The 121,067-nt window shown below is 31.1% G+C and overlaps 14 protein-coding genes across 18 annotated transcripts; 7 read left to right on the top strand and 7 right to left on the bottom strand.

Annotated features, from left to right (window-relative positions):
• The first annotated feature begins 5,796 nt into the window (after positions 1 to 5,796).
• LOC123223311 lies at positions 5,797 to 6,249 on the top strand. Its single transcript, XM_044646486.1, has one exon. The coding sequence runs from the start codon at positions 5,797 to 5,799 to the stop codon at positions 6,247 to 6,249; it is 453 nt and encodes a 150-aa protein (XP_044502421.1).
• Positions 6,250 to 19,148: 12,899 nt separating this feature from the next.
• Positions 19,149 to 21,756, top strand: LOC123216376 (fasciclin-like arabinogalactan protein 16). The gene is made up of 3 exons (XM_044636801.1): positions 19,149 to 20,610; positions 21,371 to 21,464; positions 21,558 to 21,756. Exons 1-2 carry the CDS (start codon positions 19,317 to 19,319, stop codon positions 21,442 to 21,444), a joined length of 1,368 nt encoding a protein of 455 aa, XP_044492736.1. The 5' UTR covers positions 19,149 to 19,316; the 3' UTR covers positions 21,445 to 21,464; positions 21,558 to 21,756.
• Positions 21,757 to 24,514: 2,758 nt separating this feature from the next.
• On the bottom strand, positions 24,515 to 28,231 carry LOC123211682 (protein WVD2-like 4). Of its 2 annotated transcripts, none has more exons than XM_044630509.1 (8): positions 28,061 to 28,231; positions 27,092 to 27,311; positions 26,581 to 26,967; positions 26,426 to 26,484; positions 26,015 to 26,084; positions 25,851 to 25,922; positions 25,622 to 25,729; positions 24,515 to 25,152 (listed from the first exon to the last, which is right to left on the bottom strand). In XM_044630509.1, the coding sequence occupies exons 2-8, from the start codon at positions 27,272 to 27,274 to the stop codon at positions 24,697 to 24,699; spliced, it is 1,335 nt and encodes a 444-aa protein (XP_044486444.1). In that variant the 5' UTR covers positions 27,275 to 27,311; positions 28,061 to 28,231; the 3' UTR covers positions 24,515 to 24,696. The 2 variants fall into 2 exon arrangements, with proteins under 2 accessions (XP_044486444.1, XP_044486453.1); XM_044630518.1 differs by having other exon boundaries at positions 26,620 to 26,967; positions 28,061 to 28,227.
• A 7,778-nt stretch (positions 28,232 to 36,009) lies between these two features.
• On the bottom strand, positions 36,010 to 39,324 carry LOC123212271 (calcium-dependent protein kinase 26-like). Its single transcript, XM_044631366.1, has 7 exons — positions 38,063 to 39,324; positions 37,710 to 37,853; positions 37,480 to 37,632; positions 37,114 to 37,229; positions 36,815 to 36,982; positions 36,476 to 36,700; positions 36,010 to 36,380 (listed from the first exon to the last, which is right to left on the bottom strand). Exons 1-7 carry the CDS (start codon positions 38,931 to 38,933, stop codon positions 36,255 to 36,257), a joined length of 1,803 nt encoding a protein of 600 aa, XP_044487301.1. The 5' UTR covers positions 38,934 to 39,324; the 3' UTR covers positions 36,010 to 36,254.
• Positions 39,325 to 43,053: 3,729 nt separating this feature from the next.
• Positions 43,054 to 47,052, bottom strand: LOC123195161 (fra a 1-associated protein). Its single transcript, XM_044608794.1, has 2 exons — positions 46,765 to 47,052; positions 43,054 to 43,952 (listed from the first exon to the last, which is right to left on the bottom strand). Exons 1-2 carry the CDS (start codon positions 46,992 to 46,994, stop codon positions 43,586 to 43,588), a joined length of 597 nt encoding a protein of 198 aa, XP_044464729.1. The 5' UTR covers positions 46,995 to 47,052; the 3' UTR covers positions 43,054 to 43,585.
• Positions 47,053 to 47,258: 206 nt separating this feature from the next.
• Positions 47,259 to 51,894, top strand: LOC123209183 (50S ribosomal protein L22, chloroplastic-like). 2 transcript variants are annotated; one of them, XM_044627028.1, is made up of 7 exons: positions 47,259 to 47,391; positions 48,160 to 48,315; positions 48,519 to 48,601; positions 50,144 to 50,305; positions 50,610 to 50,720; positions 51,189 to 51,255; positions 51,331 to 51,894. In XM_044627028.1, exons 2-7 carry the CDS (start codon positions 48,192 to 48,194, stop codon positions 51,606 to 51,608), a joined length of 825 nt encoding a protein of 274 aa, XP_044482963.1. In that variant the 5' UTR covers positions 47,259 to 47,391; positions 48,160 to 48,191; the 3' UTR covers positions 51,609 to 51,894. The 2 variants fall into 2 exon arrangements, with proteins under 2 accessions (XP_044482963.1, XP_044482954.1); XM_044627019.1 differs by having other exon boundaries at positions 47,264 to 47,415.
• A 1,502-nt stretch (positions 51,895 to 53,396) lies between these two features.
• Positions 53,397 to 62,836, bottom strand: LOC123220316 (ubiquitin carboxyl-terminal hydrolase 8-like). 3 transcript variants are annotated; one of them, XM_044642474.1, is made up of 14 exons: positions 62,472 to 62,836; positions 61,369 to 61,720; positions 60,881 to 61,099; positions 60,083 to 60,224; positions 59,544 to 59,603; positions 59,365 to 59,457; positions 58,296 to 58,631; positions 58,054 to 58,194; positions 57,721 to 57,891; positions 57,134 to 57,391; positions 56,409 to 56,560; positions 55,241 to 55,789; positions 54,829 to 55,102; positions 53,397 to 54,132 (listed from the first exon to the last, which is right to left on the bottom strand). In XM_044642474.1, exons 2-14 carry the CDS (start codon positions 61,572 to 61,574, stop codon positions 54,016 to 54,018), a joined length of 2,718 nt encoding a protein of 905 aa, XP_044498409.1. In that variant the 5' UTR covers positions 61,575 to 61,720; positions 62,472 to 62,836; the 3' UTR covers positions 53,397 to 54,015. The 3 variants fall into 3 exon arrangements, with proteins under 3 accessions (XP_044498409.1, XP_044498388.1, XP_044498398.1); XM_044642453.1 differs by lacking the exon at positions 62,472 to 62,836 and having other exon boundaries at positions 61,369 to 61,778; XM_044642463.1 differs by lacking the exon at positions 62,472 to 62,836 and having other exon boundaries at positions 55,241 to 55,771; positions 61,369 to 61,778.
• Positions 62,837 to 68,685: 5,849 nt separating this feature from the next.
• On the top strand, positions 68,686 to 70,729 carry LOC123194609 (naringenin,2-oxoglutarate 3-dioxygenase). The gene is made up of 3 exons (XM_044607899.1): positions 68,686 to 69,210; positions 69,740 to 70,168; positions 70,252 to 70,729. The coding sequence occupies exons 1-3, from the start codon at positions 68,851 to 68,853 to the stop codon at positions 70,552 to 70,554; spliced, it is 1,092 nt and encodes a 363-aa protein (XP_044463834.1). The 5' UTR covers positions 68,686 to 68,850; the 3' UTR covers positions 70,555 to 70,729.
• A 16,807-nt stretch (positions 70,730 to 87,536) lies between these two features.
• Positions 87,537 to 91,352, top strand: LOC123228503. The gene is made up of 4 exons (XM_044653917.1): positions 87,537 to 88,284; positions 88,740 to 88,895; positions 88,986 to 89,675; positions 90,024 to 91,352. Exons 1-4 carry the CDS (start codon positions 87,928 to 87,930, stop codon positions 91,128 to 91,130), a joined length of 2,310 nt encoding a protein of 769 aa, XP_044509852.1. The 5' UTR covers positions 87,537 to 87,927; the 3' UTR covers positions 91,131 to 91,352.
• A 7,252-nt stretch (positions 91,353 to 98,604) lies between these two features.
• LOC123229950 (uncharacterized protein At5g39865-like) lies at positions 98,605 to 99,741 on the bottom strand. Its single transcript, XM_044656010.1, has one exon. The coding sequence runs from the start codon at positions 99,378 to 99,380 to the stop codon at positions 98,649 to 98,651; it is 732 nt and encodes a 243-aa protein (XP_044511945.1). The 5' UTR covers positions 99,381 to 99,741; the 3' UTR covers positions 98,605 to 98,648.
• Positions 99,742 to 102,383: 2,642 nt separating this feature from the next.
• On the bottom strand, positions 102,384 to 109,653 carry LOC123224245 (putative phosphatidylglycerol/phosphatidylinositol transfer protein DDB_G0282179). The gene is made up of 4 exons (XM_044647856.1): positions 109,463 to 109,653; positions 108,502 to 108,603; positions 107,734 to 107,894; positions 102,384 to 102,712 (listed from the first exon to the last, which is right to left on the bottom strand). Exons 1-4 carry the CDS (start codon positions 109,551 to 109,553, stop codon positions 102,605 to 102,607), a joined length of 462 nt encoding a protein of 153 aa, XP_044503791.1. The 5' UTR covers positions 109,554 to 109,653; the 3' UTR covers positions 102,384 to 102,604.
• A 3,170-nt stretch (positions 109,654 to 112,823) lies between these two features.
• On the bottom strand, positions 112,824 to 113,700 carry LOC123194073 (RING-H2 finger protein ATL70). Its single transcript, XM_044607213.1, has one exon. It carries the CDS (start codon positions 113,450 to 113,452, stop codon positions 112,943 to 112,945), a length of 510 nt encoding a protein of 169 aa, XP_044463148.1. The 5' UTR covers positions 113,453 to 113,700; the 3' UTR covers positions 112,824 to 112,942.
• A 102-nt stretch (positions 113,701 to 113,802) lies between these two features.
• Positions 113,803 to 116,217, top strand: LOC123194066. The gene is made up of 3 exons (XM_044607200.1): positions 113,803 to 114,186; positions 115,531 to 115,638; positions 115,720 to 116,217. The coding sequence occupies exons 1-3, from the start codon at positions 113,887 to 113,889 to the stop codon at positions 116,029 to 116,031; spliced, it is 720 nt and encodes a 239-aa protein (XP_044463135.1). The 5' UTR covers positions 113,803 to 113,886; the 3' UTR covers positions 116,032 to 116,217.
• A 3,571-nt stretch (positions 116,218 to 119,788) lies between these two features.
• LOC123223225 lies at positions 119,789 to 120,688 on the top strand. Its single transcript, XM_044646385.1, has 3 exons — positions 119,789 to 119,881; positions 119,935 to 120,051; positions 120,218 to 120,688. The coding sequence occupies exons 1-3, from the start codon at positions 119,789 to 119,791 to the stop codon at positions 120,686 to 120,688; spliced, it is 681 nt and encodes a 226-aa protein (XP_044502320.1).
• The last annotated feature ends 379 nt before the right edge of the window (positions 120,689 to 121,067 follow it).

The following is a 121,067-nucleotide window of genomic DNA, read 5'->3' as shown; positions in this document are numbered from 1 at the left end:
TTTCCTTCTCATTCAAAATCAAAGTGGGTCTATGAGTTGTGTATGGAGAGTGATGTTTCTTTCATTTATGCGACCAAAATACTTAAATCATGTTTCATGTGTAAGAAATGTAAAAAATACATATAAACCACAAAAAATCCAATTACTCATCAATTAGGTTGATTACTCTTCCTGTTCAAACAAAAACTGAGCCCACCATTTAGTGGTGTGTCTCCATTCAATTTTTAGAAATTATAATTGGGTATAGAACTAAATGGTCCCAACATAGCTTAACCACAGATTTGATTGGTTTGATGGGATGAACATTGAGCAATTTTGACACTCAAATGAGATATTTGTTGTGGTGATTGTATTTGATACGACAATATATAATAGGCCACCAAACCGAAATGCTTGGCTTAAGAAAACTCTTCCCCAATCTATTGTTAGCGTTAGATTTGAGTCAAATCAAACTGAGTTTGAGTTTCTTAAGCTAAAATGAAGGTTTTAGTTTAACTTATTATTAAAGTAACATCGTTTTAATGTATATTAATTAAAAAAACGTTGTTTTGTATCAAATTTTTTAATATTACAAACTTGACAAACTGAATATAGGCAAATCAAGTTTTTAGTTTAACTTATTGTTAAAATAACATTGTTTTAATATATATTAGTCATAAAAAGTTATTTTATATCATATTTTTTAATATTGTAAACTTGGCAAACTGAACATCTTAAAGTTAAAGCTCAAAAATATTAAATTTCAGGCTGAGTTCACTTGAGGTGAACTCACTTTAGACTTGTTCAAGTTAAACTTAAATTCGAATTTAAATAAATTCGGTTTGAATCTATTTTTACTATTTATGAATGCCTTGCCTAACAAATAGGTTTGGGTAAAAAATTTTGGCTTATCATATTATCATTTATGCACTAGAGTTTTACAATCGTACTCAAACAATACTATTTATTCATTTTTTTTATAAGATTAGTAATTCTTTAATAATTAATTAAAAAATTTTAAAGAAATTAAAAAGTTAAAAAGGGAGACCATATATTAAAATTATTATATAAATTTTCCATACTTTTAGAGAAATTTTGAGTCAAAAGCTTAATTAAAATGACTATAAATTATATTATAATGAGTGACTTATGTTGTCCCACCCAAGGTTTGCCTTGAAAATTTTTCTATCCTAATTGATATAAATAATTTTTTTTATTGAAAATCAAATATAAATAACACTTTCGTAGCTAATATTAAAACAACAATATTAAAAAATAAAATTATCATTTTATCCCTATTTTTTTATTTTCAAAATTATTATATAATCCTAAAGAAACAAAAATTAAAAATAATATTTTAAATATCCAAATAATATAAAAACCCTCTTATTTCATTTTTTTCACTTTCACTCATTTCTCTTTTCTTATAGATAAGAGTGTTTTTGTTATATAATCGTATATTAGGGGCATACTATATTTTTTAAAAATATTATAGGTTTTTATGAAAATTTTAGAGGATTATTGGAGAATTGAAAAAGGTTATGCAATTTTCATTGAAATATTAGTTTGCCTCTAATAGTTTCAAAAATAATATTACACCTACAAAGAGTTAAAAAGAATGCAAAAAAAAAAAATTAAGAGTTTAATTTTCCTGATTAAAATGTTTGGATCTAATAAAAAATTATTTTTTTTATTTTCAAATTTAATATATAATAGAATTATCATTTTACCCTGACATAATTAGTTTTTTAAACAGAATCTAAGTTTGAGATAGAAAAATATTATTCATGATAACAAAAGATGAAAAAGTATTTTTAGACCAAATATTTTGTGATAAAATATTATTTCCTCTATCATAATTAACATACGAATTATGTTCAAAATAGGTGCCTTTATAACGAGAACAATTTCAATCTATATATCACCTAACCAATAAGCAAAACAATAATATTGTGTACACAATTTTTGTACCTAAAAAAATTATACAAATTTACGTGACAGATATTTTTTATAGATAACATCTATCGTATCAATTTTATATTAATTTGTGTAATTTTTTTTTGTGCATGTAACATTTCCGTAAGCAAAATGTTGCCAACATAGTATGCTTCTATTTTTTTCGCATGCTTTAAAAAAAAAAGAAAAGAAATTTGAGGATAGTTTATAATAAAATAATAATCAAGAATTAATTTGAGCGCAGTTAGCACCTGATGATAGTGACGAAGCACCTGATGGTTCGTCTTGACAAAAGGTGGGACCAATTGTACCATGTTTCCAAACTCAAGTGGGACATAACAACTTTACAATTTACCTCCTTCACGCCTTCATATGTGGCAAGTGGCAATTTTGGGGTCCTCTTATCTAATCTTCTTTAAAGAGAGTTGTTGTTCTGGTTTTCTTTTTAGCCTATTCTTATTGTCCGATGAGATTCAGCGTAGGAGAAAGATTTACCGTCTTTGTTTGTTGGCTATCGATGACTCGATTTATAAATCTTTTTTCATCGATAGCAAAGAAAAAAGAAGAAGCTATTGGTAGTCAAACATGATGACCTAAAAAAGAAAGACGAAAAAAACTATAAATTTGAAAACGTATTATCACTTTTTAAAATTTAGAATTTTAAATGAGGGATAATTGTGATATTTTTAAATATAAAAAAATATGATAAGACTTTAATTTTTAAAATTTTTTTAGTAAGAAAAGGTTTTATCCTAATCCTAACTGAAATTTTTAAACGAAATTAACTCATAAATAAGTGTTTGAATTTTTAAAAGCTAAATGGTGAAATTTTAGGGTTTTACTATATCTTGCGACAAAACAAGTCTTTTGGCTTTTTTTTAATTTAATTATTAAAAAAAAGGAAATAAATTTGTTGAAAAATTAATTGAGAAATTGATTTCAATTTTTTATTCAATAAAAAATTTTATTATTAAATTTCTGAAAAAAATTGTGGAGATTTCTTTTCGCTTTGAAATTAAAAAAATATATCTATAATTAAGTCAAACTTAAAAAGAAAATTATCCTAAAGAATGTTAAAAAAAAAAACTTTAAATTTTAATACCCAATTAGCAGCTGAATTAAAATTTTTGTAAAGATTAATATGAAATCTAGAAGTCGTCTTCACTGCTGCCAACTTACGTAAAGACGTGTGGGGAAGTTTTTCCAAACCCCTTTTCTTTTTTTTTTTTTGGTTTTAAATTGGTCAAAAGACTTATTCTCACCCAAGAATTTGTGTGCTCCCAAACTTTCATAGTTAAGTTTGAAAAACTTAAATATTTATTTATTTATTAATTTTTATTATTATTATTAAAGATAAAAATTTTATTTAATAAAAATTTTATTTTTTTTTCTGCTTTAGTTTTAACGTTCGATCAACGTATACATTTGATGGATATTTAGATGAGAAAAAAAGATAAAATTTTCTTTTTTTAAAATAAAAATATTTAAATGTTGTTTTACTCATAACAATAATAATAAAATTTAACAAATAAATAAATATTTGAGATTTTAAAATTTTGACGGACAAGTGTTTGATATTAAAAAACTTGTTGCTAAAGATACGTTCAATCTTTAAGGTTTTTAATGTATTTTTCATTCTAGGTGTACTAATAAATAAAACCTTGACTAATAAGATTTTTTTTAATTTCTTTTTCACGTGGAAAAATATTAAAAAAGATAAATCCATTTTATTGAGATTTCAAATTCTTAATCTGCACTCAAAATATTTTAAATTGTTTATACACAAGGTTTTCTTTGAATTGGTGTTTTCTTGAAATTATTGACAAAAATAAGAAATTAAAAGCGTAGGCATTTGATTTGGGGTTTCTTAATTTTTTAGATTACGTTACGTCAATGCCTGGCTGGTCATGAATTTTGATTTAAATTATAATAATAAGGATGAAAAAGACAATTGAAAAATTGATTATTTAAATTCTTAAATTTGCCCTGCATAAAAAAACAATTGAATAAATAAATTTTACGCATAACCGACTACTTCTCACAATCTAATTTTGGTAGTTTTAAATTAAAAATAAAATAATATCTAATCATATAGTAATATATTATTATTTACGTGCATACTTTTAGTACATAATTTAAATTCACATATGATATATTATAATGTGATTATGTGTTATTTTATCTTTAATTTAAAATTATTCAATCACATAATGATACATAATTTATGTATCTAAATTATATATCCAAAATACGTACGTATAGTTTTATTGCTATAAAAGACACTGTTCTCATCTCCGGCCATTTTCATATATTCAATATATATAAATATATTTAACAATGTGATCCATTAAACAAATGGTAAATATATTACAAAACTATTAATGAATCTTTATATTTGGGTGGGGTGGCTAGGCTATGATGATTCCCGTGTGATTGGCATTGTCAATTGGCGTTGGTCGTTAATGTTCACTTTAGACTTTCATGTGCAACACAAAAACATAAATAAACACTATACTCGTATAGTAACTTTTAAATTTTGGTTGAATTTAGATTAATTTAGATAAAACCTTTCGTATTGTCAAGTGGATTGACCATTATTGGTCTAATCCAATCGACACCCCATCAACCAACCTTTCTTTTTTATTCATTTGTTAACCGTAGATTTTTTTTAAAATCATGAGTTTTGAAAAAAAACATATGAATTTAAAAAACTTTGTTTTTTGTCGGTCACCTATGAATCTAGCTAGAAAATAGAGTGAATAGAACCCAAAACACTCTTTAAACCATTAATCCGATGGTTTTAACCAACTTAAACTCTTCAATCAACAATAAACACCACAACAACGGTTTATTTACATAATAGAATAAGTTAAAAATTATAATCTTAAATTAAAAAACATATTGAGATCAGATATATTTGATAAAAGACTTGAGATCGAGTAAAAATAGAGAGTAGATGATAAAAGTAAGTAAAGAGATAAGTGAGAATAAAAAAATATTTTTAATAATTACTTATTAGAATAATTTTTTCGACAACGAGGATACTTTATTCAAATCAGATTATCCAGTAATTAATCTTACAACCAGTAGACTAAATAAAACAAAAGTTTGATATTGAAATATTTTTTTTATAACGGGAGATTCTACTCGTATTAGTTGAACAAATGAACCTTTGTTACAGTAATCAAACTTATAATCATTACACTAATAAATCAAAATTTCACAAACATACAGAGACTTAATTTAAAGATGAAGAGGTTAAAATCTCATCAATTTTTAAATATAATTAAGATGAAGAGGTTAAAATAAAAAGCGTCACTTCTTGATTCAATAAAATCATTCCATATATTACATATCAAATTCAGGTTGTGAAGGCAAAATAAAACCATGTCAATAAAAACAAAAACAAGAAACCATATAAAATTGCCGTTTTCAAAAAACAAATAATTATTAATATTTAATAAATAAGAAAATTTGTATTAAAATAAAATAAAATAAAATAAAATTTTTTATCAGACTTTCCCTCACGTATCCTTTGTCTTCAACCTCTGACCTTCCCGTCCACTCATTATATACAATATAAAACCCAACGCAACCCCAAGAAAACCACCTCTTCCACTTCCAAAACCTTTGCAGAAACCAACCCCTAAGATTTCTAAATCCTTTCACACCACCCCTAATCGCCAACGCCCACCTTCGATCACTTTCATAGTCCATTTCCCGAGACACAGAATCTTAACCGTTCAAACACTTTCAGTTTCCTCGTTTTCTGATGCCACAAAACTCGAGATATCATTATTTTCTTCACGATTATTGTCAGAAAATCGATTTTCGGGTCTTTTGATTCCATATTTTTTCTTCATGTCCCGTCAAATACCACTCCGATCGCCGTCGGGTAACCGGAGAACACCGTTGCTACAGCCCTCGAGAAGGGCGAATTTTGCGGAGGTGGCGGGAGGGGCGACGGCGGCGTGCGCGGCTGTGTGTTGTTGTTGCCCATGTGCGTTGGTGAATTTGCTTGTTTTAGCTATTTTCAAAGTCCCTGCCGGGCTTTGTAAAAAAGCCCTTAAAGCGAAGCGGCGGAAAAGGCTTACTAAAAAAGGACTTCTGCCGCCGCGGAAAAAGAGTAATTGTAAATGCGGCAGTGAAGATATCGAACTCCAAGTTCCCCCGAGTCAGAATCTTTCGGAAGTAATAAAATCAGAGGAAATTGAGAAAGAAGTAATGAAATTGGAGAAGGAGATGTGGGAAAGATTTTACACCAACGGATTCTGGAGATGTCCTTCTCAGCGAGAAGCACTTGCTGAAAAATGAATCAAAATGACTGTAATAAAAAGATTAAAAAAAAAAATTTCTGTTGAATACTAAAACCCAATTCTGCAATTTTCTTGTGCACTATTTTTTCAATTGAAATGGTCAAATTTGATGGTGGATTTGCTCGTTTGCTAGTAGTGTTTGGTCAAATTTAGGGTTAGTATTATTCAATCTAAAATTCGGCAGAGTAGGTAAGTTTAATCGTAGATTGAGCTTCTTGTTTTTTATGGTTATTTTGGTTTGGGCATTCCAGTATTGCTGTGATGAAATTTGAACAAAATGGGACCATTGTGTTCAGGCTTAGCAATCAGAACTGATTTGTACTGTATTTGCATAGGGACGCCAATGTTAACATATAATAAGGTTTGACATGAGTGGTTCAATCATAAAAGATATTATCACACAACTAAAAATAAGACAGTGGGTTAGATTTTGTTGCCAAAAGCAAAATAATGGTTAAACCCTAATTAATAAATAAATACGAGAATTAAAAAAATATGTAAATTATATGAGTATAATATAATAAATAATAAAAAATACATTTATAAAATTTTTTTCAAAATTTGCATATAAGAAAAATACAGAATATATATATATAAGTTTAATACGACACATCGTCAATAGTATATTTTAAAAAATATGACAATATTATAATAATTTTAATACTTTTTCACAAATCTTTTATTGAAAATCAATATAACAATTTAAATGTAAAGTATTTAATTAACTGTTAAACCTAATATAAGATAATATGTAGTCAAAATTTTTTATACAATAAGTACTGTACTAATCGGTTGAAAAAAAATAAACAAATTAATCAACTTAGATTTCAGACTTTTGATCATAGTGAATATTTATACAGGTCATAGGAGAAGATAAAACAAAATTAGGGTCGAGAATTAAAAAAAATGTTGTTGGATGTTTTTAAATGACATTGACATTTTTGTAAATAATTGATAATAAAAAGGATAATTTTATACTTTAATTTTACCTAAAAATTCAAAAATATGATAAACGTAAAATATGACATATAATTTATGTTAATACAAAAAACCGTAAAATATGTGTTTAATATATTTTGGATTCAAAAAATATTTTAAATATATTTAATATATAAATAATACAGAAATATGAATAATACGCATATTTACTAATTAAGAAATATTAGTATATGTGTCTTATAAATCTGCCTTGGATGGTACAGATTTATGGTTAAATCAGTAACATGGTTTTATCAATAGTACAAAGTATGGTAACAAATCTACAAAAGAGAGGTTAGATTTTGTTGAAAGATTAATTAAATAAAAGATTAAATAATATAAATTATTATTATATTTAATAGATTAGTTGTAAAAAAAATATATCAAATTATTATTTTATTTAAATATTTCTAAAAAAATTTAGATATAAACTAATATTGTTCTTAATTTTTATAAAAAATATTTATTTTATATCGGTTTCTAAATATTATTCAAGTTAATAATAAAAATAAACTATTTAAAAATATTATCTCGAACCGAACACCCAATTGACGTTAACAATTTGGTGACTGTGATGTTGCGGGAAACATGTTTAACAGGAAATTATTATACCAAATTACATTTATAAAAGTGGGGTATTGTGTAGTCTGATGAGTGTTAAAAAAATAAATAAATAAATAAACGAAGTTGATGTGGCATTGATAGAGTTCAGTGGTGGCGAAAAAGATTTAACTTCACTTTGCTCTTATTTATTGAAGAGAAAACTGAAGCAATCAGTTCTCAGTCAAAAGGGTCCCTTTCCCTTTGGGATATTAATGTTTCACAGTGGCCATTACACACAATTTTGCTTTTGATTTTTATGAGTGGAATCATCACCTGTTTTTGTTCTTCATCTATAAGAAATCACTCCACTCCAGGTCAAAAAAAAAAAAAAATTAATATTGATTAAATATATATTTATTTGATCAATAAGGTGATGTTATCGTTATATGTCATCTATTTTAGGTCAAAACACTTATTTAAAAAATTTAAATACTCATTCATCAATTATTATTATTAGTAAAATTCGTTAATAGTAAATGTATGATTATCATTGTATTCAGTAATATTAAAAAAAAAACATTTATTTTTTAACTTAGTTTTGAAAACTGACTTTTTACTTTTACTAGAGTTTTTTTTTTTTTTTTTACTTAGTATAGTTGTCTCCCTTAACTTTTAGAAAATTAAGTTACACCCTCACAAATGTATTCTCTCTTTTTTGTGACAATTCTTCTAAGTTCGACTGTGTAATCTCTATTTTTCCAACATCCTCTCCATCTTCGGTGATATTTTTTGGCCCATCTATTTAAGTTTCAACAGTAAACGAGTAAGAGATCTTCCCCTCTCGCTCATTTTTTCAGCTAGAGTCGACACTCTCCTTCACTTGTCAAGATAAAGGAGGAAGGTTGTTAACGCTCATCACTTCAATTTAGTTCCTTCCCTTTGTCGTATCTCGATCAAACCATCATTTTTTCGAATCATGCACAAGAATGTCAGCTTGATTCTCAATTATTCATCAACTAGATCGAATTATTATCCCTTTGTTTTCATCAGTAGTCGGAGATGAAGGGAGAAGTTTGCTAAAGTTGATTGTGAAAATCGTGGTAGACAAAGGTGAAAGTGTAAGGTTTCAAAACTTTCAGGTGGACGACTCACAACAACAAGAGGGAAAATATGAATAATATGAAACCCTATAATAGGAGAGAAAGAGTCAATTTTCTTAATAATGTTCTCCTTTATCAAATTTTGATTTTTCATATGATTTTATACATATGAGTTTAAAATGATAAATTAGTAATTTATAATTAAATTAATAAAAAATATTAACAGATTTAGATAATTAGTAAGTATTTAAAATTTCTAAAATTAACTATGAAATTTTATTAATACACTAAACTTGAGTAAAAATAAATCTTTTGGCCCATATTTATTAGTAAGAGAAGAAGAATTATATCAGTAAGTGCACGTGCATTCGATGCACTATAAACTTTCTTTTGGGGAAGGCCCTTCATTCATTCAACAAGTCAGAGTCTAAAGGTCAGTAGCCTTAGTGGGGGAAGGGAACTGAGAAGAGACTTGAAATTTTGTCAAGTGGAAATAAGGCTGGGGCTTGTAGACTGTCCTTATAAGTTTGCCCGTGGGGATCAGGACCCCACCTTATTTTAACTTGTCCTCAACAGTGGCTCTGCCTCTGCCACCCATCTCCCCTTTCTTCTTCTTCCATAATGAAAAACTACAAAAACCCATCTCAGAGTTTTGGCTCCACCTTCAAGAAGTCTCATTTGTCCTTTCTCATGCCCGAAACTAAACCCAGTAAAATGGACTGGTCATCCATAGGTATCCATGGACACTCATTTAAAAAACGAATAAGTATTTTAGATTTTGGTTGATCCATTCACATTAACTAATCTTAAAGTAATGTTATGATTATTTTGTTTAATTAATTTAGAAGAATCCAAAGCCGAAAGTGTTTTGAATTTGATAAAAAAGAAACGTGTTCAAGTCCAAATGTCCAAACTCTCTTGTACTTTATACTGAAAAAATGTGACAATCCACTTGAGCATAATGCTACCACAATAAATAATTATTTTTTTAAAGAAATTCTCAAAATAAAATATTACGAAGAAAAAGTTGATGTTCTACGTAAATAAATATGCATACGCGTTATACACCAAACAAGGTTTTGTGTTGTGTATGATCTAAAAGATTAGTAAAACTAATAAAATATATAATTTTTAAAGAGAAGATTTAAGTTTGAGTCGCTCTCACACTTATGAAATCTTAAGTTACTTGATACAGTAGTTATAGATCTGATCACTGTACCTCAAATTTACTCGTTCAACCAATACAAATAGAATCTTTGGTCATAAAAAAAAAAAGGGTTTTGTATTGTGGAGTGGAAATATTGACTCTAATAGTAATTGGTTCACTTATCAATTTGTCAAGTTGGTTATAGAATCTAACTATATATCAATTTAGAATTTTGCTAAGATGCCCTATCCATTTTGATACCATTAAATAAATATTATAATTCAATTACATATTTTTTTTATACATAATTTAAATACACAGATGATGTGTCATCATATGATTAGATAATTTTAAATTAAAGATAAAATAATATCTAATTATATGATTATATATTATTTGTATACCCAAAATATATATTAAAAATGTATACAGATGATAATATTGCTAGCCGGAATTTATAAAATAAAAAATAAGATTTGTAGCAACTCAAACCTAATAAAACTTTGTTGCACTAACAATAGTCTGAGAGATATATCATTTTATTATTTCATTGAGGGCATAATTGGCAAGTCACGAATTTTTTTAACTAGGTTAATTTTTTAAATAAAACCTAAATATTTGGGGAAACTCTAATTATTGAGTTGACTATATATGGTCAAACCTCTACAAATTTCATGAAAAATAATTGATGTTGTTATAAAATTAATTTAATCGATATGAAAGATGAAGAAATGAAGGAAGAATTGATAGAAGGAAGTAAGAAAGTATTGAGAGAATGTTTTTATATATGAACTGGATGAAGAAAAGAGAAGAGAAAATTGTGTGTACAAATGATAGAACAGGGGGGGTTTATACAGTAGTTTACCGCCACCTTTTTAAATTAAGACAATTAACTAACACCTCTTTTTTCTTCTCTTGCGTCAGTCTTCTCCATTTCTTTCTTCATGTGCTTGCAATTAATAAATGTTTTCTCACTACTTTTTCTTGACTTAATTTGGTGGAAAGCCACCTAGCTCTGTAACAGATGTTTTGTCTATTAATACTTATCAACCCCAACAAATAAGGCAAAATGTCTTTTTCCCACCCAAGGTTTGGTAAATGACATTCCCACTATTCAAGCTTGAAAAAGTCATTTTCTTACCCATGTGTCAAAGATTGTCATTGATTTTAATAATCAAGAGTATTTATTTCATTGTATCCAAATATCATAATACAAATATAATTAAAGTTGTCTTTAAAGTTTAAAATATATAACAACAATCCTTGTAGAGCTCTAATAGTTTATAATATGTATCAACACCCCAAATTTATCGTATTTTATCAAAGTTTTATTAGGTGTAACTATCATTTCTAAAATTATTAAATAACATAAATTTTTTTTAAATTTCCAAAAAAGCCATAAAAAATTTTAACTAACACCCTTAATAGTTTCAAAAATTAAGTTCACTCTCAATTATACTGTTATATGTCATTGACACCCTATTTATACTTGTAGTAATATATTGTTTCAATTATTTTTAATTATAATTAATATAAATTAAGGGTAAAAAAATATTTAATAAAACGTTAGAGGCAAAGTGTAATGACATTTTCAAACTTAAAAGATGAAAATTGTTGTTTCACCAAACCTTGGGTGGGAAATACTTATTTGACCCAACAAATAAGGTTAATATTTTGACAAGTAACTTCCACCAATGAGCATAGTAAATGTGCATAGACCCTAATGGATAGCAAAGCTGATAGAGTATTAAAACTTTTAAAGTGAATATCTGAGTTTGAGCTTCTGTAATGTTTATAAAATCTTGACTTGGTTATGGATTCGTTATATCATAAGTTTACTTATTCAATAAATATGGATAAAGTCTCTGAATAAAAAAAAAAAGTTTATATGAATAGATATTTTGAATAGAAAACCTAAATTAGAATAAAAGAAAAAATCACAATCGTCTATCCAAACTAATGGACCATTTGTAGTTAAGTAGCTAGGTCGGCACTCATTTTTTTCAACCTCATAAATAATATAGTGTGAATGAACGTGGCCTCTTACATTTGGGTGCAAGGAAACAAAATGAAAGTTGACCCATATAAAGTTTGGGCTCTTTCGGCTATGTGTGAAAGCCCTTCTCAGCTTCCACGATACAGGCTAATACCTGATAAAATCATCCTGGGAGAGTCGACGATGTATTATATTGAAAGTAAGCGAGAATTAAAAACAATAGCCTAAAGTTCAATGAAAGTCTGAACTCCATCGTTTTTCATAAAATACATATAATAATCATTGTTATACGGTCAATTCACCATCTCTGGAATCAACTTTCAGAGTAACGATCATATGCAATGATTAGTAAATAATAACTAAATAGTGTTTCCATTCTAAGTCTATAGTCCCTGAAATCTTATTTGGTGTATAGACATCTAAAAAGTGAATAACGACCAAACGATTCATACTCTTCAGCTCGTGAAGTTGAGAATTCTCTCAAAGTCAAGATCATAGTTACGCTTTTACCAAGAAGGTGACTCATCCAACAAGATTTTAACTTTTCTCATAAATAAAATGTTATCGATATAGGCTTGATTCACTCACATTTGAACTTAAATTACGAATTAAGATATTAATTTATGAGATTCTTACATGTAATTTCCCTTAACAAATTTTGTACACAGGCATACATAATAAAGGAGAACCACAATAGACATGGACTACTATTATCTGGAAATACTATGGATGTAGGCATTCTGATTATTAAGATCCATTTCTTTTTTTTTTCTTTTCAAGTTCTAATTTTTTTTTTCCTGTTTTTGCTCAATTTGTTTACTTTGTATGAGTAAAGTCTGGAATTATAAGGTTTTTTTATTCTTTTAGTCTCCTTTTGTTTTGGCCTGTTTCGACATGGAGATATTACACCAATGTAATTTATTTGTCTATTCTATTGAGTTATAGGGGAAAATCAGCATGTTATGTCGCTGTATTGGAAATTTTGATGGCAGTTAGCTTATATTCGACATTTGAAACAAAATTTCATTAGGCAACAAAGGTTATGGTTTAATTCGAATAATCAACTTTAGATTATGTTAGTTATATTTTATATAGAATCTCGGAGTGTATAAAACTTAAATCCCATATGGAAAGTGTTGGCTTTTGGTTTATATAGTTTTGAGGTATGGTTTTCCTAATATTCATATCATTCGATATCACAACCACTGTTATTTGAATTTGGATTTCACATTGAAAAGAATATATATTTTTAGACTCTCTAATCTTAACCGTTAGCTTTTAAGGTCTACATTAATTTTATTTGAAATATTTGGTGAAAGTAAAATGAAAAATCTTAGAAAAATCGATTGATGTTTGTGTTTGGAGATGCCTAAAACTGTTGTTTGGGGATACAAATTACCAAAAAAATTCATTGCTTCCATTTGATTGAATTTGTTAGGGGATACAATTTTTATTCTTATTTTCCGGGAAATTGTTGCATTTTCGTTAGTTTTGATGTAAGATGAGTCAATGGAAGATAATAAGGAGGATCATTTTTGCATAAAGAAATGATTTTCTGCCGTTTAAAAGAGGATATGACCTGAAGCTACAAGAACTTTGAAGTGTTGGGTTTAGTTCAAGATCAAATTTGGAGCTGAAATAATCTTTACTTAAGAATGTGACTGCCTCTTGTCATTAGAGTAATGCATATTTCGCTATGCAGTTTCTATATTGATAGATTATTTTTGTAAGACTTCAGGAAATATTCTTGATTTTGTTTTGCAGGTTCTAGAGATGGAAGAGGGTAGTAAGCCTGATAGTCATTTGACATCAGCTGCAGCCTCTGTAGAAGGTAGGAGACAAAATGCCTGTGATGATGCTTCCGGCATATGCCTAGAGGATTTTTCTGAAACCGACCCTTCAACAGGAAGACGTATAGAAGAATAATGCTATGCATCTGAAGTTTGCATTCCAATTTTCTAGATCGAAAGGGTTATGACATTAATTTACTAATACCATTTTGGATGATAAAATGAGATGGCGAATTGGGTCGTTTCTTGTTTAACTTTCTAGTTTGCTGTTTGCATAATAATTTCAGATCTTACACTATACAGCACTGACACTTGATCATCTATAATTTGTTTAATCTTTTCGCTTACTGAAGCACCTCTAGTCTTTCCTCACCACAAAGCCAAGGTAGAGCAGGATCATCTGATTTTCAGAGGGTTAAATCAGTCATTTAGTTATAACCCACATAACAGAAGTTAACAAAACTGGTAGAGTATTAGAACTTCCTTAGGAAAGATATAGGACTATGAGCCTCTATCACGTTTTTCAAACTTTGTAATTAATTACTTGACTAAAAAAAATATAGATCATGTGCAGTCATGCCATAGTGTCAATCATTTGTATGTGCTCCATTTTGGTGATGGATGCTTGTAGTGACAAACTTGGCTTCGCCCTCGCCCTTGAATCAGCAAACATATTCAACCCGAGCTTGCAATTTGAATGCCGATGAATACTTACAGAATGTTTCAGCATTGTTTCCACTTTCTGACTAGCGTGTTTTGTCCAGGCTGTAATCCTGTTTCTTCAGAAATGACTTGCTGAGGAGAAAGATGCTTTACTAATCAAGCATGGTCTCGGTGATTTGTTTGAACGAGAGAACAAAAGGAGAATAGGTTTAAAAAAGAGCTCATATCTGGACAAACCTTATGAAAATGGCGGCATTTTATGTATGTAAATTTGTTACATGTGTAAGATATGTAACTCCAAAATTAGTGCAGAAACATAGGTAAACGTCTCTGGAGTCTTAAAACTTTCTGCATATTTCAATGTACACTATTAACATTAGAGTGACAAAGTTCAACACCAATGTCATGACATAATTACCCGAAGATACTATGTGAGGAATTTGGTGAAATTAAAGCATAAAATGATTGTGCTTAGGAATTACAAAGCAATGGAACAATACTATAGGAAGATTTATGGTTTGGTTGTCTGGGCTAAACTTATATTAACTATTATATTAACACTCCTTTTTACATTGTGTTCTCGAGGAATAATTATAAAGAGAGTTCTTGTTTTTAATGGTTAAACGGGTCTAAAATGTTATCAAAGGAATTATGACAAGAATTTTGAGATATTCTTAAAAGTTAAAAGAAGATTGAATCTTTTTGCTAGCTAGCTAGTTATTATGGCCAAGGAAGAACCGTCAACTTCGTACCCCTTTCTTTTTTGTCTTTCTATAGCAAAAATCGGCAATCCCCTATTCCCCTATGCAACTTTCCATTTATAGAGTATAGAGGGAAGAGCATTATTATAATTGTCGAGACATAGAGGCTTGAATCTTTGCTAGTATGAATAATGTTTGCTATCAAAATTGCCAGAAGCGATGGTGCCATTTTTAATTTAATATGATTTAGATTACCAAATTGTCATGTGTCAATTTTTCCTTGAAATGTGTCAAGTTTTGCATAAAAGAAAATGATGCACGACTATGCACCCAATAATACACGAGCGTACATGACCATACACTTAAGAAAGAAAGGAAATAAGTTATATATTGAGTCTAAGTGTTCATAAGGTAGTCACAAAGGATAGTAAGGACGTATAAAGTACACAGTAGTACCAAGTCATACTTAAAAAGTGTAAGTCATGATAGGGCATAAGAGTAAGATTGATAGGGTGGTAGTTGTGTACTAGCCTATTGGTTTAGCTTGAGATGCATGCATGTGTTCCCATGATACCCTAGTAAGTTTAACCATGAAACCAGTTCCACTCACGAGTCGATATGTATCATGAAAGTCGTTATGAGGAGGCATATGTAAAATACTTTGTACAAATGCCCGCAATAAGGTGCAATCATCCAAAATAAGACATAGCCACTTGTAATTTAAGCCCAAGTTATAATATTGTAATCCAATAGTGTGTGTAAGGGAAAGAATATTGCATAGTAATTAACTTACATAGTCAAAGTGTCAAATACCTATCTCAACCTAGTTCAATCAACACAACGGTTTAAGTTTTAAATTAAAGTATAAGTGTTTTCACCCAAAAATTCTAAGAATGAGTGACTCATCTTAAGTAAAGATCTTTAGAGAATCTTATATGATTGTTAGGGACCGAAGTTGATCTTGACTTAATAAACGAGTTATGTAAGTCCATGTCATCAAAGTATGGAGTTTGAAGTTGTATTCCTGATAACTAAGTTATGGTTGATTAAGTCAAGGGTAAATGAGGATTAAGTTAAAATATAAATAGAGTATTATACTTACTGAACAAATATCACTTACTTTTCTACTTTTATGTTTTGCAGATAATAGGTGATTGTGATAATTATGATGTGAAACGGTCAACACAATGTCGATCATGAGGGCATATTTGTCATTTTTTCAATCTCAATGTAGTTCCTTTTTTTTTTTTTTTTTTGCACTATTGTAGGGATTTGCTACATATTATGTAATTTTATGGAGTTATAATTTTTATTTAGACACCATTGAATGCTTCCATAGTTTATTCAATAAAGGGTTATTTTTTAATTCTAAATTATGTGTTGTATAAATGTAAATTTTTAAGTTACGCATGCTCTTTTAAGTCAAGGTAATATAGTATTTTCTTCTAAATAGCAATATCTCTAGAAGAGAGTATTATAAGTACAAATGCTTTTGAGATTGTTTCTTCTTATAAATGGGTTTTTTTTAGTGAAGTGTATAGTTAAGGGATAGAGTTGTGTGCTCGTTGAGCAACATTAGAGAGATCATTTATAGCAAATGGAGGTTTAGGAGTTGTATCTTGCTCGAGCTATTGACTTCTTAGTTTTGAAAGTAAACTAATTGTGTTCTATGGAGCAGAAAAGGTTTTGTGCTACTCTCAATGTCTTATGAAGATCATTTGTCCAAGGCTTATTTATGTCATTTACTGTAAGTCATTGTAAAAATTTCTAAAAGTTGACGATGTAAAATGTGTTTGTGCCATCTTTTTAATGTCAAACTATTGATGTGATTTTTTTATCGTCAATTGATATATATAAATCTAAGTCTTGAAAATTGGCTTGACTTGATTTAGCTTAATTTGGTTTAACTTAGATTAAATTTATTTAATTCAAATTTGAGTCGAATTCAAGTGAAAAAATTTTACTTAGTTTTTAAATCGAGGTGAACTCGAGTTTAGGGATGTTTGGTTCAGTTTAGTTCTAGGTTGGTTTAAATTCATAGTTCGAATTAGTGATTAGGTTTAATTTGAATTCATAACTTGAATTGATTATTTTACGTATTATTGAGTTAAATAACATTGTTTTGTCAATAAATCATGAACTTGAATTTAAATTTAAACAATTGATTCAAATTGAATAGAACTATGAATTCTAATTATCAATTTGAACTATAAATTGTAATCAAACTCTAATCAGATTAAGTTAAATAATTTATTATTTAAATTAAACTCAAATTATTTTTTAATTTAATTTAATAAAGTTGAATCCAACTTGAATTAGATTATTTTTTATTTGATATGAATTAAAATCAAATGGGGACCGGGCTCAAGCCGGATCCACCCTTGCCTCTAATAGGATTCTGTTGACCTGCGAACTATTGTACACATGAAAGCAAAGGCATGATAAGTTCATGACGGTGGTGGTTGAAGAGAAATCCTCACAGATCTTCAAGTGTATGCCACAGAAGCAATAAATTATGACTTTTAATAATGAATTATTATTCCTGACAATTATAATTTCAGAAGAGACAAATACATTTATTCTAACATAAATCAACTTCATATTTCTCTATAAATATTAAATAAATACCATTAAAGCAAAAATGGGGAAATTTCTCCTCCTTTTAGTAATGAAACAAACCTACCACATTCTATTTCACACTCACTCTTAAAATCAATCTTTGCTACTTGTGACTCATTCTCATGCCGTTCTGCTTGTTTCTAGCTCAACATGCGACGATCTCGTTTTTTCAATTCATTTCATGTTGATTAAACCTCCAACGACGCATCACACATCAATTTCCTTCTTTTCAACTCTATTCAACATTATCTCACCCTTTCCCACTATATTCAATATTGACTTCACCACTAAATACTCCCTCACTATATATGTTTAAAACTCATTTGTACCACTCTCATGATCTCCCTCCATGACGTCTTTATCATATCTCACCTCTCTATCACACATCTTTGTTATTCTGGATAATTTATACGTTGTGGTGAGATTGATGATGATAAGATTTAAGTCAAAGTAATTATTACGTTTTTAGAGATTGAGTTATAGGTTTTCCAACTCGAAAAAATGGATTAAACTATAAAATTTAAAAAATTAAAATTTTTCTAAAATTATTGGGCAATAAAATTATTATTTTATTTTTTAATGTTAAGATTTTATATATAAAATTTAATTTTAGACGAAAATATGTGATTTATGCCATTAATAAAGGAAAATGTGTTTTTTGGGCCAAAACTCCGAAATTTATCACATAAATATTAATTTAACATCATTAATTTTTGGGAGAAAAATAAGCAAATAAGTAAAATTGAGAAGAACTTAATTTTCAAATTGAAAACATCACATAAAATTTGTTCTTCTTTAAGACGCCGACAAGTCGACAACTAGAGTAAAATATGGTTAAAATTAAAAAAAAAATCATATTATTTTCACACCAAAACTGAATAAATTATCTTTTTTCTAGAATAAAAAAGAAGACTTATAAGAAGGTCCTAACTCAAAACTCACGTTTTGTTTGGCAACGGCCACGATGCGGTCAGCAGATGGTGACAAACAATCTAACGGTTGGCACAACGTCGGCGTTTGATGGCTCTAACATTCACGCGCGCTTCACAGCGACGCAGGAAAGTAAACTTAGCTTAGAAACAAGGGCATTTGTTCATTTTCAGACACCGACACCTTCTCTTTGATCAAGCCGCATGTGAAGTTGAATCAGCATTAGTCTCGGCTTCCTCACATGAGTTGCTCTTCTTATATGACCAAAAGCACAATCTCAGCGGCTGAAGCTTGAAGCGAAGCCAAACCAACCAAAGGCAAAGGCAAAGGCAAAGTCGTCCCAGACCAAACATACGTGTGGTCCCCACATCCAGGCTGGCTTAACACTTAGTGAGTGCTCGTAAAACTTTAAAGTCTTTTTACAAAAACACATCAATTTTACGGCTCAACTCACACTCATAACTTTTCTTCTTCCTCCATTTCATTCACTCGTTATCCTTCACAAAGCCCAACCCACCACCTACCTTCTACTTCTTCCTCATATCTTTAACAATCAGGTCAATTTTTCAGATTGTTTTTCTTCTCCATTTTGAGCGCCATGGATCTCAATATCTATGGCCGCTCCATCTTCTTCATCTATCTAATCCTTCTTTCTTCCACCACCGCTTCCATTGCCGCCGCATTGCCCCACTCATCTGGCCAAATCAACTCCAACTCGGTTCTTGTTGCTCTTCTCGACTCGCATTACACTGAGTTAGCTGAACTCGTAGAAAAAGCGCTTCTCTTACATACTCTTGAAGAAGCTGTGGGCAAACACAATATTACCGTTTTTGCCCCGAGAAATGAAGCCTTGGAGCGCGACCTCGACCCGGAGTTCAAACGGTTTTTACTGGAACCCGGTAATCTCAAGTCGCTTCAAACCCTCTTGATGTTCCACATTCTTCCCAAACGTATCGGATCCTCCGAGTGGCCCGACGAGAGAAAACCCGGGTCAACCAAGCACAGCACGCTCGGCAACGATTTCGTCCACTTAACCAGCAAGAGCTCGGGGAAAAAAGTGATTGGTTCGGCCGAGATTGTCCGACCTGATGACGTGATCCGACCCGATGGAATAATCCACGGAATCGAACGGCTGTTAATCCCTCGATCTGTCCAAGAAGACTTCAACCGCCGTCGTAGTCTCCAATCAATCGCCGCCGTGCTTCCACAGGGCGCCCCGGAGGTCGACCCGAGGACTCACAGGCTGAAAAAGGCAGCTCCGGTTCCAGCAGGGGCCCCACCGGTACTTCCCATCTACGACGCGATGGCTCCGGGCCCATCGCTAGCACCCGCACCAGCTCCGGGGCCGGGTGGGCCACACGGGCATTTTAACGGCGAGAAGCAAGTGAAGGACTTTATCCACACGCTGTTGCATTACGGCGGTTATAACGAAATGGCGGATATTCTGGTAAACTTAACGTCGTTAGCGACGGAAATGGGACGGCTGGTTTCCGAGGGTTATGTCCTAACGGTTCTCGCGCCGAATGATGAAGCAATGGCTAAACTGACGACCGATCAGCTGAGCGAACCGGGCGCGCCAGAACAGATTATTTACTACCATATAATCCCGGAGTACCAAACAGAAGAGAGTATGTATAACGCCGTTAGAAGATTCGGGAAAGTTAAGTACGATACATTAAGGTTACCGCACAAAGTAACGGCGCAAGAGGCGGATGGATCCGTCAAATTTGGGTCGGATGATGGATCGGCTTATTTATTTGACCCGGATATTTATACGGACGGGCGTATTTCTGTGCAGGGAGTTGATGGGGTTTTGTTCCCAGAAGAGGAAACTCCCACTTCCACGGTAAAGAAAGCTGCAAATGTGAAGGTTGTGAGCAAGCCAAGAAGAGGTAATTTTTTTTTTCTTTTAATTTGAGAATAAATTTAGATTCATTTTACCATCATACTTAGATTATTATAATTATAACGTAAATTTAGAGGAAATCTTGGGTATATTCTGGAGAAGGAAGTTAAATTTTGATAAACCTTAAATGACTATTAAGTGAGATAATAAAGTGTAGTTCTAATAGGTTGAAGCACTGGATTGAATTTGGAGCAATTTTTATTGATTTAGTCATATAGTGGGCAACAATTATATCTAGAGCAATACCATTTTGAGAACACAAATGATATAGATATACACTTATATATGTCATTATATGATTTGTTACACAATTTAGGTATACAGATAATGATATATCACCTGTATATCTAAATTATATATTAAAAATGTATACGTATAGCTTTGTTTATCATGTAATTATATAATTACACATATTAAATATACATTCATTTGTTTACTAAAAGTAATTGGTGGATACCCATAGTTTCATTGATATATTAGACCATCAAAATTCTTCTTCTTCTTCTTCTTCCTTGCTTGGGAGTTAGGCATGGCAGCCACATACTTTGGCTACCCCACCATCCAAAAACAACTTGCAATTTCTTCATTTTCCACACTTTTTTGTCTTAATAATCTATGCTTTATGATATGTCATCTTAGCTGGCATGATTATTTATTGTGTTGCAAAATTATTTTTTTATGATTTTGATTGGTTGACTATTGGGTATGCATGTGGTGTTGATATGAATGAATTGGGGAAATTGCAGGGAAATTAATGGAAATAACCTGTAGAATGCTTGGAGCTGTTGGGCAGGATTCCCATTTCTCTACTTGTCAATAATCAAATTTGCCCAAATTTAGGTGAGTTTTCATGAACATCCCCTGGCATGGCTACATGGGATTTCATTGATAGGAGGTTTTATTGGTTTTTTTTTTTTTTTTTAAATTGTGCAGTTGCAGGAAGATTTGTGTAAACAAGGAGGCTGCAAGATTGATGTTGCTTTGTTATAAATACTGTAATTACCTTTCATTTTTTAATTTTTTTTCCTTTTTTATCTATCTTCTTGTTGTAATGGAAGAATCACTTGCAAAAAAAAACTGCCTTTGTTTTGTATCAATTGCTTGTGAATCCAAATTTACACCTTCCTTTGTCTCTTTCATGTATTGAAAATTGGTTTCAAAATAAACTAATAATTAAAAGTAATAGTTTATGGTGGGTGACAGAGACATCACAACTCATAGAGATGAGTCCACAACTCATAAGGCTTGACTTGACTATCAATAATAATTGATATATTTTTTAATAATAATAATAATTTATATTTGTTTTAAGTATATATTTATTTATGTAATTAATATAAATATATATAATTTTATTAAAAATTTAATTGAGAGAAAATGACTAAATCATTAACAAATATAATATTCATAATGGTTAATTTAATGATCTTATTAATAACATAAAAATTATTATTATTTTCAAGATTCCCTCACAACACTGCAATCTGGATACAGCCTGCCCTATGAAAATATTGGATTCCAACTATGATAATCATTGATGATTATTAAAGAAAAAAGGTCCCTCATTCTCATAGGCAATATTTTTTCTAAGAAAAAAAAAACTTTTAAAATTTCATATTTAGAATCATTTTAATGGTTTTGAAAATAAATAAATAAATTCTTTTCATTTATTTATTATAAATTCTTTTCATTGAATTTAATTTATTCGACTAAAATTTAAAGTAACCTATTTATTTTAATAAATTAGTAACTCCTCACTATAAACTTAGTAGAATTTGCATTCCCTAGATTATTTATCAGAAAAGAAATGAAGAAGACAACTACAAAAATGACAAAACAAATTAGGGCTTTGGGTCATCTTTCACCTTTTGCTAATTGCAAGTTCGCTTTGCCATATCTTATCTTTTCCTTGGGAGTCAAGAATTCTATTATAATCTTTATTTTATACCATAGAAGATTTTTCTGTTAATCTATCTTCTGTTATCGGGATTTTCTTATTTGGTTTGTCAGTACTCTTTCATTATCAAACTAACATAGTATAATATTTTACAAAATAATATTATTTCTAATTTTTTCCGATTGTTCATATAATCTTAATTTAGTTTTAATTTTAGCTTTAATTATTTAAATTTGTAGAAAAAAAAAAATTCGTCATATTCAATTAAAGTTACATATAACCCTAATCACTATTATTACTGTTTTACCTACGCTAAAACATATATTAAGACAAAAATATCCTTCATTTAAATTAAAATTACTCATACCACCATTAATCATGACTAAGCACCACCTGCTAATTTTGACCATTCACCATTGTGCAAAAAGGGAAAAACATTTAGATTTCATCGCGTCGTAAAGAATACAACAAGGGTTTGCGTTCATAGTTGTGTCATCATTTACAATTTAGACAATTGTTTTGTATTTCTTATTCGACGATGGATGGTTTTCATTCCAACTTTTGATTTGTTGTAATTTTCTCTGTCCACACATTTAATATAGTTCAACATAATTTAAAACATTTAAGTGATTTTATTACTACTAATCAAATATAATAATTATTTATATATATCAATTTATCAAAACATAACATCTTTCTGGTAATTTTTGAAATGAATTTATATTAAATGAATGTCTTCTCACTATCATTGGTTGAATAATCTATACACATTCTTAGTTGTTTGACAGAAAAATGATGTTCTTCAATTACTAATCTTAAAATTGGCTATTGATCACAATTATTTGAGACTAATTTTCTTGAAGAGACTCTTCTTAGAAAGATGTCATTCAAGTAGCTAAATACCGTATAACAATTATGTATGCAAATCAACACTTCTTATTTGCTTATATCCAATGCTTAAAATAGAGTACAGGGTTATGACATTTTAATGTAGAGAGAAATGATCCCTAACTAATAAACTTTTATCGGTGAAAATTTGTGTACAAATTTTAAAAATTCGGGGGAGTAGATAAATTTGTTGTACTAAGATTTAAGAGTTTAATAGTAAAAATATAAAATTTAGAAAATAAATAGAAAAATCTTTAAGAATGTAACTGAAATGTTTCAAACTTTTAATAATTAATTGATATTATATAGCAAACTTAAGCTCATGATTCACCAAATCAAAAAATAATGAACTCAAACTTGACTTAAATAAACATTTAAATTGCTTAAAGTGCATTCGAAAATAATCAAAATGCATGGCAAGACTCAAGTAGAGTAGCGCTAGTGAAATGTTAAGTTGTAAGGTGAGCAACTTGAAATGAGAGGAGCCCAGAAATTTGTAAGGGAAAGGAGGAAGAGTATGAATTTTACACATTAGCTTCTTGGAAAGCTGTGCCCAATTTGGTCAAATGATTTTTGATATAATTCATCTATACCCACATATTAGTAAGAAACATATTATTAATACAAAGATATAAAAGTATAATATATAATGATAGCCTGCCAAAGCCTCACATTTTTATCGTTATCATGAACTACTCGATTGTCAAGATTCTATATTAATAGATTAATAAAGACTTTCAATTCCTTCTTGATCATTGTAAAAATTGTTCTTTCTTGTATAATTATATTTCTATTATGAAAAGTTTTCTTAAAGAAATATGAACTCAAACTCACAAGAAAACCAAAAGAGAAAATGACCCGCAATCCTCCACATTAGGGGTATTTATATTTGTTCATGATATATTAAGATATTTATAATCCAAGGTATTTTAATATTAATTTATCAAGAGAAAAAATATATCATTGAAACTGAATTGAAAAATATGATGGTGGTCTAGGGTGATGAATCCAATAAATTTTATGTAGGATTTTGAAGCATGTACATCCATATAATTACAATGTACATACATGTTAAGTGTGTTTACCTGTTATGCTTGGACAAATGTGCTCAATAAATGAATGCCTTAAACTTTGACCTGTAGGCACTACATATATAACATCTCCAGAATTTTATATATATAAAATGTCATAAGCAACTTACAACTTACAACATACAAGACTATGAACAAACATTATGGAAATTGAAACTTTGAGAACCTATAAATACAATGGCTAAGACTCGTTTCTTCAGCCGCCAACTGTAACTTCACGTGGCATAATCTCGGCATTGGCAATACTCATAATCTTTCCATCACTTGGAGCAGGATGGTTCTGATTTGCATCCTGGCATTCAAGATGGACCAAAGATTGGATCTGGTTTTCTTCAGGTTTTCCATTGCATTTTTCCAGATTCTGGTTGCCTGCTGCTTTTATGGTCTTCAATTTTGACTTACTAGGCTTTGCTTCAGATTTCACCTGCGCAGCATCCTGCGGCTGAAGTTTTGTTTGAGACTTTCTGATGGGAGTTTTTGAAATGGCAGAGCCTTTGTTGAAATTTGTTGTGATCCCCTTGGTGGAATTGCTTTGTTCTTGGCTTACTTTTGGGCTAAGGGAGGACTCTCCGTTTTCAAAAGTGATGTCTTTTGCAGCAATGGAACTCTTATTTCTTCCAAGCTTTGGCGATTTTGCACGTGTGGTCGGTATCTATGACATGGCAGCACAAAATGAGTATAATGATGATACACATAATAAAACAAGGGGCTCAAAATTAACAATTCACCAGATATGCCTGCAAAGACTAGAATGAGTGTTAGTGTGCTGGCATACACTTACACTCCAGTCTACATGTTCGGACTAATTGCGAATCTAGGCCACTAACATGATGAACAAACGACATTACAGCATGATGCTAGCATAAGTTTGAGCTTATACGATGTATCCTTAGCTTCCAAGCTATCATTCAATGTATCAGAGTTGTTGGCTGCCTATCCTTCAGCCAGCAACATCACTTTCCAGCAGAAAAAGAAAATGAAAGATGTGAACTTTCGATATATATATATATATATAGGGAAGCTTTTAGGATCGAGGTTGTGGGAATTTTGTCATGTAGAAATCTTACATGATACTTCTGTTCCAAGATCTATCTACATAGGTCTAAAGAATAGTGATGTACCTTCTTTAGTTCAACTTTTGGAGGAGGTTCCTTGTAAAAGCTAGGCATTGGCGTAGCTTTAAATGTCAAGCTCTTCCTCAGTTGCTTGATTTCTGCCTCCTGGTTTTCCTGAACAATACCATGAAATTTCAAAGATTAATCAGATTTAAAACATGAATTAAAAACATAATGGATAGACTAAGACAAAAGAAATCTTCTTTCAAGCACAAAACATGGTTAGCCACACTACCTTTGATTTTGCTTGCAAATTGCATTTTTCCATTTCCTTGGCATGGACCTTCTCTTCCAGCTTTGAAAAGAACTGGTGAGAAAAATGACCACAGTACAATTATTTTTATATTCAGTGTAAACAGGTTAATGCAATGGTAGAGAAATTAAATACAAATAGATGACCTCCTTTCGTTTTTCGGCACGTTCATCCAACCTGAAGTTGAATCCTGCACTGCTCTTCCTCCCGGTGGCACTATTGTTTGAAGTACAGAAAACAATAGACACATCAGTGAAATGAACACCAGGAAACCAGAAAAGCAACACAACAAGGTAAGATAAGAACAATATGAAGTAGTGGAACGGGTATCGTCGTCCTCTTTTTGTGATAATGCACTTGTTATAGGTTTTGAATTTTGATCAACTGATCTGCAATTATGTATGATATGCTACAACTATAATCGGCTCACTAGATATAGATAGAAGTCCCTTCTAATACTTCAGTTTTAACACGTCTTTCAACAAATTATTTAGCATAATTTCAGCCACCGATAGAAGAGGATTGACATATCTATGTAATAGATGGAGACTACTCACTGGGAAACTTCATGTGGAGGACTGTTAGCAGCTGCATTCACCGAACCAGATTTCACTGGCTGAAAAGCAAAGACAAAAGCGACTAAATTAACAGAAGTTTCTAAACAGTATAGGAAAAGATGATGAAGGGAAGAAATGACAACACAAAAGCTCACTGCAGCTTTTTGAACGCCAGGAACAGATGCTAAACTTGCCTTCCTGGAAGAAACTCCATCATTTGTACTCACTTCCTTCAAGTCTGCTGCAGCATATGTACGCATGTTGGGTTGATTCAGTCGGGAAACTGAAGTGACAGTTCCATAGGCAAAAGAACCCTGAGCTTTTGCCCCATTTGCTCGTGTGTTTTTCATTTCATTCTTAACTGGGTGTCCATCTATGCTCCTCTTCATACCATCTGCATTAGTCCCTCTTGCTGGAAAGGAAAGACTCTTGGAGAGGACAAGCCTCTGGCTACAAGTAAATTGAGTTCCGCCTTTCAGATTTGTCTTATCCTTCATTGTTTTACCGGTTTTTGAATTACTGTCATTAGTATTACTAGGTCCCTGAAAGAAAAAATAGATGGAGAAATACAAATTCAAAACTCACACTTATATTCAGATATACAGCAAAAATTAGTTACAACAGAACAGATCAAGTGAAGAAAATGAACAAAAGATAACAAGGTACCTTCAAGGGTTTTGAGATTTTACTTTCTGAAACACTTTCAGCCTTTGTAACATCCTTGGAAGCCTCTTCAGCATTTCTGGCATTCTGTTTTTCTTTCTTTGTTTCAAGAGCAGATCCTTCCTCATGAATTTTTGCAATCATAATAGTCTCCTCTTCCATCAAAAATCCATTTTCAGTTTCCATTCTTTAAAAGAATGTAACAACGAAGAAGCACCAAGTCCTGCAAAATTATAATTACAATACCATCTTAAAGGTTGCCTCAAAAAGAAAATGTCAAGTGACTTTGAAACAATCACTAGAAACACTATCAATGTGACATTCTTTTCCTATGTGTATCAAACTAATTTCAATTTTTCTGGACGCTATAAGATTCAAAATAAATCTCACAAATCAGAAATAAAATCTAATATAATTAATACCTTAAGATTCAAACTTTCATTTCCCCTTTAGGTTCACATTTTCTCCTAATCAAATTGAAGATCCAAACAAGTTGAGCACTAATACAAAGCAAAAACTTAGTTTTATTCAGCAAAGAATAATTAAACTAGAATCTAGAGATAATAGTTCAAGCAATTGGAACTCAAGAAAGGCCATGAATAGAAACTTCAACTATCACCTTAAACTCAAACTCAAATTCATCCATAATGTGCAAATATCTCCACTTACATTCCATATCATTCTAATTTTTCATAAAATGAAAACTCAACGTACGAAGAATAGCAAGATTCTACTGTCATTTCTTTCTCATTTTCTCAGGAACCAAATAGGAGAAACGGCACTGAAGTTCAAAAAGATCCAACAGAACTCATCTTCAAGAACACCAATTCACAGGAAGTTTAAAAACTGAACTCGTCTATTAAGCTTCAAAGCTTCAAAATTCAACCAACCCACATAGAAAAATCTCTCCAAATTACCATCTTGCATCATAAAACTAACAAAATAAAAGAAAAAGAAAAAGAAAAAACTCACCTTGTGAACTGAGTCTGAAGGAATGAACTAAAACAAACCCAATTGAAACCCAAAGGAAATGGTGAAGAGAGTCAGCCAGAGTTGGTTTTGAGAGCTTGAAGAAGACAATGACAAAGACTAAGCCAAGGAGTTGGCAGCGAGAGTTTTTCAGTGAAGTGGATATGCACAGATGGATTGATGGAAAATATGAAAGGACCAAAATGGCCCTAGCATTATTGGGCGTTGTCTAGTAATTTTATTGAAATAATGAATTCTGGTGAGAGCCAATGGAATTTGACTTTAATGCTTTGTGGTGGGTGAATAAAAGGTGAAAAAATTAAGGGAGAGCGGTTTTTTTTTCATCCAAAAATAACAAGTTTTCATTTTGTTAAAAAAAGAAATTGGGGTCTCATCTGTATTAATTGTATAAATAAATTTAAAATATAGTAATTAAATTTATAATCATTATATCAAGTAAATCAAAATTTTATAAATATAACAGAAATTCAAATCTAATCTTCTTTAAAAATATATATTTTTACTTATAATAAAATTATATATATATGTTTTTTAATATATATTTAAATATATAAATAATACTTTATCGTGTAATTAGGTGATATAAATTTGCGTTTTTCCATATTTCATCAAGCACTTCTAATAAAATTAGATAACTTTTAGGATATATGCACTTTAAATATAAAAATATTCTTTGTAAATTTTAATATTTATTAAAAATAAAACACATTTTATCCTCTAAACCTTATTAAATATATTTTCACCATTGTTTTATAAAAAAAAATTAACTTTCAAAACCTGAAACCATCAGCAGCTGTGGTAAAAATCTCATTAGATCTACGCAATTTTAATAAAAAAAGGCCAAAGGACTATTTCCCACCCAAAGTATGCGCTTTTGCCAAGTTTCTCCCAATTAACTTTGAAAATATTACTTACCCACCCGTGGCCAGTTAAAATTAACGGTTTTAAGGGTAAAATCATCATTTTGTCTGTATTATTAAAAATAAACTTAAATTTGATTTCATTTTCCCTCCTAGACCCTAAAAACTAATGATTTTTCCCAACCCAAGTTTTAAAAAACTGCATTTTCCCCCCTAGAGATTTCAATTTTTTGAGTTAGTTTTCCGGCGCCGTTTCTCCCTCTCCGACGACCTCCAAGCGACTCCTCTTCCTCTCCTGCGCGACCTCCTTCTGGCGGTTGTCCCAGAAATTTTCGTCGATGAAGACGACTCTTCAGCCTAGCATAATTGTAGGAAGGAGGCTATGCCGGGGAGGAAGAGGAGTCGCTTGGAGGTCGTCGGAGAGAAAAAACAGTGTCGAAAAACTAACTCTAAAAAATAGAAAACCCTATTTTTTAAAACTTTGGTTGGGGAAAATTGTTAGTTTTTAAAATTTTAGAGGGGAAAATAAGATAAATTTTTTAGGGGTTAGGGGTCCGTTAAATTTAACAACCCATGGGTATTTAAAAGTTAATAGGAGAAAACTTGACAAAAACACATACTTTGGGTGGAAAATAGTCGTTTGGCCTAAAAAAAACACTGACTAGCTAGAATCACTTTGAAATAGTATAATTTAATTGAAATCATATTCTGATGTAATTTTGATATTCTAATTTGATTTTAACCTTAATTTCAATTATGATTGGTGTAATTATGAATTTGGGACATATCAGAGTTAGGGTTAGGGTTTTCATTTATTTTATATTGAAGATAGAGGTTTAAGTAATATATTTTAAAGTCAGTAGGAGAAAATGTAATTTGATTATATTTTAGGGGTGTAAATGATATAAATTATTTAATATTTATATATTTTATAATTTAATAAAAATATCATCTAATCATTAAAATGAATATTTCTTTTGACATAAGGAAAAAGAAATTTATTGTTTTGGTATAATCGAAACAGGAAATAATGTCTCTTTTAAAAACTAATTAGATATCGTCTATCAGAGTTTTTTTTAAAGAAAAAATTAGATTGAGTTTTAAAATTAAAAAAAATCCCATTAGTTTAATACCTTTCATATATGTTTTAATTGTATAATGTAACTATGTTATTTTTATTTTTTTTAAAAAAAAAAGTTTTTACTCTCGTTATTTTTTATTCAAAACGAAATTTGTTACCAACCATTTCTCTCCTCTCGAATTTTACTAGTGTTAAGCATTCAAAATTTTAATACACTTTTGTCAAACATTCTAATAAAACAACTTTTATAATCCATCCTAAAGATGAAATTACGTTGATGTTGTTTTGAAAAAAAAAAAACACGTTGATAAAACCATGTCGTGATATTCCAACAAAATATCAAGAAATGTTTGAATTTATTGTTTTTATGATTTAATAAATTTAATCAATAATTAAATTATAGTTTTGTCGTTTATGAGGGTGGATACAAATTGAACTAAACTCAAACACCTTTTACTTGAGTTCAAATTGAAGAAAAAATAGTTTGGCTTGAGTTTGTTGAATCAAAATAAAAGTGACTCAAATTTAGCTCAAATAAAAAATGATTTAGTTTAATTTGAATTCAACTTAAATTCCTGACTTGAATTGGTAATTCGAATTCGTGGTTTGAGTTTATAGAGCATTTACAAAACGACATCGTTTTACTTATTATTTAGGTAACACGATGTCAATTTTTTAATAAGTCATAAATTCAAACCACTAATTCAAACAATAAATTTAATCTAAACTTGAGCCATAAATCCAAACTACAAATTTGAATTATGAATTTGAATTAAACTCGAGCTAAGCATGTCTAGGTCAAGTTTAGCTCGACTTAAAAAATGAACTAAAATTTTCTATTCAAATTTGACTTGAATTTGAACTAAATAAATATGAGTCATGTCAAATTGAGTCAAATCGACTTTTAAGAATAAGTCAATTCGATTCAGATTCAATCCTAGTTATTTCTATAAAGAATGATGTATTTCATAGAATTAATAATGGATCATTCTATACTACTATTAAAATACAAAATAATATCGATGACAATTATAAATGTATTAGTTAATAAATATTTTATTAATATGAATATTTATGTTTAATTTGATTTAAAATTTATTTATACTATTTTAATATTGACATTTAAATTTTATTTTTAGGTATATTACTTATTATAAATAAATTTTTTCTCTCATTAAAAATAAAATTTATTCAAAAACAAAGGTGAAATCCATTTTGTTTAATAAGAGAATTCGAATCCTCACTAAAACTCTGATAAGTAATAATGAGGACATAATTCAATTAAATTGTATAAAAAAGTATTTAATTAGTTGGTAATCTCTCAAGCTGATTTTCAATTATTTCATGGTATTTTTTAATGTTTTCCAAAACTATTGGGGGGTTTTGAATGACGAAATTTAAAAGGTGTGGTACAAATTCTAAAATGGGTGAATGGTGGGGATGACCGGCACATCGGTGACAGGTGGGTGTCTCCATCAGTCTGGTGTGTGATGACGTGGCAGGAGCATCGAACATGATTGGTTTGACGATACGCCAAGATTAACCTGTGATTTCTGACCCCGCCTGTACCAACAACAGCGCATGAGCTGTCAACAGCGTGCGTTGAAGAATGAGAGAGAGAGAGAGCAAAACAAACCGAAATGTTAGGGCGTTGAGAGACAATATCAGCCGTCCGATTCCACCCCAATCGTATTCCACGTTGTTGTTGAAATGTGGATTTTGTGGGTGGTACGTTGCATTCAAGTGCAAGGCTGGCCTTGGAATGTTGGAATGTCGGAATGTCACTCACGCGCTCCAGGAGGCCAAAAGACCTAGTCCCTTCTATGTTTAGTTCATTTTCAAATATAAATAGTTAGGATTTTAAAAAGTTAAATACTTATTTATAAATTAATTTTTAGTTAAAATTGAGATTAAAATTATTATTTTATTAATATTATTAAAAAATATATAATTTTATCATATTTTTTTCTTAAATTTTAAAAACTACATTTTATCTTATATATAAACTCTAAAAAGTAATTTTTTTCTTTATATTTTTAGGGTTCTCTTTTCTTTAACAACAACGACGACGACGATCATCATCTCCTTTCTCCCTTCTCCTTTAACCATTGTCGACTACTTTGATTGACAAGTGAAGAAGCTCTAATTGACGACGAATTGAATTGAATATGAAAAATCAGCTTCAATGATAGATTTGTTGCATTTCTATGGAATCAGCTTAAGATCCGTTGCTTCTATCTTAGCTCTTCATTGATTCCAAATGTGGTCATCGATTGCAATCAACGAAGCCAAATTGATGGTCTCATCGATTCATCTGAATAAAGAAGATGCATCTTTGTCCAAATGAAGACTCGTCTTCTTCGATGAAAGGAGAGAGATGGTCGGACAATATTGGTTGCCAAAGAGGTTTTGTCGGAAAATTAAAACTCTAAAAGGAAAAGTGAATTTTTCTAAATTTAATTCTGGAAGAAATTGTTAATTTTTTAAATATGAGGGGAAAAATGATGAAAAAAATTATATATTTTTTAATCTTATTGGTAAAATGACAGTTTTGTCAACTAAAAATTCTACCAAAAGTTAACCTATTGTTGAGTGTTTGAATTTTTAAAATTCTGTCCATATGTACTTGAGAATGAACTAAATCTTGGATAGGAATAAGTCTTTTGGCCTTTGATTATGATAAAATAGAGTAGATGTGTTTGGTCCATTGATACGACATAGCGTTGTACCGATGCCAAAAACAGGAATTACGAGGTTCATCCGTTCATGTATACAAATGGTAATGGCTAGAAGGGTTTCATTTCCTGTCATTGAGAGAGACTTGCTATCTAGCCAAATTTCTGTCAAGGTGAAAGTGCAGAAATAGACATGAAAGAAAAGAAATAAGCAACCATAGCCCTCTAACACTTGATTTTAGAGGTTGAAATGGGGCCAGATGATGTTTGATATGATTAGCTATCAAAATACAGCAAATTGTAGGCAAAATTTGGGGCCAATATGTTCACTACTGTGTGTAGAGAAGAATTATGTAGACGATACTCCCTTCCCTACTAATTTTGCTTTACTTAGCAGCCAATTCTCCAACCCAACTGGGTTATGCTGCAACATTAATTTTTGTTTTATGGGTATATTAGAAGAGAGAATCCCAACCCACAGATCATGTATTCTACATTCAATCACATCTAATCACGTAAATATTGAAAGTTCAGATTAAAAATAAAAAGTCAATTATTTTTTTCGAAATTTTATAAATTATCTAAAATCAAACTCGAATTAATTTAATTCAAATTTTACTCTAGTTGTTGTATCTACCAATAAACTTATTCATGGTCAAAGATAGACTCTGCCTAATTTGGCATAACTTGTCGTGCCACAAATCATGGTATGACCAAAACCAAGGTCTTCCGGTTACGTTTCTGTAGTTTTATTATGGATTCGTTTGTCAAAAACCAATTTTGTACATTTTTTGGCTTGCTGGCCCGATACTGCCCATCTTAAAAATCATGCCCCGTTGAAGTGTGCATTTCTAATATCGTGGCCGGCTAATGCCGATTGCCAGGTTCATCTGCCACTATGTCAATGGAATAAAATAAAAGGCATAGAAATTGGAAGATTCCCGTCAGGCAACCCCATGTGAGAGGCTCGTGGCTAGAAATTCGCATTCGGAGGGGTCCATAGTAATGATTAAGGTGATTAAAAAAACAAACTTTTTGAGGATTAAATTGTAAAAATTATATTTATTAGTTTGGATTAATATTATAGCATACTACTCTCCTAGGCTTGAATGTATCTTCACCCTTCTCAAATATGCGAGGTTAGTAGTATATTGCAGTATAAGATATTTAATATGTGGTGTGATATAATTTAAATAAAAAATAATATATACTTTAAAGTATATAAAATATATATATATATTAGTTTGGAATAATATTATAGCATACTACTCTTCTAGGCTTGAATGCATCTTCACCCTTGTTAGATATGCGAGGGTAGTAGTAGTATATTGCGGTATAAGATATTTAGTATATGATATGATATAATTTAAAAAGAAAATGCACATATTAGTAATCGAAATTAATATACCTTTTTGGAGAGGTAATAACGTGATAAAGCTATATATAAAAATTTTAAAATTTTAAAGAATGTTTGTGATATTTTCAAGATAATGATGTGAGGATCATATATTTTTATTATATTATTATTATTTTTAAAAAGATGTATCAATATATGAGATACAATATAAAAAATTAGATTTTCGATATAAAACATGATACACGAATTGACTACCATGTTGATATACAATCATAAGGAAATGTAACGAAAAAAATTGAGCTTTAAAGGAAAAAAAGTAAAAAATAAAAAATTGAAATATAAATTAATAAAAATTTAGTTGGCATGATCTAAATTGGGCTAAACTCAAATGCCCTTTGGGTCAAGTGTAGCTCAAGTAGAAAATTATTCGAGTTTAACATGAGTTTGTCGAGTAAAATTAAAGGTGACTTAAATTGGGTTTGAATAAAAATTAATTCAGTTTAAGTTTGACTTGAATTTATAGTTTCAATCAATAGTTTAAATTCATAATTTATTGACAAAACGATGTCATTTTATATAAATAATAAACAAAACTATCAATTTGAGTCATAAATTCAAGTTAAATTGAGCTATAAATTCGAATCATCAATTTAAACTATGAATTCAAACTGAATCAAACCACATATTTCAACTACTAATTTGAGTCATACGAGCTAAATTCAAGCTGAACTGAGTCAAACATTTCATAACTCAAGTTCGATTTGATTTCAAAAATTGTTTGAATCTTTCAATTTGAAGTTGAATTAAACAAATTCAAGTTAAGTTGAGCCTACTTGGTTCATATATAACTTTAACTGCTAGGCTACCCTAGACCTAAACATAAGGGTGGATACAAATCAAGTTGAGCCCTCAACACTTCTAAACTTGAGTTTAACTCAAATGAAAAATAGTTTAATTCAAGTTCAGTTTGAATTTGACAAGCCAAAATCAAGGATAACATGAATTTGTGGTTCAAATTTGTAATTTGAGTTCGCAACTCTTTGAAAAAATGTCATTGTTTTATCTAATATTTAAGAAAATGATATTGTTTTGACAATTGTTTGATATAATTCATTCAAATTGACTCTTCAATAAAGTTAAAATCAAATCAACCATTCACGATCTCGTAACCTAGATCAAATTGAACTCTTTCTAACTCATATTTGGCTTAGTTTTAAAAGCAAACCCTTCTAACTTGAATTCAACTCAAAATCAAGTTAAACGAATTTAAACCAAATTGAACCTAACCAAACCAGTTTAGTTCAGGTTTACTCCTACATAAACGTAGCTTCCGCATTGATTGTCATAAAAGAAAATTTATCTCATAAAATTATTTGAAACAAATATATTTGTGTCATAAGAAAGGCCAAATGACTATATCCCACTTAAGGGTCGATGAAACAAAATTCTCATATTTTAAATCTCAAAAAAATTAAATTCCCACCATTCATCTATTTCTATTAGTGAACTTTATTTGGTTTTTCTAAAAATAACTTATTAAAATTATGAAATTGTCATTAACATTTAATTAAATATCAAATAGCCAATATATTTTTGCTAGTTTAAAAATTAACCAATTAGATCTCTAAAAATATCAAGACTTTAATTAATTTTAAAATATTACATTTTGTTCAATTTTAAGGGATGTTACTTTTTAAAAATTTTATAAACACCACAAACATTTTTTAAATTAAAAAAACCCCTTTAAAATTTTTTATTAACGCACTTAATATTTTCAAAAATTATAGTTCTCCCCTAAATGATTTTTCTACTTTTTCACCAAATGAAATTCACTAATTAAAAAAAGATGATAAATAAAAATCTGACATTTTAAAACTTAAAAGTAATAATTTTGTCATTCTAACAACATTGGGTGGAAAATAGTCTTTTTAACTTAAAAGAAATAACAGAACAAAGAGAAAAGTAAAGTCCTAATCTGGTATTCCTTTTACATATGACGTAAGAATTTGTATATACATTAGTATGCTCTATATATGTGGTTCAATCACAAACCTAACTAGAAGATGGGAAAAAAATGTTAAGTATGAATCTTGTATTCCCTATAAACTAAAAGATTGTTAAACCTTAATAAACTTTATTACAATCTTGAGCAATAAACCCAAAAATTAAAAAAATAAAAGAAGAAAGAAACATCACTAATATGTCAACAAACTGGCAATGCCTCCCTAAATCCAATGCCAAAACCTCTGTTCTCTTCAACTTTCTTGTTCAAATCATTGTTGCCCTTCTGCATCATTGCCACAAATTCATTGTAATCGATTCGCCCGTCCTGGAAAACAAGACAATACTATTAGATTATCAAATTGATTCAACATATTGTAACAGAATCCCAAATGTCACTTGAATAACAGTAAGAATGCTCACATGATCTTGATCAACCTCTCGAATCATGTCTTCTAAGCAAGTATCGTCTAGTCCAAATTCCTTGCATGCTTGTTGAAGTTCATCTGGAGTGATATAGCCACTGCCATCTTTGTCAAAATAGGAGAATGCTACCAACAGATGAACTTCCTGGTCCACTGTAGTTACATTTAACGTTGCAGCGATGAATTCGATATAATCAATGGCGCCATCGTTGTCAACATCAGCCTGCAAATTAAGAGGATTGGATTAATGTTAAGGATTTTTTTGTCACTTTGGTTTTGCAGATAATAGTAATATGAAATTATTGCAGATTTTCTTAGTTATGGGAAAAATACTTACAGCTTTCATTAGATTATAGATTTCAGACTCATCAAGATTAGCACCAAATCTTTTGAGCCCAATTTTGAGTTCCTCAAATGTGATTTGACCACTATTGTCTGTATCAATCGTTTTGAACATTTCTTTAAGTCCAGCAATTTCTTCCTCTGAGAGGCTCTCTGCAATTACCTACAATCCACAAAAAGAAATTAAGATGACACAATTTGAAGATAAAAATTGCATAATATTTACACAAATGTTTGAACTGAGAAGAATTTTTTATACGAGATTTGGCTCATGATGTATACGAGGAAACTTACTCTTAGAGCCATTTTCTTCAGCCCTTTCATAGCAGAAAACTGCTTCAAACGCGTTAAGACTGCAGGATCAAGAGGCTTGTCTGGGGCAAATCCATTTTCCTGAATCCAAGGATGGCCTGCAAGGAACCAAAACAAACAATTCAGGGCCTAATATATATTTTCTGCAATATAAAATCAACAAATTTGATTTTACATTCTACGACCAAAATGCAGGACACAGAAGGTAAAGGTCAAATTGAAACTGCTAATTTAAGCATCTGTGAAGAGTCTGCATTTCTGAAAAGAATTTTCCTAAATCCCTCCTGAGTGTTGAAAACTTGTCCTTAATGTCTCACTTCACATAACACAAAATTAATTGTGACTTACACAGAACTTCATGTGCAGTCAACCGCCTTTTGGGGTCTCTAACAAGCATTCTCCTGACTAAATCTTTTGCACCTTCAGAGATATTAGGCCAGGGATCTGATGTGAAGTCAAGGTCACCATGCAGAACCTCTTCAAATATTTCATGCTCCGTTTCTGGAAATCACAAGATGAAGAGTTAGTCATATAAATGTTAAAAGGTATTTTATCAAAAGACATCTCAAAACTCTTACCTGCCCAAAATGGAGGTACACCACTTAACAGAATATATATCATAACCCCAGCACTCCAAACATCTGCTTCTGGACCATAACGCTTGCACAACACTTCAGGAGCGACGTAATATGGACTTCCAACCACATCAGTAAATATATCCCCTGAAATTAAAGACGCTCAGTAATGAAATTGGCATAACAATCACAAGGGAGCAGATATAGCTCTTAAAATTGATTAGAAAGTTCCCACAACATTCAAATTTGCCAAATATTTCATAAACGTGAACACAAACAACTCTGTCATTTGACACTATACTAGAAATTTAAACTCAACCATTTTGAAAGGTAAAGGTTTTAGAATGAATACATACCTGGCTTGAAGAATATTGACAATCCGAAGTCTATCGCCTTCAGAGGCGAATCCTCCTCCTCATTAACAAAGAGGAAATTCTCAGGCTTAAGATCACGATGCAGAACCCCTAAAGAGTGGCTGGTTTCTACAAAACCAACAATAGTCTTAGCTAGCTGAGCTGCTTTTCTTTCTGTATAATGCCCCCTTTTTACAATCCTATCAAATAGTTCTCCACCTGCACACAATTCCATCACAACATGAACGGCCACAGAGTCCTCATAAGCCCCTTTGATTGTAACCGCATTAGAAAGACCTGCTAAATGATGCATGATCTGAATTTCCCTCCTCACATCCTCCACATCATCAGTTGTGAGCAATTTCCTCTTTGCAATTGACTTGCAAGCATATTCTTTTCCAGTTCCTTTCTCAACAACAAGAAAAGTTGTCCCAAATTGCCCGTGTCCTAACTTGCGCCCCAAGGTATACGACTCCTTCAAGTGACCTGTTTTGGTTTGCAAAACCGAATCAGCGCGAAGCCCTGCACTCGGCATTCTCTTCACTATATGAGGCCTCTTTGGTTTCGGAGGCTCATCATGCCTGGTTTCCTCATAACCATGCTTCTTTGTGGGAGTCTTTTCCATGGATTTCTGATTCGGCTGCTTAACCTCCAAATTACCATCTTTAACTATCTTCATTGGTGTTGGAGGTTTATGTGAAATAACAACACTATCGACGTCAGTTTCCTTAGTCTCAGACTTTGCATCAGCAGCGCTTTCTCCTCTGTTGGTATGAGAAATCATTTCAAGAGTGGATTTTGACCACCAAATTGAGTGAGAAATCGATTGAGAAATACAATCCTTTGAAGGCCTTGCAACACATTGATTCCCCATCTAAAAACAACCAATTCTCCACAGCCTCCGTATTCTCTTAAACGGCAAAACAAACAGCTTCAAATCAAACAATTACTACAACACCAACAAAAACCAAAACAACTCTATCTCTTATCTCCCAAAAGGGTCCCAAATATGAATCCTCTTTCCAGAAATTTCTCACAAAAACCCAAACGAGAGACACCTCTTCTTCCTCGAAAACCTTGGACCCCTCAAACCATGCAAAGGCTCGTATAAATAATATTATCAAAGAGTTTAGTTTGACGGATTCTAAAGCAAACCCAATGATTTGAAAGGCAGAAAAATCCAAGAAAAGAGTAGAAATAATAATAATAATAATAAAGGAAGAAGAGAAAAGTTTACCAAGTCTTGATGAGAGAGACTCAAGAGGGTTTTGCAAAGATTTAAATAAAGGAGAAGGGATTAATACGAAATATTGTTTTCCTGTTACAAAACTCTGAATAAAAATAAATTAAAAACGCGTTACAAATTCTATTTATATATTTTTATCTATGAGTTGGTTGAAGCTGTGCTGATGAGATGTGGCTGAATCACTAGCCGGCCATAGCCGGTTCTAACAAGAAAATCAAACATGAATTTCTTTTATTTAAACAACTGTTACATTGCTAGGAAGTTTGGTATAATTGAGTTTGTTTATATTATAATTTGTATGATTTTTTTTTTGTTATATTTAATTACAAAATTGTCTATAATTTTACATGAAAATGATCATTTGACCGTGAAATCGGGTTTTTGGCTCCTCCCTCACTAAATAGGAAAAAAATTCTTTAACTAAAATATAGATAAAGATAATTAAAATCTTCACAATTGAGATATAATTACGATACTCTTATCCATCTGTTCTTTGATCCGTTTTCTCTCTTAAATATTTTTTAAAATTTTAAATATTAAATTACTTTTAATAATTATAAATTATTATAAATACGTTTTAATTGTTAATAAATATTTTATTATTTTTTAACAAAAATAAAAAAAATAGAGATTTTTCCAAAAGATGAGAGAATAAAGATTAAGATATTTCGCCCCTTCTTACCCGTGGCCATCTCTAACTTTACAGTCAATTACCGAAGCTGACTTCTTCCAGCTTCGAGTTATTTGGATTAATGTGAATTTTAATTGTTGACCAAAAATATTTATCTCATTATTACCATTTCCCAAGATGAAATTTAGTTGCGTTCCCACTTGCGAGGTAAACACATCTGGTCTGGACAAATCTAGGTCCAGTAAAATTTGACAATAACACTTAGGTTCTTAATTATTATTATTTTTTCAAAAAGTCCAAAACACGCCTAATTTTTTTTATTCCCTAATCCACATTAAAAATTACTAGAACAATAAACAACATAAATAGCTCTTCATTGACAGCTTTTTAAAAAATTAATAAAAATATTATTTATTAAAATAGACAGTTAATTGTATAAGTTTTGACATCTGTATTGAAGGGGATGTATGTTTGAAAATTTCAATGGGAGATTATTCAAAGAGGGGGTCTAATGAGATTAATATTAGAGGTGACATCACCCCTCTAACCAATAAGGATTTCATTTGAGTAATACTTTCAGGTTTTATTAGACCTTAGACAGAACCTGAGGGACTAAACGAACGTTTTCAAATTAATATGGTCAAATTAGTTTACTTTTTTTAATTTCCCTTTCACACAACCCAACATTAACTTATATTCATGGTCAACACGTTTCCCCTTCAATATCTTTTTATTTTTTTATCATTATTTTTTCTTCTCATTTGCAACAACTATAATATAACACTTTTTTAAGGATTGGCCTAACTTATAAAACATTAAAATTTTTAAGATAAAAATTTGAGTTTAAATTTGTATTATATTTATGAAATATTAATTTTCTTAGTGTGATAATTATGGTTCGATTATTATACCCCAGATTCACCTGTCTAACAAATATGAGTAAACTTTAACTTATTTGGTATAATGGTTATTGATTCAGTCATTATATCTCAAGTTCATCCATCCAATAAATACAGACAAACCTTAACTTATTTGGTGTAGTAGTTGTGAGTCCAGTCACTATACTTTAGGTTTACTCATCCATTAAATACAGACGGAAACTTGATGCAGGGGATGTAGGTCTAGTCACTATTTTCCTGGTTCAATCGTCCAATAAATACAGGTGATAAGTTGATGTAATGGTTGTAGGTTCAATCATTATGCTATTGGTTCATCTGTCCAATAAATACAGACGGGATCTTTGGTTAACCAAAAAAATTGACATTCTTACTTGATATAATAAAACTAGTAGAGTATTAGAATTTGTAGGGAGAAGGTTTGAGTTATTTGATGCAGTGGTTGTAGAGCCGATCATTATATCCCAGTTTATCTGTCTAACAAATATGGATAGAGTCTCCGATTAACAAAAAAATAATATGATACTCTTACCTGATGTAACAAAACTAGTAGCACATTAAAATTTTTAAAGAGAAAATTTGAGCTTGAACTTTTATTATTATTGTAAAACTTTAACTTATCTAATACAGTGATCGTAGATTTAATTACTATACTCCAAATTTATTTGTCCAATTAATATGAACAAGGCCCGAGTTATACCAAAAAATGACATTTTTTTCTAATATTTAAAGCCATAAAAATATAGTTAAAACTAAAATTTTGATTCACAATACTCAAATAAAAAAGTAAGATGCTTCCTTTCGATAAGTTTTAACTCTACTCTCTCAAAAATAATAAAATATATAATAATTCTCTAACCAGAATGCAAGATTTTAATTTTTTTATAAAAATATTTAAGTATTATTAAATTTATAATTATTAGACTAAATTTATTTTTTTTTCAACCCTAAAGGCTAATAAAATAAATAAAATATTAAAATTCTTAGAAAAAAAATCTGAATTTGAGTTATTGTCACACAAATGAAACTTTTGACTAATCTGATATATCACTGTACTCTAAAGTTTACCCATTTAATAAATATAAATAACTTTCTTGTTAAAAAAAACTCATATTTTATGTATCTATTTAATTTGATTTTAAGGAAAATCTTAAAAATTAACAAAATTTCTATGACACATCTAATAAAAATATAAATTACAGGAAAATAAATTTATTAGTATTAAACTTTGATTTAACCCAAATTATTGATAATTGGGTGTTGACTAGGACTGATGATAATGAATGAACTCCAAACTGAATAAAGCCTTTATAAGAATGAAATAGGTGGCCACGACCTGGCTGCCTTGTTTTGAAGGAACAGTGTGATTTGGTCAAGAAAGAATGAAAAAGTGGTCAGGCAAATGGATGACAATTGAACAAGACGTGAAGGGTCGCCACTAACTCAATACTTGTTCAAAACGCACGTGCTTTATTATACAATTTACCAAACATATAGAAAGCTCGATAGGTGTGAGATTTGTGCAACACGAGTTCATTCGTTTATCCAATAAACTAATCATGATATACGAGAAACAGTTAGAAGGCCCAAAAGACTTATTCTCTCCAAAGCTTTAACGTATTTTTGAATTTTGTTAGGAAAGTTTTAAAGATTTAAATATTTTAAAATTAATAAAATTTATTAGTTTAAAATAAAATTAATATTTAATTAATAATATTAAAAAATATAAAGTTATATATATTTTTTCTAAATTTAAAAAATTAATAATTTCTTTTTTAAGATTAAATTTTTAAAAATTATATATATATTTTTGAAGGTTTCAAATTTCTTTGATGATTTTCAAAAGAATTGTTTTTGTCTTCATTTGGACGACCCTTTCATCCCATAGATGAAGGTTTTATCTGTTAGGCAAGAGCATTGGAGGAAGAGAAAAAGCTGGAGAGGGAGACAGTGACCATCATTGGCTGAAGAAATTTAAAACTTTAAGAATTAAAATGTAACTTTTCAAAACTTAATTCTAAAGAGAAATTATTAGTTTTTTAAATCAAGAAAGAAAATAATATAAAATTTTATATTTTTTAATATCACTTATTAAATAATTATTTTATTTTTATAACTAATAGATTTTATTAGTTTTAATTGGTTATAAGTGAATGTTTGAGTTTTTAAAACTTTGTAAATGAAAGTTCGAAGATACACTAAACCTTGAGCAAGATCCATGGGAATAAGTCTTTAGGCCATCAAAGAAAAATAAAAAATTGTTTTCACATGTACAATAACTAGAAAGAAGAAAAGATTAAGGTACCACCCAACCGACAAAGTATGAATTTGCTTCCTCTATGAATAATAACAATGACCAGTGCTCCTAGATATTTTAAACCTCATTCTTCATCTAATGGGATCCAAAAGAAATCGATCCCAGGTACCTTTCAACTAGTCATTTTCAAATGCCACCTGTATTGCCAACAAATATTCATTTTTTTACTAAAAGAATTTCTTTGATCTATAAAAATTATCGCATTCAATCCACATATGCCTGTAACGGTACAAAAATTATAGAAGGCTGAGACTTGATATGCATGTATTACAACCCCAGAAAATCCAAAAGTTGATTAAGTCTTCAACTCTACATAGTCTACTCAGCACATGAAGCCAAAACAACATCACAAGAAACTGTCGTCCCACTCTGGCGACTAAAATATATCTCCATACTCAGAAGTTGAAAGTTGGCATGTGCAAGTTGTTGTTCATGTTCAAACGTCTTTAGCTAAACCAGAGAAATCAAAATTTCCAGGATTGGAGTCAGGCTGATTTAGTTTAGGAGAGGTTTCCATCTCAGGTCTGCCTTCAAAGGGTACCCCTCGCCTAATATGTGGTGAGGGTGGAGATCGAATGTCATACCCAAATGCATCAAAGAAGTGGTTCTTCATATCTTCAGCTGCTTCAAAAAAGCGACTGATCCCACCAAAGAAGTGACGTTCAATTGAGTCAATATCACTGCGAACCCCAGGGAAATCAAACGGTGCATCATGTGATCCAGAGGGGTAAGACCCTCTCATCACCTCCTGTGTGACATCTTCTTCAGTGTACTCTTTGTCAGATTTAATCACTTCCACAGGCCTAAATGAAATAACAAATAAATAAATCACGAGAAATTTGGAACAGCCAAAAAAATAGAAAAAGAAAATACATAAATAAAAGGAATGAAGAACCAAAAAGACTAGATGAGCATTACTCCACTTACCATAATTGATGACAAGTCAGCTAGTTTTCAATACAAGATTAAAAAGATGGCCCAATTGGACCAAGTTGACATTGATACTTTAACCAATATAATGGTGTAAGGTAGTTGCGCAGCAAGATGCAATCACGATTGAGAAGTCACCAGTTTATTTTTTCATCCATTTACAAATTTTAAGCTCATTACAATCCAAAACATGCAACAGAACACAAACAAACACAAAATGACCTAAATCCAACAACTTTGTCTACTGCATCACCGTGTGCAATCATAATAGATGACTGCACTTAGCTCATTTGGCCATCTCATGAAGTTTTTCTCCACATTCCTTCAATTGTAAACATAAATTCTTGATGCATGAAGATGTTAGCAATAAATGTTTTAATCTCATCTGTTTCCCCTAAATGCTGGCATATAAATTTCATCCATTTTTTCCACCCACCACTCAAACTTCGCCAACCGCTAAGCTTTATCTGCACAATATGCCGCCTAACTTTTCGAATCAACAAGTATCAATGAACTTGTTAGGAGCAACATTTATATCTCCCACAAATGGAAACAAGGGCTAAGTCATGTAGAGGGACAAGTAGCCAAATTATGATATTGACAGATGGCAGCAAGAGCAAAGAAGAGGAGGAAGCTGGATCACCAAAAGTCAAGGCTGGAAAGTGACAAAAGGAGAGTGTGGGAGAGGGTTTTGCAAAGGGAACAAAAGCTGGAATGGAACCACAGAGGAGGAAGAATTCAGAAGACAAGAAAGGGTTTAGGAGGAGAGTGTCGGTTTCAAGAATGCCTGTCTGTTTTACTTACTGTTTTATTGTTATGAACATGTAAATCTAACATGAAAATGTATATGGATTGGGAGCAATGAAATGCTGTTTTGATGGTTTATCACATACTGTGCAATTGTGTTAATTATTCTTTTTGTTATTGCTTGGATATTCTGCGTGTGTGGTTGGTTTTGGAGAAAATTGCTGCCTGTTCTGTGTGACAAGGGATGAATGATTGTAGGAACATCATTAAAATTCAGTGTGACATATCACCCGCACACTAATGGTCAAACCAAAGCGGTAAATCAAGGGCTAGAAACTTACCTATGGTGTTTTTACTTCAAGCAACCAAAACAGTGGCCAAAATGGTTGGCATGGGCAGAATTTTGGTACAACATGACATTCCATAGTGCTATAGGTATGTCCCCTTTCAAGGCTTTGTATGGAATGAAACCCCCCACCCCACCCACTCTATTTAGATTGATGGAAGAGGAGTCTAACTTTTTCAATCAACAAGTATCAATGAACTTGTTAGCAGCAACATTGATATCTCCCGCAAATGGAAACAATAACAGCAAAAGAGTCATGAGAAGACCAGTAGCAAAATTATGAAAATGACAGATAGCAGCATGAGCAAAGAAGAGGAGGAAGCTGGATCAACAAAAGTCAAGGCTGGAATGTGGCAACAGGAGAGCATGGGAGAGGGTTTTGCAAAGGGAACAAAAGCTGAAGGAGAATCGAAAGAGGAGGAAAAATTCAGAGGACAATAAACGTTTAGGGGGAGATTGTCGACCTCTCAAAAGCTTGGCTGTTTTGCTTACCGTTTTATTGTTGTGAACATGTAAATCTGATATGAAAATGTCTATGGATTTGGAGCAATAAAATGTTGATGTGATGGTTTATCACATTCTGTGCAATTGTGTTGATTATTCTTTTTGTTATTGCTTGGATATTCTCTGTGTGTGGTTGATTGTCACTGGAGAAGAAATATTGCACTGCAGTTCTGGGTGATTGGAAGGGTGAAATTGTTGCTGTTGTGAATTTGAGGTGCTCAACAGAGCAAGAGAAGACAAGGTACCTATCAGAACTCAAATTCATAATTTCATATAAATAATGTAATTCCATTGTCAAAAACCCTTGCAAATTTGCAGCAATATCAAAGCCATAAAACTAGTTGTGTCATAGGTTTAATAATATATTTTCGCCTAGTAAAGTAAACCAAAAAAAAAAAAAGTGAATAAGATAGCCCTTTCGGAGATTACTTAATCTTCACTTATTAACACATTATGAACATGTGGCACTGGAAATGAGATCACATCTTTAGCATTCCATACCAAATATGTCCGACAAGATAGAACAAGTATCTGTATCTGCAACTATTTTCTCTATATCTTCTTCTTTTCTTTCAAAATCTCAAAACAACCCCAAAATCATGCATATTTAAATATAAATTAATCTCCTAAATACCCATACTTCCATACTTCACACTTGGGCCAACCTAGTTATTCTTTCTATACTATACCCTTAAAACCAGACAAAGAGAGTATGCCACAAAACACAGGAACCTCATAATTGGTTCGTTGCACAATGTACAACAATCTTCCTCACTAATTCAACAGTTTGATTTCAATCTCCATGTTTACCTATATGTTCAAAAACCACAATTTAATTTTTAAAATTCTAAAATTTCTACGCCAAGCACATATATTCCAATACACATACGACTGTACGACTTGTATAATTAATCGAAAGAATAAAAATTCAACAAGAAAACTATAAGATCGTAAGCATATTAAATTCATATATAATGAATCGATTAAAGAGTTCTACTTCGTTAATTTTCGAATTTTCCTCACAAAAATAAAAAAGGAAAAAGTAATCGAAAACAAAGCTAAATGAGTACGAGAGTTTAGAAATTTACTTTCCGATGCAGTTCCTGAGAATCTCTTCAGTTTTCTCGCACTTTCTGACGAACTTTCCGGGCTCTACTTCTTCGGTTCTGCACTGCGATCTCACCACCTTTCTCGTGGCGCAACCTCCACCGTTCAATGAGTTGACAGAATAGTCTGGCGCGTCGTAACCGCCACCGTTAGAGGAGTTAACGTAACCGTCTGCAGCGGCGTCGTCGTCATCTCTCCAAACCCAACCCATTCTTTAGGCTCTAGAAAACTCACGAATTAATCGCTTTGTTTTTAAGTAACTTCAATCTGCGTGGTTTTCCTTGGTATATATAGTGATTACATGACCCCCATTGTTTTTAAAACTAGTAAATCCACCCATAAATGAACAAAATTAAAACTTATGGATAAGATTGTCAATTATTAAACATATAAGAGATTTATTTTATTTATAACATTTAGGGGCGACTAACAAAATTTTTCAAAATACCATGAACCCTAAGAGGCTTGGACCATTAAACCCAAACCAAAGCCCAAGCCTGAAAACCCATTCATTTGTTCTCCTTTCTGTTGCGTTGGGCATCACTCTCTCATATTTCTCAGCCAGAGTCACAGTAGCCTCTGTCTCTCCGTCCGTCACATCTCTAATTGTAAATACATCTCTTTGCTCTACGGTATATTCGTTTCTCAAGTTTCATTCAATTCATTGAAGTTGATTTCGGCTTACTTTATTTATTTATTTATTCCTCATATATTGTTATTGTTAATGCAATGTTTTTTCAAAGTTCGATCCCATTGCGTGGTGTTTTATTTTGGTTTTTATTTTTTGCTCCTAATTTATTTTTATTATCTGGATTTCTTTAGTATTTTTGAGGAGGATGAAGCTGTGTACCCTAGAAACACTATTTACAGCCTTTTTTTAAATAAAAAAAAAGCTAAGTACATTTGGTATTAATATAAAAAATGTTTTTTTTTTTCGAATTAATTCTCTACAAAATATTATTTTTTTAGTTTTATATTTGTAATTCACGTGAGCATTAGTCTACTTGTTCTGTGCTCAAAGTACTTAGATATGCGGAGTAATGTCCAATTTTTTAACTAAGTTAAGAGATGTCGTTATTGAGTGCATTTTATTGATGCAAGTAATCCAAAATTTTTGGAAATTTTCATTTTTCTTTTTCAATGGTTGGACTGTGTTTTTTGAAAATAAGTGGAGAATGTGAGGGATATGTCATTATTATTGTTAGGGTTTGGTAAATTTGTTCAAAGCTGCTCAGTCAATTAATGTTGTTATAATTTTAGTCTCCTGCACCAAGTGTTTATAGCTTTTTAATATGTTGTCTTGTGTATTCCTGTTTCTTGAGTTTTTTTTATCTATTTGCATAGCTGAATGTTTCAGATTATTTGACATATTTCAGCGTGGGAATTCTTTGTTAAGCTATTTGAAGTCATGGTGGGGTGGCAGAGACATTTGCAGTTTGTTCTTCGTCAAGTTGGAAAAAGGGTGGAACATAATTTCAATGCATCTTCCAAGTTTTCTTCTCTGTCTCATGTGGAATCCCCTCTTTTTCCGGGTTAGCTTATTGCAATTCTCTATGGGAACATATTATGGACTCTTTATTTTTTTTTTAAAGAAATCATATTATTGACTCTTCCTCTTGACTGAATAAGAATCTAAGGTCAAATTCCTAGGTTTAAGTAAATGCTTAGTTGATAGAGAAATATGCAAAACCAAATTTAAATTTTCCTTTTTATCATTCTCCTTAAAATTTTGCAGGTCAGTTAGCACATGTTCAAAGGCTCTGGAAATCACCCTCTTCAAACTTCTCGAGGCCTTTATATCAGTATCTGCAGCAATTGGTGATTTTGCATGACCTTCCCATTTTATATTTCAGATATATGCTTGATTGATCCTCTGTGTTAAATGTAATAGAGAGAAGCAACGCATCAGTTTAGTTATGACACACAATGAGACCACACATGTTTTGCAAATTGTCTGTTAAATGTCCATGATTCTAAGGTAGATCTGATAGCATTGTACACATGGCTAGCATGGATTTCTCGTATAGGGGCTACTTTATGAATTGATATTGGGAAAGATTAATTAATTTAAGATAATTTAATTAGATATCTGTTCTTGCCAAACCTTGTTCAGCTAGCTTGATGTTCTTCTTCATGTGTCTATGGCCAACCTACCCTTTGTTGTACACTAGCACTCCTTATCTTGAGCTCTAAGGTCCTGTACGGTTGGAAACTCTGTGTAATTATTTGGTTTTTAAGTTGAAGCAGAGGCTAACATCTCAAGCAAGAGCTTACACTTTTCCTAATAATTTTCAAGATAAATGATATATCTGCTGGAAGCATGATTTAAAGATCCTGAGTTTGACTTGTTCAACCCTTGACATGTGTAAACTACAGGCATTGTGGGTGCTATGCATAGTTGTCAAAGGCGAAAAGCACCAAAAGGCAATAAGAGGTTCTATTGCCTAAGCGAAAAAGGCGAAGCGAAGGCGTCAATTTTTTACCAAAGATGGTTAAAAAATTCTATTAATTTTTATTTCATTTCCATTAAATTTAAATTATTTGTTACTACATCAACAATAAAAAATTGAGCGACAACTGTATCAACAGTCTTAGATTTGACAACAATTAGTTATCATGCATAGACTTCTCTCACAACCTTCTATAAAGGATCGGTTAACCTATACAATGACCTTAAATCTCTTTAACAACCCTAGAACTCACTGACAACCTCTTGACAACCTTAGAGCTCATTGTTGACCTCTCGATGACTTTAGAATTTGTTAGTGATCTCTTCGACAAACTTGAATCTCACTAGAGACCTTAAAAATTGTTAATAACCCTCATATTAAACTGAAAATTGCCCAAAACCTGCCTACAAGCCTAAAACTATGCCAAAAACTGTCTAGAATTTGTCGATAACGCTATAATCTAGTTGTGGATAGTCTAGGTGATAATAAGGCAAGCTTTTTCAGTGCCTAAAGATTCTCCCAAGGCATCGAAAAAGCATTAAAAGCGACTGCCTTTGAACCGCTAGTCGCCTTGAACATACTTGAGATGATGTGGCCGTTGCCTTGAGTAAAGTGTCACTTAAGTGTGCCTGAGGCGTGCCTTTGACAACTATGGTGCTATGTAGTTCAGCTGGTTTGGGTCCCTTGGGGCTATACAAAGGTCTTTGGGACTGGTTTGGTTTAATTTTTTTATATTAATAAACATATAAATTTTAAAGAGTAACGCAAACTACAGGAATTTGTTTAGATTATGGGGGTTTTAGTTAAGTGTTCAAGATGCAAAATTTATATATTTTATTTTTATCTTATTTCGGGTTTTACTGTTATAACTTCTTGTGTCTTATCAACTTTATTGTTGTTACTTTAACAGGGTATTTCCAGCTCAAGGAAGTTACTGGCAGAGTCATCAAATGAGACACCTATTTCATCTCCATTGACTCCTGTGTTAGCAATAGATAGTGGAAAAACTGATGAGCAGAAGGTGGTAGCTAAACCCTCAAAAGTTCAAGCAGTTCGAAAGGGCATAAAACAGGTACTAACATAAAAAATACGACTGGAACTTTTATTTTCATTTTGTGGTTTTTGAAGTGTGGATCTTATTCCTGCTGTTCTTCTATCCAAGTTGACTGCTCACAGTTCTAAGCTTTAAAATGTTGTCATGTATTAGACTTCCAATTTAAATTGCTTGAGAGAACATGATTTGCACATGGTTTGTGCAAACAAAAGATATACATTGGTGGATCTCTATTATGGACATTTTGCTATTTCTAGCTCAATATGTTTACATGGTCCTTTTCTTCACCATTTGACTAGCTTTAGTTCACTTGCTCTTTCAGAGTCCTAAAAAGGTTAACTTGGTTGCCAAATTGGTACGTGGCATGCGTGTGGAAGATGCATTATTGCAGCTACAAGTGACCATAAAGCGAGCAGCACAAACTGTCTATCAGGTTATCCAGCCACATGACTCTTGTAGATTTCATCAAGTAGGAAGACTTAAAAAATTTTAACGTCATAATGGGGTGGGTTTGTCAGAGTAAATTCTCAATTAATCAATAGTGTGACAAACTTTTTTTTCTTGATTTTAGCCTTTGTCAAAATAGTTCCTAAATCTTGAAATAAAGAAAACAAGAATAAAATAAATAAATTAAAAATTATAATCAGGAAGCAGCTAAGGTGAAGAAAGAAATGCACTTCGTGAAACAAGATGTGGACTGTATTTGTTATTTTTAAAGTTTCATTCTGTAAAGTATTTTCCAAATAGATTATGATTCCTGCCCATGAACTAAGACAACTTTTAACATTAGTGCATAAAGGTGTATCCAGAGGATTGAACACAAGAATGCTTGCGTTTCCGGTGAATTGAGGAATGTAAATTTTAGCATTCATGTGTTTAAAATCTTTTTTTTTTTCTGTAGGTTATTCGCTCTGCCCGAGCTAATGCCACTCATAATCATGGGTTCGATCCTGATCGTCTACTTGTTGGTAAGTAATTGCAAGTGAATTTTTCTTCTATATATATTTTTTCATTGATGATTCTGTACATTTAATTCTATACAGCTGAGGCATTTGTGGGGAAGGGATTTTATAAGAAAAGGATTTCATACCATGCCAAGGGAAAATGTGGAATTAAAGTAAGACCAGAATGCCGTTTGACAGTGGTTGTTAGGGAGATAACTCCAGAAGAGGAGGCGCAAATAGCCCGGTTGAGAGTCCACAATTTCCGCAAGAAGACTAAGAGGGAAAAACAGCTTGTACCTCATACGCTTATTGAGACAACTCCAATTTGGAACCGAAAAAGAAAAACCCGCCGTGATGAACCAAATGTGGCTGCTTAAGGTTAATTTCTTCATGTTTAGGCCTTTTGTTGCAAGTTTTTATTAGTTTGTGAGACCTGGATCTGCGTTATAGCAGGAATTATCGTGTAGAATTGTGCTACCAAAATATAGCTTCAGAGGCCGCATGTGGTTTCCAACACTAAAATTTAGAATTTCAGGGAAACATATTTCCAGTTTAATTCATCTGTAGAATGAAATAATTTTTTGTAATGAACATATATCCATAATTCTCTGTTTCTTGATACCATTTTAGAAGACTGTATAAAAAGTAAATCAAATTTTATCACTTTTGACATTCAAATTCAACAATAACGAAAGTTAATTTTGAACCATCACCACTTGAGGTTTTCAAAAGTTAGGCGAATAAAAAATGAGACTTGCTTGCTTACTGCTTAGCAGTTTGGTTTATCAATGTTCGCTTAAATTTTGAGTTGTTAAATCAGTGCAAACAGGTTCGATGAGATTCAGTCTAACAGACATATGAATACACCTTATAAACCAAAATAATTAGAAAGAATGTTAACTATTCAAAAGAGCATTCAAGATCTTAACATATCATCACTCTATCACCCTAACACTCTCTATTAGTCTTGGGTGAATGTTACAATGTTAGCATCACTATTTGTGTCACAGGATTATAGTGGAGAGATATGATAATGACTTTGATATTAAATAATATGAATCTTAGAAGAAATATGCCTTAAAAGTTAACTATTCAGATTAAAGAATTCAACGCTATATAAACTATAAATTAGAAATTTATGTTTTTTAATATAAGATTTAAATCTTATATTTTCACCTAGGATCTTAACACACCATTCGTCCTTACCCAAGCAGAATTCACAAAACTCATACACTCTGCTTCTGAAACTGAGAGCACTTCTGAAAGCAAAATTTATCAATCACTCAGCTACTTTTCTTCGCCACAACAAAAAATTTTACTAACAGTCATTCAAACCGGTCCTCAGATGTAAAGACAGATGGAGGACGTTTCTATGGCCCACGAACACAACAATTGATGCCATCGTCACTCTATCACAATCAAATATATTAAACTTCTAAGGGTGATGTTTTTGATAATTGTAATTTTGATAACACCATTGTCACTTGATGAGACAAATTTTCCCATCGTTAGAGAAAATTACTATAAGCCTTTTGAAGTAGGCATGAGCTTTCATGAAAGGATCTACTGTGTCTCATTTAAATCCAGTACAACCTTAACGACATATCTCACATAATAACGACAAACAATTTATTTGATGCACACAAAAAGCATAATATACCTTTTGGATATAGAAATATTATTTTTTATCATCATAGTTATTAGTATCTTATAATATAAAATATATATTTTATAATATAATATGAATAAAAAACTATACATATCATAAAATATATTAAATTAATAAAATATAATAAACATATCATATAATATGATACATATTTTATTATAAATACATATTATAAATGTAAATTGATATATTTAAAAAAAATGATATAATAAAGATGTATATAAAAAATTTTAATTTTCAAAAAAATTTATAATATTTTTTAAAATGATAACGTGTTAATTAATTTTTTTATTATTTTATTATTTAAAAGTTTTATCATATAATATAATATTAGATATATAATACATAAATTAAACTTTTAATATACAATTCGACCACCGTACCCAAAAACAACAGACAATAATACATGCACTGCTCATGTATTAAATACGTAGCTTTGGTTTCTCCACAGCCATAAATTTAACCAGTTGTCATCTCTTTTCTGTAGCATACGAAGTTTACTCTGTAAAGTTGAGGCTATCCTCCTGCTAACGCATGCATATTTTCATTCTTCATCAACAAATTCGCATTGTAATCTTTTAGCATTCACAAGGAAGAAAAATTCCTCCATACAAATCACATTGTATCCATCTAAACACTGATACAAGATGTGCATACACACACACATCAATGACCCATAAAAAATATATATATACTCCACGCGTTGTATCATACTTGGATAAACATAAATAGGCGTATCCAACCGAATTGAATGCTTTCTCGAACAAGAATGACACCTATTCCTATTAAATGTTCCTTCACCATTGACATAGTTACCAGTAGCAACCAAATATTACCACCAAAGAGAGAGAAAAGCAGAGAGGTTTGGTAGAGGCGAAATCTGTATGTACAAGAGGGTGAAGTAGCCCCCATTGTGAAAATTTGACTGAAATTTCAACATGTAAGATGAAGTATTTGCCAATAACTTTAATCTTTTACTGCCACATTTTTCCAAACTGTACAGTGTTTAAAACTATTTCTTTCCTCTGTGTTGCCAATTTCTGCTCGGCATGAAGGTAACAGCTAATCTAAGTCTTGATTTCCAAATTGGGTAACAACTGTACATCTATTTTATGTTAGACATCCAAGATTCGCCTATAAAAAAGAACATAAGCTGCTGACGTCTTAATCCGCTCTTCACTGACAGGGTAAACCTTGTCATCATCAAACTCAAACCACCTCTTATGCCCAAGCTGCACAGAAGCAACAATGTCAGACTTTTCGCATTATGCGAACAATTCAAGTATCTGATATGCCTCAGATGTATGAACCTAAAAATCCAACACTTAGAAACACTTTAGAACAATCAGTTTAAACAATCAACATGCATGAACTTCAATTTGCTTAGAAGCAAACCACCAGACACTAATGCAATAATCAGCAGGCTGAAAAATTATTACTCTTAGTACAAAAAGGTGGATACCAAAGAAATTGAAGAAAAGATGACTTTGTAACTGAATTCTATCATCAAAATTTAGACAAGCAGCACGAAAATTCAATAACAAAAGGTGTTTGACACTATCACATTTTCAATCACTAAAAACTGTGTTGCAGGTGGAACCACAACTTCCAATTAACCCTCCATAGTAAGGATTAAAAGATTAAAAAAAAATTTCATAATCACATCATAAAATCAATCTGCTGCAAAACATGTCCTAGCACCCCAGTAAATTATACCTCACTTAAACTTAACACAGATCCCTATTTAGATCTGAAGTTAGCATTCATCAGTAACACAAAATACTGTCTTTCTTTGGCATGCACTGCGAAAATCCCACATATACAAGTACTTTGGACGGTTTCAGACTTCACAGTTCTGATAGAAAAATGGTTAAGGTAAATGTCTACAAGCAATCAGAGGAATACAGACATAAAGAGACAATACTTACATCAACAAATGCAGTGTAGTGACCACCTCCCATGCCTCCATAGTGATTACTTATTGCATACAGGACATAGCGATAGGATAATTGGCTGTCTTTGTGGGAAATGTAAGTTGAGAGATCAAGATCATCAATTGGAAAATCAACATATGTTTCCAGCTTGCTCTTAAGATACCGACTGTATGAGAACCTCTTTAAATGAATAACCAAAATGTCAGGCAATCTCCAAAGATCTAATTTTTTGCTGGCTTGCCGGTGCTTCTGGCACCTGGGGCAGTACCTGACATATTAGCATCAATTTGCATTAAAAATTCAATTTGTATACATGATACTATTTATATAATTCTTAAAACGGTAAAAAGAAATGAGCATAATACAACTAAATATAAATAACCAACTGATTGATTAGTGTACTAACCACATGTCTTCTAGTCCCAAGGGCTCCTCTTTCAAGAAGGCTTCTAGGCATTTGTATAGAGAAACAGATTCTTGAGGCTTCCTGGTCCACAACTGGGGCTTGAAAACATCCAACAATGAGCTGAGAAGATGTGTATCATATTTTTCACTCATCTTATCTGACCAATTAACAATTATATTCAATGGCTTGTTGAACTCTGAGATTGATATCGGCTCATTCATTTTAATTTGTGTTTCTTCTTGTCCACCCATATAGTAGAGCTGAAAGTCAGGGCTCAAAAGTATTTCATCTCCTATTTCAGTATCTGAGCCAGCATCATTATCTAAGATTGTTGGGCTATAAGAATCCTCTGCCACTGTATCTTCATCATCTATATTCCCCGTATCATCCAAGTCAATTAATACATCTTCCACAGGCATTAAAAATGGATCAAGTAATTTCAGAAACATATTACAGATCTCAGATCCATTGGTAAGATCAGTTAACCTTGCTACAAGAGGTGTGCCAAATTGCACTAAATGTGAAGTTGACCTACGAAGAACATAAGACCTGATTCCATCATCATTTTATAAATAATAAATAGAATTAAATTTACAATTGTTTTAGAAAAGAAATATATACAAACAAATTTAATAGTGTCTTTTCATGATGATTCTGAAGCCAATAGGATGAATACCCCTGCTTTTCTTTTACACAAAATATGACACAACTTTTGGATAATTAAGTACATCTTTTTCTATGGAAAATAAAGGTACTTAAATTACTGATGTCAGACATGATCTCCAGCTAATTGAAACTGCACTTGACCAAAACTCGAAATAGTTTAGCCTGGGCAAAAAGTGATGTGCAAAAGAAAACCTATAACAGAAGCATATTTGAACTACGTTCCTTCTACATTTATATAATCAACAAGTAGTACCCTATGTAGTATAAATAGTATCTTGATAACCATGAAGATAACTTGTCAAACTTTTATGTAAGTTCCTCCATAGACATGTAAGTTAACCATGGAAGCTTATTGAGTAAAAACACAGCATATGCATGCATGCATCCATCATCTACTAACACAATATCCTTTTGATACAAAAAGGAAACACCACAAAAAGATGTACTAAAAGCAAAATTAAACCGCCATAAATAACCCTAGTGGAAATACGAGCAAGCTTACTCTGACTCCCTTCTTCGATGCACGAATACAATCAAGGAGGATGCTTCATTATCTTTTGGTAATCGATAAGCCACAAGTTTGTCTTCATCTCTTATCAAGGCCAAAGAATCAGATGGTTCCTCCAGAAAACGAAAAATTTGATTCTTGTATATCTACAAATTAGACTATACTTAGACCTCAAATAACCAAAGTTATAACTGCAAGCAGAAATTTGATCCTGAATACACATCTCAATAAACATATGGGTTGCATATATAAAAAATAAAGAAAAAAGGCAGTCTCTTTCAATGAAGAAGCATAATTTATAATTAACACATGAAATAAATTAATATGATGGTTCTTAATCATCTCATAGTTTTTCCATCTCACATTAAATTGCTTTAGTTACAATAACAAATAAGAGTTTAAATTCAGTAAATAATCAAATATATTTTAATTTTGTCACCATAATATACTTAGCATAGGAGATCTGTTAATTACAGATCCTATATTCATAAGAAAATGTGACAAACAGTCGTGGTGTCTGAGCACATACCTTAATCAAGTTAATCCTATTGTATAGGAGGAACCATTGAGCCAAGATGATTGTATTCAACATAGTAATTGCTGGATGATGGCTATTATTATGGCATTATTGATGGAACACTAACAAAGAAGCAACATCTAAAAAGCAAAATGCTAATGCTATTTCGCCTATTTTAAAGACCATAGCTGCCACGACATACCTCAGCCACCACAAGAGTTTCCTCATCTCTTAATGAACATGAAATGTTCAAGGCCTCAATCAGATCCTTAGTTCTCCCATACTTTGGCACAGTTACAGTTAACGGAATAGGCAATGTACTTCCATCACTGCTAAAAACTGTCACAGTCATAGTCCGCATTGTTGTGGAAGGTAAAGGTAGTGAAAGGTACATAAGTGGATCAAATGTGACAGAAACCTTCTTGCAGTTAGGGCAGACCAACATTGACCGGTACTGACCCTAAAATGAGAAAAAGAAAATGTAAATTCAGTTGAAAAAACTAACTAGAGTTTAAACCAGTTGCTTATAAAAAAGTTAACATTCCAAAATCAAATCAAACATAATAGGAACTATTCTTCCAAAGTTACAAAATGCTAAAAAACATGGAGAACTTTTACGATTAGTCATTGACATCCATTTCGATTGGAAGCATGACATCATCGGGAAACAAGAATGCTGAAACTACAGAATATTTCATCATAATAAAAAGTATAATTACATGAGCAAGTTGAGTACAAAATTACACATTTATTATACATGTCAAACTCGTCTATTTGCAGAAGACTTACTTGACATAAATCAACTATGATGGAGTCATTGCGAGCTCGGTGATTTCGCCAATATTCTTCAGCTACTTCTTTTTCCAGGCGTCCCTCAGTGTCCTTGGCTTCTATGTATGGCTTGCATTTAACTCGGTTCAGATCTTCATGGAGTCCATCCAACAAAAAAGCAAGGAATTCCTGAATTACACCATTTGAACATATTAAAAGGAATTCCTACCACATATATCAAAGCTATGCTAGAATAGTCTGCATCCACATCCACAAGTGATAACAGATCACCATGCAGATAATGGAATTCAAGAATAAAACTAAAGTTCTTTAGCAGAAAACATCGCTAACCTGAGAATCATGCTGATTATAGCCACTGAATTGAGGGGCAAAATTAACAAGTTTTAACTTGAACATTCTTGGAGCTATTGGCATTGCTCCTGGAGACCATATTTTTCTCACTAGATCTCCAAATGCTAAAGCAAGTTCACCCTGTAATATGGTAAGACAATTTAAGTTAATGGATTAGGGCAAAGCAAAAAAGAGATACAAGAAAAGTGACCATCAAATGAAAGCTACACCTAATGGCATACCTTTAGTCCCAACGGATTATCATAATTAATCTCTTTTTGGTAGTCCCCAAGGAAGTAATCAACAAGCTCTGGGGTATGAGCCAAGCACTGGATTGCACTATTCATGAAACAAGTATTTCCAAGATTTTGTAAACCCGTCAAGCCTAAGAAACTGAATCCTCCACTTCCACAAATTGAGGTGGAAGGTATTGTATAAGGACTCAGGTTATCAACAATGCCATTCATCTTAAATGAACCATGACAGAAAGAATCACTTGTATTGGGGTGTTCTATCATATCATCAGTGCTCTCCTTCAAAGAATCAGAGAATCCATGGACTTGCAATTCAAGGAGAATCTGTAGCAACAAATGAAAATGGAAAAATTGAAAAAAAAAAAATTACACCGAACAGCTAACTATCAGGCATGGGAAGTTAGACATATCTTGCAAGACATGAAAGCTTAAACGGAATACAGAATCAAGTTTGATTTGTACAGTATTTGCATTAACAAGTTGCACTGAAACTTTTCAATAACTGCCCTCAAAATAAATCATCAGAAATGTCATATTACTATAAACATCTAAATTATATCAAAATGAAGATTAACAGGCATAGTCTAGCACTGTTAACTTTTAGCTCCAAGTATTGCATGGTGAGTGTTCAGGCACCTACTATTCATCCTAAAAGTAATGCTGAACTTTTTTCCCCCTTTTTTCTTTAAGATCAGAAATCGCAACATAAAATATGGAACTGAACCCTTAGAGTAGATCAATGTAAAGTTGATAGCAGTCCATGTATACTGCCATAGTACCAAACCTAGATCCTACTTAACAAAGAAAAATCAAGAATCGGATTTCAAAAAACCACAACAGAACTAAAAACATGCCAGATTGATAACCCATTGGATAATTTCTTGCATCATTACAGCAATTTGAGAAACCACCCTAAAAGTCTTTTTAAGAGTATCAGAGAAGCCAAAAAATAAAAATTGAACTAGTCATTTAATAATCATTTACTTCTTTATACTTGCAACCTTCCAGCTTCTGATGAAAACCATATATTGTAAAGTTGTAATAAATGTTGTTGTACCTCTTCACTTTGTCCTGTGAAATCATTCGACAAATTGACTCTATCATTCATAAAAAACTGTGTTGTATGCCCTGAGAAGTCCCAAATAAAGAGCTGTAAAATAAATGAACACATTAAGCAATTATACTAAGCCAGAAGAGAATTACCTTTGTTAGTAAAGTATCAATTAGTAAACTCACCTGTTCGGACACAGAAATGAATATATCGTAGGCTCTCTTGTAAAGGTTAACCTTATTGTCCTGAAAATACAGTCTATTATGATATAAAAGAAGTGCAGAACTTTGTTGAAGGAGAGAAAATCTGTGTTAGAGAGACTGATAGCGTGTAAGCTCTATCAACCAAAACCAAATACCAAACGGAACATATGATATGGATCCAAAAATTAACATATGTCTCATCTAGATTTTCAATAGTAACGATATGAAAGATTTGATGCCGATTACAGGCTTTGTTAGAAGGAAGTATCCCCATTGGAAGCTATGACCAATAAATAGTTTGCACAATGACAAAGACAGCCTCCTAACAAAGGCTCTGGTATAGGAACAATTAGTGAATACTTAAATATACAATAAATAAGAGGAGACTAGGCTCCAGGTATATGTTGTTGAACTTCAAAAAGAATTCCCTTTGAACTGGTTCACAAACCAAATTACGAATTACAGCTACTACAGGACCAGAATTCAAACAAAGAATAGGATACGACTTGAACACAACAAACCTTTAAGTTGATCTTAACTACCAATGAATTTGTTTCCAGCAGAACAGAAAGCCTAATTTGCAATGGAAACACATCCTGCAAATAACTGCCTGCAATGAAAGGACTCCCCACGTTCCCCGATGCTAATTTAATATCATTATGCCTATTAAAAAATAAGAATAAAATCAGTGCTCAAAAGCAATGAAAAAGCTACCGCCTTCTATCCAAAGACTTGTCCAAATATATAAGCTCTCAAGAAGTAAATAACATTCAGTTTCCACTTCCAACCGTTCGTGAAAACTTAAGCATTTATTATTACAAAATACACTGAGTTGTACAAAGGCTACAAAGTGCAGGAAACCACAATATCCTCAGGGAAGAAGAGTGCACATATTTTGAAAGATTTTGAAATGCAAAGGAAATAATGCACTCTACAGTCACTGAAACACTTTTACATGGATCCAAAAAGCAGTTTCTTGTAACCAAAATGATGTCTGGTAACATTACCAGCTTTACCATGCAGTTTATTAAACAATCAAGCAAAATGAGTAAAGCTTTGCTCACTTTAAGAGCCCTATATTGGCTACAAAGTGAAGGAAACCACAATATCGTCAGGGAAGAGTGCATTAAATGAGTTTGATTTCACAAATTTTGAAACACGCCGAAATGCGAAGGCAACAAAATGAACTCTACAGTCACTAAAACAATCTCACATGATTTTAAAAAAAACAGTTCCTCTGTAACCAAATTGTTTACTGTTAAAATCACCAGGCTAACCATACATAACAATAAAGTGAAACTAAATCAAGGTTTTCTCACCATTTAAGAGCCCGCAACCAAATCCCTTCAGGAAGCAATGCATACTCGCAGCCCAAAGAACCGTCTTTATTTCCATTACCACTCTCCTGAAACGACTCTAGCTTCTTCAACTCGAGCACAATCTGGAAGTTATCAGTGTCACAGTTAGATGAAACTCGATACACAACACCACCTCCTCCTTTTTGATCAGCAACAAGTTGTTGTGCCTCCTTCCACCACCTGAAAATGCAACGCAAACACCAGACCCCATAAACAAAGACATGTCGTTTTCTTTTCTTTTTCTTCTTGTTTCCATCATTGTAGCCAAAACGACACCGTCACAGCCTACATTCACCACACCATTCAAAAATTCACTTCCTCCCCTTCAACTCACCCAGAACCACAGCAAAACACAATTTTTTTTTCCTCAACACAAAAACAAAATTATTCCTCCATTTTCTCGGAAACCAAACAGAATAAAAAAACTGAAAATATATAAAGAAGAGTACCTGTACGGAACAAGGTAGAGTTTGAGTCGGTCATCTTCTTCACGAAAAGCGGGATAAATAATAAAACCACTCGGTGAAAAACTGTAGAAGTAGTTTTGGAGAGAGGAGCTGGGGTTTAAATCAAAATCGAGGAGATGATCGTCGTCATCATTGGAGAAAAGATTGCTGCTGCTGTTATTGATGTTACCGTTGTCATCGTGGTCCATTAAACGTGCAGATGGAGGAGAGAGTAGAGCTGTTAGGGTTAAGGTTTTGGTGAAGCGGGAATTGCAGAGACGGAAAGTGGAGAGTATGAGACGCGAGATGAAGCGCGTGGCGGTACAAGTGAAGAAGAGCGATGATTGAAGCTTTTCTGCAAGACGGCTCATGAAAAAAAGCGTGACTCAGCGAAGTTGTTACAGGTTTATTCAGTATATAAATATTATAGCGTTTTCTTAGGGTGTTCAATAATGGTATATTTTATAATATTAGATTAAAAAATTTTAGGCCAAGGCAGAAAAAATCTAAAAACACAATTTTTATATATATTATAAGATTAAAATGTTTATTAAAAATAAATAAAATGATTTTTAATTTATGAATTTAGAAAATAAATAAGAGGGGTGTAAAGAAGTCTATTTGTTGTAATTAATAACTTAGATAATTAAAAATATATTTATAGTTATTTGAAAAATAAAAATATAATATAAAAATTAACCAAAAGTCTTATTCTCACAGAAATTTAGATTTTTTTTAATTTTTATATATTAAAATTTAAAAAATTAAATATCTAACTATTAATTATTAAAATTAAAAAAATTTATCTGTTCACAAAATATAATTATTATTTAATATTTAATATTAAAAATAAATTTTATTTTTTCAAATTTTAAAAATTAATATTTTTTTAAAACTTTGCTTTTCTTCTTATTAGAATTTATATTTTTTCTAACCCTGTACAATAAATCTATACATCGACCGGCCAATCGATATAAATCTTCATCTTTGAACATGCAAAAATAAAAAAAACAGGGGTGAACATTGATACAATGTTAGAGAACCAGCTAGAAAAATCTACAAATATATATATATATATATACATATACATTTGAGTCCACTCTCACCTGAGCCGCGTGTGGGCACTTCTTACTCCTACCACAAATGATGAAAAGAGGTGTGGAGAAAAATGGTGGAGGCTTGCGATTCGTTTTGCGCGGCGTGCTCGATCGTCATCTCGCCAAGAGTCTAATTGTTCTTGATTTGTTTTGTCTTCTAAAAGGAAATCAAATAATAATAGATGCTCTATGATATTATTGTCTTCACAGTGTCCAATTGAACTTATCGCTTGACATGATTCAATAGCAGCTTTGTCCTCTTTGTCCTATCATTTACTTGTTTATCTCCCTTCTCTTCTTTTTCTAAGTTTTTGTTTTGTTTCTGTTAAAATATGGAGAGGAGGCATGTGCCCTAGGAATTGTTTGGGCAGAGTCTTGGTCGCCCATGGTTGGTGGTCTCAACATCAAGTGAAACAACAAGCCAAACATCGACTTGGTATACTGGAGATTGAATCTCAGTGAAAATGAAAACTGCACTTGAGAGAACAAATATCGGGAAAATAATGTCTGATCATTGTAAATATTTTTTTAAATGATTCATACTTTCATTAAAATAAAATAAATTTATAATTTTAATGAAAGAAAAATTATCATTAAAAATTTATTTTCAAATGATAAAAAAAATTTTATCATCAATCATTATTATAATTTTCCTAGTTAAATATATTAACAATGAAAATAGAAAAAAACGTTTTTTGGTTAAAGTCTCTTTCTTTTTGTAGTGATTTATTCAAATTTATGTAACTATCTCACATTTAGAGATGTTTATGAATCGAGTCGAATTAACTTCAGTGTAGTCCATCGGGCTGGGCCATGGGATGTAGAAAGTTGCATAATATTTATAGTTTTTGTGACTGAGTTCGTCCCATATTTTGACTGCTTATTTGATGAATTATGAGTGCTATTATATCTTGTTGGAAAGCTCTTTGAATCCTCTTTCCAATGATATATAGTTTGTATGAATTAGAGATCATTTGGACTGTTAAAGATTAGTATGAACTGAAAGGACTGGTTTATTAAATAAATAGAGGAGGTAGTTTTGTCACTAAGTTTATCTCACGTTTTGACTGCCTTATATATGGAATTATGAGTGCTATTATATCTCGTTGGAAAGCTCTTTGAATTATCTTTTCAGTGATATATAGCTTGCATGAATTGAGAATCATTGGGATTGTTAAATATTGCATGAACCAGAAGGACTGTTTTATCAAATAAACAGAGGAGGCAGTTTTTGCCATTGACTTTATCTGTTGTTTTGACTGCTTGATTGAATGAATTATGAGTGTTATATAGCTTGTTAGAAAGCTCTTTGAATCCTCTTTCAACGATATATAGTTTGTATGAATTAGGAATTGTTTGGACTGTGAAATTATATGAAAAAGAAGGCTACCCTGTCAAATGAATAGGGTTGTGAACAGTATTTCACAGTTTTGGAAAGGAAAAGAAAGAAAGGAAAGGAAAGGAAAGGAAAAAAAAAAAGAGAAAAAGAAAAGAAAGAAAAGCAAGAAAAGGTTGGGACTCAAGATTTAGGAGTCGTCCTAAGAGTAATGTCTGGTGAGTTATGAATAAATTTAAATGGAAGCAAAATTAGTAAGATATAAGACTCGTATACATGTTATAAACTATGAGGGGACACTTTACACTACACCGCCCGCAGTAGGGCACGTCCGTAGTAGGACATAGACCCCTAGTAGGGTTCGCTCACAGTAGAGCATGCTCGCAATAGAGCTTAATTCAGATTCAGAAATAGTGTAGTGAAAGAAAAAGAGCTTGAGCTTAGAAAAGTGTCAAATCCCTATAGTTAGCTTCCAGAAAGTATCAAATAAACACCAGATGGGACAAAGTATGACCTAAATAGTAAAGAGTGAACTAAATTACCCCCTCAATCTCTTATAGAGGTTAAGATGTGAGGTTGAGTCCCAAAAGTGAGTTAGAATAGGAAAAAAAAATAGTTTACTTGATTCTTTTCCTTTACTGAGTGTTCTTATCACTCACTCCCTTTTCTTTCCTGATTGCAGGTACAGGTGATTGAGGTAGCTGTGAGGCAGGGTCATGTCAGCGTAGGTAGATCCGACTGGAGCAAGTTATCTCTGGTTTATATTACATGCATACAGTGGCATGTTCTTATCGACTTTTGACTTTTTAAGATTATAGTACAATTGCATATGATTACTCTCTATTCTCATATGCTTTCAGATGAGTTTTTATATGAGCATATACATCTTTGGTTCGCTTTCAGATTTTCAGTTTTCTTGGAATACTTCCTAAATACTTTTAATGATGCGTTTAGTTTAAAGTATTTTTAAAAAAGAAAAAAATAGACGCTCCGAATATTAATTCGTAACATTTCTCCTTCAATGGGTAGTACTTCTAAGGAGGGATATTACATTATGTTTTCTAACTAGATCCATGAGTTTCGATCAGGAAAAAAAAGTTATTTTAAGCACATATTTTCTAAACAAAACTCATGGTTTTAACCAAAAAAAAAAAACAAGGGTTAACATGTACAGGAAAAGCTTGGCCAATAAAAGAGTGTGAATCGAATAAAACCAATAAAATTTAATCCATTTTCCTAGTCTAGGATTTCAACCAAATTTGGCCAACTTTTGTTTATTATATTTGCACAAATTTTGGTCGTATAGGTTATTGTAACTAGATTTAACCAACATTCATAGCTTATTATTTGAGTTTATGTTTATTTCTCCTAACTTATTTTTCTTTTTGTATTGTGTAAAAATGTTTAAAATGATCTCTACAATTTAACAAGAGGTAAAGAAAATCCAAAGAAAATGTCTAAAAAGAACTTTAAAATTCTAAAATAAAGTTCAACCAAATATTGCATATGATATTTAACCAGTTCGAGAGGAATATTTGACCTTATTCATATGAATAATTATAAATCAACTTCAACATTAATGATTGCCCTTGAAAGACCGTGTCTATTATAGAAGAATCATTACAACTCAACCAACCAATTCTAAAGAAATCTTCTAAGTTTAGCTTCAACATCGATGACTAGTTCTAACCATCTATACCTCAAGATTAGTCTCTAAATATTCATAAGACCCTTGTATGGTTATTGATTAAGACTAATCCATATAAATCATAACAAGTGTACCATTATTAAAGGTTTTTATGGATTAGTCAAGTATATAGATTCATCCATAGCTATCTAATTTCTCTGTTATTTATTTTATGGATCATATTGTTAAGTGAATCGATCAAATATATTAATAACTTTGAATTAAACACATAATAATTAACTGCCAAGAATTGTAGCATTTATAACAATGCGAATCAAAACAAAATTGTTATAATCCAAAGCGTTGTGAGAAGTACATCACAATTAAAATATAAATTTTAAAAAATTGTTTTACATAATCATGTTCCATTACTTATTGTCTATTACATCGTAAATATAAGTGAATTTTTGTTTTATAAAAAAGAGTAATACTATGTGTATATATTTTTGATATATAATTTGGGTGTACAAATGATGTGTCATCAATTGAGTGAGTATTCTTTTATAATTAATTCAAAATCATCTAATTACATAATAACATATCATTTATGTATCAAAAGTCTATACACGTAATTTTATTGTTAGAAAAAAAGCAATATTATGTGTGCATATTTCTAAGTCTCTTTCTCTTAGGTTGCTCTTAACACTAGGATATGACATATCCACATACTTGCTAGTTTGTTCCCCTTACCTTGCTCTCACCATTCATATACTTGACAATATGACAAATTCACATATTCACATATCGTCTAATTGCTCCTTAATTAATGTATGTTGGTTTATATATGTAGTACCTTTAACTTATTGTATACTTTTTACAGTTGTCATTATATTGAATGTGACAAGTCAAACAACAACTCTTTTACGATTGATAATTCAAAGTATTATTAGTTAGATGTTCCCTACAAAACACAAGAAAAAATGTCTAGGAGAAATAAAACTTAATCTCGTTCAATCAAATTTAGCTAAAACACTTTATTCGAAAATAACATATAAAAGTATTCAATAAAATTTCGTTGAATCTATACTAATTTTACTAAAACCATCCATTTGGACAAATAGACAAACATTTGTTGGCCTAATCTAGCCAACACCCTTATCAACCGATATTTTTATTTATACATTAACCTTTTTTTTTAGAATCAAACCAAGAGTTTTTACTAGAGAATGCGTACTTATAAAACTTACTCCTTTGTCTTTGAATGGCGAAACTCAGCCCTAAAAATTATGTCTTTACAAAGCAAAACAAAAAAATGAATTTGGGATGTTGTAAGTCGATTTAGAGAAGGGAAAGCAGTTTTTAGCTCCCCTCTAATTGATTTCAACCCTCACTTTTAAAATTATCTTTTTTATAAATTTAACTTTAATTTAAATTTCTAGAAATAAATTATCCATTTCTAAACACACTCATTCTTTATCTTATATATTAAAATATCAAGAGGTGTTGGAGAGATCACCCATTGCCCGTTTAGGTTGGCAACCACATTGAAAGTTAGTTGCTACATTTCATCTGTTGTGATTGGCTAACTATGAGCGACAAGTTTTAGGCTATCCCAAACTAGTGTTGAATTACTTGGATATATGGTAATCCAAGGCTCTTCTATGCAACCTTTTGCAAGACGTCTATGACAATGAAGTATGGTTGAACACTTCCTTCAGCTCTAAATTGATTTTGCGATTTTTTGTCACCAACTAATGTGTCTAATATAAAGTTTTGTGTATAGTAGATTACGATAATAATACTAAGGATTTGTTAATGAATTTTAATATTTATTACGATGATATAAAATAATTATAAACAAAAAATTAAATTTAAAGGATTTTTACGTTATTCAATCTAATAATCGAAAAAGTTGTATCTATGGTATGATATTAATTAATTGGTATTGATGCAATTATATATCTTGGGAAGAATTTAACTTCCATGCAAAGGATCCTAAAGATAGCTGGACTTTTAGAAAGACTTTTTGCTCTATTTGAAGATCATACACACAAATAATGACTATATTTTAAGTGAATGTATCTAAAAAAAATTATATTTGTTAGCTATTTATCAACCCCTATCTTTGTCCCTTTATTATTTGAGTTGACCCATTCATAATTATAAGAGTAACAGGAAAATATATACATCTTAAAATGATGAAATTCGAAAAAACAGAACTGAAATTCGAATTTTAAAAATTGAAATACCCTAGAATGGTAATAATCGAAATTTTTTTTGAAAATCTGGAAAATACGAGTCGATATATCGTAAAATAGTGAAATCAGCAAAAACAGAACTGAAATTCGAATTCTAAAAGTTGAAATACCCTAGAATGGCAACTATCGAAAAATTATTCAGAAATCTGGAAAATACGAATCGATATATCTTAAAACTGTGAAATTAGTAAAAACGGAACTGAAATTCGAATTCTAAAAGTTGAAATACCCTAGAATGGCAACAATCGAAAAATTCTTCAGAAATTTGAAAAATACGAATCAATATATCATAAAACGATATAACCCCTCCAATTAATATCAAAATGCCCCTCTAATTTTAATAAAATTTCATTTAACCCTTCATAATGAGTGAGGAGGGTTTATATAAATGAGAAAAAGAGTAATTTTGACACTTTAGAAAAAGTCATAAGCATTTTTGTTTAGGAATAGTTAATTTGGGTATTTTTGCTTGAAAATAGTGGCTTTGGGCATTTTTGCTTAGTAAGAGAGTATTTTGGCCATTTTTTATAATTTGTCTTTAAATAATAAGATCTAAGCCTTCCTAATATATATACTATTCTTAAGGATTTGTTTATATTTTTGATTGAACCAGACAGAATAATCGCATTAACAATGTAATCCCCATTTTTTAATAGATTAAAGAAAACTTTCCCCGGTTGGCACGGGAAAAAATAGAAAAATTATTTCGTTGATGTGGATAGATAATCTGTCTAATAGGGTCTTTCTTACTGTTTCGAAGTATAAAGTTTTTTGTGCCCCCCAACAATTGGGGGATGTGAAATATGTTTAGTCGCTAGTACTATAGTTAATTGTTGATCGTAGCCTAACGGAAGTCGTATGTGCTAATTTGGATGAGGAAAAGTTGTTCGTGGGGAGGAATCTACCATACAACAATTGTAAACCCCACACCTTGGTCGAGCTAAACCACAGGGGGGTAAAGTACATTTATTTGTTTACTTCTAGGAGAAAGAAGGGCCGGCTGGCTGCACGAGGCATAGTGGTAGCTGGAGCTGCCATGGTAGTTGGAGCTTCCCTCTTAATAAATTTTTTCCTTTCTCCCCGCTACATTTACAATATATAGGCATAAACACCTCCGCCTGCTCTTCACATAAAACATTAACATCACACTCGTTGCAGTTTCTTTCAATGGCTTCTACCACTCTCACAGCTCTTGCACAAGAGAAAACCCTTAATCCGAAATTCGTTCGCGATGAAGATGAGCGTCCGAAGGTGGCGTATAACGAGTTTAGCAATGAAATTCCGGTGATTTCACTGGACGGAATCGATGAAGTTGATGGCAGAAGGGGTGAAATTTGCAAGAAAATTGTTGAAGCGTGTGAAGAATGGGGTATTTTCCAAGTTATTGATCATGGTGTTGACACTAAGCTTATATCCGATATGACTGCTCATGCAAGAAAATTTTTCGCTTTGCCACCAGAGGAAAAGCTCCGATTTGATATGTCCGGCGGCAAGAAGGGCGGCTTCATAGTCTCCAGCCACCTCCAGGTGAGGTTTCATTTTAAATTATTGTCAACCATTCAACCATATATGCCAAATGGGACCCAAAAAAGCTTTCCAAGAAGCAAATTATTTAAAAGCCTACCAACCATTCTTCAACAAATTTTCCTCATTAATATCTTTACTTTTTTATCTCAATTTTCGGATATTCTACATTTCTGGGTCCATTTTTTTCTAAATATGTGAGAATAATTGAAAGTTGAAACTGCTAACTCAGTGGAAAAACTTTCTTACATTGGAAGAAGTAATATGAGTATGGCGTGCCAGTTTTAGGACTGGGAAATTTTTCAAAACTGTTTTTTAAACCGTTTAAAAATTTATCAGTTCAAATTAAACCAAATTAAATCATAACTTTTAAACAATTTAGTTTAATTTTATGGTTTAAATTGAATAATACAGATCTTTAGAGATTATCCAAATTTATTTTAGTTTAATAGGGTCTAAGAGGATTTTCATCTCCAACAAATATATGATATATTGTTTTTCATTATACGTATGCATTTAATTAATAAAACAGGGAGAAACGGTTCAAGATTGGCGTGAAATTGTGACATACTTCTCATACCCAATTAAGAACCGAGATTATTCACGGTGGCCGGACAAGCCGGAAGGATGGAGAGATGTAACAAAGGAGTACAGTGAGAAATTGATGGGACTAGCATGCAAGCTTCTTGAGGTTTTATCTGAGGCTATGGGATTAGAGAAGGAAGCTTTAACTAAAGCTTGTGTGGATATGGACCAAAAAGTTGTGGTCAATTTCTATCCGACGTGTCCACAACCCGACCTTACCCTTGGACTCAAACGCCACACCGATCCAGGAACCATCACCCTCTTGCTTCAAGATCACGTGGGTGGGCTCCAAGCCACTCGCGATAATGGCAAAACTTGGATCACCGTTCAACCTGTCCCAGGAGCTTTTGTGGTCAACCTTGGTGATCATGGTCATGTAAGTAGTAGTATTATTTATTTTAACTCCACTATTGTCGGCTTTGTTTTTGACATTACACCCGTGTGTACAATTGTGGCCAGTATCTGTGCAATGGGAGGTTCAAGAATGCGGATCACCAAGCAGTGGTGAATTCAAACAGCAGCAGATTATCCATTGCTACGTTTCAGAATCCAGCACCAGAAGCTACAGTATACCCACTGAAGATCAGAGAAGGAGAGAAGGCTATACTAGAGGAACCAATCACATTTGCAGAGATGTACAGGAGGAAGATGAGCAAGGACCTTGAGCTAGCCAGGCTAAAGAAATTGGCCAAGGAGCAGCAACTGCAAGACTTTGAGAAAGCCAAATTGGATGCCCGGCCCCTAGAAAACATCCTTGCTTAATTTACCTATACCAATTTCCCACTACATATTGTGCTTACATATTTTCGTCTACTTGAATTCTGCTGTAATTGTTGGTCAGTAAGCCAGTGTTGTTCTTAATCTTATGTGGGCGATTGGCTGAATGCTATATTTACAATTCATTAAAATAAATTAAGCACACTTCTTACCATCAAAATTGCTTCTTGTAGCTTCTCTTCCGAATTAAAAAACTCAAATAATTTTATTTGTAACAAACTATAACTAAAAAAATTGATCGACCAAAAAATTTAAATACCCACTTCAGTTCTCTCTCTTTCGCTCCATGTGAAATCAATCTTAGTTGGTAAAATATTATCATCAATTACTGTTTAGTCTTTCTTATATGGTAAAGTAGATTACAGTTTAGAAAATAATTTTCCTTCGCATGGTTACAATGTAACTTGTTATTGTCAAAGACTCAAACCTGTTCCAATTAAGATATTACATTTTCTGTCACTACTTACTCACTATGGATTTGGAGAAAGCAAAATGGTCACAATTCAGATTATTTAAGGCCAAATGATGGCCCCTTTCAGATTCTGGCTAGAATATCGGAAACTTGAAGTCTTTTTTTAAAAAATGTACTTGGTAGTCGTGCGTTGTCTCATAATGAAGAACCACATTCGAGTTAAATTGCAGGTTTATGGTTGTTGGGCTTCTACACGTGGACAATATCTGCTCTACTTGAAGACATTGTGGTTGTTGGGCTTCTTAAAGTTATATGTTTGGATTTTCTATTAAATTTTATTTTCAAAATCCCTCGACATAGTTCGATAACTATCACAATGCACACTCTATTTCTAATAACTCCACTCAAAATAAATGTCCACCTAGATGTTGATTTGTTATCACTTATAATTTAACTTTCATCTATGTATTTTTTTTGTAAATGTATATTAAAAAACAAAAGACGTAGGCCTTCAAAAGAGGCAAGAGAAAGTATTCTAAATTTATCTTGTTCTTTTATATTTATTATTGCGAGATTGAGAATAAGATTGCAAAAGCTATACAAAAGCATGTACAAAGCTATATAGTCATGGCCCAAATCTAAAATAAACTTATACACATGGGCACAAAACATTCGCACAACAAGACAAGATTTAGGTTAAGGAGATAGACAAAAATACAAAGAGAATGGTTATCATATCTTGAATATCTATCAGAGTTTTTGCTATGATAGGGTTTAAGAGAGAGAACCAAGCAAACATAAAAAACTAAACTGTCAAGTTTGTTCCAATAAACCAAGTAAAGGAGCCAAAAAACTTGGAAATCAAGAGAAAAACATGAGCCAAGCAAGGGAAATAACATAATGCCAATCCATTGGAGATATCACAGCAAACCAACACAAAGGCGGAGAGGACAAACTGATGCCGAAGGGACAGAAAATGGGACTTCACGTCGGAAAAACAAGGAAAACACAGTGGCAATCACAACATGGGGCCTGCTAACCACCCTAAAATCTATCCAAAAGACCTTCAGATGAAGAATGTAAAATCTCAGAGAAAGGAAGAACCACATCAATCTCAAGTAAATCTGTCGAACATAACCAGTTCCCTGATTTTGAAAATTCCAAGGCATTTGCAGGATCATGGGGACAACAAAGGCTAGACCGAGCGACTTCAACGCACTGACCAACACACCTCTCAGCAGGCCTGGAGGAGGGATAACTATCGCCCAGAAATTACTGTTCCAAATACATCTAGATAAGCATTGAAAAAATTGTGCAAAAAGTATCTAGAATGCCCATTCCACCAAAAAGGAACGTTTGTTCCACTGACCAGATTACTCATTTAACGAGGAACAACCTAGTTCCAATGGTCATTCATGATTTTGCCTAAAATCGAGCAATATTGAAGAAAGAAGGATGAAACATCCATTCAAGAAGTGAACACTGTTCCATACGATCTCCAGCCAAGAACGAGACCGTTCTCAAGGCCATTCAAACTTCTACCAAAAGTTAAAGAAAACTACTGTTTGAAGATTGAAATGTCTGTTCAAGAAGTCCAACGCCCCTTTTCACAACATCTCAAAGTCATATTCAAGATATCGTGGAAGTCCTCAAGAGTTTGGACAAAATTGAGGGAAGAAGTGAACTCAAGGTAGAATGTCCATTTGTATATTGGAATGCTCGTCCCTCAGGCAATTATCCAGTCGTTCCACCAAGAACGAGATTGTTCTGATGACTGTGACCAATTATGCTCAAATTAAATAAACTCGCATAGAATGGAATATTTGTTCAAAATAAATGAAGATAGAAAATATATCCAAAACAATCGATCTACTTTTCAGGAATTCAAAAAATTTTGTTTAGGATTGTCTGTTCAAGGAACAAAAACACCCATTCCTCATACTTTAGAACGCATCAGTGAACTTCTCATGGACAAATAAATACCTAATTATATAATAACACATTTAAATGTGTATTTATTTATACACTCAAAATAAATATATATAATATTATTCTGAATAAAAATACCATATGGTACTAGAATAGGTTAAGAGGTTCATTGATTTATTATAAAATTGACATAATAATTCTATTGCATATATCAACGATTTTCTTTTAAGTGTCAACAATTTTTAGGGTAGTTTAGTATGAAGTAATCCATGATTATTCCGGTATCTATATTTGCTAATCAAAGATCACCTAAATCAAATGCGCCCGATAACGCATATCTCATTTTTGGTAATAAAAAATTACCTGAATCAAATACACTCATGTATTGATAATATACCATTATGTACATCAATTGTTATACTGAATGCACTATGAGGTATGCTTTAAGAATTATAGCAATTTGTATGATTTCCATCTTTGAAACATGTGCTTTTATATATTGAATTCAAATTTTGACTGTAAACTGAGTATGATCATGAACTTGAATTCATTATTCTTGTACATCAATTGTATAACTTTTCTGCTTTTGAATTCATTCCTATAACTTTTTTGATGAAGCAATGTATAATAATTTCTTCTAACAAGTTTGAATGAGACTAAACATGTTCCTCCTCTATTGACATCCTTTCACTTGAAATTGAAGCAAGGGCCACTTGCCTTGCTTGATTGCCGCTCGTTCTGTTCACCTTTTCAATGTTGACCCTCCCTCAGCAGACTTCTTACTTTTGGTTATCACATTCGTTTAAAATAACAAGTATATGCATAATATATATGTTATGTTTTGAAGATAAAAGACAGTGATTTTGTTTTTGTGACAAGGAATTTTACCCAAATTAGATTTTCCTCGGTGATTACCCTACAATTATAATAAGAGATAAGTTAATAATTTGATTTTGATATGATATCAAAGAGTTTCAAACTCAAGTTTTTTCTTTTAGAGATTTCACATTTTTTATCATTAAAATTATCTATTAGAAACATAATAACATAATTTTTATGTATATCACCGTATTTTATACCATTCTAAAGATGGGTTCATCATATAATAAAATATTTTATATTTACTCATGATAATAGGACCTTAAGAAATTATAATTATCATCATTTTATCAAATGTTGATTGACAGCTAAATACTGACAATAAATTCGTGATTTAAAAATTTAAAAAAAAAAGTAGAGAAGTATTCAGATCAATTGGCCTCCAAATGTAGCACAAGGTCAATTTGTCTTATGATTTGACAGCAACAACTTTTGAGCTTCATGAGCCTCCACTAATGTCTTTTGTAATCATGTCTTTCAATTTACGGGTCAAAATGCATGTACCAAACCCAACACAAATTTTTGTTGGAAGGTGATACATATCAAATTCCCACCAGAAAAATTGTTTCCAAAAATAACTAAAAGCAAGCAATCTTGGAACCTCTGTATTGGCTACTTATCTTCAGCCACTAAAGATTGTTCTTTGATTTCATCTGTTGATTTGAAATGGAGCCTGCATTTTGGTTTCACCTTTCAGTAGCTTTCTAATCATGAATTTTGGGATTATTCTACATCTTTGGTTGCATGCATTTGGAATTTGTGTGAGCTTTTTTCTTTTATTAGATCCTTTGGGAAGCATGCTTGGATCCACAAGAGAGACTTCTTGGTTAGAAAGGATTGAAAAAGGAGCTTTGCATAATATTAAAATATTAAAAATTATCAGGCATGCCTTCATTTCTTCTAAGACTTTGAAATAGTTACAACATTTATTTTCATCACAATGATGATATCGCTTTTAGTTGATATACCTTTGTCAAACTATTTATGTATAGTCTTAAAGCACTTTTTTATACCCATTTAAATTTTTTTTACTTAAAATCTAATCCATTTGTCCAAATCAAGTTGTTGATTTATACATATATGGTCCATTTTTCTATTGTCAAATTTATGGATGCAACACTCAAAGAGACAATTAGTAACTAGCAGATAGATATCATATTACCAACAAGTCGAGATGAGACCAACAATTCACACAGTCTTTCAAACATTATTAGTGGTTCGAATGTATGTGCATAGTATTCATGAGAGCATATCAGAACATAGATTTTTATGATATTAGTTTTATGCATGTTTTCCCTAAATTAGGGTATAGTCATGTTTTGGGAATAATCACCCAGACACATGAAAAACTAGAGATTTGCAATACATATGTGAGACTTGATCTTGTATGATACATGAGGATCTAGGATACCCATAGATCATATGTTGGACATGTTCCATAGTTTTAGTTTTTTGAACACCTATGAAAACATATTTTTTCACGACAATTTTATCTATATATGTTTTCATAAGAGTTGTCATGAGAGGCACCTATGAGATCTTCTTTACACACACCCTTAATAGGACATAGTCCAATAATGTGTGTGCATGGAAAAGGAACTATACAGTTTTGTAACTCACATGGTTTATATGTCTAATCCCTAGGTCTGTCTCACCCAAACTGATCAACTCAAAAAAATGTTTTAACCACTAGTTTTACATGTGTTGTATGTAGAGTGTCATCACTTAGTATATGTTACAAGGTTGCATCCTAGATGACCAAGAAAATGTTGTTTAAATTTTGGGACCGAAAGTTTTCCCTGGATGATCAAGTAACAATTTCATGTCATTGAAGTTCAGGGTTTGAATATGTACTTCAAATAACCGAGACAATATTTTCCTCATTTTTCTGTTTTATTTCCTTTTCCTTCCCCAACTACGATTTGTCTCTCTTTTTTCATTTCCTTTAAAAAACATATTTTAATAAAAATGACTGACCATACCTATTTTAAAGCCAAATCACTCTGAAATGGTGCAACTTGGACAAAATCACACAACTTGGTGCGATTTTAACATTTCTATATGATATCTCAACTCTCATACTCTTTCACAACACAACCTAACCACCTCTTCTTTACTGTAAAACATGATGAATGGAGCATCAACTAGATGGCATTTTGAAGAAACAAATACTCCAACACCAACATTGAAACAACAACCACCTGAACCTCCTAAGCCCCTCTCAACACTTTACAAGATAATCTTAACCAAAACGACACAAGACTCAACATTCCTTTGAGCCATGGTGACCCCTATGTCGTCTCTTGCTTTTGAACAACTTCTACAGTTGTCTGCTCAATCGTTGATGTTGTCCATTCTGCCTACTATAATATTTATTCATCTATTGTTGGCATTCTCCTTGCCAGAAGGTAAACACCACATCCTTATTACCTTGTCTAGCTATTTATGATGCTTATTTGCTTTTTTTTTTTAAATTTTTTGGGGTGTTTGTTATATTCTTCTTGCCTTGTTTCTGATTTGCAAAAGATACTTAAATTCAAATAATAACAACAAAAAGGAAGAAATGGTCCAATAAATAGACTAATAGTTACAAATGAATGGCACCACAACATTTTATTCCATGTTTTAAGCTCATACATGGAATTCTTAAATACCCAATTGCATTCTTGCTAAAGTTTTATACTTAATGAAAACCACAAAAATATAATATTTAGTAGTAGGTAATGACTAATATATTTTTAAATTAAAAGACAAGCTTATCTTTTCATTAAACCAATCATAAAATGTAAAAAATCTTATTAATATAATTAGATGACAATGAAAAATTAGACTTTACAAATTTAATAAACAAAAAATTATTGTTTCATTAAAATTTTGTTTTTAAACCCCGCTAACCAACAATAAATAATTTATTAACACAAAAGATAAAAGGATTTTGAATTGTTTGTCTCAAAATGGGTCTATTTATATATTTATATCACACTTTTTTATAGTTTAAATATTTTTATCACCTTATGTATTGAAATACGTAAATTATCTTTATCTTCAATCTTATAAAGATTCATGTTAAATATAATTTACTTTTGTTTAATATTATAATTTATGTTGTTAATATTATTTAATGTCGTTATAATGTAGTTAGAGGATTGATGATTAAAACTAGGAATCAGTTGATAAATATCTAGGCATGGATAAAAAAAAAAAATGAAAAACGGGTTGACATTAATGTCAATTCTTGATGTTGGCGTTAACAACACTGGGCCTTGGCATTGACATTAATGCCAACCCGTTCCTCGTGTGTTTTCTTTATCTAAACTTAAATCTTCATTAACTCATTCATAATTTTAACCATTAGTACTCCAACTACATTCTAACAGCATGAAATCACAACATTAAACAATATAACAATATAAAATTACGATATTAAACAATAGTAAATTATATTTAATATAAAATCTCTATAAGGTTTAAGACAAGGGCAATTTATGTATTCCAATACATAAATTGATAAAAATGATTAGATTATGAAAAGTGTAATATAAATGTATAGGTAAACCCATTTTGGGGTAAAAAATTCAATATCATAAAGATAAAACTTCAAATATTATTTTTAAATTTGTCATCAAACATTTACAATTGTGGATTAATTTCAAAAATATTCAAACTTGAATATATTTGTCTATTAATAAAATTATGTGTATCTATTTTAAATATATAAATAGGTATATATTTAATATATGACATCAAATAATTGATTAATTTTAAATTAAAGATAAAAAATCATTAAATCACTTGTTTGTCAAAGTAAATTAGTATAATAGGGTTAACGTTACTTACCCACTTAATGATATGGGCAAATTACATTTTTAGCCTTAACTATTTTATATATATATATTTTTCACCTTTCTTCTCCTTTTCTCATTTCTTGGTTGCCTAAAAAGCAAAATAACAATCCTAAATTATTAAATTAAGTACCCGCATAAAAATACTAAAACCCTTATTCATCTAAGTTAAAATTCTCCAAAAACATCAAATAAATATTATATATTGAAATGTCCAAACTTCTCCCACCTCTAACTCTCTGCCCATCTCTTACCACCTTTTCGAACAACACCTTTCCACCTAAAACTTTTGCCAAGCCGACAAGAAAATCCATTACCTCTTCATCATCCTCGTCTAAGAATCCACTTAAAAAAAGCTATATCTTCTTTTTTGATGTTTAATTCATTTCACTCGCTAATCTTAAAGTCATTAATGACTTTTAGCAACGATACACCAACAAGAAGTTTGACTACTCTATTAACAAAAGGCATGACATCAATCCCTTCTCCAATCCACCAACAATGACCATTTTAGTGTTATAAATTCAATAATGGATAATCAAAACCTAAAACAAATAAAATCAAAACACATTGTTTTCAACTTCAAGACTCCAATGACCCTAAAATTACTTAAAAATCCAAGTAAATTAGTCCAAAAGAATAATCAAACCCACCATTTTTGAGAAAGGATCATACTTGATGACAGAGAGATGCATTCTTGATATTGTTTATAGTTTCACATTAGTAGAGATTGTAGTAATCGTTAACCATTAAGAGTCTTGCCCTATGCGTCCTCGCAATCACCTCCAAGTAACTATCATAAATGTTGAACAACTTCAAACCTGTGCATTTTTCTCTACGGTCATTGAAAATAAAATCAAAATAGGAATAGAAAGAAGGGAATGAGAGGATTCAGTTTTGTATTAATAAAATAAAAAAGGCATATCAAATTCATGACAAATATAATTATGAAATTGTGAATAAAAAAATTATAAATTTTTTGGAGTTAATATTATTTAGCTTCAATAAAGGCAAAATTTTCTTTTATCTTTTTATCAATTTTATATAAAAATAAATAAATTTAACAAATAGATTAAAAATAAAATTTTCAAACGAATGAGGTAAAAAATCATTTCATCAAAGTTTGGGTGGGATAAAGTAGTTCGGCCTTTTTTTAAATAAATAAATAAACAGGCTCTAAAGATTTTTACGTGGATTCTTTTGACTCTTCTCCCGTTGGCACACAGAGCACAAGGACAAAATTGAATTTAATATAATAATAAAAATTATACTTTTATTTTATTTAATATTTGAATCAGTCAACAGAACTTTGACCGTAAAAATCAATTAGCTTTCTGACAAATAGCCAGCTGTCCTTTTGTATTTTTAGTTTTAAAAAAATTAATTTATTTGTAAAATTTGCTGCATATTTCCAAGTATTTTATGACAACTCTTAATTAATAATTTAATTGATTAATTAAATTAATATCTCCCTTCTAGAGTTTGAATTTCATTTTTATGTAACCCTAAATAGACCTAATTTTTTGTACTCTCACTTTCACAATTACAAAACACATCATTTTGACTAAGTACTAATCTAATATAGTTTTATTTCATACAGTGAGTATTATTATAATTATACGATGTGTATTCATGTGTCACATCAAATTGTTAATGAATAACTTTATCATATAAGATTTATTACTATTTTTTTTTGATGAAGTCATTTAATGTTATGATAATTCTATCATTAACACTAACGTTCATGGTAATAACAATATTAAAGTAATTACAGACAATTTTAAGAACGATTATTTAATATGCACATTAAGTGATCACGATCAGTTGTCACATACTAATTCCTTCATTACAATTCAACCATTTTAAGGATATTTATCTGGGTATATATAAATGTTTTTATAGACAAAAAAAACTATATAATAATTACAAATATGACTCTTATTAATAAACATGTACCATTATGAAGATTAATTTTAGGACACCAACCCTAATAAGGAACATCCTAAAACTTTATTAATCTCTACAATTTAATACTGTCCCGAATAATTTGTTCTCATTCAAATATTTTTATCTCTCTATTTTCTTGTTCATCACAAAATGGGTGAATTGACAGAGCTTTGCAAGTATGGCAAAAAAATTAAGAAGGATCAAATTACAAAAAATATTATTTTATTAAATTCATTTACAAGTATAAAAATATTTAGTTCGTAGGTACACAAATAAATACTTTTAGTTTACAAGTATCTAAGTCATACTGACACTAGCTTACATAATCCAAAAAATACGATGAAATCTTCATGTGGTAAATGATTCTAGAAGTTTTTAAAGTCCTTTCAGACTCTAAAAGTTGGGAAACAACTGTTATATGGTTAAAAAGTTCTCTAAAAAATTAACTCTCAAATATGGATGACTTGCGGTTAGCAATTAAGTAGTACCACACCCCACAAAGACTCTATCCAAATAATAGATATATCAACAAGCGACTAGCTATTAATCAGACAACTTTTATTCAACAACCTTTGAATTAAAGAAATCTCTCCAAGACAAAGTTACAATTATTCTCCAATCAAAAAAGAAACTCTCGTTTAACTTATTCGACAAGATATTCTATTAACACTCATCTTTAACGTCTTTTATAAACAACATATTGTTAATAGATGCAAAATTTTCTCTTATTTGAACTTAAGTTACAAATATAATTGATGATCCTAATCCATAGGAGTTTGAATGCATTTTTCCCTCCAAAAAATCTTGTAGATAAATAGACGAAGAGGAAAAGAGAATGAGAAAAGACAAAACAACACACACTAAAAGCACGTAAGTTATATGTAACACTATTGTACAATACTCATATTAGTAATAATATTGTAGAGGTAAATATTTCAATCATCAGACTGAACTATCTTAAAAACTTTATGTTTTATTTTTTTATTTACTATTTATCATACTTAAACATATGGTAGATCAATCAAAGTCTCTTTATGTTTTAATTGTTACTATTGTAATTTATTTTGTATAAAACTTTAAATTACATATATTAATTAATAATAAAAAATTACATCAACATATAGTAAAGAATACCATAAATTCCGTGATTTATGGGTGAGATTTATTAATTTTCTTTTATTTGTCATTAAAAAACTTATAACATATTTTACTAGTAGGGTTAACATTAATTAATGATTTAATAATACGCAAACCAATATGAAAAAAAGAAGTTTACATATGAAAATTCGCCATCTATGTTTCTTATATAAGAGTAACAATTTTTGGGATGAACTCGTTGACACGTCGACAAATTATCCAGTGTGATTCATCCACGTGACACTTCATTTAATGGACACGTGAATATTACAAAATAATGAAATTCATTTACGTGATAACCCTGCTCGAAAATTGTGCTTACGTGTAATAATCCTTTTGCTAGTTGGATAATGATAAAATAGACCGTTGATAAATTTTGATAATAATCTAACGGTGGAAAATAGTCTCTAAGATTCCTAGCCAGTCCCTTTACTAAAATTGATTTAAAAAATTCCGCGTGAAAATTGAGATGTCGAGTTTTCACAAACAGCTGCATTCCACTGTGGTGCGGTCGTCCAGCAATCGCTATCGCGTCCAGTTTGAAGTTCTCTTCATTTTCCACGTGTCGTACTCATATTGGCTAATCATGAGAAGACGTTCTGAGTTTGGATACTTAATTTTTATTGGCCTGTTTTCTCTTTTTAACTTTGCCCCTTCCTGGATAATTTGTCTGGTCAATTGATAATTAAGGAAACTCATATATTAAAGGCAATTACCGACCAATATTATATAGAAGTTGGAAAATTTAAACATACCATTCTGAAAATCTTTGAATTGTATAGTAAATAGAATTGTGTATTTGGATTCGAGTTTGTGACGAAAGCAATCTGAATATAATTTAAGGTGTGACCGTTAGTCATATCTACATCCCCATTTATATACATACATTGTTATTTTGGATTTTGGAGGAGATTTCTCTTTTTTGTATTTAAATAGAATTGCGTATTCAAATTCGAGTTTATGATGAAAGCAATTTGAATGTGATTTGAGGTGTGACAATTAGTCATATCCACAATCCCATTTACATGCATATATTGTGTGTTCTGGATTTTGGAGGAGACTTCTCTTTTCTGTATTTGGTATTTTCTTTGTTTTTTGTGGATGAGCAGGAAAGCCTCCAAAGAGGCGTTCTCTCGAAATTAGATGGTTTTGGACATTTTATATATATCCAATTGTCTAATTGCTTCCAAGACAATTATTTTATAATCGGATCGGATTGATCCATCATAGATAAACCCAAATTTAATAGTATATATATATATATTTTTTGGGAATGGGATGATTTACTACATTTACATTATAAACAGGAATTTCCCACATCAAATTAAATAATTTCAATTATGCTAATTGGTTCACTAGAAAATTGGTTGCCGACTGACCAAACAATTTTTTTGAACAAACATGGTGATGATTATTTGTTTGGCACCTAATTTTCATACCATCTAAGCTTGAAGTATTTAATTAGGCAGGACAAAAAAACAACTATAGAGTATAATAAATTTTCATTTAATTTAGATGTTTGGCATTGGTAATAACTCTATGGCCACATTTGCCTTTACAATCGTGTTGGTTATGGCAAATCTATTAACATTATGCTCTAAAATTTTGTCGTTTGTTACCTAACTGGGAACTTAATTTATTAATGTCATTTCCAACTCTTTTTGACAATTATGCATCACATCTACCTAACCTAGCAAGGGAAACTCAATAAATCATTCATCGTTTTCGTTTGAGATGAAGATGAATCCAGTCAATAATGGTCATAGATTGACCAAAATAGAGGGAAAAGCCTAAAGGGAGAGAAAACTCGGTTGTCACCATCTCTGGCCATCAATAGTGGAGGCTGGGAAAACCTTAGAAAAAATGTTAATTTTTTAAACTTTAGGGGGAGGAGGGAATTTGTTAGAAAACTAAACCTAGGCGAGGGGAGGGGAATAAAATAAATTTTTAGTTTTTTAAATATTTTTATTAAATGATAATTTTACCCTTAATAGTAACAGTAAAATGTAATAACGGGTAGATGTTTAAGTTTTTGAAAGTTAATAAATATAAGTTTATATTTTCACTAAATCTTGGGTGGAAATAAGTCTTTTGATCTTATACTTATAATAAGTATCAATTTAAATACCAATGATAATATATTACTATGTGATTAAATAATTTTAAAGTAAAAATAAATTAATACTCAATTATATAATGACATATAATTATTTATATTCAAATTATTATTCATTATAAGTGTTATAGTATATTTATAAAATAAAAATATATTGAAAATTATATATAAATTTGATATTTGCTAATTATCACATCCCATACTGCTAAAAAAATAAGAGATTGTGTTGGATTTTAAGGACTTGTTAGATGTATTTTGGGAATGAAACAAGACATCTATTTAATTAGACCAATATTATTATAAAATATTGTTTGACATATGCGATCAAAAAGAAATAATTTAGGTAAAATAAAGGTATCCCATTTTTCATGAGTAATTCTATAAGATTTTAATTTCAATTAAATTCATTTTAAAATCATGAATCACGAGTATAATTAGTTTGATGAAATTTTATTGAATATATTTATTTGTACGGTACGAATACTTCGATTTCTATTGTAATATTGATTATTTAATATTAGCATATTTCATTAGAAAACCTTAAAATCATGTTTAATTCAAAGGGTATATTTGATGTTATAATTTAGTAACGTCATATTTAATATAAGACCCAAGACTTTACCTATGTGGTAAAGAGAAAGACCTTTTTTGGTAAAAAATTAGGATTCGAATAGCATGACTTCCAAGATGACTTACCCTGATACAACGGTTGGACTTTATCTATCCTCTGAAGTTAGATACTTCCCCGGTTATTAAAAAAAAAAAAATTTAATATGAATTTGATATTTTGATTGGTAAGGATGTTGATGCACTGGACTTGTTCAATACAAAGACTTCTTGCTAATGCCAACAATTATTCCATGTTCTTGTAATTTCATTTTATAATTAGTAATGTAAAATTTAATATGAATTTGTTTTAAATACAAAAAGGAAAAAAATAAGATTTTATATTTATACAGATTTCTTCATTTATATATAAATGAAATATTACAAAAACTCAAAATCACTTAATAAAAAAGTAAAATTTCCACTTAATTTCTTAAAATATAATCCATCCCTTAATTGACTTCTTCTTAATTAATTAATAAATTAGGTTACGAAACTTTCAATTCAAATTTCAAAGCTAAAACTACAAGTTAATTAATAATTACTGAACCCCACTTAGAAAAAATTAATTAGATTAAGCATGATCTTAATCACTGTCATGATGGGTGGCTAGGATTTGTTTCAACTTGCATGCCAAACAATCAAATCATGCATACCCTCCAATTTCTGGGGCTCAAAATCTTCCAAAATTCAAAAGTCTAGCTGTAAAAGTTCCAAGTATTTTGTGTAATTCGTTTAATTTAATTTTTATTTTTTCGTCTCAAAAGAAATTGGTTTGATCCCTACCCAACTTTATAAGCAAAAAATTCACGTGGGGGGACATTTGGCATAGTGTACATGTGGCGCACATGCAACATCAAAGCTTCAATGTTCTTCACCCAATGGTCAATTTCATAGGCTGTACATCATAACAAAGTAAATTAGTTGGATTAGCTTAAAGGTTGACTTGAAATTATTGACTAATTATGCTGCACCATCTGGATTAGAGGTGGGTTTATTACTGACAAGTAAATTATATATATTTATTTTAAATATATAAATAAATATTTATTTGATATATGTTTTTATATGATTAAATAATTTTTAATTAAAAATAAAATGATATCTAATTATATAATAATATATATTTAAAAGGAACACAGAATTAGGTGAGAGAAATACATTTATATTGTATGAAATTCTCAATTGTAAACCTAGTTGAAACCAATAAAAAGTTAATTTTGTCTTTTTTTACGGAGACAAGAATTCAGATACAAGGTTTTGAAAAGAATCAAGACACATATAATAGAGACAAAGCAACGTTCAATTTAAGAGGAATAAATAACAATTCATTGGGTTTAAGATCACTGTTTCAATATTAAAAAGATATGCTTTTAAGCATACATACATACATACATACATGTATGTATATATGTATGTATGTATGTATGTATTAATAAGAGATTTAGTCAAAATTATGACCATGCAACCTAAAGCTACCTTATTATAAAAAATGCATTTTATGATATTGTAATTTACATATTCCACATTGAATGTTTAATCCTATTATGACTATAAAATATTCTATATTACATACGGTTGAATTTGTTCGAGTTCAAACTCGAACAAGTTTAAAATAAGTTTAGTTCAAGTCTGCTTGAGTTTGAACTCAAACCTAAGAATTCAATATTTTTTAACTCGAGTTTTAGAGATATTCAGTTTGTCAAACTTGTGAGTTCGAAAAATTCAATGTAAAATAACGTTGTTTTGACTAATATATATTAAAATAATATAGTTTTAGTATTGATATAAATTTAAAGTTTGATTTGAGTTTGACTCTTTTAAAACAAACAGAACTCGAACACCTTTAAAATGAACTCAAACTCAAGTTTGGTTCTATATAAGTTGAATCGAGTTCGAGTTTAGGTTAACTCGAGTTCAAATAGATTCGAATCTAATCTTAATATTGCAAGTGGAAAAATCAAAAGATCTTACATTATGATGAATTCCAACGTGGGTATGTATAAAATTATTGAATTTTTTACCATAAAGGTGATTGACTTTGGACTTTTGGTGCTTCCATTAATAAAATTTCATTTCATGAAACGGACCATAGAGTAAAGTTCAATTTTTTTTAGTCCATTTATGATTAAAGACTCTTTATATTATTTCATGTATAGTTGACAATATAACACACACCAACCCACTTGATAATTCGTTCACAAAATTATATAAAGCTTTCTTTTAAGCAACATTTACTTCTAAAGAACAAAATCATGTAATTATGCATATCCCCTCAACTTTCCTCCAACAAATTTTATTGATAATTAAATCAATTATTTATTTAATTAATACTTATAAATCATTGGCATGAATTTGTCATCGATCAGAATCGTATTCAAATTATGAGTCAAAATCAAATACACATCAAACAAAATCGAAATACACAATTTACTGTATTCGAATTACAGAATTTGACATGAATTTTTCAACAATAATTTAGTACTTATAAATCATCAAGGATTTAATTAGTAATAAATTTGGTAGATTAGGTTGGTTTCCTAAAATCTTAGTGAATTAGGTTGGTTTTTGCCTTAAACATGGAGATTAATACATAATGAGTAATTAGTGTTTCATTTTTAGTAAGCCGTAGAGAAAAATAAATAAATGAATATGACATAATCGAAACAAATCTTAAAATAGAAAAAAAAAACATATTATTATTTGATACCAGAAATAATTTCTTTATATAGTAAGACACAAACATAAGAAAGTTATCTGATTCAATTATTCTTACCTAACAAATGTTTGGTCATTAAAACTTAAATTTAGGGATTACCCACTTAAAAATTATTTATTTCAATGGGAAAATAATTTAAAAATATATTTAGTAATGTTTTTTTTTATGAATTTTACTAATTTAATTTATCTTTATTAGAAAAATTGAAATATATATAAAATTAACCAATTGGGTATATTCAATAAATACAACATAAGCAAGTGAAAAACAAAATCATTAATAAAATTAAATATTCACTTAAATATGGATAATTATCATTTTTTCAAATGTAATTTAGAAAAAGTAAAAGACAGAAAAAAGGAAAAGTGCTTGCATGAAACAAAAATTGAATAAAAAATGGAAGTCAAGTCAACTATCTCTTTATTGTTTGTATTCTACAGATAATTTTCCTCAATAATTCCAATTTTTTCAGTAATATATTTTCAGCTTTATTATATCAATAAACTATGCATATATAATAAATATATCATAATATAATTAAATAATTTTAAATTAATAATAAAATAATATTTTATTATATAATAATATATATATATATATATATATATTATATATATATATATATATATATATATATATATATATATATATATATATAGGATAAAAACAAAGACTTGAGTTTAAGTTTTCGTAATCAATTTATGAAAAAAATATTTTTTATGTTAAACTAGTTAAAACCTGATTTTCAAATGAATTGAAACCAATTTGTGTAGTAGTTAATAGTTCAACAGCTCACACTAGTCAGTATGATCTGATTTTTAAAACTATATAAATACATTTTTAATATGTAATTTAAATATATAAATGATGTGTTATTATATGATCGGATAATTTTGAATTAAATATAAATATAATATTCAATTATATGATAATATGTACTTAAATTATATATCAAAAGTATATACACATAATATTACTTTATACATAACGAATCATAATTTATATAAGAGGAATAAAACTATGTGTATAATATATATATATATATAAATAATAATATATTATTGTATAATTAAATAATTTAAATTAAAAATAAAATAATATTTAATTATATATAAATATATAATTATTTTTATATAAAATTATATACATAAATGGCGCACATAGTTTGGCTGATATAAGAAATATAAAATATCACCGTTATCATTCTAAATCTATGTGTAAATGGTAAGTTGATTACATAAATCTTAAGTATTTATTATATTTTGTTTTTATTTTATTTTTCCCAAATTTCAAAAGATATATTTTGATTGAATTACCATATTCTAAGAGTCTGGGTCAATAAATTCACCCATCTCTTTTACCCTGCCAACGTGCAACAATCACAGTTCACTCGCTCTCTCTCTCTTTCTCTCCTTCTTCGTCCTGTAACTTCTCTCTCCAAACTTAACGTCATATTCTTTTTTCTCTTCTCTTGTTCATTTCACAGCCTTTTTTCCTTCTGAAATTGTTTATAATAACCCCTCAATCTTCTTCTATAACCCACTAATTTTTCTTGCCAGAAGAGTTTTTCCACAGCCCATTTGTTTTCTCTTCACGTTTTGCAAGAATTCGGAGCTTTTAAGGATTTCTCGTTTTTGGGTTTGTTTTGGGTGGTTGAGTTATGGAAAGAATGAAAAACATTGTGTGATTTTCGAAACAAGCTTTCTTTTTTCCTTTTAAGGATTGAGGATTTTGGGGTTGTTCTTTTTTTTTTTTCAGTTTTGTCTGAAGAATGGTGGTGAAGATGATGAGGTGGCGACCGTGGCCGCCTCTTGTGACGAAGAAATACGAGGTGAAACTGGTGGTACGGAGGATGGAGGGGTGGGATCTGGTGCGGGTGGGTGCAGAGAAGAAGGAGGAAGAAAGACTAGCAGTTGAGATTCGTTGGAAGGGTCCTAAAGTTGCCTTGAGTACTTTGAGAAGAAGGGTCAAGAGGAACTTCACCAGAGAAGCTCAATTGAATCAAAACGAAGACGAAAGCCGAAACGATGTCGTTCTGTGGGACGAAGAGTTTCAGTCTCTTTGTACTTTCTCTGCTTATAAAGAAAACGTCTTTCATCCTTGGGAGATCGGTTTCACAGTCTACAATGTGAGTCTTTTTTTTTTTTTTTCCTTTTTTAAGTTTTATTTATTTTTAATCATCTATGATCCTCGATGGGTCTTTGGCGATTTCTTGATTTATGTATATTTGTTTCTGAATAATTTGGAATTTTTTAAAATGAAAATTTCTGGGTTTAAATTTCAGTGAAGATTTCAGATATCAGTTTATAGACTTGATATGGGTTCTGATTTCAGATTGAATTTGGTAAGTACTATTTCTGCAATTAACTTGGTAAAGATTTGCAGTAATGGTTTCTTTTGGAGAATTTACCATTCTGGAATTTCATTAAATTTTTTCAATTGTTGCGATTCCTGAATATTCGGAGATTTGATCTTTTGACTGTTCAAACTTCATATTTGTTATAGCAATAGTGTGTGTTTGTTGATTGTAAGAATTTCTTGCTAATATTCGAGGGGAGTTGATAAGAATCTGTGTTAATCCAGGGCTTGAACCAGGGGCCTAAAAACAAGGTTCCCTTTGTTGCAACTGCTGTGCTGAACCTTGCCGACTTTGCAGCTAAAGCTGAAGAAAAGGAGATTGAGTTGAACTTGCCTCTTAGACTCTCTAATGGTGCTGCTGAGTCACGTCCCTCACTCTGTGTATGTTCCTTATAGTTTGCTTTCTCGTGCGAAAATGAAATGGTGGTTGCACTGTGTTTTGTTGAACTTGAGTTTTTTCTGACCCTGCAGATATCTCTGAGCTTGCTGGAGCTGAGAACAACTCAGGAGATCACTGACCCAGTGCTGACAGCAATAGTGCCTGTTGCATCACCACTTCCCCAGTCAGAAGAAAACACTGCAACTGAGAAGGATGAGCTTTCTGCAATTAAAGCTGGTTTAAGAAAAGTTAAGATTTTTACTGAGTATGTGTCTACAAGGAGAGCAAAAAAGGCCTGTCGGGAGGAAGAGGGTAGTGAGGGCAGGTTCTCTGTTCAGAGCGAAGATGTTGAATATAACTACCCTTTTGATTCTGACTCACTTGAAGATTTTGAGGAAGGCGAATCAGATGAGGGCAAGGAGGAAAACAGTGTTAGGAAGTCGTTTAGTTATGGCACACTGGCTTATGCAAATTGTGCTGGAGGATCATATTACTCCAGTATGAGGATAAATGGTGAAGATGAGGACTGGGTTTATTATAGCAATCGCAAGTCCGATGTGGGTTGCTTGTATCCCGAAGAGCCAATAGCATCAGTCTCTGAGCCATCTCTGTTGCAAAGTTCTAAGCGCAGCCTACTGTCTTGGAGGAAAAGAAAGCTAAGCTTCAGATCTCCCAAAGCCAAAGGGGAGCCCTTGTTAAAGAAGGGGAATGGAGAAGAAGGTGGGGATGACATTGATTTTGATCGTCGCCAGCTTAGCTCTGATGAATCTCTTTCTCATGGGGTGAGATTAATTCTTGAATTTTCTCTTTTCATAGTTTATGATCTTGTTTTTGTGGAATATTTTTTCTATCAAGTCGAAAAGAAAAAGAAATGAAACTGAAAATTGCTTCAATTAGCTTGAACAATGATAGTGATTTCTGGATTATTAGACCTGATTTTTCTTGCAAGCTCTATGACCCTTTTTCTAAATAAAAGTTTATACTTCAAGCCTTTGAATGGACATTGTTAGGATATAAAACATGTACTGTTTCGGAGATGTGCAGCATCCTATCATTTTATGTCCTTCTACAGTTTATTACAGACCAATAATTTACTTTATGTGTACTGACAGTTGCAATTATTTTGGCAGATGCTTAAAACGGATGATGATTTATCTGTAAATCGATCTTCAGTTTCTGAATTTGGGGATGACAATTTTGCGGTAGGAAGTTGGGACCACAAAGAAGTAATAAGCCGTGATGGTCAATTAAAGCTTCAAAGTGAGATCTTCTTTGCTTCCATTGACCAGCGGAGTGAGCGAGCAGCTGGTGAGAGTGCTTGTACAGCCCTTGTTGCTGTAATAGCTGATTGGTTCCAGAACAACCATGGTCTTATGCCTATCAAGTCCCAATTTGATAGTCTAATCAGAGATGGTTCATTGGAGTGGAGGAACCTTTGTGAGAATGAAAACTATAGGGAGAGGTTTCCTGACAAGCACTTTGATCTTGAAACAGTCCTCCAGGCGAAAATACGCCCTCTTGGTGTAATATCAGGAAAGTCATTCATTGGGTTTTTTCATCCAGAGGGAATGGACGAGGGAAGATTTGACTTTTTGCATGGTGCCATGTCATTTGACAACATTTGGGATGAGATTAGCCGTGCAGGATCAGAAAGTTCAAGCAACAGTGAACCTCAGGTTTATATTGTTAGCTGGAATGATCACTTTTTTGTACTCAAGATTGAATCAGAAGCTTACTACATAATTGATAGCTTAGGGGAGAGGCTTTATGAGGGATGCAATCAGGCTTACATTTTGAAATTTGACCGCAATAGTGTGATTTACAAACTACCAAATGTTGCTCAATCAACTGATGAAAAACCAGCTGGTGATAAGCAGATTGTTGCATCAACATCAGAGCCAAAAAACCAGCCGGTTCAGCCAGTCAATGTAAAGGAGGAGGGTTCTGTTTCTGGTGAACTGCTAACCAAGAATGGGGAAACAGTAGAGGAGGTCGTGTGCCATGGTAAGGAGGCTTGCAAGGAGTACATAAAGAGCTTCTTGGCTGCAATTCCAATACGGGAATTGCAGGCAGATATCAAGAAAGGTCTAATGGCATCAACACCTCTTCATCACCGGCTTCAGATTGAATTCCACTACACCCATTTACTGCAATCCCCACCAGTAACTCCTGCATCAGAACAGATCAGAGCTTCAGCAGAATCAGTTGGAGTTCCAGTAACAGTCACGGCTGACTAGAGACTCAATGTAAATTGTAGGAAGTGTGATTAGTCTGACTTCTTTCTTTCTTTTATTTCCATTTATTTACCTGGTATCTTATTATGTGAATGGGGTTTAACAAAGAAGAACCTGTTTGAGCGTTTGCTTTTTCTTTTTTATCTTTTAACCATAGGGATATTATCTTATGATGTGAATGTGTTAACAGAGAGTAAAAGAGGGTTGTTTTTATTTTCTCTGAAAGCTGTGTTGAATTGTTGCAAAAAACTATTATTGTCCATTTGTCCTCATTTCTGAAGCTTTGCTCTTTGTTTTTGTTGAAAAAGTTCATATGAGAAAAGAATCTAGTTGGAAACTCTTTGGGTGCTCGATTACGAAAACTATTCAAAGCAGAAACAAAATATTCCTTTCCTTCTACTTACCCAAAAAAAAGGTATTCCTTTCCTTCTCTTTCCTCAAACGCTGTATAAAAAGCTGTAAAGGCAACTTTTCACATGGCTAAAAAGCTTCACAAAATCTCATTCTAAAGTTTCCCATTTGAATCATTTTATTCTCTAACTTCTGTAACCACTCGTATAAATTATATGTATCAAAATTTTCACATTGGACTTCTTATGATACCAGAAGTGCAAGTTCAGGATATCCTCTTCCTATTCGGTTAAAAGTTTCCTGGGAAAAAGGTTTCTTTCAAGGTTTAAAAATGTTATCTAGCAGCAATTCTATTCGTTTGATAATGTCATCAGAATTTTAGAAATGGGTTAAGTTTTTTACTTAATTTAAGACACTGGTTTATAGTTATAATAAAACTATATATATATATATATATATATATATATATATATATATATATAAAATATTATTCTTATAGTTATCGATGCCATAATACAATGACGGAAAAACTAGTAGCATTATATATATAAAATAATAACTTTCCATTTACCCACAGTTAGATTAAATAATAATAAAATTATACATACCTACTTTGAATGTATAAATGAGTATATATTTAATATGTATTATCATGTGATTGAGTAATTTTAAATTAATAATAAAATAACGCTTAAAAGAATGCTATCTATATTATGAGATTTGAGCTAGAGTTTAGAGATTTCAATTGTTACACCATTTTAAGGTACAATCAATTAGTCAGAGTTATAAAGATATTTATTAACAATCAAATTAAAATTTTTCGCAATACCTATTTTGAAGCATTTCCACATCCTAAGGTGTATAGATTCAGTATGGTTTTCATCTATTATATTCTCTTATGTAAATAAATCATAGGGACCTAACTTCAAAGTTTTGGTTTAGGTTGAATGAAGTTGATATATGTTTTAACTTGTTAGAGTTCGCCTTGGTGATAAGGTTGCGGTTTAGTCACAAAAACAATATACAACCATATGTGTCAGTATTAAAGGTGATCTATCTCAAGATAATGTACTTTTTGGGATGTAATTATGTGAGTTATAGGGATTTACAAATGACTTTTGAGACAAATGCATGGAGGGATAGTAAAGACTCCATTAAGCTTGCAATGTTGTATTTTGTAAACCATGGCCTATTGTGTGCATACAATATAATGTGATTCCAAACCGCCTTCTCATGTTGGCAAATGGCATGATGACTTTAGTTGTTGCTCGTGAGATGTGTCAATGTGTGAAACATATTGGATATGCCACACATTGTTTGCTTTGTTACGTGTTATTGGAATTATGTATGAATTTATTATACATCTTTTGAATGTTTCCGCAATGGTTTTATTAACAAGGGTATTTTTGAAAATTTATAATACGATATATGCATATGATTAAAGTTTTAAGTTAATGTATACTCAAATAGTCAAGGTAGGTCATGCTTCCTTCTGGAGGCCGATACTTCTAAAAGAGGTGTTACATTGTAAAACTTCTAGATTAATAAAAAATGACGAATAATATAGATCCTCTTTCAATGTAGTAGAAGGTATAATAGTGTGTTGTTCTTCATAACCTATTTTCTTGAAATTTTGTCCTTCTTTCTTTACAACTAACTGTCATATAGCGAAGTATTATTTGTGTCATTTCATAGTTAACTCTATAATGCTTTGAATGTCATGATCATCTTGAATTTTGTATGACAATCCAATAGAGTTTTCAATTTTCATTGTAACGTGGATATAATTCTGCCTTATGTTTATCCTCAAATGGGGGCTCAATGCCTCCACTAAATTTTGGTATGTTATACCTGGTTTAATAATCATCATAATCTGTTTCTTGCCAGCATAGGTCATCATATTATCATTCGTTAAAATCCACTACCCTCAGTAACATTAAAACGATGTGTATTTATTATAATAAGTACGAATGATAATATATAACTATGTAATTAGACTATTTTGAATTAAAAATAAAATAATACTAAATCACATAATAATACATCATCATTAGTTCCAAAACAAATACTCATTACAAGTACATATAACAACGTTCTCGAGCTCCACAAACAACCGAAAAAACTACTTCAAACATTTTGAGCAATCATGTAAGGGCAATGTATAAGAATATCATAGGAAATTCTACATATTAAATATCATTTAACTATAAACATCAAATATTATATAATCCTTTATTTGTAAAATCATATAAACCTCCTAAGTTTAAGTAATTTAATTAATTATCCTTTACTTGGTAAGAAAAGCTAATTTCCTCTCTAAACATTATCACGCAGGAAGTAGAAATTTTTTTTTTTTAAAATTTTCAAATGGGCTCAATGGAGTCCTCAGCCCACAATCCATAAAAGAACAGATTCTGAGAAGTAACTTTTAGCTCTCATCTAATTATTATTTACCCTCACTGTTAAGTGAAAATTCTTTTACACTTTCATTAAATACCGAAAATAACCTTCTAAGCTTCGTTAGGTTTATTTTTCATATTTCAAATTTAATTAGGTAATTTGGTTCACAATTTTTTTTTTTTCAAAATGTAACTTAGATTTTTTCTTTACCCCTTTTATTCCTTCAATTTTCTAATTTCAACTTAATTTCTCTTCTTCAATTCAAATTCACCCTATAATGTTTCCCATAGTTTTAATATTATATTTTCATTTTAAAAAAATAAAGTATTGTAATCATTATAAAAATTTAGGATTAAAGTTTATGCAAGATTTAATATTCGAAATTAATTTAGTATGAGTTTATTTGGAAATTATAACTTTGGCTTTTATAATTAAATTAAGGTTAGATGTGTTAAAATGAATATTAAATTTAAAATAACCGGGTGAAGATCGGCTATAAATTTACTTTTAAGGGTTTATATGCTTTAATTTTAGAAAATTGTGAAAACATATTGGAAAAACAGTTTGATGAATTTTCAAATCAAATTAAACTATTTTATACTTCAAACTTATTAAATTAAATCGACTTTTTCTATAACATAGAACCATTCATTTATGACGATGCATATTATTATTACTAAAGAACTTTATATTATATGTAAATTCTATGTAATGCATTTATTCTGTCGAATAATAATTAAGATCTCATTTTTGTTTTGAGTTAAAAGTAAGAGATTACAGCAAATATGAACTGTTTTTAAAATTTTTTTAATCCAAACTAAATCATTTTTTAACCTAAACTAAATTAAATAGCAAATTTTGAATGATTTGGGTTGGTTTTACTATTTCAACCGTTTTATGTACTTCGTTAATCACTTTTCTCAAATTTATATATAATTAAGGCCAAAGGACTATTTCCCACCCAAACTATGCGAATTCTCAAAGTTCTCCTCGTAAATTTTGAAAATCTCATTTGTCTATCCATGACCGTTTAAATCTATTAATTTTAAGGGTAAAATCGTTATTTTATATTTAATATTAAAAATAAATTTAAATATAATTTTATTCCCCCCCTCCTAAATTTAAAAAACTAACTTTTCTCCCCTAAACCAAGTTTAAAAAAATCACATTGCCCCCTTTCAAAATCGGTTCACTTTCTTTGGCCGTCTCTCCCTCCTGACGGTTTCCTTTCCTTCGAAGGCCCTCCTTAACTCCACCCTAACCTATCCGGCTTCGAGAGACGTCGTTTGAGAAGAGAAATCGTCTTGTCAGACGAAGACGAGACAACTCGTCTTTCTCTGGGAAGATGAGTCATCTTCATCTGGGAAGACAATTTCTCTTCTCAAACAATATCTCTCGACGTCGGATGAGTTAGAGTTGAGTTAAAGCGGGCCGTCGAAAGAAGGGGAATTGTCGAGAGGGAGAGACGGCCGGCGATGACGTTGGAGAAAGTGAATGGATTTTGAAACTAAATCCTAGGGGGTGAAATGTGATTTTTTTAAACTTGACTTAGGGGATAAAATGTTAACTTTTAAATTTGTAGGGGAGAAAATAAGATTAAATTTTCAAGGGTTATAGAATTTAACTAAAATTTTTTTAGCTAAATTGAGTCAACAATTTCTATTACTAGCGCAAGCTCAAGCCATGAACTTCTCAACTCAACAAACATAAACTTTATCTAAATATAATTGAGTCGAAGTTGAACCAAGATCCCTGGTTGGAAATGATTTCAATTCTTGCCTTAATTTTTATTGAAAAGAATTTGTATTAAGAAGATGACAAAAACTGTGACAGAAAACTGAAAAATGAAAACCTCCTTCACTTTTTCTCTCCTAAAATCTTGCCCTAATTGATTTGCATAACTTATTTACTTTCTAGTGCTTTTCTTTTTTCCATTGAATCATATTATTATTTTCTCTCTTATTTCTTTTTCAGTCATGCATGATTCTAAACAAAAATCATATCATTTTTACACCAACAATGCTATTTATATACATTTTTTAATATATATATATATATATATATATATATATATATATATATATATATATATATATATATATATATAATTATACGATATTTTATTATTAATTTAAAATTATATAATCATATAATAATATTTCATTTATATATTTAAAAGCATATACACATAGTTTTATTGATTTTACAAATATTGAATATAATATTTGAAAGTAAGCGATCTATCTGATTGATTAAATATTCTCAAATGGACAATAATAATCAGTAATAAAATTATATACACAATCAATAACATATCACTATATTATAAATGTTATTTTATTATTAATTTTAAAATATTAAATTATATGATGATATATTATTAATTATATATATAATATTATTTTAATAACTATTAAAAATATAAAATTTTTTGTCTGTCTTTCATGGACCCTTAGATTGCGGTCATATGCTTAATTATGGTCCCTATAGGTTGGTAAATATATAAAACTAGGGATATAGAAGAAGCTTCTTGGCAGAAAATTTCTTGCTGCATTTTGATTTTGTCCCAACATGGCTTTTACTGTTTTATAATAAAGTTTTAGCTTCCATTTTCTGTCTTATGCCAAAGGACTAACATGAGTTCTTTGCCCACATAAATAAAAATAAAAATTGTTTTTTTTGAAGTTAATATGGTTTAATATATAAACAATATTTTTAAAATCAGATCGATTAAACCATTAACTAATCTATAATCCAGTCTGGTCTACATATAAATATTAACTTATTTAAAATTCAATTAAACTTAGTAAATCCGTTGAACTAGAAAAACTATTTAAAACCGATAATTTGTAATAATTTTTTTTTTAATCTATGTAATGGAGTGTCAATTATTTAATTAATATGTTTGAAATTATATTTTATATATTTCATATGTTTTATATTTAAAAAATGTGATAAATATTTGATATAATTTAATAAATATATACTAATCTGACAATGGTTGAATCAATTCGTTAGCTAATTGAACCAATCAAACCATGAATTAGTAAGATAACCGGTTCTCTTGTCAGTTGGAAGCCAAACTTTATAAAAAAACATTACTCTTGATTTATTCTTCAAATACTAAAATCATATAGATAATTTTACTTGTAAGAAAGATGTATCATTGTGAAGAGAGGGCTTAGGAGGATTTGATGTTAAGTTATAATTATTTTTATGATTTGAAATTAAATGTTTAATGAAGTTCCAAATGAAATAGATATAAATTGTAACAAAACATTATTACTTGCATAGAGAGAGAGAGAGAGAGAGAGAAATAAAAATCATGGCTCTTGATGAAGGAGCATAATCATAAGGTCACATCACCTTTTTAATTTTTAATTTTTGAATTATTTATTTTTCATCAACTTTTGATACCAACCAACCAGTGACTTTTTCAAAGGAATGAGCCATGTGCAATGCTCTTCCCTACTAATTATTCCAAGCTTATCTTGACAATGATGCCCCCAAAAATTAAACCACTTTTCAATAGTCCTTTTTTATTCCTCAACAACTTAATTTTTTTTTTTTTAAGATGGAATTCCGTTCAAACTAGACTGTTTATTTATAATAAAATCAACTATATCAAATAGGTCAAACTCTTAATTTAATAATCGATTTTATAACTATTAAATCAGATAAATCAAGAATTTGATATTTCATTATTCTTTTATCTATCTTCCCATCAAATTTCAAAGAATTACATGCTTGCGACAATTTGGTGGATTGAGTGAATGTTTAACCAACCTTCTTTCCTTTTTTCAGTTCACCCTAACAAACAACTTTCACTTACCACATTAATGTCGCCACAAGCCAATAAATATACGACAGAGATTTTTATACCACTAATCATAGATTAGACCACAAGCCTATAAATATATGATATTGTAGGCTCGAATAGACTTGAATCTACCCTAACCCACTCCACACATAAATTAAAAAATAAAATTTAGTGTATAAAAAATTTTACAAATTTATGTGTACAAATTGAGATAATAACTTAAAATTAAGTGATGCATTTGTTTATTTTTACTCCCGTTACATACTTTGTCTTGCGATATATATCACATATTTTGTTGAACAATTAAATGCCTTCACTCCGATACCATAAACTATTTCCAGAGACTAATATGTATTGTTATACATATATCGATACAATCTCATTAACTGAATTATTATAACAATAAAATTATATATATAAATTATGATGTGTTACTATATGATTAAGTATTATTTTATATTTAATTTTTAACTATCTAATCACATGATAATATGCTATTATTTGTATACAAAATTATGTACAGAAGTTGTGCGCATATTACTACTCTTACTATAATTGTAAAGCAATTATTTCAAGTCAAATAGAAAGGACCCAAAAAATAACCTTTTTCCATGATATAATAGATTTTGTAGTTTTCAATCTGGACAAGTAAATGTGACAAAAAATGCATATCCTCTTGCCACTGAATTGTACAGAAACTCAAAATCCTTCGACATGGAAAACAACAAGGAGAAGAGATAAACATATAAAATAAAATTCTGTTACAGTGCCAAGACACCACTAATTATCTATCAAATTGAACTTTCAAAGTAATTTAATTGAACCATGCATGCATTGAAGTTTATTCTTCTTATTATTAATCCTTCCTCAAGGGAAAAAAAAAAAAAAACAAGACAAAACATGATCTAATTTACAATTTTCATAACATTGCATTAAGCTCGATTAATTTTTCAACAACAAATGGGGCACTTAATCAATCCATTTTCATTACATTCTGAGCATCTAATGAATAATTCTTCGGAGTCTCCATCTCTGAAAACCTTGCAGCTGCCATTGCAGTTCAAACAAACCACAAATCTAATGTTTCCGCAGCCGTTGCAGGGGCTGCTATTCAGGCTCAAAACTTTAATTCCTTCGAGGAGTTTCTTCAGCTTTCCTTGTTCGTGCAGTGTCACAACTTCATCAGCTCCTCCGATAAACCTCCCCTTAACGAAAAGTTTCGGAGGAATCGCTCTTCCTCTCAGCAATCTCCACAGTTCATCCCGGAACTCCATGTGCAGTGAGACGTCGCGCTCCTGGAATTGAATCCTGAGGCTCTCTAACAAAAACCTGACGGTGTTGCAATTTTCGAATGTCTTTCTGATTCCTCTCAGGCTTGTTGTGTAAAAAATTACAGAGTCTTCTCCTCCTGGAGGACAGTTTTTTTCGAAATTGGAGAGAGATATCAGTTCAGTTTCGATGATTTCTGAGGCGGGTTTAAAGTTTTCTTTGTCAGGAATATCATGGAGTTTCAGTGGAGTTTCCTCATCTAATTCTTCTTTGTGAATTTCCGGGGAGAGATTTTTCTGATTGGGAAATTTTTGTGAGGGGCTTTTGTGAAAGGCCTGGCCGGATTGTTTGAAAGAATTGATTGAAGAAACAAACTTCAGTTTCTTCAGGAATCTGCCCTTCACTCCTTTCATTTTTCTGGTTTTCAGGATTTTGATGGAAAGTGAGATAAGAATTCAGAAGAGGGTTGAAGAAGTAAGTGGAAAACTGAAAAGCTGAGATTGGTGGGGTGCTTTTGAAAGAATGCAAAACGCTAGCAGAGTGGAGACCACCCTTCTCTATTATCCTCTCAGAAGTCCAAGAAAAAAACACTGTGGTGCCTCATCATGACAGAAACATCTTCCCCACATTACAAAAACTAGAAAAAGAAAAGGTGAGGGAAAAGTTTTCAAGGGGTTTGTGTGTCATTTTCCGGGAAAATTTAACCGAGAAAATTACCAAGAAGGCCAATCATGATGGTTTGTGGTGCAGAGAAAGATAGTTTCCCTATTCATACTACTTTAAAGTCGGAAAAATTGCCTTACCCTTTTGGAGTGGTCACCACCAGTACTGAACTTAAAGACACTTGATAAAATTTAATGGGTATTTATATTTTAAGAAATTGATTACAAAGTTACGGTCTTGATGCATCTAATTTTAAAGTATGGAGAATAATATGAGGAGATTTTTAATTATTTAAACAGAAATTAAAAAAAACTAATTTTAATTAATTTGATAATCATATGACTAACGTATTATCATGTTATTAAACGTTGTTATAAGAATATTATTAAGAAACCCACATAAGATTTGCAATATATAACTTAGAGTAAAAAAACAAAAAAATGTTATATACATCCAAAATTTGGTATTGAAATCAGTATAGACATAGGAGCTGATGGAGCAATTTGAATTGTGATGTCGAAGAGGAGTCGGATTTACCCCATCAGTTTTCATGTCTATTGGTACAAATTTTAGTACTGAATTTTTTTGTGTTTGTAACATTACTGTAAAATTAAATGATTGTATTAGCTTTTAGGTGTGTATATTTTGAACTTCAAAAGCATTCTGCCGCAAAAATGTTACACGATATTTGTATCATAAATGTTTGATTTTAAATAAGAGTAATATATATATTTTTAGTATATAATTTAAGTATATATATGATATATTATTATGTGATTAAATATTATTTTATTTTTAATTCAATATTATTCAATCATACGATAATATATTATTGATATACATAAATTATATGTATATATATAGAGAGAGAGAGAGGGAGAAAGTTTTATTGATTAATGGGGTAATAATTGAGTGGCAACTAATTTGCTCTTTCCTCTCTTTGGATTGGATTCCTTTTTAGTTAGGTGCCAACATAAGTGACCAAACTAGCTTTTTGAGCTTTGACTTGTAATCACTAATAATAGAATCCAATTTAACTAGGTTTCTAAATTCGTCTGAAACAGTCCTCAATGTATTTTAAAAGTTGCAGGGCAGCAGTTGCCAACCACTAACTCTCCCAAAAACAAATTTTAAATTTCTGTATCTTATTCTTTTATCAAACTACATTGTGTCCATTTTAAATATATAAATAAATATATATTTAATATATATAATTATATAATTAAATAATTTTAAATTAAAAATAAAATAAAATTTAATTATGTGATAACATATAATATATATACTTATTTATATACTTAAAACAAGTACTAATAGTATTGCCCTTTATTTTTTAATCAAAAGGAATGCAGCACAATTTTAATATAAATATTAACAAAACAATTTCTCTGGAAAAAAATAAAAAAAATTAATTCCAACACATACACACTCCAATTTTAAACACTACTAGAAGATTATAATTTTTTTTTTTAAATTCAAATCTTTTTCTTGCCTAATTGAAGATCCCATATCAATAAATTAAATAATATTTACATTCCAAAAAATTAAATTATAATTATCATGTGACTAATGTGATTATATAATATTATTATATGATTGAGTGTAAATATAAATAGTGTATTACTCAAAAACGAGCTTCAATATTATCAAAGTATTTAATATTCATATAACAATCACGCATCATATTAATGATTAAGAAAATATAAATAAGCACAAAAAAAATTATAAGAAATCAAATAGACAGTAACAGACCCAGAGATCAAATTTTAGAGAGTTAAAAGAAATGAAAATAAAATATAAAAGTGTCAGTTAAAAATAATTAAATAAAAAATTAGTACAAAATTTTATGAATTATATTAATAATTTTTTAGCAATATTATATATATAATTTTATATATAAATAACAATGTATTATTATGTAATTAGATAATTAAAATTTATCGTTATTTATATTTATTTATATAATAATGTATCGTTATTTATACATAAAAATTAGATACATAATTTTATCAATAATTTTTTATTTGCATAAACTAATAATTTTTCAAACCTAAAAAAAGTCCACTGACCACTCTTGACCCCATCGGTCTCCCATTGCAAACAGGAGCATGTGCCCCTAGTCTTCTATCTCTTATTAAATTGAATATGTTCACTCGAAAGCTCTTTCTTATTTTCTTGTTCATTACCATTTTCATCTTCTCAATCATCAACAAATTTATCTGTTCTTTTTTCTTTTTAATCAAATACTTAAAAGTTTGACCCAAACCATCATGTCCCCCGTACCTTTATGCAATGAAACACAATTATATCTCAGCGTAAACTGATCTCTTTTATTATTATACTAGTAAAAATATGTTCAACCAACTACACATAAAAATTGACATCAAATGTTAGCACATTGATAAAACATTAGAATTTTCAAAATAAAACTCTAGATTTGAGTTTGATTATTGTATCCTAAAGTTTACCTGTTCAACCAATTTGATGGGATGCCCTAGTTACCAAAAAAAAAAAAAAAACTACACATGAAAACTTAAATCTGATCAATCATCCCTACAACTGAATTTTGATATGATCAGTAATTTTATACAACATTATGATCATATACTTGCGTACAGATTAGTATTCAATGCTAGACCATTGTGTTGCTCTTGCCTTTTCGAGTCTTTTTTTTTTTTTTTCAGAAAAGCATTGCCCTCAAGGATAAAATGATATGCAATTCACTGTAAAGGAACACAGGATGAAATTCTTAATTTTCTGAAGTTAAGGTTCTTTCTATCCTTTTAAGTTTATGGTAAATGTTACGCATCACATAGTATTCATTAAAGTCTGAGATATGATACATATCGCATGATAATGAACATTGCCGTAAGGTAAATTCAAGGAGCTAGGCTTAAAGAGTGTTTCCTTTTTACATGCTAAACTTATATGCAGCAAGATAAAGAGGAACACAGCAAAGAAATCTTTGGAGCACTCAAATATCGGCCACAGAAGATGCAAATCCAATGTCAAAATCAAAGGTAATGCAAGTTAGCTCCCCCTTGTTTCCATCCAGCATTTTCATCTTCAGAGAATAGGAGCCCTACAAAAACAAATAGATTATGAAATTATTAAAGGCTGATAGGTGCTAACTAATTTTTTTCTTATCTTCACTTTGTAAAATCAACATCACCATGTTATATCACATCTAAATCAATCAATTAGTCCGATATGGTTACAGTGACTAAATGAACAAAGTGATGCAAAATGGCTAAATGTTACGAAGAAACATGGGCAACAAGACAAAGAGAAAAAAAAAGAGCCAAAAGTGGGATAGGAGTCTCTTGGTGAGGTGGATATGAGCAAGAGTAGAAGAGTAGCGTCTCTTGGTGAGGTGGATCGATCTAAGCATAAAGGGATATAAGGAGACACGTGGGGAAGCATGGAAATTGGGTGAGTTGGGGACCAGGAGAGGTATATAAAAAAGGTCTTGCAGTCAAAGAAAAGAGGAGAGAAAAATACAAGAAGAAATTAGAGACAGGGGCTAAAGCCTTTGGGGGCATATTGGCACCCCTGTTGCCAAACCATTTCTTTTATTCTGTCACTGTTAATTCTTCATGTCTGCTTCTGTTCTAGTGTATAGATAGATTGGTGTTATTGGAATCCTAAAAAAATCATTACAAATATTCAGTGTTTGCTTCATAAAATCTCTTGACTGTGTTGTGTGGAACTATTATAAATTGATTGAGTGTGTTGATTTGATTGCAGAGTTGAATTAAGTTAGCAATTTCCTATAAAAAAGAATCAGAGCACACAATTTTGAGGATGTAAAGAGTAGATATCATAAAGGATGACAGTGAAAGATGGAAGCTCGTCCAACAATTGATGCAGTTGGAAATTTAGGATATGTAGAAGAATGGAATCTGTCTCTGCTATGAATGCAAGGATGAATTGAATCACGATTGTAAACTGTTAAGAACCCAACTTTATTTAACAAAAATAAAGGATAAAAACACAAAATACACAATAAAATAAAATTATTTCATTAATCAAAATATTACAAGGATAAACTAAACAATTCGAGGAGTTCAAGGCCTCTCATTTCAGACAGTTCAAGAAGCCCAGGACATCTCATTTTCCGACCATTCGAGGTGTCGGAGATCTCTTTAAATCAGCCAAGGTTGGTTGTCCAAATTACAAAACCCTAATATTTTTTTTCTCTCCCCCTTTTTGAACCCTAAAAACCCTATTTATAATGAAAACCACCATTGAATTGAAGACAAATGTTACAGACCTGGAAATTTGGCTCCCTGGGAAGACTGATTGTTGCACTCAAACTCCAGAATCCAAACAAATATACAGAAACAAGGCTCCAACACTCAACACAATCAAGGAAGACTGTAGTATTAGATGAAATGGTAGAAATGTAACTCACAAAACCATTGATTAAAAGGAGTTTGCATTGGGCGGATATTTTCCAGAAATGAAATACAATAGTTTGTTAATTTGTCTAGGACTCTATTAACATGCAACTCTCAAAACTCATAAAGGAACAAAATAAAAAACAACTTCAGCAAAGTGTTTATCCTGCATTCAAGAGGCTGGAAACTCTCCCTCAATTTCCCTAAATTTGCTGTAAAATGATTGATGCCCTGCTGCTCCTCTCCACTCCCCTTTTTGTTCCTCAACAGCGTCCTCCTTCTTTTTCTATGCATAATTGTCTGTCCTCTCCTTGCTTGCCACGTTTCTCTTGAACATTTTGTGGTCCAGCTCCTTTGCTGTTTTGCTGGTACTCTTTCCTTTGCTGTGTAGCTGCCATCTGTCAATTCCAGCTTTCTGCCATCTGTCTTCAGCCTTCCTTCCTTTCCATGCTTCTTATGGGGCACATATACTTGTATCCTAACATTACCCCACCCATCCAAAGACACCTTGTCCTCAAGGTGTGGATGAGAAAAAAGTTGTTTGAGAGTCTTACACAACTCCCAAGAATTCCCACAGTCCAAAAGTCGTTTCCATTTAACAAGTATCTCTTCATTCACGCTTTGCAAATTTCTAAACAATATCTTGGCATTATTCGCATGGCTATTCTTGTAGAGTCTGATAATCATAACATTAGTTGTAGCCACTTGAAACTTTCCATTTAACAGATCCAATGAATGTGATGGGAAGTGATACCAGTCATCCTCTCTAAAGCTTGAAGTGAACATATACAGATGAGGTATATCGATGCACCTCTTTAGGAGGTCACATTGCCAAGTTGAGTTCTAGAGGGAGCAACATCTATTACAGTAACCATATAAATTGAAAATTTTCCATTGGGGAAAGACAACCATTGTAAAGCATCATCAATGCCCTTGCCTCCATCCCCAATAAAGACCCACAATTGTTGTAATTCAAAATTGAAAAATTGGCCAAATCTTTAGAAAACATCCACCATGGCAATGGCAACAAGCATGCCAAAACTCGTGCAAAAATTGGCCTTGCATCTATATCAATCAGTTTCAAACAATGATAAATGGCTGACGAACCATGGTCATCCGTTTGTTAGTCTCCGATAAATATGAGGTGTCAGATTTTTGGGATTTTGAGGATTTGATTGTGAACTCGATTGAAGCAGGAAAGGGAATGGGTTACTGGCTTATTAAGCTGGGTTTGGTCACTGTGAATAAAATCTTCTTCTCTCTTTTTCACAACTTTTTCATAACTCACTTTTTCAAAACTCAACTTTGTCACCCAAAAAACCAAACATTCCAGTGTATGAACTGAGTCCAACAGCTTGATCTAATCGGAGTTGTCCATTTTTCCGTTGTATCTTGTTAGCCTAACATTTTGGACCTTCTTCCCGTTGGATTCGTCCTCAGAATACATAGGAAGCTATCATTGTTGTGAGCCTTGGTCGAATTATGGGTTCATCTCCATCGTTGTCGATCTTGGATGGGGATGATTGGACTAAGATTTTCCAACAAGGAACCAAGCCTCTAGACACAACAAAAATTGGTTTACGGTGACAGTCTATGAGTTGCATGTCGGCTTAGTAGATCCTCCCTTCACCTCCTTAGCCATGTCTTCTCTAATTTCATGCATAATCTCAATCCACACATCCAATCGGCCGTCTTGCTTTTTTGTCTTAATAGTCATCTTGAGAACCAGAGTAGGTGATATTGATGAGTCTACCATTGAATACAGACACAAGTCTAGGCATTTGTTGCAAAGGAAAGGGATCCATTTTGAGTTTAAGTTGTTGAAAGTAGTGCTGACAATTTTCAACATGACCGGTTAACCCAATATGACACGACATAAAAAATATCGGGTTAGGGTTGAGTTTTGTTGGTTTTGGACGCTTGTCTATTTCATTACTTGAGAAGGTATGCATTATATCCAAAAAATTGACAAGTCATAATGATTTTGCTCAATTGTTGGTGCAATACTCCTAACACTTACCACAAAGGAAAAGAATTAAAGACTTTTATGCTCAGTGATCTTTACTTACATCTCCAAGGAGGGCTAATTTGCAAGTGCTTGGATAAGCAAGGAGTAAGCTTTTGTACTAGGATGAATGCTAATGAGATATATGAAAGCTTGAGGAGTGAAACACATTTGTTGGCATCCAAGAGAGTCTATGGTGTAAGGGAATATGAAATGGTAAAATTTTAGCTTTTAAATCAATATGGTTTTCCTTGGCTAGTGAGTCTTACATTAATGAGTCCCAATTACAAATTTTTTGTTGTTATTGGAGATCACCACCATGCCTTGCTTATTGATTTAAGAAATGAGAAGTCTACTACCACCAGGGATGGTCACCATTATTACTCTTTTGCATCTTCAAGGAACTCGAATAGATGTGTTTTTGCTAAAAGAGATCAGGATAAGACCTGACGAGTTTGGGATGTTAGGAACTTGTCTGTGCCAATTGCAACTCTTAAATGATACCTAGGGGCCATCTGGTCAATTTGGGTTTTGAAGCAAGCAATGAGTAGTAGTCTCATTTCCACTCTAAAGACAAGGTGGCTCTTGTTAGACAGGATAACATTAGGACCTAGGATGCACGGAAGAAGCAAATAAGCAAGAGTAAAGAAGTAGTGTCTCTTAATAAGGTGGATCAATCTAAGCATAAAGGGTATAAAAGGAGACGTGTGGAAACAAGGAAAATGGATGGAATGGGGACTAGGAGAAGAATATAAAAAGAGTCTTGCAAGGAAAGAAAAGAGGAGAGTAAAAATAGAGACAAAACTAGAGACGGGGTTGAAAGCTTATAAGGGGATATTGGCACCCCTGTTGCCAGACCATTTCTTTTATTTTGTCACTATTTATTCTTCATTTTTGCTTCTGTTCTTGTGTATTGACTAGTGTTATCACAATCCTAGAAGTGTCAATAAAAATATTAAGAGTTTTTGTTTCATAAAACCTCCTGATTATGTTGAGTGGATCTATCGTAAATTGATTGAGTGTGCTGATTTGATTGCAAAGTTGAAGTTTTCTATCAAAGTCTTATAAGTTGCATTAAAAATCATAGGGGAATTTAGATTTCAAACTCCTTATGTTTCCTTGCTCTTTCAAGAATATTTAGTAAAAGGCAAGAATATGTAGTCCAAAAGAAAATTACCCAACAAATTTGTGTGGGAACATTGATCAATGTAGCCACATTTCTAGAGAGGAAATGTGTCCACTAGAAATATCTAATCATGAATTCTGGCCAAGCTGCAAACTTAGAAAAAGTATACTTAAGAAGTAGCATTGATAAGAAAGACCAGGGACAGATTGACAGATATTATAAAGTATTTTCTCATAATGTAAATGACATGTGCAAGGTCAACAGAAACATGAACCTGTAGGAAAAAATCATTGCAAGTCTTGCATCAAATTTAACATGAGATCTTTTGGTTACAAGATTAGACCTTTTATAGGAACTGAACAATGAATAAAGCTAATCTTTGCCAAGAAATTTAGCAGTGACATTTCAGTTTTCTCAGTAGAACTCAGATCATAGTAATTGAACCAAGCCACAAGATAAAGGTCTGATTCAATTTCTTTTCCTCTAAAATTTGAGATAAATTTGTTTCATTTTAAAAAATGTTGTTTCCATAATAAAAAATTAATCAGTAACAATATAAGATTCTGACTTACAGGTGGAGTAAATCCAGGTAAAATTTGTGAGTGAGCAACCACAAAATCGCCAATTGAAACAGGGCAAGAAGTCTCATCGCAAAGATCATGAGTCTCACTGTGGATGTGCCATCCAAAGTATGAAACATCTATCACCAGTTTTCCTCCAGAGATTGCTTTATCTGTATAGAGTATACAAGTCAGTCTTGGTAGCATAAAAATTAATTTAAATTAAATGTAACAACTCGCTCTCATCAGAAGGCTCAAAAAATTTTGAAGGTTAAAAAATAAAAAAGCTACTACCGCCCTCTCTGTTATGCACATATACACAAGAAATACATACAAACACGATTACTTAAAAAGAAATGAGCAAATATTTCCAGAACCCCTGTTATGAGTGCAAATCCTTCAAATGATGAAGAATCTAATAAGTTGAACCAAATGCTATCCATTCCCCATATCTGGAGAATGTGAGGCCTACATAAATCATAGAAACTGCTAAAACATATAATATGTGACAAAGATGAAGCCATCACAAAATTATTTTCTTTGGCACTGTCATATATGTACTTCATTGCATATGAATGTTATTTACTGTAACAAATATAAATGGAAATTTCAAACCATAAAAACTTATTAATATTTTCGTCAACAGTCAACACCACAAGATGCATGGTAAAACAATGCTGCATATTTATATATAATGAAGATGGCAAAAACCTTAGTAGTAATAAGCAATCAATCAAAAAAAGTAAGAATCAAAGAGAGAAAATGAAAATTAGATAACACCTGTGTTAGCAGTGATGCTGAAGGTAGCTGTCTTGCCTCTTGCCACCGGATCAGGAGATATCTCAACTCCTTTGACTTCTACACCATACTCAGCCTTCTTATCTACAATCATAAAAAAATTTATTCATCAGCTCCAGATTAATTTAGCTGGCAACAACAATAATAGTTACAACAAAAAATATCCCAAATTGTTGGGAGCGCTCATAAAAAGAGCTAGCAAAAGAACGTTAACGCCTAAAAACACTTTCTAAAAGTGATTCAACCAGAAAATTTCAACACCAAACACATAAAAACTTTCATTGAAAGCTAATTATATACCTAATAACATTAAAAAAAAAAAACATAAAACCCTGAAATATTTTCATCTTCTATTTAAATTATTCAATTCTATTTGATTATTTTTACTAAAACTACATAATCTACATTGGCAATACATATTCAGTCCAGCACTTTTCAAGCAGCACTTCAGTCACTTGACTGATCCAGAAGGTGCACTACTACATTTGATTCAGAAATATTATCAGTTTAATAGAAAAAATAAAACATAGAAACATAAACTAAGTTTCACAATTTGAAGGCGATTCCACTCTCTCCAAAAACGAACCTAAAAGCACTATATGAAATCATCATATATCTCCACAGAATCTAAACAAAACTAGAACAAAACGAACACATAATTCAATCAAGTGCTCCCCAAAATATCATTTCTAAGTCCTCACCTTAACGAACTCTCTATCTGATCGGGAGTGAAGCAATTTCATTATTACATTCGAGCACTAAACAATTAAAATAGTAATAAACAAAATTTCACTTCATAAAGATTATTCAAAATCTCAAACAATTTAAACAAAATAAACCATCTCTTATAATAAACTAACCTAATTCAACAATTCCAATACAACAACGAATTAAAAAACAACAAATAATCAAATAAAATCAAAGAGCAGTTATAGAAAAATACCGCAGTACTGAATGTCCTTCGCTTGAGTCAGACGTACAACCAAACAAAGCGACAGTACGATCATCACCTTGAACTTAATTATCGATTCCATGATCAATTCAAAGTTACTCCGACTTAGGCTTTGATTGTAGGATTTTTTATCTATCTTTTATTTTCTTACAGAGGGCGAGTTGACTACTTCTGAGTTTTAATATATGGTGGTAAAGAGCGCTCGGATACTCTAGTGTGCAGTCGGTTTTAAGTAGTAACTGCTGTAGAAACTGTATGCCATCTCCACCGTTGATGTAACCCGTTGAGTGAATGGAACCCCTAGGAATTAGTTAGCTGTAAGATCGGACACAGACGATTTGGGGCCAGCATGATTGGTAGTTGGGTTTGAATTGGAATTGAACGTTCGGTGAAAGAGGTTTAACTAGATAATTAATTAACGTATTTAACTTTTCTTAATTTATAAAAATAGATAAATTAAAGGTTTGGTTTTAATATATTATTAAAAATAATTTAAATTTATACCGTTCAATTAGAGTTAATTTTGAATTGAGTTGAATTTATTTGAGTTCAAATTTAATTTGATTTATATATAGTTGAGCTCGAGCTCATCTAACTCGTGAAAACTAAACTCGAATTCTATTTGAATTCGATTAAACTATTTTTTCATTATTAAAATGACGTTGTTTTAATACATATTAATCAAAACGATATCGTTTTGTATCAAAATTTTTAATGAAAAATTTGGCGAATAGCTTTAACTAGACCAAGCTCGTATAGGCTAACTCATTTCAGATTTGTTCGAGTTAAACTTTAGCTCGAATTTAAATAAATTCAATTTGAATCTAATCCTACTTCTAATATATAAAATTTTATTTTTTATCACATAAATTATCCATCCAAAATATGATAAAAATAATTTAAAGTATAACATTAGTATTATAATAATTGAGCATGTACTTTTGTTTTTCTTATATACTTTTCTTGCAGTTGCCAAATATCGTTGAAATGTTATGGTGCACCCACATGTATGTAATGCGTAAGCTCGTCCCTTGGATTGTTAATCACCATCAATGATCAAAGCGCACACTCCGATCATTAATTTTTTAATCCGATATATATAAAGAGTAATACTATGTATACCTATTTTGGATATATAAATATATACACACTTATATGTATCATCATATGATTGATTATTGTTTTATTTTTAATTCAAAATTATCTAATTATATGATGACACATATAAATATGTACATATTTGTATATCTAAAATAGATACACATAATTTTATCGATATATAAAAGACAATAAGCAATACAAAAGATTTGATATAAACTATCTTTAATGAAAGAAAAAAGCTAAATACCTATGTGATGTGCCACTCAACGTCTGATTAAATAACAGATTCCCACCTTCATGTTTGAAAACATTAATTTTTGCAAATATGTTAAAACTAATCATTAGTTAAAAAGTAGAAGGGAGTTTATCTGATTTGATTTAAATATTATAATGTATATAATTAACTATCTTCACGTTTTAAAGATTTAAAATATTATAATAATACTTTTACTAGACTAAACTGTGAATAATATTATAAAAATAAAAATATTATTTTGTTTAATTTTCTAAAGATAAATAAATATTTTTTCTATTTTTTAAATTATTATATCCATTTTATAATTTTGAAAAAATAACTATAATTTTAATAATTTATAATATAATATTTACCACCTTAATTCTTTGTGTTTTATTAAGTTCTTTGGGGCTGTAAATAACACTTTATAATTTTGAAAAAATTAATTATAGGCTTAATAATTTGTTATATAATATTTATATTCCTAATTTATTGTGTTTTATTAAATTCTTTAAAATCATAATTATCATTTTTAAAACTATCGATAAATGTATTAATTTTTTTTTTAATTTTAAAAACACTTTAAACTTTTTTGAATATAAAAACCCCTTAAAATTATTATTTAGATTCCTTATATTTTCAAAAAATATAGTTTTTTCAAATATACAATTATATCTCATTCACACTGTTATTTATATTTGTAATAGTAAAATTTTTATTATTTTTAATTAAAATTAATATAAATCAAAGTAACAAAATTAATTAAAATTAAAATTAATATAATAGATCTAATGTATTGTTTTAATTCGATACATCTTATAGTACGAATTATTTTTTATTTGTATTATATCGTATCTAAAATACATATCGTGTATGATAGACTACTGATAATATAGTTTAAACTTTAAATTTAAAACTAATCAATAGGTGTATTTTATTTTATTTTTAAATATATATAATATAATAATAATAATGTGTCTTTGAGTTGGTGAACAAAGATTAGGAAACAAGGAATTGTTTTTGTTTTGACCAGACAATTATAATACATGCGCCATGAATTGTGCAACTAATTGCTATTATATTTTTAGCTGTTTGCTCTCACAACGTAATGTTACATGATTTCGAATTATTATAAGAAAAACAACCGTTGGAATGAGAGAAGTAGAGTTGAAAAGACTTTTCTGTCCTTCAAGAGTTGTCTATGGAATTTTCATCTTTTATGGATCTTAACGGGACCATATACAGTGCCTCAAAGTTTGTCTGTCCAACGACATTGGACAGTTCCTGATTATAAAAAAAAAAAAAAAAAAAAAAAATCTTTTTTCATTTTTAATTAAAGTGACTCAATATTTAAAAAAGAAAACTAATTTGACTTTTCTCTTGGAATAGGCTGGTTTCTTGTTTCTTGGACACATTGTTCACTAGTGAAAGGTATTATTTGGTACATTTTTGTGAAGCTCCATCACATCTTTGTATCATCCATTCATAAATAATCTACTTTAAACACTTCATAATAGTTTAGATCTAATTGTTATAAACAATTATTACTTAAATTTAGGATTGAATTTGAGCCAAATAAAATATGACCAAAATAATATTATTTTAATATGTATAAATCAAAATAATATTATTTTATTTGAGCCGATTTTATTTTAAAATTTGAATAAGCTTGAATTGAATCTACCCTTATTTAGAATGCATCTATTTACTGACAACTTGGGCAAGCCAAAATACCTGCTTAAATTGGGTTGTATTGCATGATATCAAACATCTACAGAGAAATGATGCTGTAAATGTGAGCAGAAATCTCTGCCATACTGGCATTTATTGCTTTGGTTTCTTGACCTTACTGTCTGTCTTGTTTTGTTTTGCTCTGTTTTGAAGCTATGTACTTTGCTGCATATTTTCATGAGAAAATGGCTCCCAAATTCGTATCAATCTTCGCGGTTATCAAATCAACTATAAGCTTAAATGCATTGAATTGGAATATGTGGATTGCTCTAAGATTTTGAGACGTTTTGCATAAGAGGCCATGATCAATTTCCTGCTAAATATCATTAATTCTACATGAAAAGGAAAAACGAAAAAATTTCCAAGTTACAACGATCTGTTTACTCAGATGAAATAATTATCAACTAATTTCGCCTGCTTGCTGCCAACGGAGCAACTTCAGCTAGAGGCGTGGATTGCGGCGTTGGCAGTGGAGACGTTCGACAGACGGGGCAACTTGGGTGCAATCTCAGCCATGGATCGACGCATTTGACATGAAATAGATGGTTGCAGTCCGGCAGAAGCCTAAGCATATCGGAGTTTTTGTAATCTGCTAAACATATAGAGCAACACATGGCGGTGGAGTCATTTTTCTGAAGCTTGGCTTCGGAATAAAGCAACTTCGGGTAACTCTTGATGGTGGCCTCATCGAGGCCTACATCGATGACTAAATTTGGAGGGTCATGATCCTGCCCCTGCTGCGGCGGCGGCTGCTGCTGCCCCCCTTGTTGCTGAGCCCTGGTGCAAAAATAGGAAGCTAAAGTGATTGTTGTGATGAGTAGAAGAATTCCGACTGAAACCCCGATGCCATAACCAAACCCTCCTATATCGTTTGAAGCTAAGAATCCAGATGAGTCATTTGTGGTGTTGCTCATGATCTCTGTAAATGATGATAACAATGTGAAATGTAATTGAAGGAAACAAAAACAGAAGAATGGTTTGGCCAGCCATTGAAATTGATTTAGAAGAAAGTTTTATTTGGGGATGTCAAGGCTTAAAAAGTCAACTATAAAATGAAATATAGAAAGAGATGCGTGAGAGGAAGTATCGGTGAAATTTTTAATTGAGAATGTATTTGGGTTGAAGTAAAGATACGGTCTTGCAATACATTATTAGGTTTGTCAGGGTTAAAATGTTATTTATGCTAACTAGGGGTGGAAAGTTGATCTAAACCTTGGGTGGGAAATGGAATTTACTCCTTTCAAATAATTTTTCCAGCAGCTTGCTTTCACACAGTGAAAAACAAAACTAACGCAACTTGACCAACTTAAAGCTTCAACTTTTTACAATAATAACGACGGTGACAACAATGACGACGGAGACGATTCTCTTCCTTCTTCTTCTGACAACTTCATCTTTCCTTGTTGAATCCGGCGATACCAACAACGTTTACTCTCCATGCGCCGACACCACGGTTCAGATCGACGACGGCTTCAGTTTCGGTATCGCCTTCGCTCAGAGAACAAGTTTCATTTACAACAACTCCCTTCAGTTGTCTCCCTGCGACCGTAGACTCTCTCTCTCCTCCGCAAACTCGCAGATCGCCGTTTTCAGACCCAAAGTTGACGAGATCTCTCTCCTCACTATCAATACTTCTTCGTTCTATCCGGTTACTTTCTTTCCTTTCTGTACAAATATCCTTTAGCTACAGTTACTGTTAGATTAGTTAGAATTTGAAAGTTTCGTTGTGTTAGTTTGAGTTTGCTTATGTGGGTTTTTGTTAATTTAGGTTTTTGTCGCCGTTCTGAACCTAATTGCTTTGAAGGTTTTGTGATTGTTTTGTGGTTACTAATTGAATGATTAGAATCTTTTTTTATGGTTTAATTAGAAGTAGAAGCTTTTGTCTGGATTAATTATGCTTCTGGTTTTTAGGTTTATTAGGTTTTTGTTGCACTTTTTCAGCTAGCAGCTAGCTGGGCTTTTGGATATGATTTATGGTTATTGATTGGGTAATTAGTCTTTCATAATTTGAGAATTCTATGAACTAGTGCTTCAGAATTGGCTTCTATGCGATTTTAAGAACTTTTATTAGATTAATTTCGCGTTTGTTTATATGGGTTTTAATTAATTTAGATTTTTTTTGCTGTCATTAAGCTAATGGCTTAGTGTGTTTTCTACTTTTTTTTTGGTAATTATTTGGATGGATAGTCATATATAGCTTGGAAAGTGGATGAACTTATGCTTAAGAATTGGTTTCATTGTGAAGGTGTTGGTAAGTTTTAATTTATTTGTTCTATAACGTTTCAAGTTTTAAGAACTTTTGCTGGATTAATATTCTTTTTCTTGTAAGGTTATCCTTAGTTTATGTGGTAATTAATTGAATGATTTGTCTTTCATCGTTTAAGAGTTTGATTAGCTTAAGCTTTAGTCTTAAGAATTGGTTTCAATTCGAAATTGCTGGTGATGTTGATTAGTTATTGCTGTGAAGGTTTTCATGTTAATGCTGGAAAAATGGGAAACTTGCAAAACTTTTTTACCTATATTGTGATGTGAAATGTGCAACTTGAAAACAGGAGGGTAAGACTTATACATTGTACAACTCTGTGCTTATTATCAATACCGATTTTATCGTAGAATGACCGTTAATTTCTGTATAATACCTATGCTATTGTTGAATGAACCAGTTTCTATGTTATAGCGGCTGCAGTTGAGTATAAATTTTTGTATGTAAATTTTGGTAAGCATGGGATGAACCATGCCCTTGCAGTGTTATTGATGCTAATACTTGATGTATACTAGCCACAAAAGTTAGGCATCATGCTATCTTCTGAAAAGACTGAAGATGGTTGTGTAAACATAATTCTGTGTTTAACAATTTAGGTTCTAATCCTTGCAAAGCAATTCACTTGAAAGGAATATCAACCTTCTTTGGCATTTCTTGGACAACTTCTTAAAAAGGCGTTTCTTCTTTTTGTCTAATAACTTGTCATCTCATAGTAACTATGCCTTGCAGGATACTTACGGTGGGTATATGGTTGCATTTGCTGGTCGCAAATATGCTGCTAGGTCCCCCTCTGCCTTTGTTGCAAACACTACATACACCGTAACCAGCTTTACCCTGGTAATAAAGAATCCAGACTCTTTTGGATCTCCTCAACTTTAGGTTATGTAAAGATCTTTAACAATTGATTGTTAATTGCAGGTGCTTGAGTTTAAGAAGGGTAGGCTACAGAACTTGTATTGGAAAAGGGATGGCTGTGCTAAATGTGCAGGACAATCTAACTTTGTCTGCCTCAACAATGTTGATTGTGCCATCAGAACTTCGAGCTGCAAGAACCGTGGAGGTTCTGTAGATTGCAGCCTTGGAATACAGTTGGCGTTTTCTGGCACGGATAAACACTTCTCAGTTCTCAACTCGTGGTATGAAGTAAATAACCTTGGACAATACTCACTCTATGGCCTTTATTCAAATCTCAAGGATTCTCTTACAAGCCAGTATAACAATTTCTTCTAGTTGTACTTAAGATTGTTTGTAGATCTTTCCTCGTGTAATTTTTCCCTGTATTTTAAAGGAAATTAACTCTACATCTCTCTCTGTCTTTTAGATTTTTCTCTTGTTTATGTTTCTTGAAAGTTATGGCGTGTAAATTTTCTTACTAAACAATCATTTGAAGATTATTACATTTGAGTTCTTTTTTCATGATGCTGGCTCTGTTGAATTTTTATATCTAAATACAGATTCTGAAAACATCTCCTAGTAGAGCCAAGAAACATAATTGTATTAAGTTATATTTGTATATGACATCATTTTTATTTGTGAAAATAAAAAGTTTTTATGACAATTGCAGTAGTATCTGGTATATTGAAACTCGTACGTTAAGATTGTCTATGGCCATGGTTCCCATTCAATTGTAGTATGCAGTGCATAGAACTCACCTGGTGAGTTCATACAGGGCTGTTAATTAAAAGGCCAAAAGACTTATTCCCACCCAAGGTATCGTGAAATCTCAAACTCATACTCGTTATCTTTTAAAAACTCAAACATCTATCCGTTATTCAACTTCTATTAAAATTTTTTGTTAGAGCTAATGGTAAACCATTATTTTACCAGAAATATTAAAAAATATAATTTTACCTCATTCCCCCCTCAAGGTTTGAAAACTGACAATTTCACCCTAGTTTCAATTTTTCCAATTTTGAAAAAAGACTTTTCCCCTTGCCCCCCCAAATCCCTAAAGTTTCTTTCTACTCTCTCCAATAACCATTTGACCACGGAGACCATTTAAAAATAAGACAAAGAGAAGTCTTCATCTTTGTCCAGGAAGAGACGTCTCCTTGTCTCATCTTTAGATGGTCATCGAAGAGGGAAAAAAAAAAACTACGGATTTTGAGAGAAAATGTCGTTTTTCAAAATTGAAAAAGTTGAGGTTGGGATGAAATTATTAGTTTTCAAAAATTAGGGGGCAAATGAGATAAAATTATAATTTTTTTAATATTTCTAATAAAATGATGATTTTACTCTTAATACTAATAAAAAATTTTTAAAAAAGTTGGGTGATAGGTGGGTGTTTGGTTTTTGAAAAGTTAATGGGTATAAATTTAGGATTTCACTATATCTTGGATGGGAATAAGACTTTAAACCTAATTAAAATAACTTTTTTTTTTTTTATGTACCTTTTTATCCAACTTTTTTTTCATTATACTTTTCTATCCCAAAACTGGATTTCATACTTATTAAATCCTTACCAATAACTTTATCACCCTAACCTCCACCATTTTTCATTCAAAAAACTCACCGGTGAAGTTGCAAAAAATTTCAAATACTTTCTACAACAAGATCATTACATTCCAAATAAGTTTCCTTACTCAATTTACATCAAACAGAAGAATTTCATTCTTTTGTGTTATTGATAAAAGTTTCAAGTAAATCACAATGAAATCTTGATGTTTTTGATAGAATGTGTTGTATTTTTTCGTATTTTCGAACTTACATTAGTTACATGATTGTTATACATACATAAACTGTTGTAAGTGTCAAAGTAGAGAAAATTTAATGTTCAAGTTGAAGGAAAATCAGAACTACAGTTTTCTTGGAAAATGATATGCAGTAGGCATATATGCAAGTGGGCGTCTATGTGTGTGTGCAAATGCAAGTGAGCGTATATGCATCTTGGTGTGAATGTGTCTTGGCAGGTAAGTGTTTTGGACCAAAAATGAATTTTTAAACTGTTAGGATTTAAGGTAAATGTGCAATAATCCAAGGGGGAAACATGAAATGCATATGGGAATATAATTGTTCATTCTAGGTTTTTTAGGGATGCTAGTGCAATTCTCACATCGTTTCATCATTTCAAAACCCTAAATTGATCGTGTTTCTTTCTGTAGTATTATGATAGAAAATGGTTGAAGCAATATTTATGATTGGAAATGATGGGTGGTGGATTACTAGAGCTAACAATACTTCAAAGTACAAAGGCAAGGTTCAAAGATGGGTTATAGTTCGCCTAGAAATTAATTATGATGGATTGATAAACGTCATCTATTTTTGATTGAATATCAACCGAAGCTATAATGATGTACACTTATTTATGCAAAATGCAAGCACACTAAAAAATTTGCCTTATGAGGTTTGAGATGACTATGATGTTCGGGTTCTGATGAGGGTATCCAAAGGACAAAAAAGGTAAATGTCAGGTCTTATTGTGCCAGTGAGCTGTAAAGAAATGAAAACCGACTATGAACAATAGCATCTTGAAAGACAACATAGGGTGGACTTATCCTCAAGCATGGACAATGTTAACTTTTTAGATAGTATAAATTTGGAGACAACCGTAAAGTGCGGTGCAAGAAGATGATAGAAAAACTTCCATGACGGTCTTTAGGTTAGTGTAAGGTTGCTGTAGTTGTTGAGGATTATGTAGAAGGTTGAAGGGTAGTAGAACCAATTTGTGGTGCATTTGACAGAGGTGATGAGATAGATGACATTGCAATGGATTATATTAAGTTGGATGAATTAGAAGTTGTTGGCAGCTTTCGAGAAAATGATAATTATGAGGGGAGTGGTCCTAATGGGTTAGCCGAGGGTATTGAATATCATGACGTTCCAATTCATCACGGGTCCACCCTCATAAATATTCAAGTTTCAAATCTATTTCGTTGGGATTAAAAGCCTTTAATAGATGTTTAGAATGAGGATATTGATAATTTTGTTCTACACTGTGATGAAATTTTAAAAGTAAAAGATTACTTTAATAATAATTAATCATTAATAGATACATTTCAAAGACATGTATTGGAAAATGATTATTAATATAAAGTGATCTGTTCTAGCAAGACTCGATGGGAAATCGAATGTACGCATGAGCAATGTAAATGCAGAGCATGAGTTATCAAACTAGATGATAGTGACATTTTGCCATGATGTGCTTCAATATGATGATTATAACATTGGAAAGTTTCAATGAAAATTTGGCCAATGGCTTTTAATATCTATTTTATTGGTAATACTTAATGCATTATAGATAGTGATCGACCAATTGAACTCTTTTAAGATAATAGTATATTCTCGATCACAAAAGGATATATGCGAATCCCAAAGAGGTATGATAAGAATCTCAACCAATGATAAAAAAGATTTTTTACCTTAAAAGATAAAATTAGAAATTTCATTAATTGTTATTAAGAAAATATTAATTAAGAAAATAAATATCAACAACAGTTGATCGATCGATATACATATTTGTTTGATCATTGGTTGCTCTTAGAAATTCGAATATTAGAAATGATTGATTAAGTTATTTCTAAAATTTTAGTTTACCCTATACTCCAATGACATCAAAGCACATTCTGAAAAAAAAAGAAAAAAAGAATTGATCTTATCTTGGGTGCATTTTTTAATGTCTTAACAATTTATTAAAGAAGTATAATATGTGAAACTACTTACAAATTCAAAATTCAAAGAAGCCCATTGTTTTCTATTATTCCACATAAAATTTCAAAAAAAGCATTAGATATTAAATTAATTACCTTAACAAAGCCAGAAATGAAATTAAATTCTATACTATAAATTGTTTCTTAAGAATCATGACAAATAGATTTAACCTGTTCTAATTACACCAATTAAATTTAAATATTACTCTAAAAATCCGTGTTTTATATTCCCTTTTTGCCCCTCAACATTAATGAAAATTAATTTTGTACTTCATTTATTTCTGTATATAAATGCACTTTCTCTTTTGGGTTCAAGCATGAAAGAACTCACAAAACCAAACATGACGAGGAAGAAGGTGAACCTTGCTTGGATAGTGAGTGACAGTGCTAGAAAAGCTTGCCTGAAAAAAAGAAAGCTAGGGTTAATGAAGAAAGTGAGTCAACTAACCACACTGTGTGGTGTGAATGCTTTTGTCATTATTTGCAGTCCGGACGACAAGGAGCCATCAATGTGGCCATCTCGCCCGGTGGTCCAGCAACTTCTGACGAGGTTCCAGACCCTGTCCGAGATAGAGCGCAGCAAGAAGATGATGAATCAAGAAAGGTATATCAAAGAAAGGTCAACCAAAGTTGAGGAGCAGTTGAACAAGTTGCAAAGAAAAAACAAAGAATTGGATGTTTCCAATCTCTTGTTTCAACACCTTCATTTGGGTAAGAGACTAAGTGAATTTAACACAAGTGAATTGCATGGTTTGTTTTGGTTCCTGCAGGAAAGGAGGAAGGAAATCAAGAAGAGACTTATCTATTGTCAACAAGTTAATGCTGTTCATGAAGCTGAAGCCTTTCCTCCTCCACTACCGGCAGAGAACAAACAATCTCCAACCGCCGTCGGTGACATGATCATGAGGAATCCCATAGAGTCTGCTCTGTGGGATCAATGGTTCATGGAAGGGGTGAATCACAGTGAGAATGAGGCAAATCTAGGGCTAAGGGCTCCAGATCAAACAATATTTGACACCAATTTCAATTATGCTACAAACCAAATGGAGTTAGCCCAAGGAAATTTTATACCTAATTATAATAATGAACATCCTGACCAAATGCAGCTGCCTTATGAGACAAATTTCAACCTGAATCCAAGTGGTGGTGGCCATGCTAATGAAACTCTTTTACCTTCTGAGTTTGAGTTTTTCATTGGATCAGGTGATGTTGGGATCCCTTTTGATGTCACCAAGCCATGAAAACAATGTCTGTCTTTGAATAAGTTTATCAACAAATTAATTTCTCACTAGATTACTATGAGGAATTAATTGAATAATGTGTTGTATGTAACTGTCCAGCAGTGAACTTTGTTCTCTGTTCTATCTATATGTTTCCATATTGGTGGATCTAAAATGAAGTACTGTATGATTTTCGATATATAATAGTATGTTTTTAATATTAAAGTAATGAGACTAAGGTCAAAGATGGCTGTAGGAACAATATTAAAGCAATGAGACTAAGATCAACGGTGGTTGTAGAAATATATTAAATCTATAAGTGTAGAGATTGAAACTCATATTACATAAAATTTGAGTTTATAAATGTAGAGATTGAAAATCATATTACATAAAACTTATA

The sequence above is a fragment of the Mangifera indica genome, chromosome 1 (assembly GCF_011075055.1).
Source record: "Mangifera indica cultivar Alphonso chromosome 1, CATAS_Mindica_2.1, whole genome shotgun sequence".
NCBI lineage: Eukaryota > Viridiplantae > Streptophyta > Magnoliopsida > Sapindales > Anacardiaceae > Mangifera > Mangifera indica.
This window is presented reverse-complemented; position numbering and strand designations above follow the sequence as displayed.

Coding starts and splice junctions, on each gene's coding strand:
- LOC123223311 (XM_044646486.1), top strand. CDS start 5,797: ATGTCCCGTCAAATACCACTCCGATCGCCGTCGGGTAACCGGAGAACA.
- LOC123216376 (XM_044636801.1), top strand. CDS start 19,317: ATGGATCTCAATATCTATGGCCGCTCCATCTTCTTCATCTATCTAATC. Junction 20,611..21,370: donor TGTGAGCAAGCCAAGAAGAG/GTAATTTTTTTT, acceptor GGGAAATTGCAG/GGAAATTAATGGAAATAACC.
- LOC123211682 (XM_044630509.1), bottom strand. CDS start 27,274: ATGGAAACTGAAAATGGATTTTTGATGGAAGAGGAGACTATTATGATT. Junction 26,485..26,580: donor CTGGCGTTCAAAAAGCTGCA/GTGAGCTTTTGT, acceptor TTTGCTTTTCAG/CCAGTGAAATCTGGTTCGGT. Junction 25,153..25,621: donor CAAAAGTTGAACTAAAGAAG/GTACATCACTAT, acceptor GCCATGTCATAG/ATACCGACCACACGTGCAAA.
- LOC123212271 (XM_044631366.1), bottom strand. CDS start 38,933: ATGGGGAATCAATGTGTTGCAAGGCCTTCAAAGGATTGTATTTCTCAA. Junction 37,854..38,062: donor GTCAATATTCTTCAAGCCAG/GTATGTATTCAT, acceptor CTTTAATTTCAG/GGGATATATTTACTGATGTG. Junction 36,381..36,475: donor GAGAGGTTGATCAAGATCAT/GTGAGCATTCTT, acceptor CTTGTTTTCCAG/GACGGGCGAATCGATTACAA.
- LOC123195161 (XM_044608794.1), bottom strand. CDS start 46,994: ATGGGTTGGGTTTGGAGAGATGACGACGACGCCGCTGCAGACGGTTAC. Junction 43,953..46,764: donor CTCAGGAACTGCATCGGAAA/GTAAATTTCTAA, acceptor TATTTCATTTAG/GCCTGTGGAAGTGATTAAAT.
- LOC123209183 (XM_044627028.1), top strand. CDS start 48,192: ATGGTGGGGTGGCAGAGACATTTGCAGTTTGTTCTTCGTCAAGTTGGA. Junction 48,316..48,518: donor GGAATCCCCTCTTTTTCCGG/GTTAGCTTATTG, acceptor AAAATTTTGCAG/GTCAGTTAGCACATGTTCAA. Junction 50,721..51,188: donor CAGCACAAACTGTCTATCAG/GTTATCCAGCCA, acceptor TTTTTTCTGTAG/GTTATTCGCTCTGCCCGAGC.
- LOC123220316 (XM_044642453.1), bottom strand. CDS start 61,736: ATGAGCCGTCTTGCAGAAAAGCTTCAATCATCGCTCTTCTTCACTTGT. Junction 60,225..60,880: donor TGGTTGCGGGCTCTTAAATG/GTGAGAAAACCT, acceptor ATTTTTTAATAG/GCATAATGATATTAAATTAG. Junction 54,133..54,828: donor ACTACACTGCATTTGTTGAT/GTAAGTATTGTC, acceptor GCTTCTGTGCAG/CTTGGGCATAAGAGGTGGTT.
- LOC123194609 (XM_044607899.1), top strand. CDS start 68,851: ATGGCTTCTACCACTCTCACAGCTCTTGCACAAGAGAAAACCCTTAAT. Junction 69,211..69,739: donor TAGTCTCCAGCCACCTCCAG/GTGAGGTTTCAT, acceptor TTAATAAAACAG/GGAGAAACGGTTCAAGATTG. Junction 70,169..70,251: donor ACCTTGGTGATCATGGTCAT/GTAAGTAGTAGT, acceptor AATTGTGGCCAG/TATCTGTGCAATGGGAGGTT.
- LOC123228503 (XM_044653917.1), top strand. CDS start 87,928: ATGGTGGTGAAGATGATGAGGTGGCGACCGTGGCCGCCTCTTGTGACG. Junction 88,285..88,739: donor TCGGTTTCACAGTCTACAAT/GTGAGTCTTTTT, acceptor GTGTTAATCCAG/GGCTTGAACCAGGGGCCTAA. Junction 88,896..88,985: donor AGTCACGTCCCTCACTCTGT/GTATGTTCCTTA, acceptor CTGACCCTGCAG/ATATCTCTGAGCTTGCTGGA.
- LOC123229950 (XM_044656010.1), bottom strand. CDS start 99,380: ATGAAAGGAGTGAAGGGCAGATTCCTGAAGAAACTGAAGTTTGTTTCT.
- LOC123224245 (XM_044647856.1), bottom strand. CDS start 109,553: ATGGAATCGATAATTAAGTTCAAGGTGATGATCGTACTGTCGCTTTGT. Junction 108,604..109,462: donor GAAGGACATTCAGTACTGCG/GTATTTTTCTAT, acceptor TTATGATTGTAG/ATAAGAAGGCTGAGTATGGT. Junction 102,713..107,733: donor TACCTGGATTTACTCCACCT/GTAAGTCAGAAT, acceptor TTGTTTTTGTAG/GGCTCCTATTCTCTGAAGAT.
- LOC123194073 (XM_044607213.1), bottom strand. CDS start 113,452: ATGAGCAACACCACAAATGACTCATCTGGATTCTTAGCTTCAAACGAT.
- LOC123194066 (XM_044607200.1), top strand. CDS start 113,887: ATGACGACGGAGACGATTCTCTTCCTTCTTCTTCTGACAACTTCATCT. Junction 114,187..115,530: donor ATACTTCTTCGTTCTATCCG/GTTACTTTCTTT, acceptor TATGCCTTGCAG/GATACTTACGGTGGGTATAT. Junction 115,639..115,719: donor CCGTAACCAGCTTTACCCTG/GTAATAAAGAAT, acceptor TGTTAATTGCAG/GTGCTTGAGTTTAAGAAGGG.
- LOC123223225 (XM_044646385.1), top strand. CDS start 119,789: ATGACGAGGAAGAAGGTGAACCTTGCTTGGATAGTGAGTGACAGTGCT. Junction 119,882..119,934: donor AGCTAGGGTTAATGAAGAAA/GTGAGTCAACTA, acceptor CATTATTTGCAG/TCCGGACGACAAGGAGCCAT. Junction 120,052..120,217: donor AAGATGATGAATCAAGAAAG/GTATATCAAAGA, acceptor TGGTTCCTGCAG/GAAAGGAGGAAGGAAATCAA.